Below are 144,179 nucleotides of genomic sequence, written 5' to 3'. Positions count from 1 at the left end.
GCCTCACATATGAATAGTAGAACTGCTCTTAGCAGCACTCGCCTGGTCTATTTCAATCCCGTACCCATGACTGACTCATGGCTGTGGGCGGGACAGGTCCAAGCAAATGCTGCATGAAGTAAATAGCCTGTGGACAAAGCCTGATGACTTAATGTGAACAGTCACCAACCGCCAAAATCTAGACAGATGGAATACATCCCAAATAGGGGTGCATAGCAAGGTGGAGGTCAACCACCGATCAATTCAATGAAGAAAAAACAAAAAGCCAGCACCAAATGTGCACTACAGCACTAAACATTCCAAACTGTACTTATTTTAAAAAATTTTGAGATTTTTGGCAAAAAATTGCAATTTCTTGAGCTGCTTCGCCACGTCACGGCAAATCTCATTTGAAGCAGTCCTACACTAAAATATTTTTATAAAATGTGCCATACGGCCTCACATATGAATAGTAGAACTGCTCTTAGCAGCACTCGCCTGGTCTATTTCAATCCCGTACCCATGACTGACTCATGGCTGTGGGCGGGACAGGTCCAAGCAAATGCTGCATGAAGTAAATAGCCTGTGGACAAAGCCTGATGACTTAATGTGAACAGTCACCAACCGCCAAAATCCAGACAGATGGAATACATCCCAAATAGGGGTGCATAGCAAGGTGGAGGTCAACCACCGACCAATTCAATGAAGAAAAAACAAAAAGCCAGCACCAAATGTGCACTACAGCACTAAACATTCCAAACTGTACTTATTTTAAAAAATTTTGAGATTTTTGGCAAAAAATTGCAATTTCTTGAGCTGCTTCGCCACGTCACGGCAAATCTCATTTGAAGCAGTCCTACACTAAAATATTTTTATAAAATGTGCCATACGGCCTCACATATGAATAGTAGAACTGCTCTTAGCAGCACTCGCCTGGTCTATTTCAATCCCGTACCCATGACTGACTCATGGCTGTGGGCGGGACAGGTCCAAGCAAATGCTGCATGAAGTAAATAGCCTGTGGACAAAGCCTGATGACTTAATGTGAACAGTCACCAACCGCCAAAATCCAGACAGATGGAATACATCCCAAATAGGGGTGCATAGCAAGGTGGAGGTCAACCACCGACCAATTCAATGAAGAAAAAACAAAAAGCCAGCACCAAATGTGCACTACAGCACTAAACATTCCAAAATGTACTTATTTTAAAAAAATTTTGAGATTTTTGGCAAAAAATTGCAATTTCTTGAGCTGCTTCGCCACGTCACGGCAAATCTCATTTGAAGCAGTCCTACACTAAAATATTTTTATAAAATGTGCCATACGGCCTCACATATGAATAGTAGAACTGCTCTTAGCAGCACTCGCCTGGTCTATTTCAATCCCGTACCCATGACTGACTCATGGCTGTGGGCGGGACAGGTCCAAGCAAATGCTGCATGAAGTAAATAGCCTGTGGACAAAGCCTGATGACTTAATGTGAACAGTCACCAACCGCCAAAATCCAGACAGATGGAATACATCCCAAATAGGGGTGCATAGCAAGGTGGAGGTCAACCACCGACCAATTCAATGAAGAAAAAACAAAAAGCCAGCACCAAATGTGCACTACAGCACTAAACATTCCAAACTGTACTTATTTTAAAAAATTTTGAGATTTTTGGCAAAAAATTGCAATTTCTTGAGCTGCTTCGCCACGTCACGGCAAATCTCATTTGAAGCAGTCCTACACTAAAATATTTTTATAAAATGTGCCATACGGCCTCACATACGAATAGTAGAACTGCTCTTAGCAGCACTCGCCTGGTCTATTTCAATCCCGTACCCATGACTGACTCATGGCTGTGGGCGGGACAGGTCCAAGCAAATGCTGCATGAAGTAAATAGCCTGTGGACAAAGCCTGATGACTTAATGTGAACAGTCACCAACCGCCAAAATCCAGACAGATGGAATACATCCCAAATAGGGGTGCATAGCAAGGTGGAGGTCAACCACCGACCAATTCAATGAAGAAAAAACAAAAAGCCAGCACCAAATGTGCACTACAGCACTAAACATTCCAAACTGTACTTATTTTAAAAAATTTTGAGATTTTTGGCAAAAAATTGCAATTTCTTGAGCTGCTTCGCCACGTCACGGCAAATCTCATTTGAAGCAGTCCTACACTAAAATATTTTTATAAAATGTGCCATACGGCCTCACATATGAATAGTAGAACTGCTCTTAGCAGCACTCGCCTGGTCTATTTCAATCCCGTACCCATGACTGACTCATGGCTGTGGGCGGGAAAGGTCCAAGCAAATGCTGCATGAAGTAAATAGCCTGTGGACAAAGCCTGATGACTTAATGTGAACAGTCACCAACCGCCAAAATCCAGACAGATGGAATACATCCCAAATAGGGGTGCATAGCAAGGTGGAGGTCAACCACCGACCAATTCAATGAAGAAAAAACAAAAAGCCAGCACCAAATGTGCACTACAGCACTAAACATTCCAAACTGTACTTATTTTAAAAATTTTTGAGATTTTTGGCAAAAAATTGCAATTTCTTGAGCTGCTTCGCCACGTCACGGCAAATCTCATTTGAAGCAGTCCTACACTAAAATATTTTTATAAAATGTGCCATACGGCCTCACATATGAATAGTAGAACTGCTCTTAGCAGCACTCGCCTGGTCTATTTCAATCCCGTACCCATGACTGACTCATGGCTGTGGGCGTGACAGGTCCAAGCAAATGCTGCATGAAGTAAATAGCCTGTGGACAAAGCCTGATGACTTAATGTGAACAGTCACCAACCGCCAAAATCCAGACAGATGGAATACATCCCAAATAGGGGTGCATAGCAAGGTGGAGGTCAACCACCGACCAATTCAATGAAGAAAAAACAAAAAGCCAGCACCAAATGTGCACTACAGCACTAAACATTCCAAAATGTACTTATTTTAAAAAAATTTTGAGATTTTTGGCAAAAAATTGCAATTTCTTGAGCTGCTTCGCCACGTCACGGCAAATCTCATTTGAAGCAGTCCTACACTAAAATATTTTTATAAAATGTGCCATACGGCCTCACATATGAATAGTAGAACTGCTCTTAGCAGCACTCGCCTGGTCTATTTCAATCCCGTACCCATGACTGACTCATGGCTGTGGGCGGGAAAGGTCCAAGCAAATGCTGCATGAAGTAAATAGCCTGTGGACAAAGCCTGATGACTTAATGTGAACAGTCACCAACCGCCAAAATCCAGACAGATGGAATACATCCCAAATAGGGGTGCATAGCAAGGTGGAGGTCAACCACCGACCAATTCAATGAAGAAAAAACAAAAAGCCAGCACCAAATGTGCACTACAGCACTAAACATTCCAAACTGTACTTATTTTAAAAAATTTTGAGATTTTTGGCAAAAAATTGCAATTTCTTGAGCTGCTTCGCCACGTCACGGCAAATCTCATTTGAAGCAGTCCTACACTAAAATATTTTTATAAAATGTGCCATACGGCCTCACATATGAATAGTAGAACTGCTCTTAGCAGCACTCGCCTGGTCTATTTCAATCCCGTACCCATGACTGACTCATGGCTGTGGGCGGGACAGGTCCAAGCAAATGCTGCATGAAGTAAATAGCCTGTGGACAAAGCCTGATGACTTAATGTGAACAGTCACCAACCGCCAAAATCCAGACAGATGGAATACATCCCAAATAGGGGTGCATAGCAAGGTGGAGGTCAACCACCGACCAATTCAATGAAGAAAAAACAAAAAGCCAGCACCAAATGTGCACTACAGCACTAAACATTCCAAAATGTACTTATTTTAAAAAATTTTTGAGATTTTTGGCAAAAAATTGCAATTTCTTGAGCTGCTTCGCCACGTCACGGCAAATCTCATTTGAAGCAGTCCTACACTAAAATATTTTTATAAAATGTGCCATACGGCCTCACATATGAATAGTAGAACTGCTCTTAGCAGCACTCGCCTGGTCTATTTCAATCCCGTACCCATGACTGACTCATGGCTGTGGGCGGGACAGGTCCAAGCAAATGCTGCATGAAGTAAATAGCCTGTGGACAAAGCCTGATGACTTAATGTGAACAGTCACCAACCGCCAAAATCCAGACAGATGGAATACATCCCAAATAGGGGTGCATAGCAAGGTGGAGGTCAACCACCGACCAATTCAATGAAGAAAAAACAAAAAGCCAGCACCAAATGTGCACTACAGCACTAAACATTCCAAACTGTACTTATTTTAAAAATTTTTGAGATTTTTGGCAAAAAATTGCAATTTCTTGAGCTGCTTCGCCACGTCACGGCAAATCTCATTTGAAGCAGTCCTACACTAAAATATTTTTATAAAATGTGCCATACGGCCTCACATATGAATAGTAGAACTGCTCTTAGCAGCACTCGCCTGGTCTATTTCAATCCCGTACCCATGACTGACTCATGGCTGTGGGCGGGACAGGTCCAAGCAAATGCTGCATGAAGTAAATAGCCTGTGGACAAAGCCTGATGACTTAATGTGAACAGTCACCAACCGCCAAAATCCAGACAGATGGAATACATCCCAAATAGGGGTGCATAGCAAGGTGGAGGTCAACCACCGACCAATTCAATGAAGAAAAAACAAAAAGCCAGCACCAAATGTGCACTACAGCACTAAACATTCCAAACTGTACTTATTTTAAAAAATTTTGAGATTTTTGGCAAAAAATTGCAATTTCTTGAGCTGCTTCGCCACGTCACGGCAAATCTCATTTGAAGCAGTCCTACACTAAAATATTTTTATAAAATGTGCCATACGGCCTCACATATGAATAGTAGAACTGCTCTTAGCAGCACTCGCCTGGTCTATTTCAATCCCGTACCCATGACTGACTCATGGCTGTGGGCGGGACAGGTCCAAGCAAATGCTGCATGAAGTAAATAGCCTGTGGACAAAGCCTGATGACTTAATGTGAACAGTCACCAACCGCCAAAATCCAGACAGATGGAATACATCCCAAATAGGGGTGCATAGCAAGGTGGAGGTCAACCACCGACCAATTCAATGAAGAAAAAACAAAAAGCCAGCACCAAATGTGCACTACAGCACTAAACATTCCAAACTGTACTTATTTTAAAAATTTTTGAGATTTTTGGCAAAAAATTGCAATTTCTTGAGCTGCTTCGCCACGTCACGGCAAATCTCATTTGAAGCAGTCCTACACTAAAATATTTTTATAAAATGTGCCATACGGCCTCACATATGAATAGTAGAACTGCTCTTAGCAGCACTCGCCTGGTCTATTTCAATCCCGTACCCATGACTGACTCATGGCTGTGGGCGGGACAGGTCCAAGCAAATGCTGCATGAAGTAAATAGCCTGTGGACAAAGCCTGATGACTTAATGTGAACAGTCACCAACCGCCAAAATCCAGACAGATGGAATACATCCCAAATAGGGGTGCATAGCAAGGTGGAGGTCAACCACCGACCAATTCAATGAAGAAAAAACAAAAAGCCTGCACCAAATGTGCACTACAGCACTAAACATTCCAAACTGTACTTATTTTAAAAAATTTTGAGATTTTTGGCAAAAAATTGCAATTTCTTGAGCTGCTTCGCCACGTCACGGCAAATCTCATTTGAAGCAGTCCTACACTAAAATATTTTTATAAAATGTGCCATACGGCCTCACATATGAATAGTAGAACTGCTCTTAGCAGCACTCGCCTGGTCTATTTCAATCCCGTACCCATGACTGACTCATGGCTGTGGGCGGGACAGGTCCAAGCAAATGCTGCATGAAGTAAATAGCCTGTGGACAAAGCCTGATGACTTAATGTGAACAGTCACCAACCGCCAAAATCCAGACAGATGGAATACATCCCAAATAGGGGTGCATAGCAAGGTGGAGGTCAACCACCGACCAATTCAATGAAGAAAAAACAAAAAGCCAGCACCAAATGTGCACTACAGCACTAAACATTCCAAACTGTACTTATTTTAAAAAATTTTGAGATTTTTGGCAAAAAATTGCAATTTCTTGAGCTGCTTCGCCACGTCACGGCAAATCTCATTTGAAGCAGTCCTACACTAAAATATTTTTATAAAATGTGCCATACGGCCTCACATATGAATAGTAGAACTGCTCTTAGCAGCACTCGCCTGGTCTATTTCAATCCCGTACCCATGACTGACTCATGGCTGTGGGCGGGACAGGTCCAAGCAAATGCTGCATGAAGTAAATAGCCTGTGGACAAAGCCTGATGACTTAATGTGAACAGTCACCAACCGCCAAAATCCAGACAGATGGAATACATCCCAAATAGGGGTGCATAGCAAGGTGGAGGTCAACCACCGACCAATTCAATGAAGAAAAAACAAAAAGCCAGCACCAAATGTGCACTACAGCACTAAACATTCCAAACTGTACTTATTTTAAAAAATTTTGAGATTTTTGGCAAAAAATTGCAATTTCTTGAGCTGCTTCGCCACGTCACGGCAAATCTCATTTGAAGCAGTCCTACACTAAAATATTTTTATAAAATGTGCCATACGGCCTCACATATGAATAGTAGAACTGCTCTTAGCAGCACTCGCCTGGTCTATTTCAATCCCGTACCCATGACTGACTCATGGCTGTGGGCGGGACAGGTCCAAGCAAATGCTGCATGAAGTAAATAGCCTGTGGACAAAGCCTGATGACTTAATGTGAACAGTCACCAACCGCCAAAATCCAGACAGATGGAATACATCCCAAATAGGGGTGCATAGCAAGGTGGAGGTCAACCACCGACCAATTCAATGAAGAAAAAACAAAAAGCCAGCACCAAATGTGCACTACAGCACTAAACATTCCAAACTGTACTTATTTTAAAAAATTTTGAGATTTTTGGCAAAAAATTGCAATTTCTTGAGCTGCTTCGCCACGTCACGGCAAATCTCATTTGAAGCAGTCCTACACTAAAATATTTTTATAAAATGTGCCATACGGCCTCACATATGAATAGTAGAACTGCTCTTAGCAGCACTCGCCTGGTCTATTTCAATCCCGTACCCATGACTGACTCATGGCTGTGGGCGGGACAGGTCCAAGCAAATGCTGCATGAAGTAAATAGCCTGTGGACAAAGCCTGATGACTTAATGTGAACAGTCACCAACCGCCAAAATCCAGACAGATGGAATACATCCCAAATAGGGGTGCATAGCAAGGTGGAGGTCAACCACCGACCAATTCAATGAAGAAAAAACAAAAAGCCAGCACCAAATGTGCACTACAGCACTAAACATTCCAAACTGTACTTATTTTAAAAAAATTTGAGATTTTTGGCAAAAAATTGCAATTTCTTGAGCTGCTTCGCCACGTCACGGCAAATCTCATTTGAAGCAGTCCTACACTAAAATATTTTTATAAAATGTGCCATACGGCCTCACATATGAATAGTAGAACTGCTCTTAGCAGCACTCGCCTGGTCTATTTCAATCCCGTACCCATGACTGACTCATGGCTGTGGGCGGGACAGGTCCAAGCAAATGCTGCATGAAGTAAATAGCCTGTGGACAAAGCCTGATGACTTAATGTGAACAGTCACCAACCGCCAAAATCCAGACAGATGGAATACATCCCAAATAGGGGTGCATAGCAAGGTGGAGGTCAACCACCGACCAATTCAATGAAGAAAAAACAAAAAGCCAGCACCAAATGTGCACTACAGCACTAAACATTCCAAACTGTACTTATTTTAAAAAATTTTGAGATTTTTGGCAAAAAATTGCAATTTCTTGAGCTGCTTCGCCACGTCACGGCAAATCTCATTTGAAGCAGTCCTACACTAAAATATTTTTATAAAATGTGCCATACGGCCTCACATATGAATAGTAGAACTGCTCTTAGCAGCACTCGCCTGGTCTATTTCAATCCCGTACCCATGACTGACTCATGGCTGTGGGCGGGACAGGTCCAAGCAAATGCTGCATGAAGTAAATAGCCTGTGGACAAAGCCTGATGACTTAATGTGAACAGTCACCAACCGCCAAAATCCAGACAGATGGAATACATCCCAAATAGGGGTGCATAGCAAGGTGGAGGTCAACCACCGACCAATTCAATGAAGAAAAAACAAAAAGCCAGCACCAAATGTGCACTACAGCACTAAACATTCCAAACTGTACTTATTTTAAAAAATTTTGAGATTTTTGGCAAAAAATTGCAATTTCTTGAGCTGCTTCGCCACGTCACGGTAAATCTCATTTGAAGCAGTCCTACACTAAAATATTTTTATAAAATGTGCCATACGGCCTCACATATGAATAGTAGAACTGCTCTTAGCAGCACTCGCCTGGTCTATTTCAATCCCGTACCCATGACTGACTCATGGCTGTGGGCGGGACAGGTCCAAGCAAATGCTGCATGAAGTAAATAGCCTGTGGACAAAGCCTGATGACTTAATGTGAACAGTCACCAACCGCCAAAATCCAGACAGATGGAATACATCCCAAATAGGGGTGCATAGCAAGGTGGAGGTCAACCACCGACCAATTCAATGAAGAAAAAACAAAAAGCCAGCACCAAATGTGCACTACAGCACTAAACATTCCAAACTGTACTTATTTTAAAAAATTTTGAGATTTTTGGCAAAAAATTGCAATTTCTTGAGCTGCTTCGCCACGTCACGGCAAATCTCATTTGAAGCAGTCCTACACTAAAATATTTTTATAAAATGTGCCATGCGGCCTCACATATGAATAGTAGAACTGCTCTTAGCAGCACTCGCCTGGTCTATTTCAATCCCGTACCCATGACTGACTCATGGCTGTGGGCGGGACAGGTCCAAGCAAATGCTGCATGAAGTAAATAGCCTGGGGACAAAGCCTGATGACTTAATGTGAACAGTCACCAACCGCCAAAATCCAGACAGATGGAATACATCCCAAATAGGGGTGCATAGCAAGGTGGAGGTCAACCACCGACCAATTCAATGAAGAAAAAACAAAAAGCCAGCACCAAATGTGCACTACAGCACTAAACATTCCAAACTGTACTTATTTTAAAAAATTTTGAGATTTTTGGCAAAAAATTGCAATTTCTTGAGCTGCTTCGCCACGTCACGGCAAATCTCATTTGAAGCAGTCCTACACTAAAATATTTTTATAAAATGTGCCATACGGCCTCACATATGAATAGTAGAACTGCTCTTAGCAGCACTCGCCTGGTCTATTTCAATCCCGTACCCATGACTGACTCATGGCTGTGGGCGGGACAGGTCCAAGCAAATGCTGCATGAAGTAAATAGCCTGTGGACAAAGCCTGATGACTTAATGTGAACAGTCACCAACCGCCAAAATCCAGACAGATGGAATACATCCCAAATAGGGGTGCATAGCAAGGTGGAGGTCAACCACCGACCAATTCAATGAAGAAAAAACAAAAAGCCAGCACCAAATGTGCACTACAGCACTAAACATTCCAAACTGTACTTATTTTAAAAAATTTTGAGATTTTTGGCAAAAAATTGCAATTTCTTGAGCTGCTTCGCCACGTCACGGCAAATCTCATTTGAAGCAGTCCTACACTAAAATATTTTTATAAAATGTGCCATACGGCCTCACATATGAATAGTAGAACTGCTCTTAGCAGCACTCGCCTGGTCTATTTCAATCCCGTACCCATGACTGACTCATGGCTGTGGGCGGGACAGGTCCAAGCAAATGCTGCATGAAGTAAATAGCCTGTGGACAAAGCCTGATGACTTAATGTGAACAGTCACCAACCGCCAAAATCCAGACAGATGGAATACATCCCAAATAGGGGTGCATAGCAAGGTGGAGGTCAACCACCGACCAATTCAATGAAGAAAAAACAAAAAGCCAGCACCAAATGTGCACTACAGCACTAAACATTCCAAACTGTACTTATTTTAAAAAATTTTGAGATTTTTGGCAAAAAATTGCAATTTCTTGAGCTGCTTCGCCACGTCACGGCAAATCTCATTTGAAGCAGTCCTACACTAAAATATTTTTATAAAATGTGCCATACGGCCTCACATATGAATAGTAGAACTGCTCTTAGCAGCACTCGCCTGGTCTATTTCAATCCCGTACCCATGACTGACTCATGGCTGTGGGCGGGACAGGTCCAAGCAAATGCTGCATGAAGTAAATAGCCTGTGGACAAAGCCTGATGACTTAATGTGAACAGTCACCAACCGCCAAAATCCAGACAGATGGAATACATCCCAAATAGGGGTGCATAGCAAGGTGGAGGTCAACCACCGACCAATTCAATGAAGAAAAAACAAAAAGCCAGCACCAAATGTGCACTACAGCACTAAACATTCCAAACTGTACTTATTTTAAAAATTTTTGAGATTTTTGGCAAAAAATTGCAATTTCTTGAGCTGCTTCGCCACGTCACGGCAAATCTCATTTGAAGCAGTCCTACACTAAAATATTTTTATAAAATGTGCCATACGGCCTCACATATGAATAGTAGAACTGCTCTTAGCAGCACTCGCCTGGTCTATTTCAATCCCGTACCCATGACTGACTCATGGCTGTGGGCGGGACAGGTCCAAGCAAATGCTGCATGAAGTAAATAGCCTGTGGACAAAGCCTGATGACTTAATGTGAACAGTCACCAACCGCCAAAATCCAGACAGATGGAATACATCCCAAATAGGGGTGCATAGCAAGGTGGAGGTCAACCACCGACCAATTCAATGAAGAAAAAACAAAAAGCCAGCACCAAATGTGCACTACAGCACTAAACATTCCAAACTGTACTTATTTTAAAAAAATTTGAGATTTTTGGCAAAAAATTGCAATTTCTTGAGCTGCTTCGCCACGTCACGGCAAATCTCATTTGAAGCAGTCCTACACTAAAATATTTTTATAAAATGTGCCATACGGCCTCACATATGAATAGTAGAACTGCTCTTAGCAGCACTCGCCTGGTCTATTTCAATCCCGTACCCATGACTGACTCATGGCTGTGGGCGGGACAGGTCCAAGCAAATGCTGCATGAAGTAAATAGCCTGTGGACAAAGCCTGATGACTTAATGTGAACAGTCACCAACCGCCAAAATCCAGACAGATGGAATACATCCCAAATAGGGGTGCATAGCAAGGTGGAGGTCAACCACCGACCAATTCAATGAAGAAAAAACAAAAAGCCAGCACCAAATGTGCACTACAGCACTAAACATTCCAAACTGTACTTATTTTAAAAAATTTTGAGATTTTTGGCAAAAAATTGCAATTTCTTGAGCTGCTTCGCCACGTCACGGCAAATCTCATTTGAAGCAGTCCTACACTAAAATATTTTTATAAAATGTGCCATACGGCCTCACATATGAATAGTAGAACTGCTCTTAGCAGCACTCGCCTGGTCTATTTCAATCCCGTACCCATGACTGACTCATGGCTGTGGGCGGGACAGGTCCAAGCAAATGCTGCATGAAGTAAATAGCCTGTGGACAAAGCCTGATGACTTAATGTGAACAGTCACCAACCGCCAAAATCCAGACAGATGGAATACATCCCAAATAGGGGTGCATAGCAAGGTGGAGGTCAACCACCGACCAATTCAATGAAGAAAAAACAAAAAGCCAGCACCAAATGTGCACTACAGCACTAAACATTCCAAACTGTACTTATTTTAAAAATTTTTGAGATTTTTGGCAAAAAATTGCAATTTCTTGAGCTGCTTCGCCACGTCACGGCAAATCTCATTTGAAGCAGTCCTACACTAAAATATTTTTATAAAATGTGCCATACGGCCTCACAAATGAATAGTAGAACTGCTCTTAGCAGCACTCGCCTGGTCTATTTCAATCCCGTACCCATGACTGACTCATGGCTGTGGGCGGGACAGGTCCAAGCAAATGCTGCATGAAGTAAATAGCCTGTGGACAAAGCCTGATGACTTAATGTGAACAGTCACCAACCGCCAAAATCCAGACAGATGGAATACATCCCAAATAGGGGTGCATAGCAAGGTGGAGGTCAACCACCGACCAATTCAATGAAGAAAAAACAAAAAGCCAGCACCAAATGTGCACTACAGCACTAAACATTCCAAACTGTACTTATTTTAAAAAATTTTGAGATTTTTGGCAAAAAATTGCAATTTCTTGAGCTGCTTCGCCACGTCACGGCAAATCTCATTTGAAGCAGTCCTACACTAAAATATTTTTATAAAATGTGCCATGCGGCCTCACATATGAATAGTAGAACTGCTCTTAGCAGCACTCGCCTGGTCTATTTCAATCCCGTACCCATGACTGACTCATGGCTGTGGGCGGGACAGGTCCAAGCAAATGCTGCATGAAGTAAATAGCCTGTGGACAAAGCCTGATGACTTAATGTGAACAGTCACCAACCGCCAAAATCCAGACAGATGGAATACATCCCAAATAGGGGTGCATAGCAAGGTGGAGGTCAACCACCGACCAATTCAATGAAGAAAAAACAAAAAGCCAGCACCAAATGTGCACTACAGCACTAAACATTCCAAACTGTACTTATTTTAAAAAATTTTGAGATTTTTGGCAAAAAATTGCAATTTCTTGAGCTGCTTCGCCACGTCACGGCAAATCTCATTTGAAGCAGTCCTACACTAAAATATTTTTATAAAATGTGCCATACGGCCTCACATATGAATAGTAGAACTGCTCTTAGCAGCACTCGCCTGGTCTATTTCAATCCCGTACCCATGACTGACTCATGGCTGTGGGCGGGACAGGTCCAAGCAAATGCTGCATGAAGTAAATAGCCTGTGGACAAAGCCTGATGACTTAATGTGAACAGTCACCAACCGCCAAAATCCAGACAGATGGAATACATCCCAAATAGGGGTGCATAGCAAGGTGGAGGTCAACCACCGACCAATTCAATGAAGAAAAAACAAAAAGCCAGCACCAAATGTGCACTACAGCACTAAACATTCCAAACTGTACTTATTTTAAAAAATTTTTGAGATTTTTGGCAAAAAATTGCAATTTCTTGAGCTGCTTCGCCACGTCACGGCAAATCTCATTTGAAGCAGTCCTACACTAAAATATTTTTATAAAATGTGCCATACGGCCTCACATATGAATAGTAGAACTGCTCTTAGCAGCACTCGCCTGGTCTATTTCAATCCCGTACCCATGACTGACTCATGGCTGTGGGCGGGACAGGTCCAAGCAAATGCTGCATGAAGTAAATAGCCTGTGGACAAAGCCTGATGACTTAATGTGAACAGTCACCAACCGCCAAAATCCAGACAGATGGAATACATCCCAAATAGGGGTGCATAGCAAGGTGGAGGTCAACCACCGACCAATTCAATGAAGAAAAAACAAAAAGCCAGCACCAAATGTGCACTACAGCACTAAACATTCCAAACTGTACTTATTTTAAAAAATTTTGAGATTTTTGGCAAAAAATTGCAATTTCTTGAGCTGCTTCGCCACGTCACGGCAAATCTCATTTGAAGCAGTCCTACACTAAAATATTTTTATAAAATGTGCCATACGGCCTCACATATGAATAGTAGAACTGCTCTTAGCAGCACTCGCCTGGTCTATTTCAATCCCGTACCCATGACTGACTCATGGCTGTGGGCGGGACAGGTCCAAGCAAATGCTGCATGAAGTAAATAGCCTGTGGACAAAGCCTGATGACTTAATGTGAACAGTCACCAACCGCCAAAATCCAGACAGATGGAATACATCCCAAATAGGGGTGCATAGCAAGGTGGAGGTCAACCACCGACCAATTCAATGAAGAAAAAACAAAAAGCCAGCACCAAATGTGCACTACAGCACTAAACATTCCAAACTATACTTATTTTAAAAAATTTTGAGATTTTTGGCAAAAAATTGCAATTTCTTGAGCTGCTTCGCCACGTCACGGCAAATCTCATTTGAAGCAGTCCTACACTAAAATATTTTTATAAAATGTGCCATACGGCCTCACATATGAATAGTAGAACTGCTCTTAGCAGCACTCGCCTGGTCTATTTCAATCCCGTACCCATGACTGACTCATGGCTGTGGGCGGGACAGGTCCAAGCAAATGCTGCATGAAGTAAATAGCCTGTGGACAAAGCCTGATGACTTAATGTGAACAGTCACCAACCGCCAAAATCCAGACAGATGGAATACATCCCAAATAGGGGTGCATAGCAAGGTGGAGGTCAACCACCGACCAATTCAATGAAGAAAAAACAAAAAGCCAGCACCAAATGTGCACTACAGCACTAAACATTCCAAACTGTACTTATTTTAAAAAATTTTGAGATTTTTGGCAAAAAATTTCAATTTCTTGAGCTGCTTCGCCACGTCACGGCAAATCTCATTTGAAGCAGTCCTACACTAAAATATTTTTATAAAATGTGCCATACGGCCTCACATATGAATAGTAGAACTGCTCTTAGCAGCACTCGCCTGGTCTATTTCAATCCCGTACCCATGACTGACTCATGGCTGTGGGCGGGACAGGTCCAAGCAAATGCTGCATGAAGTAAATAGCCTGTGGACAAAGCCTGATGACTTAATGTGAACAGTCACCAACCGCCAAAATCCAGACAGATGGAATACATCCCAAATAGGGGTGCATAGCAAGGTGGAGGTCAACCACCGACCAATTCAATGAAGAAAAAACAAAAAGCCAGCACCAAATGTGCACTACAGCACTAAACATTCCAAACTATACTTATTTTAAAAAATTTTGAGATTTTTGGCAAAAAATTGCAATTTCTTGAGCTGCTTCGCCACGTCACGGCAAATCTCATTTGAAGCAGTCCTACACTAAAATATTTTTAAAAAAGTGCCATACGGCCTCACATATGAATAGTAGAACTGCTCTTAGCAGCACTCGCCTGGTCTATTTCAATCCCGTACCCATGACTGACTCATGGCTGTGGGCGGGACAGGTCCAAGCAAATGCTGCATGAAGTAAATAGCCTGTGGACAAAGCCTGATGACTTAATGTGAACAGTCACCAACCGCCAAAATCCAGACAGATGGAATACATCCCAAATAGGGGTGCATAGCAAGGTGGAGGTCAACCACCGACCAATTCAATGAAGAAAAAACAAAAAGCCAGCACCAAATGTGCACTACAGCACTAAACATTCCAAACTGTACTTATTTTAAAAAAATTTTGAGATTTTTGGCAAAAAATTGCAATTTCTTGAGCTGCTTCGCCACGTCACGGCAAATCTCATTTGAAGCAGTCCTACACTAAAATATTTTTATAAAATGTGCCATACGGCCTCACATATGAATAGTAGAACTGCTCTTAGCAGCACTCGCCTGGTCTATTTCAATCCCGTACCCATGACTGACTCATGGCTGTGGGCGGGACAGGTCCAAGCAAATGCTGCAGGAAGTAAATAGCCTGTGGACAAAGCCTGATGACTTAATGTGAACAGTCACCAACCGCCAAAATCCAGACAGATGGAATACATCCCAAATAGGGGTGCATAGCAAGGTGGAGGTCAACCACCGACCAATTCAATGAAGAAAAAACAAAAAGCCAGCACCAAATGTGCACTACAGCACTAAACATTCCAAACTGTACTTATTTTAAAAAATTTTGAGATTTTTGGCAAAAAATTGCAATTTCTTGAGCTGCTTCGCCACGTCACGGCAAATCTCATTTGAAGCAGTCCTACACTAAAATATTTTTATAAAATGTGCCATACGGCCTCACATATGAATAGTAGAACTGCTCTTAGCAGCACTCGCCTGGTCTATTTCAATCCCGTACCCATGACTGACTCATGGCTGTGGGCGGGACAGGTCCAAGCAAATGCTGCAGGAAGTAAATAGCCTGTGGACAAAGCCTGATGACTTAATGTGAACAGTCACCAACCGCCAAAATCCAGACAGATGGAATACATCCCAAATAGGGGTGCATAGCAAGGTGGAGGTCAACCACCGACCAATTCAATGAAGAAAAAACAAAAAGCCAGCACTAAATGTGCACTACAGCACTAAACATTCTAAACTGTACTTATTTTAAAAAATTTTGAGATTTTTGGCAAAAAATTGCAATTTCTTGAGCTGCTTCGCCACGTCACGGCAAATCTCATTTGAAGCAGTCCTACACTAAAATATTTTTATAAAATGTGCCATACGGCCTCACATATGAATAGTAGAACTGCTCTTAGCAGCACTCGCCTGGTCTATTTCAATCCCGTACCCATGACTGACTCATGGCTGTGGGCGGGACAGGTCCAAGCAAATGCTGCATGAAGTAAATAGCCTGTGGACAAAGCCTGATGACTTAATGTGAACAGTCACCAACCGCCAAAATCCAGACAGATGGAATACATCCCAAATAGGGGTGCATAGCAAGGTGGAGGTCAACCACCGACCAATTCAATGAAGAAAAAACAAAAAGCCAGCACCAAATGTGCACTACAGCACTAAACATTCCAAACTGTACTTATTTTAAAAAATTTTGAGATTTTTGGCAAAAAATTGCAATTTCTTGAGCTGCTTCGCCACGTCACCGCAAATCTCATTTGAAGCAGTCCTACACTAAAATATTTTTATAAAATGTGCCATACGGCCTCACATATGAATAGTAGAACTGCTCTTAGCAGCACTCGCCTGGTCTATTTCAATCCCGTACCCATGACTGACTCATGGCTGTGGGCGGGACAGGTGCAAGCAAATGCTGCATGAAGTAAATAGCCTGTGGACAAAGCCTGATGACTTAATGTGAACAGTCACCAACCGCCAAAATCCAGACAGATGGAATACATCCCAAATAGGGGTGCATAGCAAGGTGGAGGTCAACCACCGACCAATTCAATGAAGAAAAAACAAAAAGCCAGCACCAAATGTGCACTACAGCACTAAACATTCCAAACTGTACTTATTTTAAAAAATTTTGAGATTTTTGGCAAAAAATTGCAATTTCTTGAGCTGCTTCGCCACGTCACGGCAAATCTCATTTGAAGCAGTCCTACACTAAAATATTTTTATAAAATGTGCCATACGGCCTCACATATGAATGGTAGAACTGCTCTTAGCAGCACTCGCCTGGTCTATTTCAATCCCGTACCCATGACTGACTCATGGCTGTGGGCGGGACAGGTCCAAGCAAATGCTGCATGAAGTAAATAGCCTGTGGACAAAGCCTGATGACTTAATGTGAACAGTCACCAACCGCCAAAATCCAGACAGATGGAATACATCCCAAATAGGGGTGCATAGCAAGGTGGAGGTCAACCACCGACCAATTCAATGAAGAAAAAACAAAAAGCCAGCACCAAATGTGCACTACAGCACTAAACATTCCAAACTGTACTTATTTTAAAAAATTTTGAGATTTTTGGCAAAAAATTGCAATTTCTTGAGCTGCTTCGCCACGTCACGGCAAATCTCATTTGAAGCAGTCCTACACTAAAATATTTTTATAAAATGTGCCATGCGGCCTCACATATGAATAGTAGAACTGCTCTTAGCAGCACTCGCCTGGTCTATTTCAATCCCGTACCCATGACTGACTCATGGCTGTGGGCGGGACAGGTCCAAGCAAATGCTGCATGAAGTAAATAGCCTGTGGACAAAGCCTGATGACTTAATGTGAACAGTCACCAACCGCCAAAATCCAGACAGATGGAATACATCCCAAATAGGGGTGCATAGCAAGGTGGAGGTCAACCACCGACCAATTCAATGAAGAAAAAACAAAAGCCAGCACCAAATGTGCACTACAGCACTAAACATTCCAAACTGTAATTATTTTAAAAAATTTTGAGATTTTTGGCAAAAAATTGCAATTTCTTGAGCTGCTTCGCCACGTCACGGCAAATCTCATTTGAAGCAGTCCTACACTAAAATATTTTTATAAAATGTGCCATACGGCCTCACATATGAATAGTAGAACTGCTCTTAGCAGCACTCGCCTGGTCTATTTCAATCCCGTACCCATGACTGACTCATGGCTGTGGGCGGGACAGGTCCAAGCAAATGCTGCATGAAGTAAATAGCCTGTGGACAAAGCCTGATGACTTAATGTGAACAGTCACCAACCGCCAAAATCCAGACAGATGGAATACATCCCAAATAGGGGTGCATAGCAAGGTGGAGGTCAACCACCGACCAATTCAATGAAGAAAAAACAAAAAGCCAGCACCAAATGTGCACTACAGCACTAAACATTCCAAACTGTACTTATTTTAAAAAATTTTGAGATTTTTGGCAAAAAATTGCAATTTCTTGAGCTGCTTCGCCACGTCACGGCAAATCTCATTTGAAGCAGTCCTACACTAAAATATTTTTATAAAATGTGCCATACGGCCTCACATATGAATAGTAGAACTGCTCTTAGCAGCACTCGCCTGGTCTATTTCAATCCCGTACCCATGACTGACTCATGGCTGTGGGCGGGACAGGTCCAAGCAAATGCTGCATGAAGTAAATAGCCTGTGGACAAAGCCTGATGACTTAATGTGAACAGTCACCAACCGCCAAAATCCAGACAGATGGAATACATCCCAAATAGGGGTGCATAGCAAGGTGGAGGTCAACCACCGACCAATTCAATGAAGAAAAAACAAAAAGCCAGCACCAAATGTGCACTACAGCACTAAACATTCCAAACTATACTTATTTTAAAAAATTTTGAGATTTTTGGCAAAAAATTGCAATTTCTTGAGCTGCTTCGCCACGTCACGGCAAATCTCATTTGAAGCAGTCCTACACTAAAATATTTTTATAAAATGTGCCATACGGCCTCACATATGAATAGTAGAACTGCTCTTAGCAGCACTCGCCTGGTCTATTTCAATCCCGTACCCATGACTGACTCATGGCTGTGGGCGGGACAGGTCCAAGCAAATGCTGCATGAAGTAAATAGCCTGTGGACAAAGCCTGATGACTTAATGTGAACAGTCACCAACCGCCAAAATCCAGACAGATGGAATACATCCCAAATAGGGGTGCATAGCAAGGTGGAGGTCAACCACCGACCAATTCAATGAAGAAAAAACAAAAAGCCAGCACCAAATGTGCACTACAGCACTAAACATTCCAAACTGTACTTATTTTAAAAAATTTTGAGATTTTTGGCAAAAAATTTCAATTTCTTGAGCTGCTTCGCCACGTCACGGCAAATCTCATTTGAAGCAGTCCTACACTAAAATATTTTTATAAAATGTGCCATACGGCCTCACATATGAATAGTAGAACTGCTCTTAGCAGCACTCGCCTGGTCTATTTCAATCCCGTACCCATGACTGACTCATGGCTGTGGGCGGGACAGGTCCAAGCAAATGCTGCATGAAGTAAATAGCCTGTGGACAAAGCCTGATGACTTAATGTGAACAGTCACCAACCGCCAAAATCCAGACAGATGGAATACATCCCAAATAGGGGTGCATAGCAAGGTGGAGGTCAACCACCGACCAATTCAATGAAGAAAAAACAAAAAGCCAGCACCAAATGTGCACTACAGCACTAAACATTCCAAACTATACTTATTTTAAAAAATTTTGAGATTTTTGGCAAAAAATTGCAATTTCTTGAGCTGCTTCGCCACGTCACGGCAAATCTCATTTGAAGCAGTCCTACACTAAAATATTTTTAAAAAAAGTGCCATACGGCCTCACATATGAATAGTAGAACTGCTCTTAGCAGCACTCGCCTGGTCTATTTCAATCCCGTACCCATGACTGACTCATGGCTGTGGGCGGGACAGGTCCAAGCAAATGCTGCATGAAGTAAATAGCCTGTGGACAAAGCCTGATGACTTAATGTGAACAGTCACCAACCGCCAAAATCCAGACAGATGGAATACATCCCAAATAGGGGTGCATAGCAAGGTGGAGGTCAACCACCGACCAATTCAATGAAGAAAAAACAAAAAGCCAGCACCAAATGTGCACTACAGCACTAAACATTCCAAACTGTACTTATTTTAAAAAAATTTTGAGATTTTTGGCAAAAAATTGCAATTTCTTGAGCTGCTTCGCCACGTCACGGCAAATCTCATTTGAAGCAGTCCTACACTAAAATATTTTTATAAAATGTGCCATACGGCCTCACATATGAATAGTAGAACTGCTCTTAGCAGCACTCGCCTGGTCTATTTCAATCCCGTACCCATGACTGACTCATGGCTGTGGGCGGGACAGGTCCAAGCAAATGCTGCAGGAAGTAAATAGCCTGTGGACAAAGCCTGATGACTTAATGTGAACAGTCACCAACCGCCAAAATCCAGACAGATGGAATACATCCCAAATAGGGGTGCATAGCAAGGTGGAGGTCAACCACCGACCAATTCAATGAAGAAAAAACAAAAAGCCAGCACCAAATGTGCACTACAGCACTAAACATTCCAAACTGTACTTATTTTAAAAAATGTTGAGATTTTTGGCAAAAAATTGCAATTTCTTGAGCTGCTTCGCCACGTCACGGCAAATCTCATTTGAAGCAGTCCTACACTAAAATATTTTTATAAAATGTGCCATACGGCCTCACATATGAATAGTAGAACTGCTCTTAGCAGCACTCGCCTGGTCTATTTCAATCCCGTACCCATGACTGACTCATGGCTGTGGGCGGGACAGGTCCAAGCAAATGCTGCAGGAAGTAAATAGCCTGTGGACAAAGCCTGATGACTTAATGTGAACAGTCACCAACCGCCAAAATCCAGACAGATGGAATACATCCCAAATAGGGGTGCATAGCAAGGTGGAGGTCAACCACCGACCAATTCAATGAAGAAAAAACAAAAAGCCAGCACTAAATGTGCACTACAGCACTAAACATTCTAAACTGTACTTATTTTAAAAAATTTTGAGATTTTTGGCAAAAAATTGCAATTTCTTGAGCTGCTTCGCCACGTCACGGCAAATCTCATTTGAAGCAGTCCTACACTAAAATATTTTTATAAAATGTGCCATACGGCCTCACATATGAATAGTAGAACTGCTCTTAGCAGCACTCGCCTGGTCTATTTCAATCCCGTACCCATGACTGACTCATGGCTGTGGGCGGGACAGGTCCAAGCAAATGCTGCATGAAGTAAATAGCCTGTGGACAAAGCCTGATGACTTAATGTGAACAGTCACCAACCGCCAAAATCCAGACAGATGGAATACATCCCAAATAGGGGTGCATAGCAAGGTGGAGGTCAACCACCGACCAATTCAATGAAGAAAAAACAAAAAGCCAGCACCAAATGTGCACTACAGCACTAAACATTCCAAACTGTACTTATTTTAAAAAATTTTGAGATTTTTGGCAAAAAATTGCAATTTCTTGAGCTGCTTCGCCACGTCACCGCAAATCTCATTTGAAGCAGTCCTACACTAAAATATTTTTATAAAATGTGCCATACGGCCTCACATATGAATAGTAGAACTGCTCTTAGCAGCACTCGCCTGGTCTATTTCAATCCCGTACCCATGACTGACTCATGGCTGTGGGCGGGACAGGTGCAAGCAAATGCTGCATGAAGTAAATAGCCTGTGGACAAAGCCTGATGACTTAATGTGAACAGTCACCAACCGCCAAAATCCAGACAGATGGAATACATCCCAAATAGGGGTGCATAGCAAGGTGGAGGTCAACCACCGACCAATTCAATGAAGAAAAAACAAAAAGCCAGCACCAAATGTGCACTACAGCACTAAACATTCCAAACTGTACTTATTTTAAAAAATTTTGAGATTTTTGGCAAAAAATTGCAATTTCTTGAGCTGCTTCGCCACGTCACGGCAAATCTCATTTGAAGCAGTCCTACACTAAAATATTTTTATAAAATGTGCCATACGGCCTCACATATGAATGGTAGAACTGCTCTTAGCAGCACTCGCCTGGTCTATTTCAATCCCGTACCCATGACTGACTCATGGCTGTGGGCGGGACAGGTCCAAGCAAATGCTGCATGAAGTAAATAGCCTGTGGACAAAGCCTGATGACTTAATGTGAACAGTCACCAACCGCCAAAATCCAGACAGATGGAATACATCCCAAATAGGGGTGCATAGCAAGGTGGAGGTCAACCACCGACCAATTCAATGAAGAAAAAACAAAAAGCCAGCACCAAATGTGCACTACAGCACTAAACATTCCAAACTGTACTTATTTTAAAAAATTTTGAGATTTTTGGCAAAAAATTGCAATTTCTTGAGCTGCTTCGCCACGTCACGGCAAATCTCATTTGAAGCAGTCCTACACTAAAATATTTTTATAAAATGTGCCATGCGGCCTCACATATGAATAGTAGAACTGCTCTTAGCAGCACTCGCCTGGTCTATTTCAATCCCGTACCCATGACTGACTCATGGCTGTGGGCGGGACAGGTCCAAGCAAATGCTGCATGAAGTAAATAGCCTGTGGACAAAGCCTGATGACTTAATGTGAACAGTCACCAACCGCCAAAATCCAGACAGATGGAATACATCCCAAATAGGGGTGCATAGCAAGGTGGAGGTCAACCACCGACCAATTCAATGAAGAAAAAACAAAAGCCAGCACCAAATGTGCACTACAGCACTAAACATTCCAAACTGTAATTATTTTAAAAAATTTTGAGATTTTTGGCAAAAAATTGCAATTTCTTGAGCTGCTTCGCCACGTCACGGCAAATCTCATTTGAAGCAGTCCTACACTAAAATATTTTTATAAAATTTGCCATACGGCCTCACATATGAATAGTAGAACTGCTCTTAGCAGCACTCGCCTGGTCTATTTCAATCCCGTACCCATGACTGACTCATGGCTGTGGGCGGGACAGGTCCAAGCAAATGCTGCATGAAGTAAATAGCCTGTGGACAAAGCCTGATGACTTAATGTGAACAGTCACCAACCGCCAAAATCCAGACAGATGGAATACATCCCAAATAGGGGTGCATAGCAAGGTGGAGGTCAACCACCGACCAATTCAATGAAGAAAAAACAAAAAGCCAGCACCAAATGTGCACTACAGCACTAAACATTCCAAACTGTACTTATTTTAAAAAATTTTGAGATTTTTGGCAAAAAATTGCAATTTCTTGAGCTGCTTCGCCACGTCACGGCAAATCTCATTTGAAGCAGTCCTACACTAAAATATTTTTATAAAATTTGCCATACGGCCTCACATATGAATAGTAGAACTGCTCTTAGCAGCACTCGCCTGGTCTATTTCAATCCCGTACCCATGACTGACTCATGGCTGTGGGCGGGACAGGTCCAAGCAAATGCTGCATGAAGTAAATAGCCTGTGGACAAAGCCTGATGACTTAATGTGAACAGTCACCAACCGCCAAAATCCAGACAGATGGAATACATCCCAAATAGGGGTGCATAGCAAGGTGGAGGTCAACCACCGACCAATTCAATGAAGAAAAAACAAAAAGCCAGCACCAAATGTGCACTACAGCACTAAACATTCCAAACTGTACTTATTTTAAAAAATTTTGAGATTTTTGGCAAAAAATTGCAATTTCTTGAGCTGCTTCGCCACGTCACGGCAAATCTCATTTGAAGCAGTCCTACACTAAAATATTTTTATAAAATGTGCCATACGGCCTCACATATGAATAGTAGAACTGCTCTTAGCAGCATTTGCCTGGTCTATTTCAATCCCGTACCCATGACTGACTCATGGCTGTGGGCGGGACAGGTCCAAGCAAATGCTGCATGAAGTAAATAGCCTGTGGACAAAGCCTGATGACTTAATGTGAACAGTCACCAACCGCCAAAATCCAGACAGATGGAATACATCCCAAATAGGGGTGCATAGCAAGGTGGAGGTCAACCACCGACCAATTCAATGAAGAAAAAACAAAAAGCCAGCACCAAATGTGCACTACAGCACTAAACATTCCAAACTATACTTATTTTAAAAAAATTTGAGATTTTTGGCAAAAAATTGCAATTTCTTGAGCTGCTTCGCCACGTCACGGCAAATCTCATTTGAAGCAGTCCTACACTAAAATATTTTTATAAAATGTGCCATACGGCCTCACATATGAATAGTAGAACTGCTCTTAGCAGCACTCGCCTGGTCTATTTCAATCCCGTACCCATGACTGACTCATGGCTGTGGGCGGGACAGGTCCAAGCAAATGCTGCATGAAGTAAATAGCCTGTGGACAAAGCCTGATGACTTAATGTGAACAGTCACCAACCGCCAAAATCCAGACAGATGGAATACATCCCAAATAGGGGTGCATAGCAAGGTGGAGGTCAACCACCGACCAATTCAATGAAGAAAAAACAAAAAGCCAGCACCAAATGTGCACTACAGCACTAAACATTCCAAACTGTACTTATTTTAAAAAATTTTGAGATTTTTGGCAAAAAATTGCAATTTCTTGAGCTGCTTCGCCACGTCACGGCAAATCTCATTTGAAGCAGTCCTACACTAAAATATTTTTATAAAATGTGCCATACGGCCTCACATATGAATAGTAGAACTGCTCTTAGCAGCACTCGCCTGGTCTATTTCAATCCCGTACCCATGACTGACTCATGGCTGTGGGCGGGACAGGTCCAAGCAAATGCTGCAGGAAGTAAATAGCCTGTGGACAAAGCCTGATGACTTAATGTGAACAGTCACCAACCGCCAAAATCCAGACAGATGGAATACATCCCAAATAGGGGTGCATAGCAAGGTGGAGGTCAACCACCGACCAATTCAATGAAGAAAAAACAAAAAGCCAGCACCAAATGTGCACTACAGCACTAAACATTCCAAACTGTACTTATTTTAAAAAATTTTGAGATTTTTGGCAAAAAATTGCAATTTCTTGAGCTGCTTCGCCACGTCACGGCAAATCTCATTTGAAGCAGTCCTACACTAAAATATTTTTATAAAATTTGCCATACGGCCTCACATATGAATAGTAGAACTGCTCTTAGCAGCACTCGCCTGGTCTATTTCAATCCCGTACCCATGACTGACTCATGGCTGTGGGCGGGACAGGTCCAAGCAAATGCTGCATGAAGTAAATAGCCTGTGGACAAAGCCTGATGACTTAATGTGAACAGTCACCAACCGCCAAAATCCAGACAGATGGAATACATCCCAAATAGGGGTGCATAGCAAGGTGGAGGTCAACCACCGACCAATTCAATGAAGAAAAAACAAAAAGCCAGCACCAAATGTGCACTACAGCACTAAACATTCCAAACTGTACTTATTTTAAAAAATTTTGAGATTTTTGGCAAAAAATTGCAATTTCTTGAGCTGCTTCGCCACGTCACGGCAAATCTCATTTGAAGCAGTCCTACACTAAAATATTTTTATAAAATGTGCCATACGGCCTCACATATGAATAGTAGAACTGCTCTTAGCAGCACTCGCCTGGTCTATTTCAATCCCGTACCCATGACTGACTCATGGCTGTGGGCGGGACAGGTCCAAGCAAATGCTGCATGAAGTAAATAGCCTGTGGACAAAGCCTGATGACTTAATGTGAACAGTCACCAACCGCCAAAATCCAGACAGATGGAATACATCCCAAATAGGGGTGCATAGCAAGGTGGAGGTCAACCACCGACCAATTCAATGAAGAAAAAACAAAAAGCCAGCACCAAATGTGCACTACAGCACTAAACATTCCAAACTATACTTATTTTAAAAAATTTTGAGATTTTTGGCAAAAAATTGCAATTTCTTGAGCTGCTTCGCCACGTCACGGCAAATCTCATTTGAAGCAGTCCTACACTAAAATATTTTTATAAAATGTGCCATACGGCCTCACATATGAATAGTAGAACTGCTCTTAGCAGCACTCGCCTGGTCTATTTCAATCCCGTACCCATGACTGACTCATGGCTGTGGGCGGGACAGGTCCAAGCAAATGCTGCATGAAGTAAATAGCCTGTGGACAAAGCCTGATGACTTAATGTGAACAGTCACCAACCGCCAAAATCCAGACAGATGGAATACATCCCAAATAGGGGTGCATAGCAAGGTGGAGGTCAACCACCGACCAATTCAATGAAGAAAAAACAAAAAGCCAGCACCAAATGTGCACTACAGCACTAAACATTCCAAACTGTACTTATTTTAAAAAATTTTGAGATTTTTGGCAAAAAATTGCAATTTCTTGAGCTGCTTCGCCACGTCACGGCAAATCTCATTTGAAGCAGTCCTACACTAAAATATTTTTATAAAATGTGCCATACGGCCTCACATATGAATAGTAGAACTGCTCTTAGCAGCACTCGCCTGGTCTATTTCAATCCCGTACCCATGACTGACTCATGGCTGTGGGCGGGACAGGTCCAAGCAAATGCTGCAGGAAGTAAATAGCCTGTGGACAAAGCCTGATGACTTAATGTGAACAGTCACCAACCGCCAAAATCCAGACAGATGGAATACATCCCAAATAGGGGTGCATAGCAAGGTGGAGGTCAACCACCGACCAATTCAATGAAGAAAAAACAAAAAGCCAGCACCAAATGTGCACTACAGCACTAAACATTCCAAACTGTACTTATTTTAAAAAATTTTGAGATTTTTGGCAAAAAATTGCAATTTCTTGAGCTGCTTCGCCACGTCACGGCAAATCTCATTTGAAGCAGTCCTACACTAAAATATTTTTATAAAATGTGCCATACGGCCTCACATATGAATAGTAGAACTGCTCTTAGCAGCACTCGCCTGGTCTATTTCAATCCCGTACCCATGACTGACTCATGGCTGTGGGCGGGACAGGTCCAAGCAAATGCTGCATGAAGTAAATAGCCTGTGGACAAAGCCTGATGACTTAATGTGAACAGTCACCAACCGCCAAAATCCAGACAGATGGAATACATCCCAAATAGGGGTGCATAGCAAGGTGGAGGTCAACCACCGACCAATTCAATGAAGAAAAAACAAAAAGCCAGCACCAAATGTGCACTACAGCACTAAACATTCCAAACTGTACTTATTTTAAAAAATTTTGAGATTTTTGGCAAAAAATTGCAATTTCTTGAGCTGCTTCGCCACGTCACGGCAAATCTCATTTGAAGCAGTCCTACACTAAAATATTTTTATAAAATGTGCCATACGGCCTCACATATGAATAGTAGAACTGCTCTTAGCAGCACTCGCCTGGTCTATTTCAATCCCGTACCCATGACTGACTCATGGCTGTGGGCGGGACAGGTCCAAGCAAATGCTGCATGAAGTAAATAGCCTGTGGACAAAGCCTGATGACTTAATGTGAACAGTCACCAACCGCCAAAATCCAGACAGATGGAATACATCCCAAATAGGGGTGCATAGCAAGGTGGAGGTCAACCACCGACCAATTCAATGAAGAAAAAACAAAAAGCCAGCACCAAATGTGCACTACAGCACTAAACATTCCAAACTGTACTTATTTTAAAAAATTTTGAGATTTTTGGCAAAAAATTGCAATTTCTTGAGCTGCTTCGCCACGTCACGGCAAATCTCATTTGAAGCAGTCCTACACTAAAATATTTTTATAAAATGTGCCATACGGCCTCACATATGAATAGTAGAACTGCTCTTAGCAGCACTCGCCTGGTCTATTTCAATCCCGTACCCATGACTGACTCATGGCTGTGGGCGGGACAGGTCCAAGCAAATGCTGCATGAAGTAAATAGCCTGTGGACAAAGCCTGATGACTTAATGTGAACAGTCACCAACCGCCAAAATCCTGACAGATGGAATACATCCCAAATAGGGGTGCATAGCAAGGTGGAGGTCAACCACCAACCAATTCAATGAAGAAAAAACAAAAAGCCAGCACCAAATGTGCACTACAGCACTAAACATTCCAAACTGTACTTATTTTAAAAAATTTTGAGATTTTTGGCAAAAAATTGCAATTTCTTGAGCTGCTTCGCCACGTCACGGCAAATCTCATTTGAAGCAGTCCTACACTAAAATATTTTTATAAAATGTGCCATACGGCCTCACATATGAATAGTAGAACTGCTCTTAGCAGCACTCGCCTGGTCTATTTCAATCCCGTACCCATGACTGACTCATGACTGTGGGCGGGACAGGTCCAAGCAAATGCTGCATGAAGTAAATAGCCTGTGGACAAAGCCTGATGACTTAATGTGAACAGTCACCAACCGCCAAAATCCAGACAGATGGAATACATCCCAAATAGGGGTGCATAGCAAGGTGGAGGTCAACCACCGACCAATTCAATGAAGAAAAAACAAAAAGCCAGCACCAAATGTGCACTACAGCACTAAACATTCCAAACTGTACTTATTTTAAAAAATTTTGAGATTTTTGGCAAAAAATTGCAATTTCTTGAGCTGCTTCGCCACGTCACGGCAAATCTCATTTGAAGCAGTCCTACACTAAAATATTTTTATAAAATGTGCCATACGGCCTCACATATGAATAGTAGAACTGCTCTTAGCAGCACTCGCCTGGTCTATTTCAATCCCGTACCCATGACTGACTCATGACTGTGGGCGGGACAGGTCCAAGCAAATGCTGCATGAAGTAAATAGCCTGTGGACAAAGCCTGATGACTTAATGTGAACAGTCACCAACCGCCAAAATCCAGACAGATGGAATACATCCCAAATAGGGGTGCATAGCAAGGTGGAGGTCAACCACCGACCAATTCAATGAAGAAAAAACAAAAAGCCAGCACCAAATGTGCACTACAGCACTAAACATTCCAAACTGTACTTATTTTAAAAAATTTTGAGATTTTTGGCAAAAAATTGCAATTTCTTGAGCTGCTTCGCCACGTCACGGCAAATCTCATTTGAAGCAGTCCTACACTAAAATATTTTTATAAAATGTGCCATACGGCCTCACATATGAATAGTAGAACTGCTCTTAGCAGCACTCGCCTGGTCTATTTCAATCCCGTACCCATGACTGACTCATGGCTGTGGGCGGGACAGGTCCAAGCAAATGCTGCATGAAGTAAATAGCCTGTGGACAAAGCCTGATGACTTAATGTGAACAGTCACCAACCGCCAAAATCCAGACAGATGGAATACATCCCAAATAGGGGTGCATAGCAAGGTGGAGGTCAACCACCGACCAATTCAATGAAGAAAAAACAAAAAGCCAGCACCAAATGTGCACTACAGCACTAAACATTCCAAACTGTACTTATTTTAAAAAATTTTGAGATTTTTGGCAAAAAATTGCAATTTCTTGAGCTGCTTCGCCACGTCACGGCAAATCTCATTTGAAGCAGTCCTACACTAAAATATTTTTATAAAATGTGCCATACGGCCTCACATATGAATAGTAGAACTGCTCTTAGCAGCACTCGCCTGGTCTATTTCAATCCCGTACCCATGACTGACTCATGGCTGTGGGCGGGACAGGTCCAAGCAAATGCTGCATGAAGTAAATAGCCTGTGGACAAAGCCTGATGACTTAATGTGAACAGTCACCAACCGCCAAAATGCAGACAGATGGAATACATCCCAAATAGGGGTGCATAGCAAGGTGGAGGTCAACCACCGACCAATTCAATGAAGAAAAAACAAAAAGCCAGCACCAAATGTGCACTACAGCACTAAACATTCCAAACTGTACTTATTTTAAAAAATTTTGAGATTTTTGGCAAAAAATTGCAATTTCTTGAGCTGCTTCGCCACGTCACGGCAAATCTCATTTGAAGCAGTCCTACACTAAAATATTTTTATAAAATGTGCCATACGGCCTCACATATGAATAGTAGAACTGCTTTTAGCAGCACTCGCCTGGTCTATTTCAATCCCGTACCCATGACTGACTCATGGCTGTGGGCGGGACAGGTCCAAGCAAATGCTGCATGAAGTAAATAGCCTGTGGACAAAGCCTGATGACTTAATGTGAACAGTCACCAACCGCCAAAATCCAGACAGATGGAATACATCCCAAATAGGGGTGCATAGCAAGGTGGAGGTCAACCACCGACCAATTCAATGAAGAAAAAACAAAAAGCCAGCACCAAATGTGCACTACAGCACTAAACATTCCAAACTGTACTTATTTTAAAAAATTTTGAGATTTTTGGCAAAAAATTGCAATTTCTTGAGCTGCTTCGCCACGTCACGGCAAATCTCATTTGAAGCAGTCTTACACTAAAATATTTTTATAAAATGTGCCATACGGCCTCACATATGAATAGTAGAACTGCTCTTAGCAGCACTCGCCTGGTCTATTTCAATCCCGTACCCATGACTGACTCATGGCTGTGGGCGGGACAGGTCCAAGCAAATGCTGCAGGAAGTAAATAGCCTGTGGACAAAGCCTGATGACTTAATGTGAACAGTCACCAACCGCCAAAATCCAGACAGATGGAATACATCCCAAATAGGGGTGCATAGCAAGGTGGAGGTCAACCACCGACCAATTCAATGAAGAAAAAACAAAAAGCCAGCACCAAATGTGCACTACAGCACTAAACATTCCAAACTGTACTTATTTTAAAAAATTTTGAGATTTTTGGCAAAAAATTGCAATTTCTTGAGCTGCTTCGCCACGTCACGGCAAATCTCATTTGAAGCAGTCCTACACTAAAATATTTTTATAAAATGTGCCATACGGCCTCACATATGAATAGTAGAACTGCTCTTAGCAGCACTCGCCTGGTCTATTTCAATCCCGTACCCATGACTGACTCATGGCTGTGGGCGGGACAGGTCCAAGCAAATGCTGCATGAAGTAAATAGCCTGTGGACAAAGCCTGATGACTTAATGTGAACAGTCACCAACCGCCAAAATCCAGACAGATGGAATACATCCCAAATAGGGGTGCATAGCAAGGTGGAGGTCAACCACCGACCAATTCAATGAAGAAAAAACAAAAAGCCAGCACCAAATGTGCACTACAGCACTAAACATTCCAAACTGTACTTATTTTAAAAAATTTTGAGATTTTTGGCAAAAAATTGCAATTTCTTGAGCTGCTTCGCCACGTCACGGCAAATCTCATTTGAAGCAGTCCTACACTAAAATATTTTTATAAAATGTGCCATACGGCCTCACATATGAATAGTAGAACTGCTCTTAGCAGCACTCGCCTGGTCTATTTCAATCCCGTACCCATGACTGACTCATGGCTGTGGGCGGGACAGGTCCAAGCAAATGCTGCATGAAGTAAATAGCCTGTGGACAAAGCCTGATGACTTAATGTGAACAGTCACCAACCGCCAAAATCCAGACAGATGGAATACATCCCAAATAGGGGTGCATAGCAAGTCAATGTCAATGTAAATTGACTTCGTGTTTACATAATTCTCTGTTTTGCGCAGTCTCTGTGTGTTTTAAATTATTTGAAACAAGTTGTTATTGATAGGCACATAAAGGGTTTCTAATCATTTGTCCACTAATTAGTGAACATGGGATGCAAGATACTTTCTGGGCCATTATCCTTGTTAGTGTTTGCACTACAGGTGAACAACTGGCTACGTCGATGGTGCCGTCAACAAAGATTCGGATTTCTGGATCACTGAGTGAATTACCTGTAAGATGGACTACTTGCTAAAGATGGGCTGAACCTTACCAAGACTGGAAAACACATATTCGGAAATCGCCTTGCTACGCTCATCAAGAGAGCTTTAAACTAGAACAGCGTGGGAAGGGAAGAAAAAGGCCAGGGAAAGCCAAACAGGTGACACACACTATTGAAAACTCTGCTGTTAGAAATGGAAAGGAAGAACTAAGACAACAAAATCAGAATAATGAAAATATGGGGGAAAGAATAAACAATCACAAACTAAAATGTTTTTATACAAATGCACAGAGCATGGGCAACAAACAAGGTGAATTGGAGTTACTAACTCAGGAAAAAAAATACGATGTCTTTGGCATCACTGAAACTTGGTGGAATGATACACATGATTGGAATACAAGGCTAGAAGGATACAACTTATTTGCAAGAATCAGATATAATAAGCGAGGAGGAGGTGTCGCATTATATGTTAGAAAATCTTATATCTCCACAGAGATTGAAGCTTCAGAGACTGTGAGTTCTGTGGAAGTTGTTTGGGTAAGAATACAAAGAGAAGACAAGGGAAAGAACTCCATTGTAGGCGTGTACTACAGGCCGCCTCAACAAGTGGAGGATAAAAGTAACAGTTCCAACAAATTCTTATCCTCTGTTGCTGACAACTTTATCTTCTAAAAGGTAGAGGAGAAAACAAGGGGATCTGCTACCTTGGATCTAATCCTTACAAACAGGGAGGAAATGGTTGAGGAGGTAAGGGTGGCTGCGACCCTGGGAAACAGTGACCATGCTATCATAGAGTTTTGAATAACTAGAGGAGGAAGACCGATGAAAACTCAGACTTTAAGCCTGGATTTTAGAAAGGCAGATTTTAATTGACTCAGAAAGAGGATAGCAGGGATTCAATGGCCGAATGTCCCTAAGGACAGAAATGTTCAGGAAGGATGGGACATCTTGAAAAATGAGATTTTCAAAGCTCAATTGTTAACAATCCCTAAATTGTACACCAATACAAATTGCGTAAAGTAGATATTTAGCCAAAACCAGAGTCTAACTACTTTAAAAATTATATAGAACTTTATTAATCAAAAATTACGTACAAACCACAAGTTAAAATGCAAGATTTGAGAAAGGAAGGAAGGAAGATACCACCCTGACTTTACCCTTCCTCAAAAACGGGGGTCGGCGTCCTAGTGTGAAGACGCCCCCGTTCCTCGACGGCTAACCCTAAGTAAGGCCCTCCCTAATGGGTTAGATGTGACCCCTCTCAGATAGAAACAACCCCTAAAGTAGTAACACCACAGTGAGGAAGAGGTGCTCAGTCCGCAGTGGCTAATTTGTCTGTATCACCACTTAGGTGAGTAGGGGTATGGGGCCTAGGGAAGTCGTCATTTATTCATGAGTCCATGTGCTCAGTAAAGATGATAGATAGATGAGTCACATTACTTATAACCACAATTCAAATTTTGTCCAATAGAGACATAGTCCACATTCCATATGTAAACTAATTCAAGAAATTCCCGACGCGTTTCGCCCTTGTCAATATCAATATTCAGGGGCTCATCAGGGGCTTTTCAACATATTCTTGAAAGAAGTATCCAGTTTTGAACAAATCAACAGTAGTGGATTTATTCACTTCAGAGGGGTATAGGAGGTTAGTATGCTGCCCACTCAGCTGGTCTATCATGGGGCTTGTCAGGATGACTTTTTCACCTTTTCGAATAGAGGTTCCTGTCCTACTCAAAAGTTAATGATATTCACAAGCAGAACTGGACCCTGGAATATTTGTGCTTAATCCACCCTGGACTATATTTATATCGCTCAGAGCAATGGCTGTGGGGTGTGGCTATATACACCTAGCCCACAACAGGATCAATTTTACTTATGTGCATCAGCCAAAGTAAATATTTTCAAATGATCAGCTATTTACCAGTGGCCATATAATTGCTTATGCAGCCTCCAATGTTAGAGGAGAGGTGCATATACCCAAAAGTCCTAATTGCTGTCCCACAATGGGGCAAGGAGTAACCATAGGGAACCACAGCAACCAGTGTCTTACACAGGTCCGTATGGGAAATTCCAGGTCCGGCGTCCAGTGGTTTGTACGTAATTTTTGATTAATAAAGTTCTATATAATTTTTAAAGTAGTTAGACTCTGGTTTTGGCTAACAATCCCTAAAAGAGGGAAGAATAAGAAACATTTAAGGAAATCAGATTGAATAAACACAGAACTTAAACACATGCTAAAAAGGAAGAAAGAAATGTTTATTAAATGGAAAGAGGGAGGCATATCTAAAGAGGAATATAACACAGTCTGCAAAACCTGCAGGGCACACATCAGATTAGTCAAAGCTGATAATGAAATAAGGCTTGCAAAAGATGTCAAAAGCAAGAAAAAAGTATTTTGGCGTTATGTCAAAAATAAAAGTCAAAGATGTTATAGGAATTTTACAGGATGAAAATGGTGAAGTTGTAAAAAATGATGTTGAGAAGGCCAAACTTTTAAATTGTTATTTTGCTTCTGTTTTCTTTGAAAAAGTAAAAGTAAAATCAACTGATCTTCACCGTTCTATTGTAGGATTAAAAGAATCCATGTGATCAATAAACAAAGAGATAGTGAGGGAATACTTAGCTAACATTAATGAATTCAAGTCCCCAGGTCCAGATGAATTACACCCCAGAGTACTGAAGGAGTTAGCAGAGGAAATATTAGAACCACTCTTCATAATTTTTGAAAATTATTGGAGAACAGGATAAATTCCAGAAGACTGGAGAAGAGCAAATGTTGTTCCTATCTTCAAAAATAGGAAGAAGGTGGACCCAGGGAACTACAGGCCTGTGAGCCTGACTTCCATACCATGAAAGATCTTTGAACAAATTATTAAACAACATTTATGCAAGTACCTGGATGAGAATGAAGTGATTAACAAGAGCCAGCATGGGTTTGTAACTAATAAGTCATGTCAGACTAACTTAATTCCTTCTATGACAAAATCACTGACTGGGTGGATCAGCGAAATGCAGTAGACATAGTATATCTTGACTTCAGTAAAGCATTTGACAAAGTATCTCATACAATCCTTATTGAAAAAATGACCAAGTGTGGAATGGACAAGGCAACTGTTAGATGGATTCGTAACTGGCTTAGTGATCGGAGTCAAAGAGTGGTCATAAATGGCTGCACATCTAGTTGGAAGACTGTCTCAAATGGGGTACCACAGGGCTCTGTCCTGGGCCCCGTGTTGTTCAACATCTTTTTCAATGATTTAGATGAAGGTATTAAGGGTAAACTGATTAAATTTGCTAATGACACAAAGCTAGGAGGAATAGCTAATACTAGAGAAGAGAGAGTATTCAACAAGATCTAAACAAGCTGGAACAATGGGCAGCAACTAATAGAATGTTTTTAACAGAGAGAAATGCAAAGTCATACATCTTGGCAAGGATAATGAAAAGAGCATATACAGCATGGGATGAATAGAGCTATCTAAAAGCATGGGTGAAAAAGACTTAGGTATACTAATAGATCACAGACTGAACATGAGTCAACAGTGTGACGCAGCAGCAAAAAAGGCAAACACCATTCTAGGATGTATTAACAGAAGCATACAGTCTAGATCATGTGAAGTCATTATCCCCCTTTACTCCTGGGCACCACATTTTAAAAAAGACATCAACAAACTGGAGCAAGTTCAGAGAAGAGTGACCAGAATGGTGACTGGTCTGCAAACCATGTCCTATGAGGAACGGTTAAAGGATTTAGGATTGTTTAGCTTGCAAAAGAGAAGACTGAGAGGAGACTTAATAGCTGTCTACAAATATCTTAAAGGCTGTCACACTGTAGAGGTATCACTTTTATTCTCATTTTCTACAAGCAATGGGATGAAACTAATGGGGAGGAGACACAGATTAGATATTAGAAAAAACTTTTTGACAGTGAGGGTGATCAATGAGTGGAACAGGCTGCCGCAAGAGGTTGTGAGTTCTCCTTCAATGGAAGTTTTTAAAAAGAGGTTGGACGGACATCTGTCTGGGATGATTTAGTGAATCCTGCTTTGAGCACGGGTTTGGACTAGATGACCCAGGAGGTCCATTCCAATTCTAATATTCTATGATTCTATGATTCTGAAGAAATGAAGTCATATGGACTGAATGGTGAAGAAGGATCTGAAGAAGGTCACAAAGTTGAAGTAGGAGATGTCATAATCACCTTTGTGAGAGGAAAAAAAGTCAAGATTTCTGTCTTTTTTTTTGTACTTTGTAATGTTTTACTGTAATTTAAGAGTTAAAAGGTGCTGAATCCTCCTTTGTAAACTGTGCTGTTCTTTCAATAATTTCCTAGCAATTATCTGAACTATTAGGTGTAAGGCCGGAGTCAAACTTGCGAGTGACTCATGTGAGTCTCGCATCGGCATCACCCGGCACGGCTACACACTCTCCGGACAGGAGCAGGTTGGCTGCTTGTATTTCTATGCAGCTGAGACACTCCTGTCTGGAAAGTGTGCGGCCGTGCCGGGTGATGCCGATGCGAGACTCATGTGAGTCACTCGCAAGTGTGACTCCTGCCTAAGAGTTATCAATCAAGTATTGACGGATGTGTTGGTGAGCTCCTTAAAGCACCACTCCAGCAGTTTTCTTTTGTTTTCAGTGCTGGTGTGGTGCTTTTAACCTAAGGTTTCTGCCCCTACTCTTATACACACCCTCCAGTGTGTTCACTTTTTACCGACGCTGCTCCAGTTCCACAGTCCCATCTTCTGACTGCAAGTCAGAAGTTACATAAAAAAATCTCAATGGAAAGGAGTGGCAGTGATAGACGATAAATATACCAGAGGGTGAGTATAAGAGAAGGGTCAGGGAACTTAGATTTAAAGCACCACTCCAATGGTGAAATAAAAAAAAACCAAAATACTGCAGTGGTGCTTTAAATTTCTGTTAGTAGCCCCCTAATTTTTTGTGGTGCTGGCATTTTATGTTGCTAAGGATAGGAATTTCATGCATGGATTTGGGACTCCAAGAAAAACATTGCTGGTCTCCTGGTAGTAAGATAAAAGCCTTCAGGGGATATACTCTATAAACTCACCTTGTACTGATGATTAAAATCAAGAAATCTTGTTATTTTTCCTTGTTAGGAAAGCGTGGCTAAGATGCAGCCGTTCCATTTAGTATCACCTCCAGAAATCTCACTTCCCAGCAATAATTGTGGCAGAAGCAGTAAAGTCACCAGAATGTTTAACTGGGTCACTTTATAGGCAACCCTATAAGTATTGGGAATATTGGTCAAACAAATTTATATCACCCAATTAGTAACTAATGTTATCTGCATTCCAGAATTCATAGAAAAATGTAAATATACTGCTTTTCTTAAGCTGCGTAAAAATGACCTGATGTGTAAAATCTGCAACATATCAAAACGCATGTAATCCGCATATGACTGTAACAATAAAGGTTTTGTCAACGTCAAATACCAGGACATATCAAGACAAAACAGCTTTATTTAGCTTCAAAGACAAGATAGAAACTCACTCATAAATGCGATGAAACAATGCAAGTAACCTAACTTACCTAATAGGTGCAGAAATGCTGCAAAAAATTTACAACATTAAAAATTCACCAAATACTTATCATGGGTAGGTAACTTAACAGCTGTGGCTGAGCTCAGGCAGTGACTGTTAACTATTTAAAAGCTGCTTTCTTTTTTTAAACATGACATTTAAATAGAAGGCTCACCGCTGCTTGCACCTACTGGCTCTCTTTGGCACTCATGACATTTTTGAAGGTATGGCATCACCACCATCTAGGTACTCCCCTGAAGCTCAGCTATATGCTGAGCTTCACATGAAATAATAAAACATATATTTATATTCAAATCACCCTTCCTCATTTATCCCATTAAAAATAAAAAAATAATAATAAAAATAGATATATCTGGTATCAACACATTCATAAAAGCTTATTCTATCAAAATATAAAATTAAATAACCTATTTGGTAAATGTTGTAAAGACAAAAAAAACCCCAAAGTGCAAGAATTGCATTTTTCAGTCCCCACCACTCCTCCCTAAAATGATGCAATAAAATCAGATTTAAACATGATATCTACCACCAAATGGTATGAATTAATCTATTGCACAAAATATATGCACTCACCCAACTCAACTGATGGAAAAATAAAAATTTTACGGGTCTTGGACAATGGTGATTCAACCCAAACCTTGAGGACCTGAGTAGAATGATATATCATTTTGTGAGAAAAGATTCAGTATAACTGGTGCTTTTATCATTTAATCTTCTGCTCCTTCTGAGATCTTCAGTCCAGTGGGCGGTCCTAGCAATGACTGACAGTTTATTTTCTATAAGTGTGCACCGTAAGCTGTCAGTCACTATTGAGTCCGCCCACTGGGCTAAAGATCGCAGAAAAAGCAGAGGTTTAAATGATGAAAACCCAGGTCATACCAAAAGTTTTCTTACAGAACTATATATCAATCTACAAGTACATGTCAGCAGATTATACTGTATATTAACCCTAGAACGCACAACCATAGAAATCTACAATAGAAAACAAGTAACTTAGCAGGTCTGCGAGGCCCCAGGTATGTGTTCTAGGGTTAATGATGACAGGTTCTCTTTAAAATAATGTCTGTCAAATATTGCAAGCTGTTTTCAGGTTGGCACCTATGCTGTAAAGGGACATCAAGAATAGGTAAATAATTTCTGATGGCACTATACATTAAAAATAATAACGCTAGCTAAAACCAATATATTGTCGGAAATAAAAATTGGGCCTATTCTTAGAAATGCCAATTACTGGATATTCGTTGTAGTGAATGTGCAAGTGAACTGATGATAGTAACACCTAAAGTGTAAAGTAAATGGGTTGCAGAAGGCTCTGCGTTGTCTACAGAATACTTAGGAGCCATCAGAAGTTTATCAGCTGAGTGGATCAGTGAGTGAGTGTTGCATTAAGAGGTTTTGTATGGCTAAATTATGATTGCAGTTTGCCATTTGATTGCAGTCTTTTGATTTACTTATTTTTGCTCTGATGAAGCAATCTTTTCACTAAGCCTTGGAAGATGAAAAATGTTACAATCCGAGCTTACTGACTAGTTTGTCTAACAAATACCTGACTCACATAACTCGAATCCTTCCAATCTGTACTCCAAAGCTGGTTTTATTTTTGAGGTGATGTGTGGGCATAACAAGAAGAGGAAAATGTGATTTATCATTTATCACCATATTTATAACATGGCAGCCAGTCCGATGTAAAGCCAGTATGATTTTTCCCTGTAATGAAAGGAAATGTCTCTAGGGTATTGTATTGTATTCAGGTATTTACTGAAAGTTTCTATAGTACGGATGTTTTACAAATTTTACATAAAATGTGGTTAGAAAATATTTGGTAGATTTACTTCTTGCTTTTTCTTTTTGACAGTGTTCTTTAAAATAATAAAAAATAAAATAACAAAAAACTGCCAATATCTTATTCTAATACTTGATTATGAACAATACCATATTCAGATAACATCGCTGGAATATCAGAATAGGGAGCACAGGCAAAAAATATAGCTTTTTCAGTCTCCTAAAATGTACTAAAAAATATTTATTTTCTAAAACCAGAAAAAAAAGTGGGAACTAAATCATAATTATTCATACTTTTATATTCTAATAAGTAAAATCAGTATATCTGTATATACACACACATATCAATTGATGCACACAAACTTCACATACATGTGCAGAATATACATCTACTCACTATGGAAATACACATTTAAAAAAGCAGCGGAGTATCTCCTACCCTATCGTCTGTGGATTCACAGTGCTATACAACTGTTTGAGTAGATTGAATATGAACCTTATTTAAAGAGGTTGTCCACTACATTTACATTGATGGCTTATCCTTAAGATACAGTTGAAACCAGAAGTTTACATACACTATCTTAAAAGACACAGATGCATGGATTTCTCACTATCTGCCATGAAATCAGAATAAGGCCAGAGTCACACTTGCGTATGACTTGCACAAGTGCAATGTAAGAAAATCTTGAACCAATGTTAACCCCTTCAGCCCCAAGCCTATTTTGACCCTAAAGACCAGGACATTTTTTGCAATTTTGACCAGTGTCACTTTATGAGGTTATAACTCTGGAACGCTTCAATGGATCCCGGTGATTCTGAGATTTTTCGTGGCATATTGGGCTTCATGTTAATGGTAAATTTAGGCTGATAATTTTTGCGTTTATTTGTGAAAAAAAATGGAAATTTCGCGAAAATTTTGTAATTTTCAAACTTTTAATTTTTATGCTCTAAAACCAACGAGACATATGACACAACATAATTAATAAATAACATTTCCCACATGTCTACTTTACATCAGAACAATTTTGGGGGAAAAAAAAAATTAAGGAAGTTATAGGGGTTCAAAGTTTAAGAGCAATTTCTCATTTTTACAACAAAATTTACAAAGCCACTTTTTTTAGGGACCACATCACATTTGAAGCGATTTTGAAAGGTCTACATGATATAAAACTCCCAAAAGTGACACCATTCCAAAAAGGGCACCCCTCAGGCTACATTCAAGAAGGTTATTAACCCTTCAGGTGCTTCACAGTAACTAAAGCAATGTGGAAGGAAAAAATGAACATTTTACTTTTTGCAACAAAAATGTTAATTTAGCCTCAAATATTGCATATTAACAAGGGTAGCAGGATTAAATGAACCCCCAAAATTTGTTGGGCAATTTCTTCTGAGCACGCAGATACCTTATATGTGGCGAAAAAAACACTGTTTGGGCGCACGGCAAGACTTGGAAGGGAAGGAGCGTCATTTGACTTTTTGAACAGAAAATTAGCTGGAATCGTTAGCCGCACCATGTTGCGTTTGGAGAGCCCCTGAGGTGCTGAATCAGTGAAGCTCCCCCACATGTGACCCCATTTTGGAAACTAGACCCCTCATGGAATTTATCTAGATGTTTATTGAGCACTTTGAACCTCTGGGGGCTTCACAAAAGTTAATAGAGTTCAGCCTTGAATATAAAAAAAAAAAATTCACTACAAAATTGTTACTTCAACCAGGTAGCTTTTTTTTTCACAAGGGTATCAGGAAAAATTGCATCATAAAATGTATTGTGCAATTTCTCCTGAGTACACATATACCTCATATGTGGTGGAAATCAAATGTTTGGGTGCACAACAGGGCTCAGAATGCAAGGAGCGTCATTTGACGTTTCAAACGCAAAATTGTCTGGGATAATTAGCGTATTCCATGTTGTGTTTGGAGACCCCCTGAGGTGCTGAAACAGTGGAGCTCCCCCACATGTGACCCCATTTTGGAAACTAGACCCCCCAAGGCATAGAAAAAAACAAACGGGTGCACGCACGAATGTTCTGCAAAAAAGGGGGGGTGGACTAGGTGCGATAGAAAAAAGAAGTCCTGTCCAAAGTCGAGTACAACTGCAGGACGATTGCTGATCAGGTACCTAATTGTTCATGTTTTTTTTTTATTTTTTTTTATTTGGGGTGCACAAAAAAAAGCAAAAACTAGAGCAACAATTACTTACCTGATCAGCCAATCACGTAGCTCAGCAGCACTTGGCGGCAAGCGGGTGGGGGAGGAGGGGGGGAGAGGGAGATGCTATTGGGGATAGTTAAAAAAGGGCCACGAACAATACTTACAGGATAGATCAGAACAGCGGCAGATGGGGGGGTGGCAGATGGGGGCACGGCAGATGGGGGGGCAGCGGCATATAAAGGGAGTATCTGTGAATGTGAGACGGCGGCGGCTGGGATAGGGTGGGGGCGGATGGGAGAGGGTGCAGTGGATGCAGGAGCCGCAGAGGATGGGGGGAAGGGGGGATGGGAGGGAAGGGGAGTGGGAGGTGAGATTGGGGATAGTTACCCTACAGGATGGATCTAGGCAGCAGGATCACAGGAGATGAAGGAGGCAGCAGATCGGGGAGGGTGAGAGGAGGGAGAGGGAGCAGATCTCGGAGGAGACAGGTGAGGGAGCACAGATCACGGGGGTGACAGGTGAGGGAGCACACATCACGGGGGTGACAGGTGAGGGAGCACAGATCACGGGGGTTACAGGTGAGGGAGCGCAGATCACGGGGGTTACAGGGGAGGGAGCGCACATCACGGGGGTGACAGGTGAGGGAGCGCAGATCACGGGGGTTACAGAGGAGGGAGCGCACATCACGGGGGTGACAGGGGAGGGAGCGCACATCACGGGGGTGACAGGGGAGGGAGCGCACATCACGGGGGTGACAGGGGAGGGAGCGCACATCACGGGGGTGACAGGAGAGGGAGCACACATCACGGGGGTGACAGGGAAGGGAGCGCACATCACGGGGGTGATAGGGGAGGGAGCGCACATCACGGGGGTGACGGGACGGGGCGGGTAGCCGATCACGGGGGTGAGAGGTGGGGGGGGAGCGGGCAGCACATCACGGAGGGGAGGGGGCAAGCAGCACATAATGGAGGGGGGCAAGCAGCACATAATGGAGGGGAGGGGGTGGGCAGCACATAACGGAGGAGAGGGGAGGGAGCGCACATCACGGGGGTGAGAGGTGGGGGGTAGCGGCCAGCACATCACGGATGGGAGGGGGCGAGCAGCACATAACGGAGGGGAGGGGGTGAGCAGCACTTAACGGAGGAAAGGGGACACTCAGCACATAATGGAAGGGAGGGGGCGGGCAGCACATAACGGAGGAGAGGGGGCGGGCAGCACATAACGCAGGAGAGGGCGTGCGCAGCACATAACGCAGGAGAGGGGGCGGGCAGCACATAATGGAGGAGAGGGGGCATGCAGCACATAACGGAGGAGAGGGGGCAGGCATCACATAATGGAGGAGAGGGGACGCGCAGCACCATGGTCGGCTTTAGGCATGTGCGACTTGTGCGGTCGCACAGAGCGCCGACGGCCATGCTTCATGGGGGGGCACCGCAGAGAGGTAAGAAGTACATTTCTTGCCTCCTCTGGTCCCAGCATTGCGTTTTTACTGTAACCGCCGCTGCGCGGGCAGCAGGCTTTGTTGAGAGGAGCCGCAGGGAGACCCTATGTTTCAAGCTAATCGTACTGTCTCTAGCATCGCCTCTCCATCCCTTTCTTGAAGCTTGGCAACCGGGCGCCAGCTGCCTCTTTGTGCGGCGGCCAGCTGCCTGTCTGTGCGGGCGGACGGCCACCTCTCTGTGCAAGCGGACGGCCGCCTCTCTGTGCAGGCGTGCGACCGCCTCTCTGTGCGGGCGGCCCGCCGCCTCTCTGTGCGGGCGGCCCGACGCCTCTCTGTGCGGCGGCCCGCCGCCTCTCTGTGCGGGCGGCCCGCCGCCTCTCTGTGCGGCGGCCGGCCGCCTCTCTGTGCGGGCGGACGGCCGCCTTTCTCTGTGGGCGGACGGACGCCTCTCCATGCTGGAGGCCCGCTGGCTGGATATCTGTCTGTGTGGGGGCTCCTACTGCGTGTAGGAGGCTGTGTGGGGGATCCTGCTGCATGTAGGAGGCTGTGTGGGGGCTCCTGCTGCGTGTAGGAGGCTGTGTGGGGGCTCCTGCTGCATGTAGGAGGCTTTGTAGGAGGCTGTGTGGGGGCTCCTGATGCGTGTAGCAGGCTGTGTGGGGGCTCCTGCTGCGTGTAGGAGGCTTTGTGGAGGCTCCTGCTGCATGTAGGAGGCTGTGTGGAGGCTCCTGCTGCGTGTAGGAGGCTGTGTGGAGGCTCCCCTGCTGCATGTAGGAGGCTGTGTGGGGTCTCCTGCTGCGTGTAGGAGGCTGTGTGGGGGCTCCTGCTGCGTGTAGGAGGCTGTGTGGGGGCTCCTGCTGCATGTAGGAGGCTGTGTGGGGGCTCCTGTTGCATGTAGGAGGCTGTGTGGGGGCTCCTGCTGCGTGTAGGAGGCTGTGTGGGGGCTCCTGCTGCGTGTAGGAGGCTGTGTGGGGGCTCCTGCAGGTATTTGCATATAGTTGTAGTGTGGCCTCTAGATATAACTCCTGTGGACCCCAGACACCACAGTCCGACCCTGCATTATCTATATTATATATAGTATCTACTGTATGTGTGCCATGTATATGGTGTAATTTATGCAGTGGCAAAATGACGGGGCCCGTGGGTGATGGCGGCCATTGCTATTTCTTTGGATGCATGGTTGAACACCATTGAGGAGCAGATGGCCACTGGCTCCCTGTATCGCCCTTCCTCTGCAGCTGTGGGTCCCAGATAGGTGTAATGACATCAGGGGGAGCCTGTGACGTGATGCCAGTGGGCCCTGCAGCTGCGGCAAGAGTGGGTGCAGAGCATATATAGGGGGTAATACATATATAATTTTATTATACACCCTACATATTCCCTGTAGATGTCACGTATAGTGTGTAATGTAATGTAATTCTGAATATTGACCTGCCATATCCTAAAGGTGTGTAATATGTGCTCTGTTAGGATTTCACTTGCTGATTCGAGTGGTAATCTGATCGCTCACATGTGATTTGCAATGTGTGGTGGTCATCTGCCAAATGACGTCTCCTCCTGTTTTTCTCAAATTGAAAATGATAACAATGAGAGAAGCAGGAGGAGACGTTATTCAGCAGATGACCCCCAGTCCGCAAATCACTGGTGAGCGATCACATGACCTCTCAGATTGGCAAGTGAAATCCTAGCCGTATATTATATACTTTGGGATTCAGCTAATCTGCAGAATGTCAGACACAGGGGAGACACTGGTCAGTCCAGGGCAGCAGAGCAGGGAGAAGCCGTTGGGCACCAGCCTCCCGGGCTCCTCATCCTAGTTGCATCGTCCCTGGACAGATATTAAATGTGTTTTATTTGAAACGCAGCAGCATCAGAGTAAAATATACACGACTGCAATAATGGAGTCAATATCTGATTCCTTCCACCCGGAGGTCGTGCAGGAGGAATCAGCTGTCAGAGAACTTATGTTGTAACAAAATAACATTGGAGTCTCATACGTGACATGGCGTCACTGCCATCTGCACATCACATGTAATGGTTTAATGTAGGTATGAAGGTCTGTCAATATAATGCATCGCTAGCAGCTGAGGTGTATTATGAGGAGCTGCAGCAGCTGAGATGTGTATTATGTGGTTCTGCAGCAGCTGAGGTGTATTATGAGGAGCTGCAGCAGCTGAGATGTGTATTATGGGGTTCTGCAGCAGCTGAGGTGTATTATGAGGAGCTGCAGCAGCTGAGATGTGTATTATGGGGTTCTGCAGCAGCTGAGGTGTATTATGAGGAGCTGCAGCAGCTGAGATGTGTATTATGGGGTTCTGCAGCAGCTGAGGTGTATTATGAGGAGCTGCAGCAGCTGAGATGTCTATTAGACTATGTGCGCACGTAGCGTTCTGCCCTGCAGAAATTTCTGCAGCGATTTGAACAGCACATGTGCGCTTCAAATCGCTGCAGAAAGAGTCCGTTAAGAAAAAAAAAAAAGCCGATTCCATGCGCTCTGACTGCAGCCCCTCCCATAGACAGAGCAGGAGCTGCATGCAGAGCGCAGGAAAGAAGTGACATGTCACTTCTTAGAACGCGCGCTTCGGGCAGCAGCCGAAGTGCAGCGCTCTAATACGCCACGTGCGCACGTCTCCTGCATAATCTTCATAGATTATGCTGGGGACGCAGGATGTATGCAGTTACGCTGCGGTGCAGATCGCAGCGTAACTGCATGCAAATACGCAACGTGCGCACATAGCCTTATGGGGTTCTGCAGCAGCTGAGGTGTATTATGAGATTCTGCAGCAGCTGAAAAGTGTATAATGAGGTTCTGCAGCATAGAAGGTGAGTATGATGAGGTTCTGCAGCAATTGAGATGTGTATGATGATGTTCTGCAGCAGCTGAGCTGTGTATTATGAAAGTCTGCAGAATATCACGATTCAGCGCGGATTTATCTTACAAATTTTCCAACAAAATTATTTGCAGCATTGCCAGCAGGTGTGAGCCCAAACTGGTTAATAAATGGATTACAGTATATATGCCATAGTTCTTCCATACACAGGGCCTTTCGCTCATGGTGTGTATGTGGTACTGCAGCTTAGTCTATTCAGGTCAGTAGAGCTGAGAGGCAGTGACACATACACAGCACTCCTCGTCCTCAAGGTGTGTATGTGGTGCTGCACCTCAGTATGTTCAGGTCATTGGAGCTGAGAGGCAGTGACACATATAACCTGAGGACTCTTTATTACATAGAAAGCAGAGATTTTTTTTCTAATTTCGTACATTCGCCTTTAACATTTGTATTTTGGACTTTTTGGTTCAGAGTACACGCAGCATCGGCCGCCGGCTCCATCGTGCATTATCTGGCATCATCCTGTACTTTTATCCTCAGGATTTGTATAGTAGATGCTGATCCCACCATGGGGCCACGACCTGCGCCGCTCTAAGTGTATAGAAATATATATCATCTCTCTATGAAGAGCGGCATCGTCTCATTCTCCAGATACATGTGCGCCCCATTGGGGGATTTGCATGTTCCATCCATGATTTACTATACAGGGATACGGTATAAATGGTTGAAATCGGAAGACCTCTAAAAGAACGAGATCAAACGTGGTGGATTTGAGGTGCAGATTCTCCAGGGGGCCATTCAGGCTAAGGTCGGCCCTGCGCAGCACATAACGGAGGAGAGGGGCTGGGCAGCACATAACGGAGGAGAGGAGGAGGGGCAGGACATCACATAACGGAGGAGAGAGGGCGGGGCCGGACAGCACATAAGGGAGGAGAGGGGGCGGGCAGCTGATCACGAGTGGAGGGGGCTGGCAGCACATCACAGAGGTGAGGGGCCGGGCAGCAGATCGGGGGGAGCGGTGGCACTGTGGCAGATGGACTGCTGGATTTCAATGTTTCAGTCACTTTAAATGGCTGGAACATTACAGTGGCTGTGATTGGTTGAGCGGCGTTCGTCAGCCAATCACAGCCTCCGTAGGTCCGAGGAGGAGGCACCACCCCTCCTGAGGTCAGGTACAGGTCCCCTCCTCCCCGAATCTGCGGTTTGTGTTAACCGATCGCAGTTACCGGGGGCTCCGGTGCCACGATTATGTCATGACGGAAAGATCCGTCCTTGGTCGTTAAAGCCCAGGGCACCATGACGGATCTTTCCGTCCATGGTCGTGAAGGGGTTAATTAATGAGGCAGCTTCGATCTGCTTTTTTTTTCTCAGCTCCAATCGGACTGAGGAAAAAATCGCAGCATGCTGCAATTACAAGGGTATCTCGCGTGAGACTCACCAATGCAAATCCATGGGTGCAAGAAAAAAACAGACGTCACACGGACAGCACACTGACCATCCTAGTGACATCCATTATTATGGATTCAATTCTATCATGTAGCATCATTGTAAATGGTCCTGTAAGTGACTAATAGCTGCTGAGAAAAAAACAGATTGCACATGGACAGCACACTGACAGCACATGGATGACAAGTGAGAAAAAAATCGGACCAATTATTCATACGCAAGTGTGACTCCAGACTAAACCTTAAAATACATCCACAGGTATTTCTCTAATTAACTCAGACGTTGCCAATAAAAAAGCTTAAAAAGACATGACATTATCATCTGAACTGTTCCTTATTGTTTAAAGGCATAGTGCTCTTGGTGTATGTAAACTGGGCAAGGGGTTAACCTTACTCGACGCCGGGCTCGGTGATGTTGGGTCAGGGGATATCACAGGTGGCTCTGCCCGGTTTCGTGGCCCCAAGGTGTAGAATAAAAAGGGTTGGAGGGTGATGATGGTGGAGGAATTATGTCATGACGCCACCTGCAGTATGCGGCCAGGGAATAGCCGCCGCTGCTGTTGCTGTCCTCCGGGGCAGATGGTTATAGCAGCTAAGATGTTTCTGTTCCCCACAGGTGGAGCGGGCTCTGGAAAGGATAATGGGAGTTGTGGTAATGGCGGGCACCAAAGCGCGGGGCGACTGTGCTGGCAAAGACAGGTGGACACAGTCTCTGCAGGTTCAAGATTTTCTTTACTCACAGTCCTGCTTTAACTGGGAGATGTCGGTTACCGCCGTGATGGGCCCCAGCTGATCCCAAGCAATTCGAGATCACCGCCGGTGTTGCCACTGTGAGTCCTTTCTGGTTGGGGTCCCTTCAATCCTGGTGTATGTGGAATGTGTAACGGGCTGCAGGTGTTTCCTGCACTCTCCGTAGACCCTGGAATCCCATGTAGCTGTGGAGAACCTGGGCTGAGCTGTATGCTCCAAGCCACGGGTCCTATGGAGCTCCCAAAAGTGTGGGGTAAAAGAAGATTGGACCGAGGTCCTAGTGTGTGCCTCACCCCTAGCTGTGCCCGGGCCTAACTGACCATGTGTAGAGATGCTCCTTCCCTTTTCCCAAAGTGGTGCCCACCCCCCAGGTTGTTGTCCAACATGCTTCGTGATGGCCACCACCCTATCTACGCCAGGCATCCGCCCTGTTCTGTCTCCTATTCATTAAATAGGATAAGGGTAATATCGTTTGTTGCCCACAAGAGGTCACTGTTGGCTTTCTTATGTTTTCCTCATACATCTCTACAGTATTTCTGTGGGTTGGAGCCTGTTGCTTTAAGGAAAAGATACTTCCTTGGACTGCCCCTTTTCCCTTCCCTTACTGAGTTGGAAACGCAGATGTCTTGGTGCCTCCATAGGATTCAGAGGTGCTATGGTTGGCTCCAGTACCTTTTCTTCAATCGTTCCTCCTGACTAATGGATCCCGGTAGGAATCATTGTACTAGACTACATATTTGTGTTGGAATATGTGTACAGTTGTTATGTAGGCACTGTGAAGTGGCAGTGGCTCTACTCAGATTACATAGGCCGTGATACATGCAGAGCAGGTGTAGGGCGGCATCAGCAGTGTAAATGTTGTATTCAGTCATATGCATTGCTCTCTGTGTTATGCAGATTCTGTAAATACCAGTACTACTATGTATGTCATTCTGTTATTTGTGATATGCCTGTACTGATATGGATTTGTGTCTTTTGTTATAGTTTTTACCAATTAATCATCCATTTCTTATGATCATCCACCTATACATCATCATTTAATAAATAAAGACTTAAAGGCAACACAGTCTGTTTATTGAAACATTGGATGAAGGTTAGCTGTATGCCGGAGTCCACACAGCTCACACGTGGACGAAGGCAGAACAGTAAAAACGGGCTGCTGGTCGCAGGCAGCGATTGTACGAACTGTACGGGACAGCTAACACCCACGCTACACGGCACACGGGTATTACAGCAGCCGCCATACAGTTACATAGAACAAGAGCGCAGTCCAGCTCCAGTAAAGATAGCCGGTCGCAGGCTGTAGTACGGGACCGCTAACATCCACGCTGTACCGCATATGGATGTCGCAGCAGCCACCATACAGCCGCAGTGACTAGACCGCAGTACGCCAGAAACCACCATTCCACTCTCCACCACGCGGAAGGCCGTCCGCAAATAGACTCTGTTTCCCGCTAAAGTAGTCTGCAGCCAAGTGCACAATGTCTGTCAGCCGAGCGTCTTCCCTGAAGACAAGGTCACGGGCAAGCTCTACTAAGTCCTCAATTAGGGAGCTTGCTGCCGTCGCACGCGCTGAGGCCGAAGCAGCTAAAGTGAGGTCCTCCTTCGCTGAACGGGAAATGCAACTCAAACTAAAACAGACAGAGAGTGCACGTCTGCAAGCGGAGCTAGAAGCAGAGAGTGCACGTCTGCAAGCAGAACAAGAAGCAGAGAGTGCACGTCTGCAACTGACTCTAGAAAGACTTGCCGTAGAAAAGGAGACAGCGGCCGCAATAGCCAAGGCAGAGTTCCTGGAAGTGACAGAGCACCCCGAAGAAAGACGCAGCGATGTTCTTAGGCCGGACCTAGACCAGCAGGATCCAGCACAGCGCGTCGCAGAATATGTCTACCAATACTCCAGGATAGATGACAGCTCAGATGTGCTTCACCGAACAGACTACGCAGACGGCCAGCCATCCAACCTCGAATTACACCGCTTCAAGCAAGAGAGTGTACAGAACGAGGAGGTTCACCAAAACTACTATCCCACAGAGCGGAAGGTACAACCACCATCTTACCACAAAGAGACACCTTCCTCTCCGGGGAGGTACTATGCTGACTTTCCAAAGGCGGAAACACCCTACAGGTATGGTGATACACCACACAATAGACACGACCACACACCGGCTCGCACCAGCACTGACCAAGGCACCATGGACTTTGCAAAGTTCTTTGCTCGTCGAGAACTGGTCACAAAAGGACTTGTAAAGTTCAATGATCGCGCCGAGAATTATAGGTCGTGGCGAGCCTCGTTCCAGAACACCATCAGAGGTTTGGACCTTTCTTGTAGTGAGGCGTTAGATCTCCTAGTAAAATGGCTTGGTAGTGAATCGGTAGAACACGCCAAAAGATTAAGAGACATTAACATTAAAAACCCACCCAAAGGTCTACACTTGGCGTGGAAGAGACTTGATGAATGCTATGGGTCCATAGAAGTTATTGAAAATGCTTTGTTTAAAAGAATTGATGACTTCCCTAAGATAGGACCCAAAGGCTTTCAAAGGCTAAGAGAGCTAAGTGATCTGTTAGTAGAGTTACGGGTTGCCCAAGAGGAAGGAGATTTGCCTGGATTGGCATTCTTGGATACCGCTAGGGGTGTCAATCCGATAGTGCAAAAACTTCCTTACAATCTACAAGAAAAGTGGGTCTCACACGGTTCACGGTATAAGCAAACACATAACGTGCCATTCCCTCCTTTTGTTGTATTTGTAGATTTTGTAGCTCAGCAAGCTAAAATCAGAAATGACCCTAGTTTTGATTTTACTCTGTCGTGTACCACTGCCCCCGGTGTCAAACCCAGTAGGACACCCGTGGCAGTCCACAAAACTAACATTGTCTCCTCAGGTCCTGCTCACAAAGAGAGTAAGCATCCTCCAGAAGAGAACAAACCCCAGAATATCAGTAAACAGTGTCCTCTACACCGGAACCCACATCCTCTACTAAAATGCAGAGCCTTCAGGGAGAAGTCTCTAGAGGATCGCAAAGGCTTCCTGAAGGAACACAACATCTGCTTCAAATGCTGTGCTGCAACATCGCACATGGCCAGGAACTGCGAAGCTAGCGTGAAATGTGCAGAATGTGACAGCACGGATCACAATACAGCTTTACACCCTGGACCACCTACACGAGTGTTGCCGCAAGCAGAAGAACACGATGGAAAACAGAAGAACACTGATGAAGACACTACGGTGGTTACCTCTCAATGTACGGAGATCTGTAAAGGACTCACAGGAGGAAGGTCCTGTTCGAAAATCTGCCTTGTCAGAATCTACCCAGCAGGCCGCAGGGACAAAGCAATTAAGGTCTATGCGATCTTGGACGACCAGAGCAACAGGTCTCTTGCCAAGTCCATCTTCTTCAGCAGTTTCAACATTGCAGGCCCCGGTTCTCCCTACTCCTTGAAGACATGTTCAGGTAACGTTGAGACGGCGGGGAGGAAGGCAACTGGATACAAGGTGGAATCTATAGATGGCCAGACCTGCCTATCATTACCAGTGGCGTAACTAGAGTTGGATGGGCCCCGGTGCAAAGTTTAGACCTGGGCCCCCCCTCCACATACACAGACACTTGGGGTAAGGCATACCTCCCAACTGTTAAAGAAGGAAAAGAAGGACAAAGTTTGCGGCGCGCTATGCGCGCCGCGGCAAATTTTTAGGCCACGCCCCCTAACCACACCCATTTCACAGTCACGCCCATATCCACTCCCCATCCACACCCATTCAGCATGGACACGCAGGCAGCCGGCGGGCCTCCAGCATGGACACGCAGGCAGCCGGCGGGCCTCCAGCATGGACACGCAGGCAGCCGGCGGGCCTCCAGCATGGACACGCAGGGAGCCACAGTGAGGCGGCCGGTCGCCCACACAGTGAGGTGGCCGGTCGCCTTCACAGACAGGCGGCAGGGGGGCGCCCGCACAGACAGGCGGCAGGGGGGCGCCCGCACAGACAGGCGGCAGGGGGGCGCCCGCACAGACAGGCGGCCGGGGGGCGCCCGCACAGACAGGCGGCCGGGGGGCGCCCGCACAGAAAGGCGGCCGGCCGACCGCACAGACAGGCGGCCGGCCGACCGCACAGAGAGGCTCCGGCCGGGGGTGAGGGGGGGGGAGGGAGGGAAATCAGCGCTGGGGAGATTTTACTGTAGCAGCAGCAGCACAGGCAGCGCTCCTCTCTGTTATGCCACGTCTACTGGGATGGTAGGAGGGAAAAGCAGGGAGGCGGAGAGAGAGTGGGTGGGCGGAGCCCGGGAGCCGGCCGTCCCGATCGTGGCAACGGGACAAACAACGTAAAGCGTGAAAGTCCCGCTGTATCCGGGACGGTTGGGAGGTATGGGGTAAGGGATAATGACACTGACACTCGGGGTACAGGATAATGACGCTGACACTTGGCTCTCACCCACAGCACCCTGAAATCCCTCTATCAGCACCCAGCTTTCCTATGTTCTGATATTTATCTTGTCCTCAGCACCCAGCTTTCCCATATCAGAGCATGAGAAAGCTGGGTGCTGAGAGATGTATATCAGAACATGGGAAAGCTGGGTGCTGAGAGATGTATAGCAGAGCATGGGAAAGTTGGCTGCTGAGGGAAAGAGCCTTTTTCCCTCAGCACAAAACATTTCCATCCCATACTTGTATCTTTGTCCCCCCTGTATAAAGTTCTCAAAATACTATAACAGCCCCCACATAGCCTTCCAAATAATTGTATAAAGGGTCTCACATAACCCTTCATATATTAGAATGCAGATACATAGCCCTCCATATATTATAATGCACCCCCATAATCCTCCATGTATAAAGTAGCCCTTCAATTATAATGCATTTCCCATAGTTCTCCATGTATTAAAATTCACCCCATAGTTCTCCATATATTATACTGCACCACATAGTCCTCCATGTTTTATAATGCACTTCCATAGTCCATGTATAAGGTAGCCTCCATAGTCCTCCATATATTATAATGCAGCCCCCATAGTCCTATATGTATTATAACACAACCCCATAAAACTTCAGATGGTATTATGCAGCCCCATACTCCTCCATGTATAATTCACCCCTATATTCCATGTATAAGGTGTCCCTTCATTTTGTATTATACAGCCCCCCCCCGACCTCCATTTTAATGCAGCCCTATAGACCTCCAGTATAATGCAGCCTCATAGACCTCTATGTATATTACACCTCTATATTCAATGTATAAGGTGTCCTTCATGTTTATTATGCAGCCTCACCAGGCCTCCATATATAATAATGCAGCCAACCTCTCCAGGCCTCCATGTATAATATAGCAGCCAGCCTCCCAGGCCTCCATGTATAATATAGCAGCCAGCCTCCCCAGGCCTCCATGTATAATAATGCAGCCAGCCTCCCCAGGCCTCCATGTATAATAATGCAGCCAGCCTCCCCAGGCCTCCATGTATAATAATGCAGCCAGCCTCCCCAGGCCTCCATGTATAATAATGCAGCCAGCCTCCCCAGGCCTCCATGTATAATAATGCAGCCAGCCTCCCCAGGCCTCCATGTATAATAATGCAGCCAGCCTCCCCAGACCTCCATGTATAATAATGCAGCCAGCCTCCCCAGGCCTCCATGTATAATAATGCAGCCAGCCTCCCCAGGCCTCCATGTATAATAATGCTGCCAGCCTCCCCAGACCTCCATGTATAATAATGCAGCCAGCCTCCCCAGGCCTCCATGTATAATAATGCAGCCAGCCTCCCCAGGCCTCCATGTATAATAATGCAGCCAGCCTCCCCAGGCCTCCATGTATAATAATGCAGCCAGCCTCCCCAGGCCTCCATGTATAATAATGCAGCCAGCCTCCCCAGGCCTCCATGTATAATAATGCAGCCAGCCTCCCCAGACCTCCATGTATAATAATGCAGCCAGCCTCCCCAGACCTCCATGTATAATAATGCAGCCAGCCTCCCCAGGCCTCCATGTATAATAATGCTGCCAGCCTCCCCAGGCCTCCATGTACAGTATAATGGAGTCTCCCCAGGCCTCCATGTACAGTATAATGCAGCCTCCCCAGGCCTCCATGTACAGTATCATGCAGCCTCCCCACCCCAGGCCTCCTTGTACAGTATCAGGCAGCCTCCCCACCCCAGGCCTCCATGTACAGATGCAGCCTCCCCACCCCAGGCCTCCATGTACAGTATCATGCAGCCTCCCCACCCCAGGCCTCCTTGTACAGTATCAGGCAGCCTCCCCACCCCAGGCCTCCATGTACAGATGCAGCCTCCCCACCCAAGGCCTCTATGTACAGTATCAGGCAGCCTCCCCACCCCAGGCCTCCATGTACAGTATCATGCAGCCTCCCCACCCCAGGCCTCCTTGTACAGTATCAGGCAGCCTCCCCACCCCAGGCCTCCATGTACAGATGCAGCCTCCCCACCCCAGGCCTCCATGTACAGTATCATGCAGCCTCCCCACCCCAGGCCTCCTTGTACAGTATCAGGCAGCCTCCCCACCCCAGGCCTCCATGTACAGATGCAGCCTCCCCACCCCAGGCCTCCATGTACAGTATCATCCAGCCTTCCCACCCCAGGCCTCTGACCACCGTGTACTCATATATATATAAAAAAAAAAACCAAGTACTCACCGCTCTCCTCCTTCCACTGCTGCTCTGTCCTGACGTCTCCTTGTTCCACTGATGCTGTACTCCCTGCTCTCCTCCTTCCACTGCTGCTCGTCCTCCCGGTGCTGCGGTCGGCGTCCTCCCTCCCTGCGCTCTGTGCACTCAGCACAGCAGTCGCACAGGAGTGACGTCACCGCACAGGCACAGGGGGAGAATGATGATGCAGAGCGGCGCCGGCCGCTCTTTGCTTCATTATTACTGTGCGCGGTGACGGGGGAGGGGGGCCCCGGTGCCGCCGCTGACATCGGGCAGGAGGGCCCGGTGTCGGGGGCGGCAGCGGGTCATATAGTGGGCGCGTGCACTGTGATAGATCAGCGCAGCTTCTCTCTCACTGAGAGGAGCTGGCCGCTGATCTGCCGGGTCCCCGCGGGCCCCAAACCGCCCGGGCCCGGTCGCGATCGCGACCGCTGCGACCGCGGTAGTTACGCCACTGATCATTACCTACCATACTGGAGTGCAACCAGATTCCTGACAACAGGTCCGAGATACCTTCATCAGAAGTAGCAGCTCATCACCCCCATCTGAAGCGTATAGCTCACCTGATTCCAGAACTGGACTCAGAAGCTCCAATAGCCTTACTCCTTGGAAGAGACATGCTACGTGTGCATAAGGCTAGAGAGTCCATTAACGGCTCCCAGAACGCTCCATATGCGCAGAGACTTGACCTAGGATGGGTCGTAATAGGAGATGTCTGTCTAGGAGGAGCACACAAGCCAGCCTCAGTCAACAGTATGCTCACCAACACACTAGAAAATGGACGTCCGTCTTTCTTCCGACCATGTCACAACAGTGTGTTGGTAAAGGAATTACCAAGCAGTACTCCTCTGCCATGTCCTTTCGCAGTTCCTTCCAACGAAGACCACGCTTGTGAGGGCGAACAAGACCACATAGGCTGTACAGTCTTCCACAGGACCAAAGAGGACAACAAAACAGCAATGTCCATAGAAGACAGGATGTTCTTGGATATCATGGACCAAGAAATAACCAAAGACAAGTCGAACAGCTGGGTGGCACCCTTACCATTCTGACCACGGAGACAACGCCTACCCAACAACAGGGAACAGGTCTACAGTCGATTTGTCTCCCTCAGACACAAGCTCAAGAAGTCTCCCGAGATGAGAGAACATTTCTTTACCTTCATGGAGAAGATATTCCAAAATAACCATGCAGAGATCGCACCTACACTACGAGACTCTGAGGAACGCTGGTACTTACCCATCTTCGGAGTGTACCATCCTAAAAAGCCAGGCCAAATAAGAGTGGTGTTCGACTCAAGTGCCAAGTGCGAAGACGTCTCGTTAAATGATGTCCTACTATCTGGCCCAGACCTCAACAACAGACTCTTAGAAGTTCTACTCTGTTTCCGCAGAGATACGGTGGCATTTATGGCTGACATCCAACAGATGTTCCACTGCTTTCTCGTCAAAAAGGAACACAGAAACTACCTGAGGTTCTTCTGGTACCGTGACAACGACCCAGATAAAGACATCATAGAGTACCGGATGAGGGTACATATCTTCGGGAACAGTCCTTCCCCCGCCGTGGCTATCTACGGTCTCAGGAATTCCGCCAAAGAAGGTGAAGAGAAGTACGGGTCGGATGTTAGATCCTTTATGGAAAAGGATTTCTACGTAGATGACTGCTTAAAATCCACACCCACAAACGAGGCAGCAATCAGTCTTCTAAAAAGAGCTCAAGAAATGCTCGCTCAGTCCAACTTAAGGTTGCATAAGATTGCATCCAATAGCCGAGAACTGATGGAAGCCTTTCCCTCTCAAGACTATTCCAGTGATCTGAAGGGCATAGACCTGAGCATCGACTCTCTTCCCATGCAACGGAGCCTAGGACTACTTTGGGACTTGAAGGCAGATGCCTTCACCTTTCAGATCAACAAAGAAGAAAAGTCCTTCACACGTAGAGGTGTCCTTTCCTTTGTGAATAGTTTGTACGATCCTCTGGGATTCGTAGCTCCAGTTACCGTCCAAGGTAAAATGATGCTAAGAGACTTCACCCAAGAGACATCTGATTGGGATGATCCACTTCCGGCAGAAAAAGCAGACCTGTGGGCAGAGTGGAGGAAGTCTCTCGAGGCCTTGACCGATCTTCATGTGAACCGACCATACGCTCCTGTGCAATCCACAGAAGTCAAATCTCAAAGACTTTGTATCTTCTGCGATGCATCAGTCAAAGCAATCGCAGCAGTAGTATACCTTAAAACCACCGATGTGAATGAACAGATCCATATTGGGTTCGTCATGAGTCGGACAAAACTGGCGCCACTCCGTGAACACACGATACCTAGACTGGAACTCTGTGCTGCCGTCCTTGCAGTAGAGCTGGCTGAACTTATCTCAGATGGAATGAATCAGGAGATCAAAGATGCAGATTTCTACACTGACAGCAAGGTGGTACTAGGATACATCTGCAACGAAACACGACGCTTCTATGTCTACGTCAGCAACCGGGTATTGAGAATAAGAAGATCAACTCGCCCTGATCAGTGGCATTACGTATCTACTCATCACAATCCCGCCGACCATGCGACTAGATCCGTTGCACCAAGTCACCTTAAGGACACTACATGGTTCACAGGCCCTGCCTTCCTGTACCGAACAACATCCTACATCAGCAGGCCCGATACATTCGAACTGGTGGATCCAGATGTCGATGAAGACCTTCGTCCTCAAGTGTCAGCTCTTCATACAGTGGTTTCAAGACGTCACCTCGGATCTCATCGGTTCAGTAGATTCTCAACCTGAAACTCACTTGTTAGAGCCATCGCTTTTTTACTACACGTGACTCAGTTTTACAAGTCCGAACTACCAACAAACCAGAGATGCAGTAAAGGTTGGCATCACTGCAAGCATGCGTTTACTGCTCCCAACCTAGAGAAAGCCAAGATTACAATACTCCATGTTGTACAAAATGAAGCCTACAACAAAGAGATAGACAATCTCAACAAAGGACTACCCATTCCTAGAGACAGTGCGTTGAGGAAACTCGACCCGTTGATTGACAAAGATGGGCTGCTGAGAATAGGTGGCCGCATTCAAGAAGCTAAGGTAGAAGTCTCAGAGAAACACCCGGTAATAATTCCCGGACGTCATCACATCACAACCTTGCTCATTCAACATCATCACATCTTGGTGAGACATCAAGGTCTTTTGTTTACCGAAGGGAGTCTACGAGCGGCTGGACTATGGATAGTCGGAGCGAAGAGAAGCGTGAGCAAACTCATCTTCAACTGCGTTACGTGTCGCAAACTTCGTGGCATGTTTCAAAACCAGAAGATGGCTAATCTTCCACCTGACAGGCTCAGTACTGAACCCCCTTTCACCAACGTGGGACTGGATGTGTTCGGCCCCTGGTCCGTAGCTACAAGACGCACTAGGAAGGTCCATGCCGAAGCAAAGTGTTGGGCAGTTCTATTCACCTGTTTGTCTGTCAGAGCTGTTCATATCGAAGTAATAGAATCTATGGACACTTCAAGTTTCATAAATGCACTTCGACGCTTCATTGCTATCAGAGGCCCTGTGAAGCACATTCGTTCTGATAGAGGCACGAACTTTATTGGAGCAGCAAGAGAACTCCAAATCCCTTCCAATCTAGACATTACAAATGTAGAGAGGTACCTAGGTGAGCAAGGATGCACCTGGACCTTCAACCCGCCACACTCTTCGCACATGGGAGGCACCTGGGAAAGAATGATAGGAATTGCACGCAAGATTCTAGATTCTATCCTCTTGCAAGCAAACACCAGACTTACCCACGAAAGCTTGACTACGTTCTTGGCCGAAGTTACAGCTATCATGAATGCTAGGCCATTGACAGCTCTTTCTGGAGATTCTGGACACTCAACAGTTCTTACTCCTGCCATGTTACTTACACAGAAAACCTGTGTCCCAGGAGCTCCACCTGGAGAATTCACCGAGAAAGACCTCTACAGAAGACAATGGAGGCAAGTACAAAACGTGTCCAATACCTTTTGGGACAGATGGAGGAAACAATATCTCTCCACTCTGCAAACCAGAACAAAATGGCAGAAAGACCATCCAAACATCAGACTTGGCGATGTGGTACTTGTAAAGGACAGTCAATCACACCGAAATGAGTGGCCACTCGGCCTAGTCACCAAACCCTTTCCCAGCCAGGATGGGAGAGTACGCAAGGTAGAGGTCAGAGTGAGCAAGCTCGGAGAGAACAAACTGTTCACCAGACCAGTCACTGAACTTGTGTTGTTGTTATCCCCTCAGGAGTCCAATAGTGGCATTGGTTAACGCCAAGCGGGGAGTGTTCTGTCTCCTATTCATTAAATAGGATAAGGGTAATATCGTTTGTTGCCCACAAGAGGTCACTGTTGGCTTTCTTATGTTTTCCTCATACATCTCTACAGTATTTCTGTGGGTTGGAGCCTGTTGCTTTAAGGAAAAGATACTTCCTTGGACTGCCCCTTTTCCCTTCCCTTACTGAGTTGGAAACGCAGATGTCTTGGTGCCTCCATAGGATTCAGAGGTGCTATGGTTGGCTCCAGTACCTTTTCTTCAATCGTTCCTCCTGACTAATGGATCCCGGTAGGAATCATTGTACTAGACTACATATTTGTGTTGGAATATGTGTACAGTTGTTATGTAGGCACTGTGAAGTGGCAGTGGCTCTACTCAGATTACATAGGCCGTGATACATGCAGAGCAGGTGTAGGGCGGCATCAGCAGTGTAAATGTTGTATTCAGTCATATGCATTGCTCTCTGTGTTATGCAGATTCTGTAAATACCAGTACTACTATGTATGTCATTCTGTTATTTGTGATATGCCTGTACTGATATGGATTTGTGTCTTTTGTTATAGTTTTTACCAATTAATCATCCATTTCTTATGATCATCCACCTATACATCATCATTTAATAAATAAAGACTTAAAGGCAACACAGTCTGTTTATTGAAACATTGGATGAAGGTTAGCTGTATGCCGGAGTCCACACAGCTCACATGTGGACGAAGGCAGAACACGCCCGGTGGGAAAATCACCTAACTGTGTGGTCTGTGAATATGAGAAACACCAGCGATTAACCTCTCCTTACCTGGGATGAGTACTACATCTTAAGGCAGATGCAGTACCCTTTGGCGACTGAAGCCTCAGGGGTGCCACTCATGCATATGTGTCTTTTTAGATAGTGTATGCAAACTTCTGGTTTCAACTGTAGGTCATCAATGTCTGATTGGACAAGGTCCAACACCTAGCACCTGATCGATCAACTGTTCTCGGTGTCGGCAGCAGGCAGCCAGAAATGCTCAACTCAAGAGCTTCCCCGTCAACTAATAGTGGCCAGGTACTATGCATCCGCCTCCTATTCAAATCAATGAATGTGCTAATTGACTTAATATACATAATACACCCTTGAATATAGTAGATATGGGGTCATAAAAGCGTAAATCATGTTGGATATACATGCTATCAACAGTTTCAGCCTATTTGTGGTGGGTTATTGTGAACCTTCTTAATCTAAAGGGGGCTTTACACACAGCAATTCGTTGCCCGGGGCGCACAAAATCGTTAGGAGCCATCACACGGACTTACCTGCATAGCGATGTCGCTGTTGCCGGCGAACCGCCTCCTTTCTAAGAGGGCGGTTCGTTCGGCGTCACAGCAGCGTCACTAAGCAGCCACCCAATAAAAGCGGAGGGGTGGAGATGAGCGGCCGTAACATCCCGCCCACCTCTTTCCTTCCTCATTGCCGGCGGCCGCAGGTAAGCTATAGTTCATCATTCCCAGGGTGTCACACGTAGCAATGTGTGCTTCCTTGGGAACGACGAACAACCTCTGTCCTGTAACAATCAAACATTTTTTGTAAATGAACGACGTGTCAACGATCAACGATAAGGTGAGTATTTTTGATCATTAATGGACGTTCGTTGGTGTCACACGCAATGACGTCTCTAACGATGCCGGATGTGGGTCACAGAATCCGTGACCCCGGCGATATATCATTAGATACGTCATTGCGTGTAATGGGGCCTTAAGGCTATGAGATTTTACAGTACAGTTACCCAGCTAGATGTCTGCAGCCCATGGCTACTACAGATCTGAGATACTTACCCAAGTCTCATGCCACATGGCCGACCAAGGCCCTGATGTACTAAATCTAAGCAAATAGTGCTGGTCAAAATATTTATGAATACACATGATTAATCTGAGGTTATTCTGCAAGCCTTTCGATTAATTTTACCTTTATGATTTCTCTTTCATTACTCTAATCAAACTGTATTTTCACCTCACTATTTAACTGATTAGAGAATGTAGCATATAAAATTAGTACTGTCACCATCCCCAAATAAAGCATCTTCATACTTATTAAAATTAAAGAAGCTGTCAAATAAATCTTTTTAGTACATACTCACTCCAAAAATGACCAGCATTTCTGTCCAAAAAATGGCTACTGATGAAGAAGCACCTGACCAGACCAATCCATCAGACTCCTCTAAGTAAAAACATTGAAGTGTTTTACCTATCAGCATCCATTGTAAGGGCAGAAGTGATAGTTAGTTTATGAGGAAAGTTGCACTAAAGAGAGAAAGTAGCCTTTAACCCCTTAGTACAATATCATATAAATGTACATAAATTGTCATCGTATGTGGAGGAGGCTTAGGAGTTAAGCTCTCTCCACACATGGCAGATACCGGCTATATTAAATTGCTGGCATCTGTCTCCAACAGTGGCATCCAGTGAGGATAGTTTACCAATTTGTATTTGGGTTACGCTTGGACCGATTCCTGGAATTGACCTTAAACTAATTAACCCTTTTTTTGCCTGACAAATTTGCTTAAAATTCTGTCTCTAGTGTTAACTGCGGATAGTCTCCTGACCACATATTCTTCTGTTGACTCTGGTTCTGTTTCTGCTAGTTTGACCTTCTTATTTAACCATTCCTACCAGCTCTCTTGAGTAGCCAATATGTGTTCAGCATATATAACCCAGGGGCATTTGCAGCAAAGACGAGGTAACTCTATAAGGTTAAAAGGTCAATACCAAAGTGTTCCCTGGTACCTGCTGAGCAGAGCGGCTAGTGCAAAGACTGTCTGTGGAAGTCCTCTTTAACATTTTCCGCAAGAGTCCATAACTTATGATGATTGAGCATTTTGAAATTGAAATTCAGCGGCTTTGACAAATGTTACAGCAAACAACATGACGAAAAAATAAAAGTACACCATAAAATTCAATTTCCATGAAAATTCTTGTATGACACATTGAGGTCTTTCAAAGACTGTACCCAATCCTAATGAGTTTCTATAAAGCAAATGTAATCTTAGTAAGTGGCCTCGGCATATATATTTTCTATCGGCAATATTGGTAATTTGATTCTGTATAAGTGCAAAATAAAATATATTGATTTGAAGCAACATTATAACCACACTGATCAAGCAAGCAACAGCTAACAGTTACAGTATATGTCCCTTTCTAGACATTAAATCTGCTTTAGGCTATGTTCACACAGGACGTTTTTGCAGCAATGTTTTCCTGACCAAAACCTGACCTTGTGGCAGGATGTCTCCTGGGAGTCATCTGCAGTTTTGGTGCGGTTTTTGTGGTGTTTTTTGTGGCTTTTTTACAGCTTTTTTTGTGATGTCAATACCTGCAACGGTTCAAGAGTACACGAGTGCTGGACCGAGCCGGTATTGACCTGGATCCGGCACTCGTGTAGTAAAAAAAAAGGTAGAAAGAATAAAAAGAAAAAGTAAAGCAAGCACGCTATACTTACCAGCCTCCGGTAGATGCTAGAGTCTATGGGCTCCTTCCAGGTATGACGTCATTCATCAGGCCCCTATCACATGGGGAGCAGGGGGGCAAAGCATCATTGTAGTGGAAGGGAGAAAACATTGCCAAGCTCACTAACCCAGCTGGTCACGCCCACTAACCTGGAAGGAGCCCATACATTCTAGGATCATCCGTACCTACTCCCGCGGCCCCTCCTACTTCCAGTGCTGCTCGTTAGCCTCATACATATTCACTACTTTCCCCACTGGAGTCTGAGGGTCTATCGCACAGTAAAAAATAAATAAATAAATAAATAATAAATAAATAAAAAAAAATGAAGTAGGGCCCCCCCCATATTATGATACCCAGCACAGATAAAGCCTACATCTACAGGCTGCAGCCCCCAGCTGTAGGCTTTATCTTGGCTAGGTATCAAAATAAGAGAGACCCCATGTTCTTTTTTTTAATCATTTAAATATATAATTTAAAAAAAAAACAGTGTGTGGTCCTCAAAATTTTGATACCCAGCCAAGATAAAGCCCACAGCTGTGGGCTGTTATTCTCAGGCTGGAGCCCCCCAGCCTAAAAAGATCAGCGTTCAGCCACCCAGTCATGTCTAATGGATGCGACAATCCCAGCACATTACCTGCTTCTTCCTGAATTGCCCTGGTGCGGTGGCAATCAGGGTAATAAGGTAATAAGAGGTTAATCGCAGCTTATAGCTGTGACTAAGCCCTAGATTTGTAATGGCAGGCATCTATGAGACACCCCCATCACTAATCTGTAATAAGTGAAAAAAAATAAACACAAACACCGAAAAATTACTTTATTTGAAATAAAATACAAAAAGCCCCCTCTTTCACCACTCTATTAACCCCATAATCACACCCCTGCAGGTCCGACGTAATCCACACGAGATCCCAAAGCGATTCAGCTCTGCTACGTCTGAAGATCACAGTAAATGGCCATAGAACTGGACTGCCCATTGTGAGCTCCAGAGAATGAATGAGCCGCAAGATCAGCGGTCACTTCACTCAGCTGGCAATACCTGTGACCATAAATAGCCTGAGTGACATCACCGCTGAATGAGCGTCTCACTCACTCTCTACGCTAGACCCTCAGACCAGGTCTGTGATTGGTTGCAGTCAGATGCTGGGGGTGACTGCAACCAATCATATATGAAAGCAGTGAATATGTAATGAGCGGGGAAGTGGAGGAGTCACGGGAGTGTACAGCCGCGCCGGTATTTCGGTAAATATACCGGGCCTGCTCCAATCCCCCTATCCCCATCACCATTTTTAAGTGCCAGCCAGATACCCGCTTAGACCAAAGTATCCAAAGTATCTGTGAGTTCATCTGTCCTTATGGTGAAAATCGTAGCAAAAGCGCTGAAAAGTATTGACATGTTCATTTCTTTTATAACGCAGCAAAACCGTAGGTATTTCACAAAACCGTCAGGAAAAAATCCTGACGTGTTTGTGTGTGCATGAGATTTCAGAAATCTTATAGACTTTGCTGGGACTGTAAAAAGCAGTGTTTTATTAGCATGGATTTGCATAAAACTAAGGCAAATCTGCAGCTAAAAAACGCTGCAAAAATGCCCAGTGTGAACATAGCCTTATTCTCTTTTCCTTCCACACTAATTTTCTTCATTGTTGTGCTGTCATTTAATATCTGTGCAATTTCTTCAGTTTTCTCTTTTGCTGAGCTATAGCTGTGATGACCTCACACTATCATGATTTAACACAAAATGGTTGCTGCATTTCCTGCTTCTGCTTTTATACAGGCTACGATAATCCCTGCTGGTTGCTGCATTTCCTGCTTCTGTTTTTATACAAGCTATGATAATCCCTTTTGATTAAGTGAACTATACCAAATGATGTGGTAGCTGCAAGGTATTATGGAGAAGCCCACCCAGCCACCCTTGAGGTCAAGTCATCTTTTTCTGACTGATGCAATATTCTGCAGTGTGAAAAATGGTGGCAACCATTGTAGTCAATTTGTGAAAAATGAATTGTAAATTGTTAAGGCCCCGTCACACACAGAGATAAATCTTTGGCAGATCTGTGGTTGCAGTGAAATCATGGACACATTGTTCCATTTGTACACAGCCACAAACCTGGCACTGATTGTCCACAATTTTACTGCAACCACAGATCTCCTGCAGATTTATCTCTATGTGTGACAGGGCCTTCAGAAATCCCCAGCTTCAGCGGATTCCTAATAATTTGATTAGATTCAAATAGTTTTGCTTGAAAGTCCCAATACTGTGTAAAACTTTGAGATCAGAATTATGAAAGTGTGAGGAGGGATATGTCCTATTAACAAGGAACATGGTAAAACCCAGGTGTCAAGTTCTTTTAACATTTCCACGAAAAAAAAATTAGACAAGGTATAAATATGTAATGACAACTGAATGAGCTATGTAAATAGTAAAGACAGCAAAGAACCCATTGGACTTCACCAAAAAGGCACAAAAATGACACTAGAGCTCAGGCTTGGCTGCTTCTTTGGCATCATCTTTAGGTACACCGCTATCTTCAGCACCATCTATCGCTACACCCTTGTCTCTGGCCAAAAGTCAACTGTCGAAAACTATTAACTTGTTTCACTGACAATGCAGGTACAAGCAAAGCTGTGACATTCACAGCAAAACGCTGTGAAAATCCCATAATATGCTTTAATTCACACCTCAGTCTTAATGGGAATCAAGAGTAAATTTGTTTCTTAGCAGTTTGCATATGCTTTAAAGAGAACATGATATTACACTTTTACTACCTGGGGCCTCTTTAGCAATTTTACAACAAATTAGTAGCTGCTAATTAATGCTAATTGGGAAGAGTGGCTAATATCAGGTGCTCAGTTGTAAGTGATGGCATTTCACATTTATCTTCCTGTTCGTGCTGTGGATAGTTTAGCATTGCTGATATCATCCACACTATTTAGATGAAGATATTCTAAATTCCTAAGGGGAAACAGTAATCAGTGAACTCAACCTCTTCACGTACATTTTCTCTTTGAATTTATTCCATCTTATATTGTATTTATAACAAGTCTGTGTATTTCAAACCATGAACTTCCCATTACATTGTATTCATATATATTCTACAGCCAGAAAATGTCCTCATCTGCATTTGTATTGGCAATGGTATAAATCAAAGTGTAAGCAAGGCATATTAAAGAAGGCCCCCCCCCCCCCCCAAATGTATTGCCTAAGTGTATGTGAAAGTATATGTAATATAGTATAATTTTAGTACCTGGATTCCAACATGACTCCAGTCTTCTTCTGAGTCATGTGACTACTATTTCAATTTGCCTGATCACACTGGGGATCTAAATTGAGCCAGAAATTGCCTATAGAGCCTCGTTCAGACACTACACGTGCTTACTGTAAGCCACTACACTTAAAGCCCCACTCCAGAAATTTGTTTTATTGTACCTCTGAAATACTTTAAATGTAGTTGCCTGCCCACTGTCTTATACTCACCTTTCACCATCTTCATTTGTTTCCAGCATTGCTTCAGTTGGTCTCCTGTGATTTGTGACCTGCCGGCAGCTCCAGTGTTTTATGGAGTGCGCTGGAGGTCACAACTCAATGTAAAGCTATGAGAGCCTTGTTCTTACTCTCATAGAGTTACATGGAGAGCTTGTGATGTGACTTCCAGATGGTCAGAATTTTTGAACATAAGATGGCACCAAGGGACCAGAGCGGCTCCAAAAAATGATAAAACCACTGGAAGGTAGGTAAATGTGCCACACCAGCACTGAAAAAAAATGCTGGAGTGGTGCTTTAACCCTTTTATGACTATGGACATACCTATATGTCTTAGGCTTCTGCCACACTCACGTGAAATTCACGCACGTGCCGAGAGACACGTATTTCCCCTGCGTGTTGCGTGCAGGTAAGTACGTGTCTCTGGTACGTGCGGGACACGTGTGTTCTACGTGTGCTATCCGCGATAGCACACGTAGAACCAGTAATTATTATACTCACCTGGTCCTTCCTGCTGTCCGCGCTGCTGTCCGTGGTGCTGATCCTCGGTCTCCAGCCCTCCCGTCTCCCCGCTGCTGCTGCTGCCAGGCAGTGAAGTGAATATTCAATGAGAATAATGAGCGGCGGTCGGCAGCAAGAGGCAGCAGCGGCAGAGACAGGAGGGCTGGAGAAGGTGAGTTAATGTTTTTTTATTTTTCACTGACATGTGTGGTTTCTCCGGTGCGTGTCACACGGGACCGCATCCACACTACACCCGTGTGGTGCGGGTGCGGGCCGTGTGACACCCGTGCTGCGGGAGAAAACACTGACATGTCAGCGCTTTCAAAAAAGCACACACGTACAAACGCACACGGACACACGTTCCGTGTGGTTTTACGTGTGTGTGCCTGCTACAATAGGGTAGCATTGGTTAAAGTGTCTCCGTGCCGCCGGTACGTGTAAAAAATGACAAACACGTGCCGGCAGCACGGATGTGTGGCGCTAGCCTTAGGCCTTAGGCTAGCGCCACACATCCGTGCTGCCGGCACGTGTTTGTCATTTTTTACACGTACCGGCGGCACGGAGACACTTTAACCAATGCTACCCTATTGTAGCAGGCACACACACGTAAAACCACACGGAACGTGTGTCCGTGTGCGTTTGTACGTGTGTGCTTTTTTGAAAGCGCTGACATGTCAGTGTTTTCTCCCGCAGCACGGGTGTCACACGGCCCGCACCCGCACCACACGGGTGTAGTGTGGATGCGGTCCTGTGTGACACGCACCGGAGAAACCACACATGTCAGTGAAAAATAAAAAAACATTAACTCACCTTCTCCAGCCCTCCTGTCTCTGCCGCTGCTGCCTCTTGCTGCCGACCGCCGCTCATTATTCTCATTGAATATTCACTTCACTGCCTGGCAGCAGCAGCGGGGAGACGGGAGGGCTGGAGACCGAGGATCAGCACCACGGACAGCAGCGCGGACATCAGGAAGGACCAGGTGAGTATGATAATTACCAGTTCTACGTGTGCTATCGCGGATAGCACACGTAGAACACACGTGTCCCGCACGTACCAGAGACACGTACTTACCTGCACGCAACACGCAGGGAAAATACGTGTCTCTCGGCACGTGCGTGAATTTCACGTGAGTGTGGCAGAAGCCTTAGAAGGGAAGCAGTTTGGGATCAAGGATGTACATGTATGTCCTCGCAATCACACGAACATTGGCACTGTGCCTGGTGCGATCACTGCTGAGGACTTGGCTTGTCAACAGCCGAGCCCTGTCATTCACAGCCAGGGACATCCTCCGCTTATTCACCTCAACCCACAAAAACACAAGTCCCCACTCAGGTCCATCATCTATTAATGGAAATATAGGGGACTTCCATGTTACTGGTAACACAAAGGCTCTTGAAAAGCTCTATAGCTCATCCCCCTCAAAAACAAAATCCAGCAAAATCTATGTTCCCGAATCCAAATGCCCATCTACTTTCTGAGCACTACAATGTGCCTAAACAACTGTTAACATCCACATGTTATGTTTGGCATTATTGTAGTGAGTCAAGCCTGCTTAATTTATGGGGTGCAGGTTTTCAGAAGCACAGTCTGGGCACAATGTATGGACACTACAATGTACTGGGCATGACAAAGACTTATTTGCAATTTTTAATTCTGCAACATGCACTGTATTTGACACCTGTTTTCCAGAGACTAAATTGTCACTACACCCATAGATGAACTCCCAGAGAGCTGTAATTTCAAAAATGTGATCACATGAGGGGATTTCGTCTGTGCTGGTACTTTGATGCTTTTCAAATGGAGTCTGCAAACTATTTTAGTAAAATCAGTGCTCCAAAATCAAATGGAGCTCCTTCCCTCCCGAATCATGCGGTATGGCCAAACAGTGCTTGTCAGTCACATGTGGGGTATTGCCACGTTTAGGAGCAATTGAGTTACACATTATGGGGCATTTTTTACCTATTCCCTTTGTGAAAATTGGATATATGGGGCTAAAACAACATTTTAGTTATTAAATGTAATTATTTTTTGTTCAGTGCACAATAGTATAAAATTTTGTGATACATCTGTACTGTGAATATACTCACTGACCCACTTGTATGAATTCACTGAGGAGTGTAGTTTTTAAAATGTCACTTGTTGGTATATCTGCTGTTATGGCACTTCAGGGGCTCTGCCAATGTGACATGGCACCCAGAAAGCATTCCAACTAAATCTGAACTCAGATATGGCACTCGTTCCCTTCTTCACTTTGTACTGTGTCTCCAAAATCATTTTAGACAACAAATGGGGTATTAAGATCACCAAGATCTTCCGTGCACTGCACCCCAATTATCCTTGTGTCTGGTGAGCTGCCTGTTGTTCCCGTATTTAGGGAAAATTACACAACAAATTGTCCTGTCAATTATGTACTGTTACCCTAGTACAATTGTAAATTTTGGGTTGAAGCAATATTTTTGTGGTTAAAAAGGTATTTTTTCATTTTCATAGCTCAATGTTATAAAATTTGCGAAGTACCTGCAGTTTCAATGTGCTCACCAAACATCTAGATAAATTCCTTTTGGGGTCTAGTTTCCAATATTGGGTCATTTGTGGGGGAGCGCCAATGTTTAGGCACTTCATGGGCTTTGCCAATGTGACATAGCAGCCACAAACCATTCCAACTAAATCTGAACCCATATACAGCACTCCTTCCCTTCTTCAGTTTGCATTGTAACTCAAAAGTAGATTTTGGTCATGTATGGGATATTGGCATGCTCAGGAAAAATTGCACAATAAATTGTATGATCCATTCCCTCCTTTTACTCTTGTGAACATTTTTGTGGTAATTTTTTCTTTCATTTTCATGGCTCAAGGTTATAAAATTTTTAAAGCACCTGGGGGTTGAACGTGCTTTCAAAAAATCTAGATAAATTCCTGGAGGGGTCTAGATTTCAAAATGGGGGCATGTATGTGAGTTCCACTATTTAGGTACATGAGGGGCTCCCAAAATGCAATATGGCATCCTCTAACGATTCCAACCAATTTTGCAGTCAAATGGAGCTCTTTTCCTTATGAGTCCTGCCATGCACACAAACAGTAGATTTTCACTACATATGAGGCATCATCATACTCAGAAGAAATTGAACAACAAATTGTTTTGGTGCATTTTCACCTCCTACCTTTGTGAAAATAAAAGATTTGGGGTTGAAACAACAATTTTGTGGTAAAAATGTATTTTTTTATTTTCACAGCTGCATATTTTAAAATACTGTGAAGCACCTGGGGGCTCAAGATGCTCACCAAACATCTAGATAAATTCCTTGAGGGGTCACAAAATGGCATCATTTGTGGAGGAGCTCCACTGTTTAAATATATCAGGGACTCTCCAAACGAGATATGGTGTCTGATATCTATTCCAGACAATTTTACATTCTAAAATTTAAATGGCGTTTCTTTCCTTCTAAGCCCCAATGTGCGCCCAAACTGTAGATTTTCACCACACATGGCATATAAGTGTGACACCCTGACAAAATCAGGTTGTCACAGAAAACTGCATCCATCTTCCAGGTGCAGGATTCTCTCCTCCTTGCCTTCCAACACAACCCCGCAAAGGTACATACACCAGCCACAAAACCTAGTCACCCCCCCGGACAATAGGGACACACCAGTGGGTAGGGCCAGGCAGATGGTGATGCCCACCTAGAAGTTCTCGGGTGTCAAGGGGAGGAAACAGCAGTCGAGCAGAGGAGTTGAGAGGAGACAGTGGAAGTGAGAGGAGTGAAGTGGTAGTCGGGTGTTGTAGCTCCCGGACTACTGGACTACTTGAGCTGACTAGGTGTCAGACGGCAGAGCAGGGCCACAGGTGACAGAGATCCGGTCGCGGGAGGCCTTAAGTGGACTGGGGCAGGGTTGTAGCCCGCCGGTGCCGACAGCGGGAATCCAGTCCGGAGGCCATGCACAGTCGGGGTACCTGGACCCAGGCGCGAGGACAGCTGCAAGCCCCTTTCAATTAACCAGCAGGGGACAAGATTCCAAGTCTTGTCCCACTAACAGATAGAGCGAGACGGAAGCCCAACGAGGGGGATAGGGCATCTGCAAGTGCCTGCTAAAATCCCACGGTTCAGTTCTCGATGGCCACAGCTCCCATGGAAAAGTCACCGGGAGTGGACTTCCCCGTTTCATGCGGACTAGTCAACACACAAGACACCAACCTAAAGTGCAAGAAGAAGGACCCCTGTTCTCTCAACCTCTGTGCAGGACCCAAGCACACCCCTCCGGAGGCTACCGGTTACCATCAGTTGGTTTACTATCTGGACTCTGTGTGATTTTATTCAAAACAGTGAATACACCGGTATCATCCGGTCCATCCCCGCGGACTGTGCCTGATCACTCTATCTCACCGACACCTGGGCCCCGGGACAACACCTCCCCTACCCGTTGAGGGTATACCATCCTGCTGCCCCACTCCATCAGCCCCGGGCACCCCATACCAAGGCAGCGGCAGTGACACCAACAATCACCGCAACCCAAGGGTGGCGTCACTGACAAAACCTCCCATATATAACAAATCCCCTTTTTCACTTGCGGGCGACGGACGGGTGCTCAGACCCGGGTCCGGTTTCCCCTTGAGCCACCACCACGACCCCGGATCCGAGCGTCTCGAGCAGCCCCCCTGTCGTGGTCTGTCCCTTGCCCAAAACAAAACTTGGCGTCACGAACAGGATACTTACCCCATCCACTAATCTGGGTGAACTGCGCCTTTCCTGGACTGTTGACCCGTGAAACGCTGCAATTTTTCGGACTGCTGTCATCTTGCCTGCCATTTTGGCGCCAAAAAGGACAACCTCACGATCTTCATCCCCGAAAAGAGCTTGAGTCTGAAGCTCCGCCCCCCTTTCCTGTGAACGCAGCCGGAACCCGATGACCTGAGGAGCAGGAAGCAGCAAAGGATAGTGGGTCCCACGAGACTGCTGTTGAAAGCCGCAGCTCCTGTGGCAGTGCAAGATGACGGAGAAGCAGGCCCAGCTCCGGTTGCAAGAGCGGCGGACCCTGCGGCCCCAGCGGTCATGCAGGTCATGCCACCTCCCCTGTCCACGACAGCCGCTACCGCTGAGACACTGCCCGCAATACCAGCAGTGGATCCTTCGATCTCAGATGAAAGTGACCGGCCTGCGGCCTCTGACCAGTTTGACCCGGTTGCCGAGGACTCGGAACTGGAAGAGCTGGAAGAAGTCGATTCAGGTTCCAGTACCCCAGAAGCTGCATGTGTGCTGCGGTTTGGAGGAAACGGCTACAGACTGTCCCTGTCTTCACAGGCAATACGTGAATGGGAAATGTTTGAAATGGAAACAGAGTCCAATTCAGAGGAGGAGATCACGGCCGCCGCTATTGATGTGGTGGTGCCTGTATGCCGTCGCTATGGTCTACCCAGGCACTTCTCAAGGGTGTGTACAGGAGGTGCCCGACGCTAAGGGGACCGGAACCTGTAAGTTCAATTACAAGTTGAAAGTTTGTTAAAAAGTTTAAAGAATGACTGATGGACTGTTACCCTTGTTGATCGTCCTCGTGTTCCATGAGGAGGGCATCTGGACCCCAGGTGGAGGGTGGCAGGAGAGTTAAAGTTAAAGAGGCACCATTCTTGTTGAACCTTGTTAACCTGCCAGTTAAAGATAAAAAGGCCATCAGGGTCCGGAGCAGCATTCCACGAGGAGGTGGTACCATGGGCCCTCGGTGGAGGATGATGCAGAAGTTACCCGGTTAAAAGCTGAAGAAAGAAAGGCAGCTGCACCCATTACCGAAGGCAACTCGAGGGGGGTTCCAGGACAGTGCAGCACCGTGAGTGAAGGTGGCACTGGGGATCCATGTTGTTTGGGTGACGGGTTGTGAGGGGAGAAAACCTGCTGTGACGCCCTGGCGCCGCCAGGTGCTCACAGAAGAATAATTCACCCGACATAACATCATCCCACATCAGGTACCATCTGCCACAAAATCCTAGCCACCCCCCAGGGTAGGAAGGACACACCAGTAGGCAGGACCAAGCGGATTGGGAGCGCCCACCCAGGGGTCTTGAGGATCCGGGAGCAGGAACAAGTTAGTCTAAGTTTGGAGTTTGAAGTGGAGAGGAGTGTGTGACAGTGACAGACTGGAGGTCAAGGCTGAGCCTAGTGGAGGGTAGCCAGGTTAGTGGCCCTGGTCTACTGGCTAGGTGCAAGCAGTGGACTGTGTCCAAAGGCGACGGGAGTCCGGTCGCGGGAAATCCAAAGTGGACCAGGACAGGGTTGGAGCCCGCCGGTACCAACAGCGGAGATCAAGACCGGAAACCGTGCACAGGCGGGGTACCTGGACCCTAGTTAGAAGGCGGTTGCAAGCCCCTTCTCTAATTCACCAGGCCGGGAGCAAAGTTCCAGACATTGTTCCGAAGTGTTAGCCCAGATAGAGCGAAACGGCAGCCCACCGCAGGGGATAGGGTATCCGCAAACACTCACTGAGATTTCAAGGGTCAGTTTTCGCAGGCGCATCTCCCAACCAGAACATACCGGAAGCGGACTTCCCCGTTCCATACGGAGTTGTCCAGAAGTGAGGAAAATTTCAGAGTGCCGGAGGAAGGGACATCGGTACACCAGCCGGGTGTGGGACCCGAGTACACCCGGACGCGGCAGCCGGCCACTGACACCTTGGTTTACCAAAAGACTCGTGTGCAATCATTCAACAGTGAGTACACCAACATTCCCCGGTCCGGCCATCATCTCTGGCCTACATCACTCCAAGTGTCATGGACATTGAGCCTCGGGGCATACCCCCCACCCACGGAGGGGTTAAACAACCTGCTGCCACTCCATCGCCCCCGGGTGCTTCCCAACAGCAGCGGTGGTACTCCATATTACCACACACCATGCGTGGCGTCATGAAGTATCTACAGCAATCCCCGTACATATACGTCCCCTATTATTTCAGTGTCCGAGCGACCCCCAGGTCCGGAAACCCCTCAAGCCACTGCGGATCCAGATCCAAGCAGCCTGACTGCTGCTGGCATGGGGGCGCCACACTGCAACAGAAGGCTGCCCCGACAGCGGTGGTAAAATGTTGTTTATGGACCATGGCCTCAGGACTGGCAGAGGCCACCCAAAGACTTTCTTGGATCTTGTATATATCCCCCATTTGCCTTCTTGTTCCTCTGCCCACCAGGACTGCAACACGCACTGGAGAAGACTGGTTGGAGGAAGGGCCTGCGGTAGAGTCGGCCGAGGCCCAGCCACTACCAAAATTGGTGGCTAACCTCCAGGCCAGAGGGTTCTGGACTTTGGGACTCTTTGGGGTGGACTGGTGGGAAAGGGATTGTTTTTGCAACATTCAAGTAAAATGCCTCCCTGTGAAGGGATGAAATGTAAATAATGTTTTATAACATGTTAACATTTTACCTTTTGGCAGAAGCAGTTAAAATAAAAACCGGTGGCTGGACAGACCGAGGGCGGGCTGTGTTCTACTAAGGGGGAGTGTGAAACCCTGACAAAATCAGGTTGTCACAGAAAACTGCATCCATCTTGAAGGTGCAGGATTCTCTCCTCCTTGGCCTTCCAACACAACCCCACACAGGTACATACACCAGCCACAAAAACCTAGTCACCCCCCAGGACAACAGGGATGCACCAGTGGGCGGCGCCATGCAGATGGTGATGCCCACCTAGGGGTTGTGAGGTGTCAAGGGGAGCAAACAACAGTTGAGCAGAGGAGTTGAGAGGTGACAGTGGAAATGAGAAGAGTGAAGTGGTAGTCGGGGGTTGTAGCTCCCGGACTACTTGACTACTTGAGCTGACTAGGTGGCAGACGGCAGAGCAGGGCCACAGGTGATGGAGATCCGGTCGCGGGAGACCTTAAGTGGACCAGGGCAGGGTTGTAGCCAACCGGTGCTGACAGCGGGAATCCGGTCTGGAGGCCGTGCACAGTCGGGGTACCTAGACCCTAGCGCAAGGACAGCTGCAAGCACCTTTCCAATTAACCAGCAGGGGACAAGATTCCAAGTCTTGTCTCACTAACAGCCCAGATAGAGCCCAACAAGGGGGATAGGGCGTCTGCAAGTGCCTGCTAAAATCCCACGGGTCAGTTCTCGTGGGCCACAGTTCCCACGGAAAAGTCACCGGGAGTAGACTTCCCCGTTTCATACGGACTAGTCAACAGTGCACACAAGACACAAACCTAAAGTGCAGGAGGAAGGACCCCTGTTCTGTCCACTGGTGTGTGGGTCCCGAGCACACCCCTCCGGAGGCTACCGTTTACCAGCAGTTGGTTTACTATCTGGACTCTGTGTGATTTTATTCAAAACAGTGAGTACACCGGTATCATCCGGTCCATCCCTGCGGACTGTGCCCGATCACTCTATCTCACCGACACCTGGGCCCCGGGACAACACTTCCCCTACCCGTCGAGAGGATACCATCCTGCTGCCCCCCTCCATCAGCCCTGGGCACCCCATACCAAGGCAAAGGTGGTCTCACCAACAATCATCGCAACCCACGAGTGGCATCACTGACAAAACCTCCCCTATATGACAAATCCCCTTTTTCACTTGCGTGAGACGGACGGCTGCTCAGGCCCGGGTCCAGTTTCCCCTCAGGCCACCGCCACAACCCCGGATTTGAGCGTCTCGATCAGCCCCCCTGCCGTGATCTGTCCCCTGCTCGTAACATAAGCATAGTCAGGAGGAATTGCACAACACATTTTAAGGTGCATGTTTTTTTGTTACCCTTGCGAAAATGCAAAATTTGGGACTAAAGTAATATTATTGGGGAAAAAGTTAAATTTATATTTTTGCCTTCCACATTGCATTAGTTCCTGTGAAGCATCTAAAGGTGTAATAAACTTCTTGTGTGTGACTTTGAGGGTTGCCGTTTTTAGAATGGTGTCCCGTTAGGGTATTTTCTGTCAGCTAAGTCACTCAAAGTCACTTCATTTGTGATGTGGTCGCTATAATAATAATTTTGTAAATTATGTTGGGAAGATGAGAAATTATTGATTAAGTTTTAACCCTTCTAACTTTGTTCCAAAAAAATGTTTGCTCCAATTAAAATAAAAAAACCCTTATACTCACCTCCGCTGCCGGAGTCGTTCCAGTGATGCTGGCACTCGCTCTCCTGGACTCTCGTATGGTTGTTGCGTCAGGCGGGCCCAGTATCAAATCTCTGCCAGCTTCACTGTCCTTGACTTTGGACGTATAACTAATCAACAGGAAGACGCTTTCAATAGCCTTATATATCACATATTTACACAGGTGCTTCTTTAAGTTGGCACTATATGCAAGAAAGTTCTGCATTCACTAACAAAATATAAAAAATGTAGTTAAAATAGATTAATTAAAACATGATTATCGTATTATGTTAATTAATGTGTCTCCCATTGTGAGTCATTTTGCTGAAGCATAATCTGTTTTAAACTTGAATCATAAAAAACAAGATGTTTGCCAGCTATTCTCCTGATATACGGTAACTTGTTATCAAATGATTCCTCATTGTTTGCAAGAGAAACAGCAAAGTAATAGAGATACAAACATAATGCAATATGTCAGTCCATAAAACTTTGTGCCATTAGTACCGTAGCTTCTACTGAAATTCTAAGCTATGTTCACATTTGTTGTCTGAGTCCATTGTGGAATTCTTGTGGAAATGGATATGTTACAGAATAGATGAAAACTGAATTATATTTGGTTCTGTCTGGTCTCCGCTTGGTGTACGTGTTTTTTTAATGGAACAAAAAGCACAGCATTTACAACATTTTTTTTCCATCCTAAAAACAAAGATAACATAAACAGAATATATCCTATTATAACCAATATTAAAATAGCCCTTCCGCATCATAAAGGACATGAATACACCTCTATGCTTCCTTTACTTATGCATTAAGTAACATCACATAGACCACAAATACTATAGACCGACCGTATTTTGTTATTTTATAAGACGCACCCCAAATTTAGAGGTCAAAAAAGGTAAAAATAAATAAAAATGGAGTCCATCTTACACTCTAGTGTTGTCTTACCGAAGGGGGCAGCAGTGGTGGTGAAGCGGGGTCACAGGAGGCAGAGGTTGTGCTGGCAGATGTGGCGGGTCCGTGGCGGCAGCGGGTCAGTGGAGTCAGCAGTGGCGGGTCAGTGGCGGCAGCAGTGGCGGGTCAGTGGCGGCAGTGGTGTCAGCAGCAACGGGTCAGTGGTGGCAGTGGGGGCAGCAGAGGTGGCGGGTCAGTGGTGGAGCAGGCTGGTGCGGTGGGTGTCCCAGTCGGTCTGCGGTCCCGGTTCAAATGATGACGCCTGGAGCGGCGCATGCACAGATGCAGCTTTCATCCAAGAGCTCCATCTGTGCACGCGATGACTCCCAGCGCCATCATTTGAAACTGGGACCGCGGACACACTGGGACATCTGCCACACAGCCACCCACCTGCACGCACAGAGTGGCAGCCAGCAGGCCGCCCGCTCGCCCACCTACCCACACAGAGAGGCCACGAGGACATAGAGGCAGCCAGCACCGATAGGCACCCGGCTGCCCGCACGTAGCCACTGGCACCCGGCCCCCGCATGCAGCCACAGGCCGCCCGAATGCACATAGCCCCCCCGGTAAGCTTTATTCGGATTTTAAGACACACCCCTCATTTTCCTCCCAAATTTTTGGGAGGAAAAGTGCGTCTTTTAATCCGAAAAATACGGTAATTTATCACAACTTTTAAACCAGTATTCTTTGAAAAGTTGTATAATTTTGGCACAACTTGAGGCTGTGCTAAAATTTTATGAATTTTGGAGGTCCATGCCATTTTTATCCAGTTCCAAAAATGTGGGTGGAGCTGGGGCAGAACGGGGCGTAGCAAGCTGCGGCATTTGCTACATTACAAATCTTACTCATCAGTGACTGGAGTAGGATTTGTGTTAAGGCGCACACTGAGGTGCATGCCACTCGTTCGACGCTCCTGATTCATGAAGAGGCATATGCCTATTCATAAATAAATCAGGATTGTCTAATGCCAGTAAATCTCATTATCTACCCCAAAAGCATATCAATAAGAACGTCAGCTCTGGCAGCAAAAACAAGCCCTCATACAGCTCTGAAACATTCTCAGTGAAGTCTATAGTGTGCTTTACTAGCGAGCGTACCCGCCCCGTCTGTTGTGCGTAACGGGCAAAACGCTGCCCGTGGCGCACAACATCGTTTACACCCAACACACAGGCTTACCTTCCCTGCGACGTCGCTGTGGCTGCTGTCCAATAGAAGCGGAGGGGCGGAGATAAGCGGAACGAACATCCCGCCCACCTCCGTCCTTCCTCATTGTGGGCGGCCGCAGGTACGAGGTTGTTCCTCATTCCTGTGGTGTCACACATAGCAAACAACCTCGCTACTGACCAGACAACGATTTTTGGTAAATGAACGACGTATCACAGACGAACGATTTTTGCCTTTTTTGGAATCGTTTAAGGTTGCACATAGGTAACTAATTACATAAACATTTCTCACATTTTCTTCTTGTGATCTGGTCTTCCTGGGAACTGAACCCAGAGACTGTATGATTGCAGGAAGCAGCTAAAGCTATGAGCCTAAAGGGCCATTTACACGCTATGACATCGCTAACGATATATCGTGGGGGTCACGGTGTTTGTGAAGCACATCTGAGTGTACAATGAGTGCTGTGATGTCACTTGATATCATGATGGATTGCAATTTCCAAACTGTGTAGAAGATTTAGAGAAGGAATTTTATGTCTTGTCTCATAAGAGCACTTAAAAAGGTAACTGCTGCAACCTTTGTTCAGTAAATAATAAAGATGGGTTTTGCTGAAATGGACTGAGATCGTATTAAAGAAGAAATATTAAAGGGGTTGTCCGGTCTAATACATGCTCAATGCAAGTGTGTTGAATGGGGCTGGAAACAGTGTACTCTGATTCTGCTTGGAGTATGCATATCGTATACTTGCAGTCACATGATCGCTATTCCTGGCACTGACATCGGAGAATCTTCGCAGTGCGCAAAATATGGGGGATTTACAAATCTTACACCGGAGAATCCCCAGAGTGCACAGTGCACAAAATGTGAAGGATTTACAAATTTGAAGTCACATAGAGTAAGCAACACATAGATTGACTGCAGACTTGATGTTTAGACAGAACAACCCCTTTAAGTACTGTCATGTATAACCATCTATGTGAAAACTGAAATAAAAATGTGAATACCATCTACTGTCCTGTTATGTCTTTTGAACTTTCACTTCAGTAAAAAACTTTCTGTGGTTAACTATAATGGACTTTCCTGCTTACCACCAACCCCAAAAGGAGCAGTAATGTTAGGCCTCATTCAAATGTCAGTATTTTTGCAACAGTGTTTTGTCACGGGCGGGGAGTACGCCGCTGCGCTGCGCTGGCTAATGCTCGGGTCCAGCGCTGCTGCGATGGCTGCTCAAGCGGTGGGCCAGATCCGGGGACTCGAGCGGCGCTCCTCGCCCGTGAGTGAAAGGGGGGTAGTTTGGTTTGGGGATTTGGTCCGTAACGCCACCCACGGGTTGTGGTGAGGTTGGACACCACCGCTGCTGGTGACGGGGATCCCGGGAGCGATGGTAGGGAGCAGCTGGGATGTTGTTCCCCCCTCCGTGGGTAGGGGTTGGTGGTCCCGGGGCCCGGTGAGGTGACGGGGAGGCAGGGTTGGCAAGGTGCAGGGTCGCCTGGACAGCGAAGCGAGGTGCCGGATGGCACGGTTGTACTCACTCAGCCACAAATGTACGCAAAGTCTCTGGTAAACCAAACGGCTGGATGGACGGGTCCCGCAGCCGGCTGCTGTGACTTCTCCCGGACGGTTGGTGGTGGCTGCCTTTCCCTGTACCTTTGTGTATGTTCGGTCCCGACGGATTCCCACCGGTAACCCGCTCCCCAGCGTGTGTATGTGCCGGAGGAGCCCTTTTGCCCGCAGGCTCTGGCCCTTGAAACTCTAGCTGTGGCGGTAGCTGTATTTCCTTCTGCTGGTCAGACGGTTGCCTTCAATCGGGTCTTGACTTAATGTGAACAGTCACCAACCGCCAAAATCTAGACAGATGGAATACATCCCAAATTGGGGTGCATAGCAAGGTGGAGGTCAACCACCAACCAATTCAATGAAGAAAAAACAAAAAGCCACATTGTCATCAGGCCTTGTCCACAGGCTATTTACTTCATGCAGCATTTGCTTGAACCTGTCCCGCCCACAGCCATGACTCAGTCATGGGTACGGGATTGAAATAGACCAGGTGAGTGCTGCTAAGAGCAGTTCTACTATTCATATGTGAGGCCGTATGGCACATTTTATAAAAATATTTTAGTGTAGGACTGCCTCAAATGAGATTTGCCGTGACGTGGCGAGGCAGCTCAAGAAATTGCAATTTTTTGCCAAAAATCTCAAAATTTTTTATAATAAGTACAGTTTGAAATTTTTAGTGCTGAAGTGCACATTTGGTGCTGGCTTTTTGTTTTTTTTCATTGAATTGGTCGGTGGCTGACCTCCACCTTGCTATGCACCCCAATTTGGGATGTATTCCATCTGTCTAGATTTTGGCGGTTGGTGACTGTTCACATTGTCATCAGGCCTTGTCCACAGGCTATTTACTTCATGCAGCATTTGCTTGGACCTGTCCCGCCCACAGCCATGACTCAGTCATGGGTACGGGATTGAAATAGACCAGGTGAGTGCTGCTAAGAGCAGTTCTACTATTCATATGTGAGGCCGTATGGCACATTTTATAAAAATATTTTAGTGTAGGACTGCCTCAAATGAGATTTGCCGTGACGTGGCGAGGCAGCTCAAGAAATTGCAATTTTTTGCCAAAAATCTCAAAATTTTTATAATAAGTACAGTTTGGAATTTTAGTGCTGAAGTGCACATTTAGTGCTGGCTTTTTGTTTTTCTTCAATAAATCATACGATGTGTCGGCGGGGTCACGTCTTAAGTGACGCACATCCGGTATTGTAAATATGATTGTAGCGGGTAAAACCTCCGTGCAATTGCGATTGGACGAAAATCTGTTCATCGCATGCACGTCGTTCATTCCTCAAAGATTGAACGTGCAGTTGTGCAATGTTCCCGAGGCAGCACACATCACAGTGTGTGACACCCCGGGAACATTGAACGACAGCTTACTTCCGTCCGCGGCTCCTGCCGACAATGCAGAAGGAAGGAGGTGGGCGGGATGTTTACATCCCGCTCATCTCCGCCCCTCCGCTTTTATTGGCCGGCTGCCGCGTGACGTCGATGTGACGCCGAATGTCCCTCCCACTCCAGGAAGTGGACGTTCGCCACCCACATCGAGGTCGTACGGACGGGTAAGTATGTTTGACGGGGGTTAATCGTTTGTGCGGCACGTTCAACAAATTGAACGTGCCACACATACGATGGGGGTGTTGCAAATCGCAAACGATATCGTATGCGAAATTGCAATGTGTAAAGCAGGTTTTACACTTGGCCAAATGAAACCTTACAATTCAATTCAGGTTTTTCATTCTGTCCTATTGCCACAGCTTTGTAATCTAAGGTGGCATGGTGGTTCAGTGGTTAGAACTGCAGTCTTGCATCACAGGGGTCTTGGGTTTAAATCTCACCAAGGACAACATCTGCAAGGAGTTTGTATGTTCTCCCCATTATTCCATGGGGTACTCTGGTTTTCTCCCACACTCCAAAGACATATTGATAGGGACTTTCGATCGTGAGCCCCAGTTGCGACAGTATTGCTGATGTATGTAAAGTGCTGTATAAGTGAGAAAATATTATTATTATTATCCAGAAAATAGTTATTCAATCTCCTTGTACAATTATTGGTAAAATAATGGGTTAATCTAAATAGCTCATGGAAATCAAGTATGATACTATAATATGATGTCATCATTGTAACAAGACAGTTCAAGAAATTTCTAACCTTTTAAGACTGTGTGCAGCAAAGTCAATGAGAATCATGAAGTGTAGTGCACATGTTGAGTTTTTTCCTTGCAGATTTGGTGAAAAAAAAATAACGTGAAGATGTCAATTCTTTCAGCTTTTTTGCCTGCGTTTTTCACCATTGAAAACAATGAAAAAAAAAAACACATGCAAAAAACGCATAAAAAAAGAAGCAAACAAATATGCAGTTTTGGGCTGTTTTCTATGCCGAGAGATACAGAGATGTTGCAGAAATGTCTGCAACCAAATACTCAACGTGTGCACATACATGTACATACCACAATCAGGAGTGAGTTTTACTAATGAAAACTTGAAGCATTTGAGATGAAGAAAAGTAACATTACATGGATGCTAAGTGCTGAGGAGCATAGCACAGAAAAGACACCAACGCTCTGCTTACTTAATAACTAAGACAATCCAAAACTAAGTTCTAACACATTAACATAAACACAAAATAGTGTGTCCAGAGCTTTATAGCATGGGATCCTATGGCTGAGCAGCTGCAAGAAAACCCTACATCACCAAGCACAAAACCAAATGTCAGATGGAGTAATGGAAAGCATGCCACTACCTACTGCCAAGGTTAGGGGAGGCAAACTGACCAACTACCCAGGACCCACACTAATTTGGGGTACCAAAAGTCTACAGCAGGAACTACACTGAAAATAACAGAGAGTAGAGAATAGCCCTCGAGTTGAGAGGAGCTCAGAGGAGGTAGGGAGTAGGACTCCCAAGGTAATGGCCTAGGTTGCAGAGGTCTGGGCCTAGAAAGAGTTGGACCCCCGGTCACAGGGGATAGTGGCAAAGTGCTCAGGCTCGTTGAGGAGGACAGCCGGCAGCCTGGCCCTATCACCGGTCCAGGACTGAAGGCACGACGGGGTACACGGACCCTAGGTAAGGGAGTAGCTTCAGGCAACCCAACAATTCACCTGAGGAGAACGGAGCCTTCACGATCCGTTCCCACCTACTCCAAAATTGGGGCATTAGCGCAACGAGGGGGATAGGACTTTCCAACCAAAAACGGTCCAGAAAATCCCAAGCGTGAGTCCTGACAGCAAGCTCCCTCACTTAGCCATAGTGGGGAGCGGGACTCAGCTAGTTCCAAGCTACCCAGCCATTAAGTTGAAGTCTAAACTAAGTGCCAGGAGGCAGGTCACGGACCACCAGGCAGCACCACTTGGGGACTGGACCCGGATGAGCTCCTGTCAGCGGCAGCGGTACCCAGAGACTTGGCTTACCCGGTTCTCGGTGTCTGATTATGGACTCAGTGAGTACGAGAGGGACCCCTTCATCCCCACGGCACTTCCCACCTTACACCGAGTCCCGGGGCATCCCCTACCCGTGGAGGGTTCCAACACCTTGCTGCCCCGTTCCATCATCCCCGGTTACTCCAAACAGCAGCGGTGGTACTCCTAATTATCACACACCACTGGTGGCATCACAAACTATAACCCCCTGTAAATACTTTCCCCTCTTTTCATTTGAGTGGCCGCACGACCCCCGCGTCCGGAGTAGAGATGAGCGATGTTCGAATCGAACGGTTCGCCAATTTCAAATTCGAGTGATTTTGGGCGGTGTTCGAGTCGTTCGACAAACTCGAATGATTTGCTTCAAGTTCGGCAGTTCGAGTTGCCATTTGATAACAGTTAGATCACCAAAAGCGTGGCTTTTCACAGAAAGGCTATGTGCGCACATTGCGTATTTGCATGCGCCCTGCATCCCCAGCACAATCCCTCTCTGTTTCCTACTCACCAATCACAGGCACGGCGCTGCACGGCTGTCACAAAGCTACGGCGGCTTTTCCTCTTTTGAAAATGGCTACTGCTCATTATTCAATCTGGTATTCACTGCTTTCCCCTCCCACCGGCACCCCTGATTGGTTGCAGTCAGACACGCCCCCACGATGAGTGACAGCTGTCTCACTGCAACCAATCACAGCCACCAGTGGGCAGGTCTATATTGTGCAGTAAAATAAATAAATAAATAATAATAAAAAAAAACTGCGGTTCCCCCCAATTTTGATACCGGCCAAGATAAAGCCACACGGCTGAAGGCTGGTATTGTCAGGATGGAGAGCGCCACGTTATGGGGAGCCCACCGCCCTAACAATATCAGCCAGCAGCCGCCCGAAATTGCCGCATCCATTAGATGCGACAGTCCCGGCCGGGACTCTACCCGGCTCATCCCAAATTGCACTGGTGCTGTCGCAATTGGGGTAATAAGGTTAGGTTAATCATGACAGGCGTCTCCCCGAGATACCTTCCATGATTAACGTGTAAGTGAAAGTAAATAAACACACACAACGAAAAATCCTTTATTTGGAATGAAAGACAAAAAAACCCTTCATTTACCTCTTTATTAATCCCCAAACAACAATCCAGGTCCGAAGTAATCCACACGATGCTTTCAGCTCTGCTACATGAAGCTGACAGGGAGCACCATAGAACAGGAGCGCTCTGTGTCAGCTCCACGCAGCAACTGAAGTGAGCCACACTGTCACCAGAGACTTCACTCAGGTAGTGCCTGTGTGTGATCTCTCTCTTCTTTCTTCTCTTCTCTCTCTCTCTCTCTTTTTCTCTCTCTCTCTTTCTCTTTCTCTCTCTTTCTCTTTCTCTCTCTTTTTTCTGTTTTTCTCCCTTTTCTCTCTCTCTCTCTTTTTCTCTCTTTCTCTCTCTTTCTTTTTCTTTTTCTATCTTTTTCTCTCTTTCTTTCTCTCTTTCTTTTTCTTTCTTTTCTCTTTCTTTTTCTCTCTTTTTCTCTCTTTCTTTCTCTCTCTTTTTCTCTCTTTCTTGTTCTCTCTTTCTCCCTCTCTCTCTCCTCTTTGTAGCTGAATAATCCACTTCTAGATTCTCTACTGCAATACAGAGGTCAGTGGCTCCTACAGGCAGTGGCTACATGGGTAGAGCTGCAGCATAAAGAAAATTAGTTTATGAGCTCGAGTCCCGTCAGTCCTGGTAAAGAATTTAAACTATTATTATTTATTTATAATTATAATTTAATTATGCACTGAGGGGAGGAGCCAGACATCAGCTGAGAGCCGTGGGACACCATTTTATAATCGGAGCAGTTAACGGAATAAGGCTGCTTTCTCTCTCTTTTTCTCTCTTTTTTTCTTTTTCTCTCTCTTTCTTTCTCTTTCTTTTTCTCTCGTTTTCTCAGTTTTTTTCTCTCTTCTCTCTCTTCTCTCTTTTTTTCTCTCTTTTTCTCTCTTTCTCTCTCTCTTTTTTTCACTCTCTCTTTCTCGCTTTCTCTCTCTTTCTCTCTGTCTTTCTCTCTCTTTCTTTTTCTCTTTTTCTCTCTTCTCTCTCTCTTTTCTCTCTCTTTCTCTCTGTGTCTTTCTCTCTCTTTCTTCATCTCTCTTTTTCTCTCTTTCTTTCTCTCTTTCTTTTTTCTCTTTTTCTCTCTTTCTTTCTCTCTTTCTTTTTCTTTCTTTCTCTCTCTCTCTTTTTCTCTCTCTTGCTCTTTCTCTCTCTTTCTCTCTCTCTCTTTTCCTCTCTCTCTCTCTATCTCTCTCTGTTTTTCTCTTTCTCTCTTTCTCTTTCTTTTTCTCTCTTTCTGTCTTTCTTTCTCTCTCTTTTTCTCTCTTTCTTTTTCTCTATTTTTCTCTCTTTTTCTCTCTTTATCTCTTTCTTTCTCTCTTTTTCTTTTTCTCTCTTTTCTCTCTTTTCTCTCTCCTCTCTCTCCTCTCTCTCTCTCTGTCTTTCTCTCTATTTCTTTATCTCTCTTTTTCTCTCTTTCTTTATCTCTCTTTCTTTTTCTCTCTTTTTCTCTTTTTTCTCTTTCTCTTTCTCTTTTTTTCTCTCTTTCTCTTTCTCTCACTTTTTCTCTCTCTTTCTCTCTCTCTCTCATTTTCTCCCTCTCTCCCTCTCCTTCTCTCTCTCTCTTTTTCTTTCTCTCTATCTTTCTCTCTCTCTCTGTTTTTCTCTTTCTCTCTTTCTTTTTCTCTCTTTTTCTGTCTTTCTTTCTCTCTCTTTCTTTTTCTCTCTTTCTCTCTGTTTCTTTTTCTCTCTTTTTCTCTTTTTTTTTCTCTCTTTTTCATTCTTTCTTTATCTCTCTTTTTCTCTCTTTCTCCCTCTCTCTCTCCTCTTTGTAGCTGAATAATCCACTTCTGCATTCTCTACTGCAATACAGAGGTCAAGATTACCAAATCTTCTTATGCTTCTTATTACAGGCAGTGTCTCAATGGGTAGAGCTGTGGCCTAAGGAGAATTAGTTCACGAGTTTGAGTACTGGCTGTTCCGGTTAAGAATTTAATTTAATTTATTTATATTTTAAATTATAATTATTATTTATTTATATTTATAATTTAATTTAATTATGTACTGAGGGGAGGAGCCGGACATCAGCTGTGAGCCACGGACACACCTCTAAAATCGGAGCAGTTAACGGAATAAGGCTACTTTCTCTCTCTTTTTCTTTTTCTCTCTTTTTCTCTCTTTTTCTCTCTTTCTCCCTTTTTCTCTCTCTTTCTCTCTTTCTCTCTCTTCTCTGTCTTTTTCTCTCTTTTTCTCTTTCTCTCTCCATCTTTCTCTCTTGTTCTCTCTTTTTCTCTCTTTCTCTCTTTCTTGCTCTCTCTCTTCCTCTGTCTTGATCTCTCCGTCTTTCTCTTTTTCTCTCTTTTCTCTCTCTTTCTCTGTTTTTCTCTCTCTTTTTTTCTCTTTCTCTCTCTCTTTCTCTCTCTCTTTATCTCTCTCTTTTTCTCTCTTTCTCTCTCTCTCTCTTTCTCTTTCTTTTTCCCTCTTTCTTTCTCTCTCTTTCTTTTTCTTTCTTTTTCTCCCTCTCTTTCTCCTCTTTGTAGCTGAATAGTCCACTTCTGGATTCTCTATTGTGATGATCAAATCTTCCTATGCTTTTCATTAGAGGCAGTGTCTCAATGGTCTCAATGGGTAGAGCTGCCGCCTACGGAGAATTAGTTCACGAGTTTGAATACCGGCCGTCCCGGTAAAGAATTTAATTCATTTATAATTTGAAATTATAATTATTATTTATTTATAATTATAATTTAATTTAATTATGCACTGAGGGGAGGAGCCGGACATCAGCTGTGAGCCACGGGACACACCTCTAAAATCGGAGCAGTTAACGGAATGAGGCTGCTTTTTTTCTCTTTCTCTCTCTCTTTCTCTCTCTCAGACCTGGCAATGATCAGCTGATGGTCTCCCGTGGAAGCACACATGAAACACGTGTCGGGACCGGGTCCACATGTGAGGCTGACAGATTCCCCCCTCGGGTGCTATACAGACCATGGGTAGGTCTTTCAGGTGCCACTTTACCACCACTGTATTATCTTATATGTTGTTTGAGATTATACCTATGTACTATTGGTGGTTTTTATTGTTGTTCATACTGGCCCTGATCTAGACCTTACCTAGGTGGGTACTGTTTTATTGTATAAGCACTCCATGATTACACTAGTCCAAGGGATATGCATTATGCATGCCATTTAATTCTTATGGTTTACTTTTCTGTGTCCTCCTGGATCTAGAGATGTCTCTCTCTTTCCCCTACTTAGGCTAAGGGGCAGTCTGTCTCCCTCCGTGGGACCTCTTTTTCCTCTTTCTGTCTCATTTAGACTTGGTTTTTGATCATGTATGTCAAATTATTAACTGTTTATCACATGTGACCTTAATACTTGTATTTTTGCAAAAATAAAAATTTGTATACTTTTTTTCACAATTGTGGTACAGTAGCTTTACTTTTAACATGACAAACACCCCCTATTTTTCACAAATTATTATATGTATATCATGGGGTTCATGTATATTACTATCAATATGAGGTCCGCTATACTTGGTTTTTGTTTTCTTGATGATCAGCTGATGCGGTCACCTGATGGAATCAGCTGACACTATAAGTCGAGCGGTGAGGCCGGCTTTTTACCGCCCGGCCGGCTAAACTATCAGCTGCTGCTGGGCAGCTGGAAGAGTTGGATACAGCGCCAGAAGATGGCGCTTCTATGAAAGCGCCATTTTCTGGGGCGGCTGCAGACTGCAATTCGCAGCAGGGGTGCTGCCCAGAAAGCTTGGGCACCCTGCGCTGCGGATTCTAATCCTCAGCTGCCTAGTTGGACCTGGCTGGACACAAAAATTGGGGCGAAGCCCAAGTCATTTTTTTTTAATTATTTCATGAAATTCATGAAATAATTAAAAAAAAAAATGGGCTTCCCTATATTTTTGGTTCCCAGCCAGGTACAAATAGGCAGCTGGGGATTGGGGGCAGCCCTTAGCTGCCTGCTGTACCTGGCTAGCATACAAAAACATGGCGAAGCCCACATCATTTTTTTGGGGGGTGGCAAAAAACTCCTGCATACAGTCCTGGATGGAGTATGCAGAGCCTTGTAGTTCTGCAGCTGCTGTCTGTCTGTATGGAGGAGAGCAGACAGCAGCTGCTGAACTACAAGGCTCAGCATCCTCCATCCAGGACTATATGCTGGAGGGAGAGGCAGGGGGAGCAGAACTGCAAGGCTCAGCATACTTCATCCACTAGTGTATGCAGGAGAGCAGACAGCAGCTGCAGAACTAAAAGGCTCAGCATGCTCCATTCACTAGAGTATGCAGGAGAGCAGACAGCAACTGCAGAACTACAAGGCTCAGCATACTCCATCCAGAACTGTATGCAGGAGTTTATTGCCTGCCAAAAAAATGACGTGGGCTTCGCCATATTTTTGTATGCTAGCCAGGTACAGCATGAAGGTATGGCTGCCCCCAATCCCCAGCTGCCTATTTGTACCCGGCTGGGAACTACAAATATAGGAAAGCCCTTTTTTTAATTATTTCATGAATTTCATGAAATAATAATAATAAAAAAAAACGACATGGGCTTTGTCCCATTTTTGTGTCCAGCCAGGTACAACTAGGCAGCTGGAGATTGGAATCCGCAGCACAGGTTAGCCCGAGCTTTCTGGGCCCCTCTGCTGCGAATTGCATTCCGCAGCCGCCCCAGAAAATGGCACTTTCATAGAAGCGCCATCATCTGGCGCTGTATCCAACTCTTCCAGCTGCCCTGAAGCCAGGTGGCTCGCTGCCCAGAATAATAATGGGTAATAATGAGTTAATGCTAGCTTTGTTTTACTAGCTAGTATTAAGCCAGAGATTCTTAATGTCAGGCAAGTTTGACCCAGCCATTAGAATCTCAAATAAAGGGTTAAAAAAAAGACACCACACAGAGAAAAAATACTTTAATAGAAATAAATACACAGACACACTTAGAGACTCCATGTTTATTACTCCCTCTCACCCCTCCACAATCCTGGTCTTTTGTCTTCTTTCTCCTTCAACCCATGCAGCTCTGCTACATCAGACAGCACTGCATGGGAGGAAGATGCTACTGCTCCTGTGCAGTCTAATCACTAAGTGAGTGAGCAGAGGCTGCGGGTTGTAAGCGGTGATGTCACCGCTGCCACCGTTGCTATAGTAATCTGACAGGCGGGTCACTATAGCAATGGTGATCTCCGATCACCTGATTCCCAGTGCCGCTATTCACCGGCTGTGGCATCCAGTCCCTGCATGTGGGCTGATTCTGTAAAGAGCACCGACATGCAGGAATGGGGAGCCAAGCATGTGCCCAAGCATCTCGCCGGTACACGGAGGTGCTCAAACGAGCACCACGTACAAGAGAGATACACTGACAGGACCTAGCATGACGTCTAGCTATGTAACCAGTCTGTAGCCAATGAGATAATAGACACGTGACTGGTCACATGCTATGACGACGTCACTGAAGGTCTTATCATCATTGCTGGTTACCGGGAGGGCGCAGCGAGGATCAGAAGGAAAAGCGGTGGGAGACAGAGTGCAGGACACGTCACGGGGACATGTAAGTTTAATGGCAATGTTTATTAACTGTATGTGTATATGTATAATGTGTTTGTATGTGTTTGTATTTGCCTGCAATTATTTTAAATGGGGTTCGAAGGTGTTCATGTCGAACCTTCGTCGAACCTTTGCCGAACTAACCCGCCATTCGACGAACCGAACCAAACTCGAACACTAGGGGGGGGGGGCTCAACAGTAGTTTGGAGACACTCGAGCCACAGTGAGCCCAGATCTGAGCAGCTCGGCTGCTTACACGGGGGCGGTACATAAAAATATCAGCTCTTGGCCCAAAAATTAAACTTTGATACTCCCATGTTCTGAAAAGTAAAAGTGTTACCGAAAATCGTGACTAAAGCATATATTATTATTTTTACAATTTTCTTAAATTTTTCACCAACAAAATAAAAAAACCTACACATGTTTAGTGTGTACAAACTCATCTTGACCATTATAATCATCTTGCAAGGTCAGTTTTACCATATAGTTAACATGGTAAATAAAAAAAGCAAAAAATATCGTGGAATTGCACTTTTTTTGCAATGTTAAAGTAATTGGAATTTTCTTTCCTATTTTCTAGTACACTAAGTGATAAAATGAATGCTTTCATTCAAACGTACAACTCGTCCTGCAAAAAAACAAGCCCTCATACGGCTATGTGGAAGTAAAAATAACAAAATTATGGCTCTTGGAAGAAGGAAGGAAAAAACAAAAATGAGAAAAGGGAAAATTGCCCAGGGGTGAAAGGTTTAAAATCCTGTAATAGCTATGTAATAGCAGCATGAGAGCTCCCTGCCGGATTCATTCTTCAGTTGGTCATCAGGATGGGTTTACTAAGAAACTAAAAATAAATCATATTTATAAAATGAAATTAAGGTTATGGTAATTTTTATACATTTACCTATACACTTGTAGACAGTTATAAGGCAGGAGGAACTTACAAGGAATTAAGTTCAACATTTCCTCTAGTGATCACAGGAAATGTTGTCATAGGGACTTTTGTGTAGTCTAGAATATATGGACACTTGGTGATGTAATATATATATATATATATATATATATATATACAATGCCTTGCGAAATTTAATGTTCTTTTCTTTATGTTTTGCATCTTTAGTCTTGTTGGAAGACAAATTTCCGTCCCAGTCTCAGGTCTTTTGCAGACTCCAACAGATTTTCTTCAAGAATGGTCCTGTATTTGGCTCCATCCATCTTCCCATCAATTTTAACCATCTTCCCTGTTCCTGCTGAAGAAAAGTAGGCCCAACCATGATGCTGCCACCACCATGTTTGACAGTGGAGATGGTGTGTTCAGGGTGATATACAAAGGATAAGGCTGCACATCAAACATAGATAATGGTATAATGCCTCAAGCATATGGAAAAATATTGGAATATACAGTGAAAAATGCTACTTGCTAATTTGAACATGTGAATAATGAATTGCATACCTGCCATGAATATTAGGAAAAAGGAGATATTTAGCAATCGCATTGATCAATGTAACTGAGCCCCAAGGCCTCGTCAAGGCATATCTCTATATTGGGGTCCCTAGCTCTGTGACCCTAACTGTGTGTCATCTCATTGCAATTAAAAACTGCTATGGGTGGAGAGGGGTAACTAAGGACTTTCTTATATAGGAGATGGAAAAAACATGGCCGAAAGGGGCGGAGCTGTGTTCACATTCAGAAAAAAACTACATATAACTGAATAGGATAACTGAAGTGAGCACTAATATATATATATATGAGTGCAAGCCAAAAAATACATACTATACAAAGGATAAGGCTGCACATCAAACATAGATAATGGTATAATGCCTCAAGCATATGGAAAAATATTGGAATATACAGTGAAAAATGCTACTTGCTAATTTGAACATGTGAATAATGAATTGCATACCTGCCATGAATATTAGGAAAAAGGAGATATTTAGCAATCGCATTGATCAATGTAACTGAGCCCCAAGGCCTCGTCAAGGCATATCTCTATATTGGGGTCCCTAGCTCTGTGACCCTAACTGTGTGTCATCTCATTGCAATTAAATTTAATTGCAATGAGATGACACACAGTTAGGGTCACAGAGCTAGGGACCCCAATATAGAGATATGCCTTGAGGAGGCCTTGGGGCTCAGTTACATTGATCAATGCGATTGCTAAATATCTCCTTTTTCCTAATATTCATGGCAGGTATGCAATTCATTATTCACATGTTCAAATTAGCAAGTAGCATTTTTCACTGTATATTCCAATATTTTTCCATATGCTTGAGGCATTATACCATTATCTATGTTTGATGTGCAGCCTTATCCTTTGTATAGTATGTATTTTTTGGCTTGCACTCATATATATATATATTAGTGCTCACTTCAGTTATCCTATTCAGTTATATGTAGTTTTTTTCTGAATGTGAACACAGCTCCGCCCCTTTCGGCCATGTTTTTTCCATCTCCTATATAAGAAAGTCCTTAGTTACCCCTCTCCACCCATAGCAGTTTTTAATTGCAATGAGATGACACACAGTTAGGGTCACAGAGCTAGGGACCCCAATATAGAGATATGCCTTGACGAGGCCTTGGGGCTCAGTTACATTGATCAATGCGATTGCTAAATATCTCCTTTTTCCTAATATTCATGGCAGGTATGCAATTCATTATTCACATGTTCAAATTAGCAAGTAGCATTTTTCACTGTATATTCCAATATTTTTCCATATGCTTGAGGCATTATACCATTATCTATGTTTGATGTGCAGCCTTATCCTTTGTATAGTATGTATTTTTTGGCTTGCACTCATATATATATTAGTGCTCACTTCAGTTATCCTATTCAGTTATATGTAGTTTTTTTCTGAATGTGAACACAGCTCCGCCCCTTTCGGCCATGTTTTTTCCATCTCCTATATAAGAAAGTCCTTAGTTACCCCTCTCCACCCATAGCAGTTTTTAATTGCAATGAGATGACACACAGTTAGGGTCACAGAGCTAGGGACCCCAATATTGAGATATGCCTTGACGAGGCCTTGGGGCTCAGTTACATTGATCAATGCGATTGCTAAATATCTCCTTTTTCCTAATATTCATGGCAGGTATGCAATTCATTATTCACATGTTCAAATTAGCAAGTAGCATTTTTCACTGTATATTCCAATATTTTTCCATATGCTTGAGGCATTATACCATTATCTATGTTTGATGTGCAGCCTTATCCTTTGTATAGTATGTATTTTTTGGCTTGCACTCATATATATATATATTAGTGCTCACTTCAGTTATCCTATTCAGTTATATGTAGTTTTTTTCTGAATGTGAACACAGCTCCGCCCCTTTCGGCCATGTTTTTTCCATCTCCTATATAAGAAAGTCCTTAGTTACCCCTCTCCACCCATAGCAGTTTTTAATTGCAATGAGATGACACACAGTTAGGGTCACAGAGCTAGGGACCCCAATATAGAGATATGCCTTGACGAGGCCTTGGGGCTCAGTTACATTGATCAATGCGATTGCTAAATATCTCCTTTTTCCTAATATTCATGGCAGGTATGCAATTCATTATTCACATGTTCAAATTAGCAAGTAGCATTTTTCACTGTATATTCCAATATTTTTCCATATGCTTGAGGCATTATACCATTATCTATGTTTGATGTGCAGCCTTATCCTTTGTATAGTATGTATTTTTTGGCTTGCACTCATATATATATATATTAGTGCTCACTTCAGTTATCCTATTCAGTTATATGTAGTTTTTTTCTGAATGTGAACACAGCTCCGCCCCTTTCGGCCATGTTTTTTCCATCTCCTATATAAGAAAGTCCTTAGTTACCCCTCTCCACCCATAGCAGTTTTTAATTGCAATGAGATGACACACAGTTAGGGTCACAGAGCTAGGGACCCCAATATAGAGATATGCCTTGACGAGGCCTTGGGGCTCAGTTACATTGATCAATGCGATTGCTAAATATCTCCTTTTTCCTAATATTCATGGCAGGTATGCAATTCATTATTCACATGTTCAAATTAGCAAGTAGCATTTTTCACTGTATATTCCAATATTTTTCCATATGCTTGAGGCATTATACCATTATCTATGTTTGATGTGCAGCCTTATCCTTTGTATAGTATGTATTTTTTGGCTTGCACTCATATATATATATATTAGTGCTCACTTCAGTTATCCTATTCAGTTATATGTAGTTTTTTTCTGAATGTGAACACAGCTCCGCCCCTTTCGGCCATGTTTTTTCCATCTCCTATATAAGAAAGTCCTTAGTTACCCCTCTCCACCCATAGCAGTTTTTAATTGCAATGAGATGACACACAGTTAGGGTCACAGAGCTAGGGACCCCAATATAGAGATATGCCTTGACGAGGCCTTGGGGCTCAGTTACATTGATCAATGCGATTGCTAAATATCTCCTTTTTCCTAATATTCATGGCAGGTATGCAATTCATTATTCACATGTTCAAATTAGCAAGTAGCATTTTTCACTGTATATTCCAATATTTTTCCATATGCTTGAGGCATTATACCATTATCTATGTTTGATGTGCAGCCTTATCCTTTGTATAGTATGTATTTTTTGGCTTGCACTCATATATATATATATTAGTGCTCACTTCAGTTATCCTATTCTGTTCAGGGTGATAAGCTGTGTTGCTTTCACGCCAAACATATCATTTGGCATTGTGCCCAAATAGTTTGATTTTGGTTTCATCTGACCAAAGCACCTTCTTCCACATGTTTGGTGAGTCTCACAGGTGGCTTGTGGCAAACTTTAAACAACACTTTTTATGGATATCTTTGAGAAATGGCTTTCTTCTTGCCATTCTTCCATAAAGGTCAGATTTGTGCAGTGTACAACTGATTGTTGTCATATGGACAGACTCTCTCACCTCAGCTGTAGATCTATGCAGTTTATCCAGAGTGATCATGGGCTTCTTGGCTGCATCTCTGATCAGTCTTCTCCTTGTTTGAGATGAAAGTTTGGATGGACGGCCGAGTCTTGGTAGATTTGCAGTGGTATGATACTCCTTCCATTTCAATATGATCGCTTACACAGTGCTCCTTGGGATGGTTAAAGTTTTGGAAATCTTTTTGTAACCAAATCCAGCTTTAAACTTCTCCACCACAGTATCACGGACCTGCCTGTTGTGTTCCTTGGTCTTCGTGATGCTCTCTGCGCTTTAAACAGAACACTGAGACTATCACAGAGCAGGTGTATTTATAAGGAGACTTCATTACACACAGTTGGATTATATTTATCATTATCAGTCATTTAGGACAACATTGGATTATTCAGAGATCCTCAATGAACTTCTGCAGTGAGTTTGCTGCACTGAAAGTAAAGGGGATCAATAATATTGCACGCCCCAGTTTTCAGTTATTTTTTTTTTAAAGTTTAAAATAAGTAATAAATTTTGATCAAGTCCACAATTGTGTCCCACTCGTTGTTGATTCTTCACCAAAACATTAAAATTTCTATCTTTATGTTTGAAGCCTGAAATGTGGGAAAAGGTTGAAAAATTGAAGTGAGCCAAATACTTTCACAAGGCACTGTGTGTATATATATATATATATATATATATATATATATATATATATATATATATATATATATACACACACACATGTATGTGTCCTAGGTTTGTGTATACTTAAACAGTCATATGAAAAAGTTTGGGCAACCCTATTAATGTTTACCTTTTTTCTTTATAACAAATTAGGTTTTTGCAACAGCTATTTCAGTTTCATATATCTAATAACTGATGGACTCAGTAATATTTCTGGATTGAAATGAGGTTTATTGTACTAACAAAAAATGTGCAATCCGCATTTAAACAAAATTTGACCAGTGCAAAAGTATGGGCACCCTTATCGAATTCTTGATTTGAACACTCCTAACTACTTTTTACTGACTTACTAAAGCACTAAATTGGTTTTGTAATCTCATTGAGCTTTGAACTTCATAGGCAGGTGTATCCAATCATGAGAAAAGGTATTTAAGGTGGCCACTTGCAAGTTGTTCTCCTATTTGAATCTCCTATGAAGAGTGGCATCATGGATTCCTCAAAACAACTCTCAAATGATCTGAAAACAAAGATTATTCAACATAGTTGTTCAGGGGAAGGATACAAAAAGTTGTCTCAGAGATTTAAACTGTCAGTTTCCACTGTGAGGAACATAGTAAGGAAATGGAAGAACACAGGTACAGTTCTTCATAGTATCATAGTTTTTAAGGTTGAAGGGAGACTCTAAGTCCATCTAGTTCAACCCATAGCCTAACATGTTGATCCAGAGGAAGGCAAAAAAAACCCCAATGTGGCAAACAAGTTCCAATGGGGAAAAAATTTCCTTCCTGACTCCACATCCGGCAATCAGACTAGTTCCCTGGATCAATACCCTGTCATAAAATCTAATATACATAACTGGTAATATTAATTTTTTCAAGAAAGGCATCCAGGCTCTGCTTAAATGTTAGTAGTGAATCACTCATTACAACATCATGCGGCAGAGAGTTCCATAGTCTCACTGCTCGTACAGTAAAGAATCCTCGTCTGTGATTATGATTAAACCTTCTTTCCTCAAGACGTAGCGGATGCCCCCGTGTTCCAGTCGCAGGCCTAGGTGTAAAAAGATCTTTGGAAAGGTCTCTGTACTGTCCCCTCATATATTTATACATTGTGATTAGATCCCCCCTAAGCCTTCGTTTTTCCAAACTAAATAACCCCAAGTTTAATAACCTGTCTTGGTATTGCAGCCCACCCATTCCTCTAATAATCTTGGTCGCTCTTCTCTGCACCCTCTCCAGTTCAGCTATGTCCTTCTTATATATCGGTGACCAGAATTGTACACAGTATTCTAAGTGCGGTCGCACTAGTGACTTGTACAGAGGTAGAACTATATTTTTTTCATGAACACTTATACCTCTTTTAATACATCCCATTATTTTATTAGCCCTGGCAGCAGTTGCCTGACACTGTCCACTAAAGTGAAGTTTACCATCCACCCATACACCCAAGTCTTTTTCTGTGTCTGTTTTACCCAGTGTTCTACAATTAAGTACATAATCATAAATGTTATTTCCTCTACCCAAGTGCATGACCTTACATTTATCTACATTAAACTTCAATTGCCACTTCTCAGCCCAATCCTCCAATTTACATAAATCTCCCTGTAATATAAAATTATCCTTCTCTGTATTGATTACTCTGCAGAGTTTAGTATCATCTGCAAATATTGAAATTCTACTCCGCATGCCCCCAACAAGGTCATTTATACATATGTTGAAAAGAAGCGGTCCCAATACTGACCCCTGTGGTACCCCACTATGAACTGAGACCCAGTCCGAGTACGTACCATTAATAACCACCCTTTGTTTCCTATCACTGAGCCAGTTTTTAACCCAGTTACACATATTTTCCCCTATCCCCATTATTCTCATTTTATGTACCAACCTTTTGTGTGGCACCGTATCAAAAGCTTTTGAAAAGTCCATATACACAACATCCACTGCATTTCCCTGGTCCAGGCTTGAACTTACCTCTTCATAGAAGCTGATCAAATTAGTTTGACAGGATCGATCCCTCATAAACCCATGTTGATACTCTGTCATAAGGTTATTTTTCTTGAGATACTCCAGTATAGCATCTCTCAAGAAACCCTCAAGGATTTTACCAACCGTAGAGGTTAAACTTACCGGCCTATAATTTCCCGGCTCAGTTTTTGTCCCCTTTTTGAATATTGGCACCACATTTGCTATGCGCCAGTCCTGCGGTACCGACCCTGTTATTAAGGAATCTGAGAAGATTAAAAATAATGGTCTATCTATCACAGAACTCAATTCCTGTAGTACTCTGGGGTGTATGCCATCCGGGCCCGGAGATTTGTCAACCTTAGTGATTTCGAGGCGGCGGCGTACTTCCTGCTGGGTTAAGCAGGTAATATTCAAGGGTGAATTTATGGTATCACTGGTCATGTCATCTGCCATGGCATTTTCTTGTATAAAAACCGTAGAAAAAAAGTCATTCAGCAGGTTGGCTTTACCCTCATCTCCTTCCACCATTTCACCAAGACTATTTTTAAGGGGGCCAACACTATCGCTTTTCAGTTTTTTACTGTTTATGTAGTTAAAGAATATTTTAGGATTATTTTTACTTTCTCTCGCAATGAGTCTCTCTGTCTCAAACTTAGCTAACTTAATTTGCTTTTTACATATTTTATTTAATTTTCTATAATTATATAATGCCTCATCACTACCTACCCTCTTTAATTCTTTTAAGGGTTTCTGTTTTTCTTTTATTGCTTCCCTTACAGCTCTATTTAGCCATAGGGGTTTCCTCCTATTTCTAGCATGTTTGTTCCCATAGGGTATATTTTCTGCACAAGCCCTATTCAGGATGCTCATAAAAGTCTCCCATTTGCTTTGTGTACTTTTATTACTTAGTACATCATCCCAGTTTATTGCACTAAGATCATCTCTCAACCGTTTAAAATTTGCTTTCCTGAAGTTTAGTGTCCTTGTAGCCGCTCTACTAGACATCTTACTAAAGAATACATGAAAACTTATTATTTTGTGATCACTATTCCCCAAGTAACCCCCAACTTGTATATTTGATATGCGGTCTGGCCTATTGGTTAGTACAAGGTCTAGTAGTGCTCCCCCACTTGTGGGGTCCTGTACCATTTGTGAAAGGTAATTATCTTTCATTGTTATCAAAAATCTATTTCCTTTGCTGGAACTGCAAGTTTCTGTTCCCCAATTTATATCAGGATAGTTAAAGTCCCCCATAATAATTACCTCTCCGAGACTCGCTGCTTTATCAATTTGCTTTATGAGGAGATTCTCTACCTCTTCCATAATATTCGGCGTCTTATAACACACCCCTATCAGTATTTTATTATTCATTCTCCCCCCCTTATCTCCACCCATAGGGACTCTACATTCTCAGTACCCTCACATATGTTGTCACGCAGGATGGGTTTTAAGGATGATTTTACATATAGACACACACCTCCCCCTCGCTTATTTGTACGGTCATTCCTGAATAGGCTATAAACCTGTAAATTAACAGCCCAGTCATAGCTCTCATCCAGCCATGTCTCTGATATCCCCACTGTATCATAATTTTCTTCCAACAATATTAATTCTAATTCCTCCACCTTATTTGTGAGGCTTCGGGCATTAGTGTACATGCACGTTACGTATGACTCTGTACCTGTATTCCTGCTTACTGTATTAACTGTCCTAACCCTTCCCCCCGTACCACCCCCAATTTCATTACTTGTGCCCTGGTCACTATCTGCACTACATTCCCCTTCTATAAAGTGAATACCCTCGCCCCCCATTCCTAGTTTAAACACTCCTCCAACCTTCTAGCCATTTTCTGCCCCAGCAGAGCTGCACCTTCCCCATTAAGATGCAGCCCATCCCTAGCATAGAATCTGTAGCCAACTGAAAAGTCAGCCCAATTCTCCAAGAACCCAAAACCCTCTTTCCTACACCAATTCCTGAGCCACCTGTTAACCTCCCTGATCTCTCTTTGCCTCTCTGGTGTGGCTCGTGGCACAGGAAGTATTTCTGAAAATACCACCTTTGAGGTCCATGCTTTAAGCTTACAACCTAATTCCCTGAAATCATCTTTAAGGACCTTCCACCTACCTCTAACTTTGTCATTTGTGCCAATGTGTACAATGACCGCTGGGTCCTCCCCAGCCCCTCCCAGTAATCTGTCAACCCGATCAGCGATGTGCCGAACTCGAGCGCCAGGAAGACAACACACTGTTCGGCGATCCCTGTCTTTGTGACAGATTGCCCTATCTGTCCCCCTAATAATTGAGTCCCCCACTACCAATACCTGTCTTGCCTGCCCTGCACTCCTATTCCCCCCCTTACTGGAGCAGACACTCCTCTGGCATTCAGAGGTCATGCCTTGCTGCAGCAATGCTACCCCTGTAATGACATCCCCCTCATCTGCCAAGTTTGCAAACCTATTGGGGTGTGTCAGTTCAGGACTAGCCTTCCTAGCACTTTTCCCTTTACCCCCCTTTCTAACTGTCACCCAGCTACCTACCTCACCGTCCTGCCGCTCCCTACTACGATCCTCCCCCACATCTGACCCAGCAAGCTGCTGCTCAGTGAGCAGCACACTCCTTTCCATATTGCTAATGCATCTCAGAGTTGCCAGCTGCTCATTTAGATCCAGTATCTGGGCTTCCAAATGTGCAACTTGCTCACATCTCGAACAACAGTATGCACCCTCGAACGGCTTTTCAAGGACTGCATACATGAGACAAGATGTACACTGGATCGCATTAGCAATAGTGGAGCACATTTTCTAATGGGGATAGCACTAAACAAATGTTAAGTAATTAAACAACTAAATACAAACAATTCTACTCACAATTACTTTTGCTCACACTTTGCTCACTCACGCTCACAATGAAGAAGACAGGCTAAAATTCGCGCACCTAGCGGCGCGCTGTTTTCAGAAGTCTTCCTTCCGGCTGTAACGGCCAAAACCCGGTTCTCCTTGAGCTCGCGGTGACTCTTCACTTATCCCAGAAGGCACTGGGAATATGCAAATTATCCTCGCAAGACTCCTTCCCTGGCTTTCAGAAGTCTTCCTTCCGGCTGTAACGGCCAAAACCCGGTTCTCCTTGAGCTCGCGGTGACTCTTCACTTATCCCAGAAGGCACTGGGAATATGCAAATTATCCTCGCAAGACTCCTTCCCTGGCTTTCAGAAGTCTTCCTTCCGGCTGTAACGGCCAAAACCCGGTTCTCCTTGAGCTCGCGGGGACTCTTCACTTATCCCAGAAAACACTGGGAATATGCAAATTATCCTCGCAAGACTCCTTCCCTGGCTTTCAGAAGTCTTCCTTCCGGCTGTAACGGCCAAAACCCGGTTCTCCTTGAGCTCGCGGTGACTCTTCACTTATCCCAGAAGGCACTGGGAATATGCAAATTATCCTCGCAAGACTCCTTCCCTGGCTTTCAGAAGTCTTCCTTCCGGCTGTAACGGCCAAAACCCGGTTCTCCTTGAGCTCGCGGTGACTCTTCACTTATCCCAGAAGGCACTGGGAATATGCAAATTATCCTCGCAAGACTCCTTCCCTGGCTTTCAGAAGTCTTCCTTCCGGCTGTAACGGCCAAAACCCGGTTCTCCTTGAGCTCGCGGTGACTCTTCACTTATCCCAGAAGGCACTGGGAATATGCAAATTATCCTCGCAAGACTCCTTCCCTGGCTTTCAGAAGTCTTCCTTCCGGCTGTAACGGCCAAAACCCGGTTCTCCTTGAGCTCGCGGTGACTCTTCACTTATCCCAGAAGGCACTGGGAATATGCAAATTATCCTCGCAAGACTCCTTCCCTGGCTTTCAGAAGTCTTCCTTCCGGCTGTAACGGCCAAAACCCAGTTCTCCTTGAGCTCGCGGTGACTCTTCACTTATCCCAGAAGGCACTGGGAATATGCAAATTATCCTCGCAAGACTCCTTCCCTGGCTTTCAGAAGTCTTCCTTCCGGCTGTAACGGCCAAAACCCGGTTCTCCTTGAGCTCGCGGTGACTCTTCACTTATCCCAGAAGGCACTGGGAATATGCAAATTATCCTCGCAAGACTCCTTCCCTGGCTTTCAGAAGTCTTCCTTCCGGCTGTAACGGCCAAAACCCGGTTCTCCTTGAGCTCGCGGTGACTCTTCACTTATCCCAGAAGGCACTGGGAATATGCAAATTATCCTCGCAAGACTCCTTCCCTGGCTTTCAGAAGTCTTCCTTCCGGCTGTAACGGCCAAAACCCGGTTCTCCTTGAGCTCGCGGTGACTCTTCACTTATCCCAGAAGGCACTGGGAATATGCAAATTATCCTCGCAAGACTCCTTCCCTGGCTTTCAGAAGTCTTCCTTCCGGCTGTAACGGCCAAAACCCGGTTCTCCTTGAGCTCGCGGTGACTCTTCACTTATCCCAGAAGGCACTGGGAATATGCAAATTATCTTCGCAAGACTCCTTCCCTGGCTTTCAGAAGTCTTCCTTCCGGCTGTAACGGCCAAAACCCGGTTCTCCTTGAGCTCGCGGTGACTCTTCACTTATCCCAGAAGGCACTGGGAATATGCAAATTATCCTCGCAAGACTCCTTCCCTGGCTTTCAGAAGTCTTCCTTCCGGCTGTAACGGCCAAAACCCGGTTCTCCTTGAGCTCGCGGTGACTCTTCACTTATCCCAGAAGGCACTGGGAATATGCAAATTATCCTCGCAAGACTCCTTCCCTGGCTTTCAGAAGTCTTCCTTCCAGCTGTAACGGCCAAAACCCGGTTCTCCTTGAGCTCGCGGTGACTCTTCACTTATCCCAGAAGGCACTGGGAATATGCAAATTATCCTCGCAAGACTCCTTCCCTGGCTTCTTGTTAACCCCAGAAGTGGCAGGCCAAGAAAAATATCAGAAAGGCAGAGAAGAATAGTGAGAACAGTCAAGGACAATCCACAGACCACCCCCAAAGACCTGCAGCATCATCTTGCTGCAGATGGTGTCAATGTGCATCGGTCAACAATACAGCGCACGTTGCACAAGGAGAAGCTGTATGGGAGAGTGATGCGAAAGAAGCTATTTCCGCAAGCAAGCCACAAACAGAGTCGCCTGAGGTATGCAAAAGCACATTTGGACAAGCCAGTTACATTTTGGAAGAAGGTCCTGTGGACTGATGAAACAAAGATTGAGTTTTTTGGTCATACAAAAATGCATTATGCATGGAGGCAAAAAAACACGGCATTCCAAGAAAAGCACTTGCTACCCACAGTAAAATTTGGTGGAGGTTCCATCATGCTTTGGGGCTGTGTGGCCAATGCCGGCATCGGGAATCTTGTTAAAGTTGAGGGTCGCATGGATTCAACTCAGTATCAGCAGATTCTTGACAATAATGTGCAATAATCAGTGACGAAGTTGAAGTTACGCAGGGGATGGATATTTCAGCAAGACAATGATCCAAAACACTGCTCCAAATCTTCTCAGGCATTCATGCAGAGGAACAATTACAATGTTCTGGAATGGCCATCCCAGTCCCCAGACCTGAATATCATTGAAAATCTGTGGGATGATTTGAAGCGTGCTGTCCATGCTCGGCGACCATCAAACTTAACTGAACTGGAATTGTTTTGTAAACAGGAATGGTCAAATATACCTTCATCCAGGATCCAGGAACTCATTAAAAGCTACAGGAAGTGACTAGAGGCTGTTATTTTTGCATAAGGAGGATCTACAAAATATTAATGTCACTTTTATGTTGAGGTGCCCATACTTTTGCACCGGTCAAATTTTGTTGAAATGCAGATTGCACATTTTCTGTTAGTACAATAAACCTCATTTCAATCCAGAAATATTACTCAGTATATCAGTTATTAGATATATGAAAGTGAAATAGCTGTTGCAAAAACCCAAATTGTTATAAAGAAAAAAGTTTAACATTGATAGGGGTTACCAAACGTTTTCATATGACTGTATGTGTATGTGCTTGGTGTATACAAGCATATGCGCTATGTGTGTGTAACATTTGTATGTGTTTGTGTCACTTACTGTGTGTGTATATAGTATCCACATTTATAAATCCCGGCAGTACAGACAAAAGTTCATAGATGTAAATATGTCGGCAATCACCCAACCAACAAGCAAAATGCTGCTCATTCATTGGGTGATTGTTTATGGTGGAACACAGCTTTCAGCAAACTGCAGAAGTGCTGCTGATAACATGATACTGTAGGGGACAGATTGCTCTACTAGTGATCATTCTGTGACCATTATTCTTCCTCATCCTGTGTAAAGAGGCCAGCAAACAAGCACTAAAGGACTTGAAAATTGTCGATCAAGCTCATTTACCAGACTGATCTCAGCACATGTAAATGCAACCTAAATGATTGAGTGTGATAGTGCAATATGTGAGTCACACTTTGTCTAAAACCAGTTCTGTCATCACCTGTGAACTCTGTAGCACTTGAAAAAGTATTCTAATTAGGGATGAGAGAACACAAACTGTAAAGTTCGTAGTTCGTACCTACCACCGCGTGTTCGGGTCTTGGACTCAAACACGGACTCTTAAAAAAATGTGTGTCCGATTTTGGGTACTGGTCGTGTGGCGCCCCTGAGGTTCAGTCGCCACAGGGTACTGCGCCTCACTTAAGGTGCAGTATTCATTCCGGGTAAGAAAGAGGTTGATTGCGGTGTGATCACATTTCATCCATACACACAGCTTAGTAGCCAACCACTGGGGCTGGGCTAGGGTACATGTTGGAGGTGGCCGTCATGGGAATGGGACTTTCCACTCACTACAGCACCTGGGAGGTGGAGCTACATGGGGGGGAAGAAGGAGCAACATTCACACATAGTCAGTCCGCTCAGGACAGGCAAGAAGTCAAGTAGGGACCTCAGTCCAGGCAACATTACACCACTGAGGAAGGAAGATAACCAGGGTGCCCGCGGCTTGGAGCTGGAAGATCAGCCCAGGCCCCCTAAACCTGGGAGGAGGAAACTCTGGGAGAAAGGCTCATCTTTCACTACACCGGCAGTGACCTCCGAATTATCCGGGATCGACTGAGGCCCATCATGGTGGAAACTGGCACTCCAAGGGTGACAATATTACAGTGAGTAAAGAACTTGAACTGCAATTCCTGGTGTCGTCCCCATCATTGCCGGCACCAGGGCCCCGCGCTCCAGTGTCATTGGCTACTACTTCTACCATAGCCTCCCTGGGGCCTAGCTCTGCCTGTGGAGAGCTGCAACATCCGAGCTGCATTACCATCTGCCCCAGAAGAGAGAGACCTTCCACAGCGGCGGCTCCTCTCATAGCCGCATACCATAGGTGGATTCACGAGACAACTAATCCCATCATCCACAACCCCTCCATATTCTTTATTGACACCGACGGGGTCGTGGAACCGGGCCAGGCCCTCATGACAAGCCCAAACATCACTGGCCTGGTGACTAGTAGTGAAACCAGGGAACCCGTGGGCGCATCATTTGTATCCCAGTAAAGGTTGTAGAAAGGCTGCAGCTTTATTGCATGTGGAAGTTATGTTGCTATGAACACTAAAGAAAAACAAAACAATGTTGTGGGCTACCACCTATTTTTCATAACTAGAGCAGGTAAAACAGACAACTGTGGGCTGCAACTCTCAGCTGTCAGTTTTACTTTGGCTGGTTATCAAAAACATAGGGCATCCCATGCCATTTTTTTCTAATGTATTTAAATAAATAATTAAAAAAACTAACCAGGGCTCTGCCATATTTTTGATGACCAGCCATGGTAAGGCAGACAGCTAGGGGCTGGTATTATCAGGATGGAAAGCAAAATGGTTATTTGGCCCTTCCCAGCCTAAAAATAGCAGCCTGCAGCTGTCCCAGAAATGGTGCTTCCATTAGATGCACCAATTTTCACACTTTGCCTGGCTCCTCACGATTGCCCAGGTGGCAATTGGGGTAATATTTTTGGGGTTGATGTCAGCTGTGAACTGACAGCTGGCGTCAAGCCCAAGGGCTAGTATTGGATAGGCATCTTTCAGATAACACCATTATTAGTCCAGAAAATATAGAGCTGAAAAAAACACAGACACAGAAAGAAAAACAAAGTTTATTTGCATAAAGACTCCCACACACGCCCTCGTTCAAAAGTTTATTAAAATAAAACATCCTCAACATTCCACCATAATCCAATTGAGGAATAAACACTCCTCCACACTTCCTTTTTCACCAATTTATTAATTAAAAAGAAATCCTGAAAGTTCCGACGTAATCCAATTGTGTAATGTGCCATGATACCCATCGATTCCTATCGAGTGTCGTTTTGAAAACTTTCACTGAACAATGCTAATTAGGGTATTTCTGGAGTGGATGCATACTGGTATTTTCAGGTTTTAGAGGCAAAATAACCATGGACCCTCCCAGTCTGATAATAGCAGCCCCCAGCTGTCTGCAAATACTGTGGAATCCATGTAATTTTTTTTTTTTTAAATTATTTAATTTAAAAAATAGAGCAAAAAAAAAAACAAAAACAACCTTGTGAACCACTCTATATTTATAACCAGCTAAGGTAAAGTTGTCAGCTGAGGTTTGCAGCCCCCAGCTGTCTGCTTTAGCCACGCTGGTTATCAAAAATAGGCGGGACCACACATTTTTTTTAATTTAATTATTCCCTTTCAAAATTTTCAGGGCAATTTCTCCCATTTTGCTTCTTTTTGCAGCCCCCTGGCTCTTACAGCATTTTAAATTACAGAAGTTTGGGTCTCCATTGACTTATATGGAATTTGGCTTCCGGGACCAAGTTTGTGTTGCAAAACAAAATATTTTTTTTAAAGTCCCACCAAACCCGGTGAGCCCAAACATTCAGGTGTCCACTCATCACTAGTTCTAATGAGTAATTAATTACTCTACTATAATAGTCAGATTGTCAACTACAAGTTTGGGGAATGCCAGGAGAACTTTACCGGTCCACTGCCAAGTTTGGTGGAGAAGAGAAATCTTAATTCTTCAGCATACCAAGACATTTTGGACATTAGTAGCTTCCAAATTTATTTTAAAAATTGGGGGAAGGCCATTTTCTGCACGAGTATTACATATTGCCTGTGCTCAAAGTAAGTTCCAAAAATGCAACCTTGGGCAAGTTTTGTGAGGAAGAACCTTATTGCCCTGCATTGAGCCCCAACCTACACCAAATTAAACAGAGATTATGAGCCAGACCCTCTCATCCGACATCCGTGTGATCCTACAAATGTTCTTCTGGATGAATGGGTAAAAAGTCCCCACTGACACCCTCCAAAATATTGTAGAAAGACTTCCCAGAAAAGTGGAAGCTGATATAGCTGCAAAAGTGCAGACCAACTGTATATTTAATGCCTATGGATTTAAAATGGGATGTCATAAGAGCTACTGTGGGTGTAATGTGTCCCAATACTTTTGTCTTTATATTGTGTAATTCATTGCAGAAGTTAGAATAGCAGATTATCTATAGGGAAACATCACTGTCATCTTTTCCTGATTATAATAATATTATGTGAATATCTTAACGACTAAATTAAGGACAACATCTACAAATCCAATGCAATGCTTGGATTGTGACGAACTTGGAAATCACCTGCATGCAGTGAATCTCGGGTACCGGAATGAGCAGGATGCACTACAGCTGTCTCCTAGCAACAGAGGAGCTCTATTTTCAAAGCTGTTTCCCAAGCATGTGCCAAGCAAAAAAAAAAAGAAAAAAAATTGGAGCACTGATACATAGTGCATGAACGTAGACAATTCCTATTGGAAATATAACTGTGAAAGAATATTCTACCTTTTACACTTGTGACCTGATACATTGTGGAAGTCTGAATCAAGCATGCAAAATAATGTGTACCATCATTAGGATAAAATATACTTCAATAAAAAAATATCTTTTAAAATAAAAAAAGATATGTATCATTTTATTGCTTGCTGATAAAAAAATAACATTCAATAAAGATTTTTTACATTATCAACTAAAAAAGTTGTGTAAGTTTTATAACATTCACCACTTACAGTGCGTATTACTTTTTGGGCTAGCTTGTCATTCTCAAGATGTCCTTTAATTTCTGAACTCAACAGGATATATAAAAATCCATAATAAGAAGGCTTCTTTTAGCAGCAGCTGCACGCTGGTGGCAATTTTATATATAACTAATGCTTCACGAATAGGGGGAAATGCCATATGGAAGAGCTTCGTAGCTTGTGACAACAATATTATTAATTTAAAGGGAATGGGTCATCATCAGTAGTGATAAGTTAGCTTGCTTGGCATGGCTCGATACTCAATCGAGCAAAAGGTATGCTTGTTACTCTGACAAGTATCGTGGATGCTCAAGCGCCATACTCGAGCCCCCTCTCCGCATGTTTTGCACCTGCTAGAAAGCCAATAAGCATACAGGGATTATCTGCCATACACGGCCATGTTGGCTACTGGCATTACTGTGATTGGTCAGCTGCATCGCGTCGTCTGGTCTTATATGAGACCCACGGGCACGATGCTCTGCACACTGTCCTCTTTATGCAGTTCAGGGAGAGCTGATCTAGGAATGAGAGCTTAGGTTAGAACAGGCACCCTTTAATGCCGTCTATGTGGCAGTAAAGGGTGTTCTTTTTTAATCTAATAAATAAATAAATACTTTAAAAAAAAATGGCGGGGGGTGCCCTTATCTTTCATATCTTTCATAACCAGCCAGCCTGAGGCTGATATTATCAGGCTGGGAATGGCCATTCACAGTTACCGGAGCTGCATTCGGGGAACGTTGACTACAATGGAACTTTGTGGGAACATTATTGATTAATAAATTAGTGGACAAAGGCATAGTGTAGGGGAGTATTTATTCAAATAAACTATTTTTTTCTTTTTTATTTGTTTTTCTTTTGGATTACTGGATTTGTAATGGGGATGTCTGATAGATGCCTCTCCATTACAATGTCCTGAGCTTGATACCAGCTGACATCAACCAGCAAAAATATTACCCCAATTGCCTCCACACTAGGGCAATTGGTGAAGAGTCGAGCAAAAAAACAGAATTGGCACATCGAATCAGCGCATCTAATGAATGCACCAATTCTGGGGTGGCAGCGGTCTGGTATTTTAGGCTTGGAAGGGTCCAATATCCATGGATCTTCCCAGCTTGATATTATCAGCCCCTAGCTGTCTGCTTTACCTTGGCTGGTTATCAAAAATAGGGGGACCCCACATTGTTTTTTCCCTTTATTTATTAACAAGTACAGTAAACTACACATCTAAGGCACTAATTATATAGCTGACAGATATCTATGGGCTTTGAATGTGTAGTTTATTGTACTTGTTAGTAAATAATTAAATGAAAAAAATCATGTTTTTAATACCCGGCCAAGGTAAAGCAGACAGCTGTGGAATGATATTATCAAACTGGGACGGTCCATGAATATAGGCTCCTTCCCAGCCTTTAAAAAACAGCTTACAGCTGCCCCAAAATTGGCAAATCCATTAGATGTGTCAATTTTGGTGCTTTGCTTAGCTCTTCCTGATTGCTTTGGTGTAGTGGCAATTGGGTAATATTTTTTGCTGATGATGCCAGCTATGTAATACCAGCTGGCATCAAGACCAGGGGTTAATAATAAAAGGATGTCTATCAGACACCCCCATTACTAACCCAGTATTTAAAAAAAAACACAGAGGAAAAAAATAGTTTTCTGAAGCTGAATTCAGGGAATGTGGATTACAACGGAAGTTCAATAAAACATTTTTGAAAATAATTTGTTGAACAAGAGATGGTGGTGGGCGAGTCTTTTATCAAATAAACTATCTTTTCCTATGTGTATAGTTTTTTTTATTAATGAGGAGTAATGGGGGTGTCTTTTAGGTTCCTTTCCATTACTAACCCCTGGGCTGGATGCCAGCAGACATTACACAGCTGACATCACAATAATATTACCCTAATTGCCACTGCACCAAGGCAATTGGGAAGATCTGGGCATAGTGCCAGAATTGGCACATCTAATGTAATGCGCCATTCCTGGGGTGGCTGCAGGCTGACATTTTTAGACTGCAAAAGGCCATTCCCAACCTGATACTATCAGCCTCCAGCTGTTTGCCTTATCTTGGCTGGTTATCAAAAATAGAGGGGACCCCACATTATTTTTTTTAAATGTATTTATTTATTTTGTTCCCAACAACAACTTGAGAGTCAGAGATGCATTCAGGCGTCTTCCCCATGCTGTTCCCATTCCAATTGAGCACTTTTCCATCCATTTCATTTAAATGTCCCCCTAGCCCTCCCTTTAGTGTCTTCGGGAAAAATGCTTCAGTTTCCAATTGACTTTCAGTATACTTGGTACTCGAGTTCAGCCCGTCCAAGTGTCCGACCTGCTTGATTCGACTACCAAGCACTCAAGCATTTTATTGCTCACTTATCATCAGTCATAAGTAAGTAACATATAGTTTAAATTTATATTTTTACATTGTGTTAATTTTTGGCAAGGTTTATTTGTCCTTATCTTGCAATTTTCACACAGGTCACTGAGACTTCTTTACACCCTAACTTCCTAGTGTAGGAAATGCACTTGTACAATATGCACAATAAACTAAATTAGACCCTATTAGTGATGAGCGAGTACTAAAAAGCTCGGGTGCTCGAAGCTCGGGCCGAGCCTCCCAAGATACTCGTGTACTCGGCCCGAGCAACGAGCCCAATGTTATCCTATGGGAGACCCGAGTATTTTTGTGAAATGACCCCCCGGCAGCATGGAGAAACCCTAAAAATGTCACAAAAGTCTCAGAAGAGTGCTCAAATGACATGGCAACAGCATGGGGAAGACCCCTTGAAGCATTTATCACTGAAAAGTCACAGCTGTGAACAATTTTGTCCGTGTTTTACGCCATTTTTACGGACTCACCAGAAAACCTTCCAAAATGACCCCAAAATGATTTTTCATGGCGGAAATGTTAAGGGCACATACCCAATAGTGAGATAGAGCTGGTGTATGTTACTTTTTGAGATTAATACATGAAAGATTTTACGTGAAAACATTGTGTGGCACTCCGATGTCCCTGAGAAGAGACGTACATGAAGGCCTCTTGAGTCTAATGTGCCCATTTTGAGGAAGTGAGTCTTTGTAGTATTTTCCTTTGCCAGGGCAGTCCAAAATTGTGAGGTTCACCAATGCCCCTGCATACAGACGTGCATGATGGCCTGTAAACCTGAAGTGCCCATTGTAAGGAAGTGGGTCTATTGTAGTATAGCCCTTAGGCAGGGCAGCCAAAAATTGGGAGGCTCCACATTGTCCCTGGATAGAGACGTGCATGATGGCCTGTAAACCTGAAGTGCCCATTGGAAGGAAGTGGGTCTATTGTAGTATAGCCCTTAGGCAGGGCAGCCAAAAATTGGGAGGCTCCACGTTGTCCCTGGATAGAGACGTGCATGATGGCCTGTAAACCTGAAGTGCCCATTGTAAGGAAGTGGGTCTATTGTAGTATAGCCCTTAGGCAGGGCAGCCAAAAATTGGGAGGCTCCACGTTGTCCCTGGATAGAGACGTGCATGATGGCCTGTAAACCTGAAGTGCCCATTGGAAGGAAGTGGGTCTATTGTAGTATAGCCCTTAGGCAGGGCAGCCAAAAATTGGGAGGCTCCACGTTGTCCCTGGATAGAGACGTGCATGAGGGCCTGTAAACCTGAAGTGCCCATTGGAAGGAAGTGGGTCTATTGTAGTATAGCCCTTAGGCAGGGCAGCCAAAAATTGGGAGGCTCCACGTTGTCCCTGGATAGAGACCTGTTAGGTTCTTAGTGCCTCCGTGCTTGCATTTAAAAACCGCACGTGTGTGCCTGTTGGTGGCAGCTTTCCGCTGCATTTGTGTGAGTTTTGCAAAAACTTGGATATAACGCACAAGTCTAGTGAATACACATCAGCACAGCATTCCAAAATGCGCAAGGGCGTTGTCAACGAACAAGGAAGTGGACGTGATGGTGGTGCAGGCAGAGACCGAGGTTGTGTGCAAGCTCTAATTTCGCCACAACAAAGGGCCACATCTAGTCGCTCGCACGTCCTGTCCCAAATTCTTGGGGACTGCAGCAGTACACCGCTCTTGAACCAAGACCAGTGTCAACAGGTTGTTAGTTGGATAGCGGATAATGCTTCCAGTCAGATTGGCACCACCACAAACACTCTGTCTTCCACACGGTCAAGTGTCAGTAGCCGTGATACTGCACCGCACATTTCAGAACCTGATCCTCCTTCCTACCACCAGGCCGAGTACACGTCCACGGACATTACTGATCCCACACTTGGACACTCGGAAGAGCTGTTCGTTCACGTTTCCATTCACAAATTCTGGCCTCTCGCCAGCTCCTGTTGAAGTGGGCCATGACGAGATTGTATGTACAGATGCCCAAATATTTGAGCAGCCACGTTCTCACGAAGTTGGCAACGTGTCTCAACAAGGGGTGGACGATGATGAGACACAATTGTCAGGAAGTCAGGAGGAGGAGCAGGGTGCGGAAGAGGAAGACGACGTGGTGGATGATCCAGTAACTGACCCAACCTGGCAGGAGGATATGCAGAGCGAGGACAGCAGTGCACAGGGGGAGGGAGGCGTAGCATCCCAACAGGCAGTAAGAAGCAGAGTGGTGGCCCCAGGCAGACGTCAGGCAACTGTTCCCCGGAACAACACGACACAAGGTGCCTGTACAAATGTTAGGTCTTCCCGAGTCTGGCTGTAATACTATTGTATGTATTGAGGATTTCGATTGCGTTAGGGCAATGACAACCAGAGACGAGTTCTTGGTGCAAGACGTTTATAATATGCAACCAGCAAATATGTACATAAACGGAACAAAAACACAGTAGAACATAAATACAGGAAATACCTTCCAGGGACGGAGCGAAAGGGAATTCCCGGGACCGCGCACCGGACTCCCCCAGGGAGACCACCAAGAGCGAACCCCTATACAGGGACTGTCTGGCAATCACCCCAGAAGCCCTAAATGCGCAGCAGCCGGGACACAAAAGGGCAATAGGTAAGTCAAAAAATGTCCGTACGTGATGTGAGTCCAGAGTGGTATTAAACGGAAGGAACCGGGCAGAAGTGCCGACCAAAGACGGCAAACGGAGTCCGGGCACAGCTAGATGATACCAGATGAAGTCCAGAGTCGGTGTCGGTTGTTTTCCAAGAGGATCCGAATAACAATCAGGAACCAAAAGCAGCAGGGCAGGAGCACACAGGAAGCAGTATACTCAGGCACTGGACTAAGCTTTAGGGGCGGCTTTTAAACAGATGGACAGGAAGTAGGGCAACAGAACAGAAAACTCCATGTTAACAAAGGGCAAGCTCTTTCAAAAGAAAACTGGAAAACCCGGAACTCTGACACTGGCAGTTTTTTAAGTTGGCTCCAGATGATTCTAAAAAGGCCATTTGCAACACCTGCCATGCCAGCATCAGCAGGGGTACCAAAACTAGCAGCCTGACCACCACCAGCATGATCAGGCACATGTCAGCCAAGCACCCGACTTTGTGGGAAGTACAACAGAGTCGAGGAGCAGTGCTTGCTGATGTCACTGCTACGTCTTCGCTGGTTGTGCATGCGAGCCAATCCCCTGTCCATGCTGCCTGCGAACAAGCCTCCTCCACTCCTGCACCTGCAGTTGCCTACGCAGAAAGAACACCATCATCAAGCACGTCCTTGTCCCAGCGCAGCGTTCAGTTATCCATTCAGCAAACCTTTGAACGCAGGCGCAAATACACTGCCAACACCCCACATGCCACAGTTCTAAATGCTAACATTTCGCGACTGCTTGCGCTGGAAATGTTGCCTTTTAGGCTGGTTGAGACAGAAGCATTCCGCGACATGATGGTGGCAGCTGTCCCACGTTACTCAGTCCACAGCCGCCACTATTTCTCCTGGTGTGCCGTCCCCGCATTGCATAACCACGTGTCACAAAACATCACACGTGCCCTGAACAACGCTGTTTCAGCCAAAGTCCACCTAACCACAGACACGTGGACAAGTGCATGTGGGCAAGGCCGCTACATCTCGTTGACGTCACACTGGGTTAATATTGTGCAAGCTGGGACCCAGTCTGAGCGAGGGACGGAACACGTCCTTCACACACCAAGTTTTGCAGGCCCTACCTCAGTCAGGGTTTCACACACACTCTACAGCTCCGGAATGTCATGCTCCTCAGCCTCCTCCTCCTCCTGCGCATCCTGATCCACTTTACCCTCCACACCAGTCCCAAGCTGGAAGTGTCGCAGGCGGAGGAGGGGACGGTGCGCTCTCCCACTGCTCGGGTCCGGCTGACGCTGCTCTACGGCTGCTGCTGCTCGTTGGCTCGAGCGATGGCCGGATCCCGGGGACTCGAGTGGCGCTACTCGCCCGTGAGTGAAAAGGGGTGGTTTGGGTTTTGGGGATATTGTCCGTGACGCCACCCACGGTTGTGGTGATTGTGTGGACACCACCGCTGCTCTGGACGGGGATCCCGGGAGCCTGTGACAGGGAGAAGCTTTGTTGTTATTTCTCCCCTCCGTGGGTAGGGGGGTTGGTTGTCCCGGGGCCTGGTGATGGGGTAGAGATGGATGACAGGCGGGTTGCGGGGCCTGATGAGGTGCAGGGTCGCAGGGGCAGCGCTGTGCCGCACGGCACAGAGGTACTCACTCAGCCCAATGATGATGACACAGTTCACGGTAAAACAAGTGGCTGGATGGACGGGTCACTCGGACGGCTGCGGTTGTTCCTCCCTGCAGGTTAGTGATGACTGTCTCTCCCTGCACCTAAGTTAAGTGTTGGTAGTGATGGTTTCCCAACGGTAACCCGCTCCCCGACCTGGATATGGGCCGGAGGAGCCCCTTTTGTCCACAGGCGCTGGCCCTGGGAGACGGTTGCCCTTAGCGGTGGCGGTGTCTCCCCTTCACGGTTGTACGGTTGCCTTCTATCTGGACTTGGCTGTTTGGAAACCCTGAGGTTCCCTTCACTAACGGATTTGGCAAATTCACGGCGACACCAAGCCTTGTCGGGATCCGAAAGTCCTCTGCCAATGGTGCTGGCTTCTCTTTGTATACCGGTCCGGTACGGCCGGGTCACCACCCGTCCACGGTCCTTACGGCAGACTCCAATCGGCCTCCACTGCAGACGGTCACCACATCCTGCCAACCTTGCTGTCCTGTCCGGGCCACACACCCGGACCAACTTCAGGCTCTTTGCTGTCACTTTTCTCCTCTCTACTACTTTCCTCCTTCCACTTCCTTAGCTTAACTCTCACTGCCTGTGTTTTCCCTCCTCCTTGGTGGGTGGAGACCAACCGCCTGGCTCCACACCCTGGTGTGGACAACAGCCCCTGGGGAAGGCAACAAGGATTTTGTGTTTTGACTATGATATGCCTGCAGGGAGTGTGGGGTGTTTAAGTGTTGTGCTCTGTGGCCCCTGGCTTGTCCAGGGCGACACAGAAGCACTGCAGCACTGCCTCGGCAAAGCGGCAACAGGCAGTGCTGAAGCTAATCTGCATAGGTGACAAACCCCACAATGCAGAAGAGGTGTGGAGAGCTCTGAAACAGCAGGCAGATCACTGGCTCACAACTCTGAACCTAAAGCCAGGAAAGGTCGTGTGTGACAATGGCCGGAACCTGGTGGCGGCTTTGAGGCGAGGCCAGCTGACACATGTTCCATGCGTGGCCCATGTGCTCAACCTCGTGGTTCAGCGGTTTCTAAAGTCATACTCAGAGCTGTCTGATCTGCTGGTAAAAGTTCGCCGCCTGTCTGCACATTTTCGAAAGTCACCTACTGCTTCAGCCGGCCTTGCCGGCTTAAGACGCCGTTTGCATCTTCCGGCACACAGACTGGTGTGTGATGTCCCCACGCGTTGGAATTCAACTCTGCACAAGTTGGTCAGGATATGTGAGCAGAAGAGGGCAGTTGTTGAGTACCTGCATCACCTAAGCCGTCGGGAAATGGGTCAAACTCCACACATAACACCTGAGGAGTGGAGATGGATGTCCGACCTATGCACCATCCGCCAAAACTTTGAGGACTCCACCAAGATGGTGAGTGGCGATGACGACATTATTAGCGTCACCATACCGCTTCTCTGCCTTCTAAAATGGTCTCTGCTCAAAAAACAACCATGATGCATTGCAGGCGGAGCGCGATGAGTTTGAGCAAGAAACAGTAGTGGGTGTGGGTGATGATAACACACAGCCCAGCCTCGTCTCATCACAACGTGCAGTGGAGGACTATGACGAGGAGGAGGATGAAGACATGGAGCAACTCTCTGGCCAAATTGAGGATATGACATGCAGTCATATCCTCGGTTCAGAGTGGCTGGCCAGAGGACAGGGTAGATGATGAGGAGGAGGAGGAGGAGGACAGCATGTTCAGTCATCGTGTTGGTCAGGATACTGAAGTGATGGCTGTTAAGAGTCTGGCACACATGGCTGACTTTATGGTAAGCTGCCTGTCTCGTGACCCTGGCGTTAAGAACATCTTGGCCGACAATCATTACTGGTTGGTAACACTGTTAAACCCACGCTAAAAGGAGAACTTTATGTCTCTTATTCCCGAGGCGGAGAGGTCAGGCAAAATGCAGCAGTTCCAGAAGGCCATAGTCACGGAAGTAGACAAAGCATTCCCCTCACAAAACGCTAGCGGCATAGGTCAGGAATCACTGGACAACCAAGGCGTACAGCCGAGAGGGGCACAAGTCCAATCCGCCAGAGGTAGGGGAACAGTCTTTAAGATGTGGGACAGTTTTCTCAGCCCCTCACATACCACAGCCCCTGAGGTGAGGGGTAGTGACACAAGAAATCCTAAGTTTGGCCAGATGCTCAAGGAGTACCTTGCAGATCAAACAACTGTACTCCGACATTCCTCTGTGCCTTACAATTAATGTGTATCCAAGCTGGACACGTGGCATGAATTGGCTCTCTACGCCTTGGAAGTCCTGGCCTGCCCTGCCGCTAGCGTTTTGTCAGAGCGTGTTTTTAGTGCCGCAGGTGGAATCATTACAGATAAACGCACCCGCCTGTCAACTGTAAATGCTGACAGGCTGACTCTGATCAAGATGAACAAGGGTTGGATTTGGCCAGACTTCACCACACACACCAACAGCAAATTACAGCGGAATTTAAAGTTTGTAACGGGAATTTACCATGTACCTCCACTCACCCATGGTAACACACTTCTGGACTTTGGCTAATCGCTGGACTGCTCCTCCTTCTCCTCATGCGCCATCATGGTGACCGTTACAATAGTTAAGCCGTTGTTTCAGGTATACCCCCAGTGGTAAATTTTTTCGCCCGTTCTTTCTGAATGGGCATTACAACGACAGGAGACCCGCTCCTTTGCAATGGGAACAATGTTTTGAGGCCCTCATGCACATCTCTATCCAGGGACAATGTGGAGCCTCCCAATTTTTGACTGCCCTGCCTAAGGGCTATACTACAATAGACCCACTTCCTTACAATGGGCACTTCATGTTTACAGGCCATCATGCACGTCTCTATCCAGGGACAATATGGAGCCTGACGCTGCCACCGACTGCCACACACATGCTGTTTTTAAATGCAAGCACGGACGCAATAAGAACCTAACTGGTTTTTAGGAGCGACAATTACTGAGAAGTCTGACACTATCAGACACTGCTGACTGACGTGTATTATACACTAGACTTGTGCGTTATATAATTGTTTGTGCAAAACGCGCACCTGTACGCTGCCACCGACAGACACACACGTGCTGTTTTTAAATGCAAGCACGGACGCAATAAGAACCTAACTGGTTTTTAGGAGCGACAATTACTGAGAAGTCTGACACTATCAGACACTGCTGACTGACGTGTATTATACACTAGACTTGTGCGTTATATAATAGTTTGTGCAAAACGCGCACCTGTACGCTGCCACCGACAGACACACACGTGCTGTTTTTAAATGCAAGCACGGACGCAATAAGAACCTAACTGGTTTTTAGGAGCGACAATTACTGAGAAGTCTGACACTATCAGACACTGCTGACTGACGTGTATTATACACTAGACTTGTGCGTTATATAATAGTTTGTGCAAAACGCGCACCTGTACGCTGCCACCGACAGACACACACGTGCTGTTTTTAAATGCAAGCACGGACGCAATAAGAACCTAACTGGTTTTTAGGAGCGACAATTACTGAGAAGTCTGACACTATCAGACACTGCTGACTGACGTGTATTATACACTAGACTTGTGCGTTATATAATTGTTTGTGCAAAACGCGCACCTGTACGCTGCCACCGACAGACACACACGTGCTGTTTTTAAATGCAAGCACGGACGCAATAAGAACCTAACTGGTTTTTAGGAGCGACAATTACTGAGAAGTCTGACACTATCAGACACTGCTGACTGACGTGTATTATACACTAGACTTGTGCGTTATATAATTGTTTGTGCAAAACGCGCACCTGTACGCTGCCACCGACAGACACACACGTGCTGTTTTTAAATGCAAGCACGGACGCAATAAGAACCTAACTGGTTTTTAGGAGCGACAATTACTGAGAAGTCTGACACTATCTGGACTGTTTTACACTGTGTACACCAGCCCCAGATATGATGAAGGCTGGTATACGGTCACCACTAGGAATGGCTATATACCCTGCCTGCCTGCCTGCCTGCCTGTATACTGCTACAATAGTCCTGACAAGGACTCTTCTGGTCACTAGCCTGTATTCCGACCTGGCTATACCCTGCCTGTATATAGCAACAATAGTCCTGAGAAGGACTCTGCTACTGTACTCCGACCTGGCTATACCCTGCCTGTATACAACTAGAATAGTCCTGAGAAGGACTTTTGGTCACACTGTTTGCAGCCCTGCAACTGAAAAAGCTATAAAGGGCCGCAAAGCTTTCCCTGAATCAGCGACACTCTCCCTGCACTGACTGTCTGGATAGCTGTGAGCAGAGCACAGCGCGCCGGCCGGTATAAAGGCTCGGTCACGCTGTGCAGGCCGGCCAATCACTGAAATTCCACAACTAACAGGGCTGTGGCATTGCAGTGGTCTGCCAGCCAATCCCTGCATGAGGGCTGGCTCTCAAAAGAGCGCCAACATGCAGAAATGAAGACCACGAGTACAGCACGAGTATCGCGAGATTACTCGGTCCCCGCCGAGCAGCCCGAGTACAGCGATACTTGTGCGAGTACCGAGTAGTTACAAGCATGCTCGCTCATCACTAGACCCTATCATTTGTAATGGAGCATCTAATAAACCTGATAAACCTGTGCATTAGTCATTGTGAAGGTAGAGGGAGCCGTGTCAGTTGTGACTGTTGTAATTGGCGTATCCAGTGTAATCAGCTGTGTATCTAGGTGTTAGCTGCCTCTGATGATAAGAAAACTGCTGTAAACTCTTCCTGAAAGGACAGGAAATGAGAGTCTAAAAAAGCTCCAGTGGCCAGTGTGAAAATTGCAAAATTATGATTATCTAATATATAAAGCTGAATTTGTGTATGTGTGTGTGTATGTGTGTGTGTATGTATGTATGTCTGGGATTGGCATCTGCACCGTCGCAGCTACAGCCACAAAATTTTGCACCCTCACACTTCTGCACCCCGAGAACGTCATAGGCTATGTTTTGAGGGAAATTGTAACACCGCGCTTTACAGTTATTCACCAAAAAACCTGCCTCCATTAAAGTGAATGGAGCTGGGAGCCACAGTGCAGCCAGAACTTCAGAAGAATGCGCAGCCACGCCCTTATGTGAAATGTTGGCATGTCACAATGCAGCCAGGGAAAGAGACAGACACAGACAGGGAAAGAGGCAGACACAGACAGGATAAGAAACAGACATACACAGGGTAAGAGACAGACACAAGAGACAGACACAGACAAAGAGACAGACTGACAGGGAAAGAGACAGACAGGGAAAGAGAGGGAAAGAGAGAGACTAGTTAAGAGACAGATACAGACAAAGAGACAGACGCAGGGAAACAGACAGACAGGGAAAGAGAGAGAAAGAGACAGACAGGGTAAGAGACAGACAAAGACAGGTAAAGAGACAGACAAGGAGACAGACACAGGGAAAGAGAGGGAAAGAGGGAAAGAGACAGACAGGGAAAGAGAGGGAAAGAGACAGACAGGGAAAGAGACAGACACAGACAAAGAGATAGATAGACAGACAGGGAAAGAGATTGAGACAGATGGAGAAAGAGACAGAGACAGTCAGAGATAGACAGGGAAAGAGACAGACAGACAAAGAGATAGAGAGAGAGACAGAGAGATATATACAGAGGGGGAGACAGACAGAGAATGGGAGAGAAACAGAGAGACAGTTACTATCCCGGGCAGTGCTGGGTGCTATGTTGTGAGGCAAAATTTTAACCCCGCGCCTTCCAATTTACCAATCAATTTTGCCCCTATCTACATAATGGGGAAAAAGTTAAACGAAAAGTGTTGGGGGCAAATTGACAGCTGCCAGATGTGAACAAGGGGAACTTAAAGAATGAGAGCGATGGCGCCAAAGAGTATTTACCGTACAATTGCTAAGGTGGGGCCCCGACATGAGATACTCACCACACTCGGGCATATGAACACACACACAAAATGCACCATATTTATATCTATTTGTTTTGTGGTTTTTGTGTGCAGAATATATTTTTGTTAATACATTCTATTTTGTTAACAGCAATTATTAACCCAGGCGAAGCCGGGTAGTACAGCTAGTTTTTTTTATAAAGATTGTGTCATGAATAAAAAGTTGACAATTCATATATAAAAAAAGTAACAAAATATCCTGATTTTAAACAATAGGTAATTTTCTGATACCACATTCCCTTTCACTTACACATGTTTCTTTTATTTAAGTAAAAAGACAGTGAATCAGAATATTTTTATTTCATCTTTATCTGTATGATAATGGTTTATTAGCTGGAATCTTTTGGGTCACTTGGATGAAATGATTTCTATGTTATGTATATGTGTGACTATATATAATATTATCTATCATAATTTCAATTTCCGTTTTCTCACACGGCTTCTTCCAACACATATGACCTATAAAGGGAGATGAAAATATTTCTTTGCTGGGGCACAGGGAATGAGAAATTCCCCTGAGTGTTTGTTTGTATCCATAGACAAGGTAGGTGCTCCATCATTTTCTCAGGAGGTCACAGTATCTCATGGCACCTGTCCTGTGATGCTCCCTATAATTACTATTGATGGTTCAGAATAAAGATAAAATCACAAATTAAAGGGAAATTGTATTAAGGAGATTATTCACATTCCTTTTATTGCTAAGCTTACTACTGAAATTATTTTCGTAAAAAGAAACATATTTAGAGTATGTAGTTCCTTTACCGAAACATTTGTTTTAATATTTCCCATTCTAAAACTTTCAACAGAATTTTTTTATCAAGTAAATTAAATCAAGAAGTATTTATGGTACTTTCCTACTTGAAATTCTAGGAATTGAGTTTGTATATATTTTGGACATACATTCCAGAACATCATCATACCCGGAGCATGTTTTGTTTTAGAGATGAAAATAACCCAAAATATCATTAGTCAGTTTTATACATCATTGTAGGTAGCATCAGACTAGCCTGCTGGTGGTTATTCTGGTGGGGCCAAGCACTGACACCCACGTTTTATATAGATCCTAATAAAAATCAATTTTTTTTTTCCAGGACAATTCACTCCAGCTCCCCTTTCGATCACTGTATTTACACTTATAAGAAACAGATGGGTTTAGTAAGTGCAAGGGTTACTTGAAAGGGTAGCTCCTCAGAGGATTACAAAGACTATGGCACTGATTGGTAGAGTTGTGTTCAGCAGTCTGCTTTACCCATCAGTGCAGTTGTATTCTTTCACACTCAAAGGGCATTGGAAGGAGACTCAGGAAATAGAACAAATACTGGACATGAGTAACACTTGAGTACTGTATAACTCTGCCAATCTGATATATACAAAAGTGGACACAATTCTTGGTACCCTTCTTCTAAATTAATTAAACCCCATAATGATCATTGAACTAACTTGAAACTGACAAACGTAAATTTCAATTTAAATTTACTCATCAACTAATGGGAATTACACATGGCTTTTGACTTGTGGTTCAACTGACAATTTTTAAGAAATTTGGCTGTACAAAAATGATGGTAGCCATCGAAAGTATTGACAATATTTTGACTATAGGACAAGTGAAATTAAGGTGTATCCTGCAATTTGGGACCTGTTGAAGTGTAATTAGATGCAAAACGGCCGTCGTCCTGGAGGGGGCCTGCACCTAGCTCCTCTCCTGCTTTTTATAATGCACTTGTAATTTAATAAAGAAGATCATTTGGCATATCTTGGAGAGTCTAGTCTCATCCCTTCTTTGGACTGTATCCTGCAATTAGCATCACAAATGTCTATAAATCTATAGTCAGTTTTTCTATTTAGAGGGTGAAAAGTAGTAACTGTTCTGTTAAGTATCATGGTGTGTTCCACACTGAATATGGATCAGAGTTGTCTCAGAAAATTAGACAAAATATTATAAACAAACAAGTTAAAGAAAGAGGCTTTAAGACCATCTCCAAACACCTTGATATTCTTATTACTACAGTTGCACATATTATTCAGAAGTTTAAGGTATATGGAATTGTAGCAAACCTCTATGACATTGATGAAATTTGATTCCAAAATAAGGAGGCGGAAAATATGAATTGTAACTAAAGAGCCCATAACAACTTCCAAAGAGATTAGATGTGAGCTGCAAGTTCGAAGTACATGAGTGGCAGATTGCGCAATCTGTCAATGTCTTGGCAAAAGTGGACTTCATGTAAGATGATTGTGTACCGCCCCAGCGTCAGCAGCCGGGCTGCTGCTCGGATCCGGATCTGCGGTGGCTCGAGGGGTCTCCGGACCAGAGTGGGGTCGTGCGGACACTCGAACTAAAAGGGGAGTATTTACAGGGGATGTTGTGGTTAGAGTTCGTGACGCCACACACGGTGTGTGGTAAGGTGGGATACCACCACTGCTGTTGGGAGCACCTGGTGACGGTAGAATGGCAGCCAGATATTTAACCCCTCCGTGGGTAGGGGGGAGATGCTCCGGGGCTTGGTGATGGTGAGAGGGAAGCACCGTTGGAGTGGGAAGGAGGCACTACATACTCACTCAGTCCAATAACGCTGACACCGACAACTTGTAAACCAGAAATTTTAGCACCGCTGCAGCAAAGACGGAGCACGCTGGGATCCCGTGCCCTATAGTGTTGCCAGTTAGCCTGTGATCTTGACCTTCGCACCTCTGTCTGTCTGTCAGCTTGAAACTGAATGGGTCCCGCTCACCCGTATGGCTAACGGAGTGAGCTTGCTCTCAGGGTTCATGCTTGGGATTTTCTGGACTGTATATTGGGAAAGTCCTATCCCCCTCATTGCGCTAGTACCCCGATTTTGGAGCGGGTGGAGATGGCTCAAGGCCGCCGGCTGCCTTCCTTGGCAGTTCCATGCCCCTTGACACGATCCTCTGCGTCCGGGGTTCTAGCTCCTACCAGGCCCAGACCAACGTCTGACACCTAGTAACTGAGGAGCCCAGCTCCTAACCTCCTCCAACGACTTGTGACCTCTCCTCTCAAGAGTCACCACCTGACTGAACCTCCTGACACTCCTGACCTACCCTTACCAACCCCCCAAGTGTCCAGCCCTATTCCCTTCAGGCTGTCCACTGGTGTGTCTGGTGGGTGTGGTGCAGAGTGTTTCTAGGATTTTGATTAGCTTGTTCTTAGCAACACCATAGCTTAGGGATCCGTAACCAAAGAGGAGATGGACACCATGCAGAAGGGCAGATTGCACAATGTCCTGTAATGACCTGATAGGACAGGGCGTCACAATTGAGGAGAAAATCACTGTTTAAAATAAAGCAAAAAATTGGTAGCATAAGCAACAGAGCATAACATGCCAAGGAGTTTAATACATTCAGTTTCCCCAGGGGATAATGGTTCATACACTATGAAGCACTGCATCAGTAGGTACTCCCAACAGCTTTTTATTAAAAAATGGTAGCATAAGCAACAGGGCATAACATGCCAAGGAGTTAAATACATTCAGTTTTCCTAGGGTGTAAAGGTTCAGACATCATGTAGCTAAGCATCACAAAGTACTCACAGCAGCTCCCAACAGCTTATTTTAAAAAAACATGGTAGCATAAGCAACAGGGCCAAGAAGTTTAATACATTCAGTTTCTCCAGGGAATAATGTTTCAGACACCATGTAGCTAAGCATCACAAGGTACTCCCAACAGCTCCAAAGAGCTTATTTTAAAAAAATTGGTAGCATAAGCAACAGGGCATAACATGCCAAGAAGCTAAAAAGAATTCTGGATTTGCAGGGGGCCATGTGTAACACACCGTGGAGCACAGCATCAATAAAGAACACAAATAGAGACTGCCTGACCAATTGTTCTAGACAGTGTAGCCTTGACAGTGCTTGTGCCAGTGCATAATGTACAAAGGCTTGAAAAATATTGCCCCGGGTGATTGGGCCAAACAATTACATGGCAGCAGCATAACAAGTTACATTAGTCATTCGGTGTCATTAGATGACAGAAGACAAAATAGTCTTGAATGAGAAACAATGGAACTTTTTTGAACTTGGGGCTACACTTATTATTGGGTCTTGTTAACAGGCAGCCTGAGATACTCTGGGGCAATCCATCTATGGTTCATTTTGATCATGGTCAAACTGTCTGCACTTTCCGTGGATAGTCGTGTGCGACTATCTGTTATTATTGACCCCGCTGAGCTGAAAACACGGTCAGACAACACACTCGCAGCAGGGCAAACTAGCACTTCCAAAGCGTATAACGTGAGGTCTGGCCAAGTGTTGAACCAATAGTTAAAGGGAACAGTAGACTGATACGGTCACCTACATAGTCCCTCATCATCTTACTTAACTGTTCCCTCCTTGTCATCCTTCCCCCAACTGGTATCTGATTCGCAGTTGACGGTTTGTGGAAAATGGACCAGTTTTGGCACATTAGTCCCCCGCCTGTGTTGCTCCTACTAGGCGTAGCTCTTTCTTGTAATCCTGTTGCTTGAGATGACACGCTACCTCTGACGCAGCATGATCTGAGGGTAATCGTTTCATCAACTGCTCAACTACAGCCCTCTTGAATGTTTCCATAGTACAATCCTTATTTGCATCCACAAGAAGCGAGGCAAATTTATCTTTGTAGTGTGGGTCCAGGAAGGTACATAACCAATATCTGTTGTCTGCCAAAATGTGGACTAGCCGACAGTCATGAGAAAGGCAGTGTGACATAAACTGTGCCATGTATCCCAGACTCCGAACTGGAAACCTTGGTATGTCACTGCTAAGAATACATTCTGTCTCCCTAAACCTCCTGTCCTCCTCAGTCTCTCTCTCCTCCTCCTGCTCCTCTTCAGGCCATCCATGCTGAACAGCAGTCCTGAAGCTTGGGTTGTCAATCCCATGGTTACCAATTTCAAAGCATTCCTGTTCTTCATCATCCTCCTCATCCTCCTCCTCATGATGCTGAGCAAAGGTGGCCTGAGCCTGTTGGCCGAGGTTGTGCGGATTACTAGCAACCATTGTGAAGTCTGGATCCACAGACAGCTCGGGTGCATGAACACTTTGGTCAGTCAGACTATAAAGAGAGCGTTTCAATAAACAAATCAGTGGAATGGTATTGCTGATAACAGCATCCTCACTGCACACAATGTTGGTACAGTAATAAAAATTCTCCAAGACCTGACAAATGTCTGCATTGCACACCCACTCAGCAGTACTTATGTCTGACAGCTGCGTCTGACGGGCATGTTCCAGCTGGAATTGGGATACTGCCCTCTGCTGCTCATGGATCCTGGCCAACATATCATAGTTTGAATTCCATCTCGTAGGGAGGTCACATATTAGTCTGTGACAAGGCAAGTGTAAGCACTGCTGCAGCACTGCCAGGCCAGCAAAAGAGGGAGATGACTTGAGGAAATCTGCGCTAATATGTCGTACCTTGGAAAATAGGTATGGTATCCCAGGGTATTTCTTCAAAAAGTGCTGAACTACTAAATTGACAAAGTGGACCATACAAGGAATGTATACAAGCTTTCCAAGCTTTAAAGCCGTCACCAGATTACGACCATTATCGCACACTACCATCCCTGGACAGAGGTCCAAGGCTCAACCCACTCATCTGTCTGCTCAGTTATCATTTTCAAAAGCTCAGGTGCCATGTGCGATTTGTCACCGATACAGATGAGCTTCAGTGTTGCTGCTTAGCCGAGGCAGTGCTGCAGAGATCCCAGCTGGGGAATGATGTTGATGGTTGGACACCGGCGGATGTTGAGGAGGATGCACAGGAGCCAGATGAAGAGTAGGAGGTGGAGGGAGTTGTTGCTGTGTAGGAGGCTAGTGAACATGTGATTGAAGTGAGCCCCGCTATTCTGGGTGTTGGAACTATATGGGATGTTGCCGGCCCAGACTCTGTACCAGCCGCCACCAGGTTCACCCAGTGTGCCGTCAGTGAGATTTAGCGTCCCTGTCCACTTCCGCCTTTCCATGTGTCCGTGGTTAAGTGGACTTTCCATGTTATGGCGTTTGTGAGAGCCTGTTTGATGTTTACAGACAAGTGATTGTGGGGAGCGGGGACGGCACAATGAGAAAAATAGTGGCGGCTAGGCACAGAGTACCGATGTTCTAACACAGCCAAAAGGTCACAGTAAGCCTCTGTTACTGCAAGCCGATACGGCAACATCTCAAGGGCTATCAATTGTGCAATGTGTGCAGTTATGATTTCTGCCCTTGGGTTTGTAACAGGGTATTTTCGCTTCTTTTTGAAGGTCTGTGGTAAGGAAACTGAACGGAATGCTGGGACATCGAAGCTGATGTCGTTTATGATTGAGTTTGGCCAACATCAACTTGGGAGAAGGAGGCATCAGCGCCACCTTCTTGCACACCAGTTTGGGAAGCAGGCATCCCAGGGGAAGTGGCAAAGTTTGGAGTCTGGAAATTGTGTTTTTCCCCTAGAGCTGTTAACCACCTAGTGGTGTGCTTGGCTAACATATGGTTTCTCATGCTGGAGGTGTCCAAGCTGGAAGTATTTTTTCCACTGCTAAGCTTGGTCTGACAGATTTGACAAATGGCAACCGTTCGCACCACGGGCCCTTGGACTCTGAGATGCCACAGGTGGTGGTGTCATGTGCACACTCGATTGACCTCTGTCAGTGGTCGAAACCCTACGTCTTACAGCATTTTTGCGGACTATGGGCACATGCTCCTCTGCACTGCTGCTCTCGCAATCCATGCCACCCGTCCATGTTGGATCAGTCACCTCCTCATCGATCTGGTCGTCTTCAAATTCCTGAAGGTCAATATCTTCGGGAATGGAGGTTTCAGGCTGACCTGAGGGCAACTGTGTCTCATCATCCTCCAACACTTCCACCTGATTGCCCAGCATGCCATGGCCAACAACATGGCTTTCTTCTGGCCTTGGGTGCTCAAAGATCTGTGCATCACTGCACACCTGCATTGGTGGTGTTAGGCGGTGAGAGGCAAGAAAGGTCAAAGGGTCCCATAAAGAGTTCCTCAGAGTAACCTGCTTTGGTGTCATATGTTTCCTTAGAATACTGATGTTGTGAGGAAGAATGACCAGGCTGAGGATTCAATGGGCCAGCCTCTGGGCTACTCAAGTCTGTCTTTGTGGACCCTTGGGATTTGCTACTCGACAAGTAACTGGGGGCATTTTCTGCTAGCCAACTCGTTACCTGTTCAGGGCGCAAGAGTGCTTTCCCACGGGCAGAAGAAAATTGGGATAGGAAGGAAGAGGTAGATTAAGCAGGAACCTTTTTCTTTGGCTCGATCCTACTGCTTGGGTGACCACCACTATTACTACCACCTCGTCCACAGCCCTTACCCCCTCTTTTTCCCATTTTTTTAGCTTGATTAGTCAAGGTGAATACTGTAACATGACCTTTTCTACAGACAGTGGAACAACACTTATACGGGATTGTTAAACTTGCATTAATAGTTTCTCACGATAGCTGTGTCTGTAAGTCTAAAAATCAAAAGGTTATTGGACAAACTACCACTTGGAGGAGTCAACAAAGATGTTGTGAATGTCTTTCAGCCCCAAAAGAAAACAGGGTTTGACATCACTTTTATTTTAGTATTGGTTTTTGGCACTCAGACTGTGTTTTAGTAAGAGCAAGCCACTATGTAGGTGCTGTAGGATATGAAGCCCCCCAAAATATGCAAGGTGGCTGGTAGGAAGGTACTAGCCTTGAGGCACAATTATTGACCCTGACAGCAAGTATTAATAAAAATTGGGTAACACTGAGACTGTGTTAGTTGCAGCAAGCTACTATGTAGGTGCTGTAAGATATGAAACCCCCAAAAATACGCTAGGTTGCTTGTAGGAAGGTACTGGCCTTGAAGCAAAAGTTGTTCCCCTGACACCAAGTATTAATAAAAATTGGGTAACACTAAGACTGCGTGTTAGTTGCAGCAAGCCTCTATGTAGGTGCTGTAAGATATGAAACCCCCAAAACTATACAAGGTTGTTGCTAGGAAGGTACTGGCCTTGAGGCACAATTACTGACCCTGACAGCAAGTATTAATAAAAATTGGGTAACCCTGAGACTGTGTGTTAGTTGCAGAAAGCCACTATGTAGGTGCTGTAAGATATGAAGCCCCCAAAACTATACAAGGTTGTTGCTAGGAAGGTACTGGCCTTGAGGCACAATTACTGACCCTGACAGCAAGTATTAATAAAAATTGGGTAACACTGAGACTGTGTGTCAGTTGCAGCAAGCCACTATGTAGGAGCTGTAAGACATGAAGCCCCAAAAACTATTCAAGGTTGTTGCTAGGAAGGTACTGGCCTTGAGGCACAATTACTGACCCTGACAGCAAGTATTAATAAAAATTGGGTAACACTGAGACTGTGTGTCAGTTGCAGCAAGCCACTATGTAGGAGCTGTAAGACATGAAGCCCCAAAAACTATTCAAGGTTGTTGCTAGGAAGGTACTGGCCTTGAGGCAGAAGTTGTGCCCCTGACACAAAGTATTAATAAAAATTGGGTAACACTAAGACTGTGTGTTAGTTGCAGCAAGCCACTATGTAGGTGCTGTAACATATGAACCCCCCAAAAGTACGCTAGGTTGCTTGTAGGAAGGTACTGGCCTTGAAGCAGAAGTTGTGCCCCTGACACCAAGTATTAATAAAAATTGGGTAACACTAAGACTGTGTGTTAGTTGCAGCAAGCCTCTATGTAGGTGCTGTAAGATATGAAGCCCCCAAAACTATACAAGCTTGTTGCTAGGAAGGTACTGGCTTTGAGGCACAATTACTGACCCTGACAGCAAGTATTAATAAAAATTGGCTAAAGGCCCCGTTACACGCAGCGACGTATTAACGATATATCGCCGGGGTCACGGATTCCGTGACGCACATCCGGCATCGTTAGAGACGTCGTTGCGTGTGACACTAACGAACGAGCGTTAACGATGGAAAATACTCACCTTATCATCCATCGTTGACATGTCGTTCATTTTCAAAAAATCGTTGGTTGTAGACGACGCAGGTTGTTCTTCGTTCCCGAGGCACCACACATTGCTATGTGTGACACCTCGGGACCGACGAACTACAGCTTACCTGCGTCCACCAGCAATGCGGAAGGAAGGAGGTGGGAGGGATGTTACGTCCCGCTCATCTCCGCCCCTCCGCTTCTATTGGGCGGCCGCTGAGTGACGTCGCTGTGACGCCGAACATCCCTCTCCCTTCAGGAAGAGGATGTTCACCGGCCACAGCGAGGTCGTTTAGAAGGTAAGTACGTGTGACGGGGATTACCGACTTTGTGCGACACGGTCAACAAATTGCCAGTAACGCACAAACGATGGGGGCTGGTGCGATCGCGCATGCGATCGCATGATAAATCGACACGTGTAACGGGGCCTTAACTCTCAGACTGTGAATTGAGATGGCGGCTGACAGGCTCTAGGCTACACCTGAACCCTTTGTTTTTACAATTTTGGGACCTTTTTTTGCAAGTTGTAATACCTATTGCAAGTATAACAGACACAAGGGATGTAGCAGTGCTGAGATTGTTGATTATTAGTAGCAGATGTCAGGACAGCTTTAAATCTCTCCCTGCCTGTGAGAAAGCAGTCCCTGTATCACACACTGCAGGAATAGGCCGTATGCAGCACTAAGAAGAGGAATTTTTTTTGCAGCAGCAGGAGTTCTATGATGTACACAGCTGATAGCTCAATGGACACTGTCTTCAGCCCTTAAAAGGACTATTTTGGATTTTGTAGCAGGAACACTATCTCATAGAACAAACTGCACTGTCCCTATACCTGTTTTTATGATTTACACAGTACCTAACAGCTAATGCTAAATATCTTCAGCCCTTATAAGGACTATTTTGGATTCTGCAGCAGGAACACTATCTCATAGAATGAACTGCACTGCCCCTATACCTGTTTCTATTATTTACACAGTCGCTAACAGGTTTTGCTAAATAGCTTCAGCCCTTAGAAGGACTAGTATTAGTTGGCTGGAAAAACACTGTACCGCACACAGTACAGTCTCACTACAGCGGCAGCTCAGGAATGAATGCGTGCACACAAAATGGCGGCTGTCTTATATAGCCCCTATGACGCTGTGCGGCCAAGCCGATAACAATAACACCACAACAAAGATGGCTGCAGCGTTACTGTGAGGGCAAGCAATATCAGATGTGTTCATTGGCTGAAAAAAGGAGCCAGGAAGTCCAGAAACGAAAATGAAAATACCAGAGCGAATACCATATTGGCCGTCGGATAGCGAATACCTCGGATACCCTATTATCCGTCGGATACCGAATAGTGGCGAAGACATTCGCTCATCCCTAATTGTTACTATTATACAGATAATGTGCTTTTTTCATATATATGGGATATAAAATGACAATCTGCATAATACATTACTGACACACTTGTGTTTCTAATATATTGATTCTTTATTGGTCAATTTTGGTTCGACTTTACGTTTCTATATTTACCATTGTTGGTTCCGCTTGGTGTTCCCAAGATTTTTAATTTCCCCATCTGTTGGGGTTTCTACTTGTTGAGACAACCTGTTTTAATTATTTTATTATTTTCAATAAAGATTTAAAAAATGTTTATGCAAATTACATACATTGTTGGTGTTTTTCAATATAACCAGCATATGTTACCTTTACCCAGATAATATATGCTTATTGCTGGGGTCTGACTGCTGGGACCTCCAAAGATAACAAGAACAAAAGGCTCAGAGCCTCATTCTGAAAAGATAAGTTGTGAGCATGTGCAGCCACTGCTCCATTTACAGTCTATAAGACTGTTGATCACATAAGTTCAGCGATGCTGTGTTGAATCTCTGACTCTGGAACCAACTCCATATACCCGAACTCAAGATATGACATACAGATACATGTACATCATATTTCTGTAAAGCGTTAAAGGCACTGTACTGCCTAATAGTACACAATAGGAATACTGGAACATCTTTTAGCTTGTAACTCTTCAAAAAGTCGTTCCTCTGTTATTCAAACTTGAAATATCTAAATACATTCACAACTGCAGTTTGATTTAAATTGTCAGTCGGTCTGACAATGGCAGTGCTGATTGGTCAATATTTGACTATAAAGGCTGCTTTACACGTAGCGACATCGCTAGCGATGCCGCTCGTGAAAGCACCCGCCCCCGTCGTTTGTGTGTCACGGGCAAATCTCTGTCCGTGGCGCACAATATTGCTAGGACGCGTCACACTAAACTTACCTTACAAACGACGTTGCTGTGACCGCCTAACAAGCTCTTTTTTAAGGGGGCGGTTCATTTGGCGTCACAGCGACGTCACCATGCAGGACACCAATAGCAGCGGAGGGGCAGAGAGGAGGCGCTGGATCGTCACTCCCATCTCGTTGCCGGAGGACGCAGGTATGTTGTTGTTTGTCATTCCTGGGGTGTCACACCTAGCGATGTGTTCTGCCTCAGGAACGAAGAATAACCTGCGTCCTGAAAGAGCAATGATATTATATAAATGAACAACGGGTCAACGATCAACGATATGGTGAGTATTTTTGAACGTTAACGGTCGCTCGTACATGTCACACGCAACGACGTCGCTAACGAGGCCGGATGTGCGTCACGAATTCCGTGACCCCAACGATATCTCGTTAGCGATGTCGTTGCGTGTAAAGCGGCCTTAAGGAATTACATTATTGACAATCTGAATGTCAACTCCCAGTTGTCATTTTATTCATATATTTCCAGCCATGGATTAATGGAGATGGAAATATGACACTATGCAGAGCTCCAAATAAAAATTGTTCCAGCAAAGATACTTAATGGGGAATTCAAGTATTTACTAAAACAGACATGTCATGTGAGCTGACAGCACCGCTTTAACATGTGACAAGTTTCTAGAAATGACAAATTAATTTAGAAACTATGAAACAGTTTGGAGAATTTATGTTTTAAACTCTCAATTTTAGAAATAGTCTGGCAGTTCTAGCAGTTCTCCATTAAATAATTATAGTGAAATATAGTAGTGATATGAAAAAAATGATTGCAAGTTAAAACATGGTGATATCTATTGAAAACTGCACTTCTAGAATCGCAAAGACATCTAAAAGGTGTATCTTGGTGTGGGTTTACAGAAGATGATCATACATATGTCGCGGGCGGAGGAGGGGACGCTGCGCTCTCCTACTGCTCGGGTCCGGCTGCCGCTGCTGCTGCCGCTGCTCGGTGGTGGCTCGGGCGGGGGGCCGGATCCCAGGGACTCGAGCGGCATTCCTCGCCCGTGAGTGAAAAGGGGGATTTTTTGATTGTGGGGGTTTTTTGATTATTGTCCGTGACGCCACCCACGGTTGTGGTGATTTTGGTGACACCACCGCTGCTCTGGACGGGGATCCCGGGAGCGGTGACAGGGAGCAGCTTTGTTGTTAGTTCTCCCCTCCGTGGGCAGGGGGTTGGTTGTCCCGGGGCCTGGTGATGGGGTAGGGATGGATGGCAGGCGGGTTACGGAGCCTGGAGAGGTGCAGGGTCGCGGGGTCAGCGCTGTGCCGCACGGCACGGTGGTACTCACTCAGCCAATGACGAGGACACAGTTCTCGGTAAAACACATGGCTGGATGGACGGGTCCCACAGACGGCTGCGGTAGTTTTTCCCCTGACCCTGGTTGGTAGTGTAAGTCCTTTCTTTCACCTCCGTGCAAGCTCCTTCTGCAATCCAGTTTCCAGCTGGCTCCCCGGTTCGGTACCGGTGGGCCACCGCCCAGCCCCGGCTACCTACGGTTCCACCAACTGTCTGCCCGGCTCCCTGAAGACGGCCACTACCGTCTGCCTCACTCTCTACACGAGGGACCTAAGCTCCAACCTAGGCCCCTGTCTGCGTCTGCCTCACTGCAGACCTCCTCTCTCTTTCTCTGCCTGGACTTGTCTGGACCTGCTTCCTGCCTCAGGCCAGCCAGACTCTTCGGTGGGCGTGCCTATCTTATTGACTCCGCCCACCTAGTGTGTCTGTCTGAACCCGAGGGAAGGAATCAGGTCTCACTGGGGATGTTTGTTGTGAAACTGCTGGGAGTGTGGGGTGTGTTGGTGTTGTTCTCTGTGGCCCCTGGCTTGTCCAGGGCGCCACACATACATGTACAATCTAATGCGCATATAGTAAATACGTGGCACTTATTTAATGTTAAAGTACTAAGAATGCAGTCAATATTGGCTCCAGGCATTGCTCCTCCAACCAGCTGAGATGAGCTCCTTGCATCAGGTGCATCAGGTCTGAGCTCTCTGACCGATCACCACAAGATGCTGCTGCGCCTCTCTCAAATTGAGGTGCTGCTCACTGGCCAGAAGGCACCAACCAGTCACACTGTTTCACAGTGGAATAATGATCATAGTAGCAGAGCATGTGACCCAGCTCAGCGCGGAGGGGTAGCCATTGAAGGTCAGCTCCAGAGTTGGATAGGAGTAACTGGTGCCCACGAGAAAAAAAACATTATTGGGGCCCACCATGTAGCTACATAAAAATAAATACAAGATTATCAATTTGTGGTAAAACGAATTAATACAAGGGTATTATACAATCTACTTTTTAGAGCACCTCTCCACTATTTTTTTTTTATTTTACACCTAGATTTGTGTTTCTTATCTAAGATCCCTGACCTCACTCTTGGGGTACATGCCAACTATAAGGACCCACTATGTCCTGGACGCGGGGGATCCTGACCTGTGGGGCCTCGAGTCTCCTCCATAGGAGACCGCAGCCGCTCGTGCCCACAATCTATTGCATTTGTGGTCTCTAGCTATTTTCTCACTGCAGAGTACGTTTGCATCTCCGCAGCAAAGAATTGACATGCTGTGGCTTGGAAAGCCGCACCACAGGTCAGTTTTCACTGCAGGAGAAAGAAGCACAGTGTACATGGGATTTCTATAAATCCCATTCACTTTGCTTGTACTGTAAAAAGCAGCAAAAACACTCTGCGTCCAAAATGCTGTGAACCCTGATCGTGGGCACGTACCCTTAGGGTACGCTGACACTTGAGCATAAACAATTGGTCCCATTCTCATCTAGGAAAGTAGCATGAGTGAAATCCGTTTTGTATTCCATATATCATGTGAGTGCTATGAAAGTGTGTGATTTTTTTCTTTTCTAGCATCTGTATGATGTCCGTAAGCAATGCAGTTTTTTTCTCAGCTACTATTATTCTATAATCATTTACAAGACTATCTACAGTGATATATGCTTCAGAATGGTAATGGATCTGTAATAATTAGACATCCCTACGATGGTCCGTGAGGCATCCAATTTTATTCTCGCACCCATAAACTTGTATTGGTGAATCTTGGCCATTTTACGGGACCATATGCAGCATGCTGCAATTTTTTCCCTCAGGCCAAATAGAGATGAGAAAAAAAATTGCAGATCAACACTGCCTTATTGTATAACATTGATGACCATGCAATGCAATTTTTTATCAGATTATGTTGCGGGCAGAGGGGTGGGAACGCCGCTTGTCTGGGATCGCTGGCGCTCGGGTCTGGTGCTTCTGCTCCTCGGTGGCTTGAGCATGGGCCGGACCCGGGGCTCGAGCAGCGCCTCCTCGCCTACTAGTGAAAAGGGGAGGTTAGTGGTGGGATGTTTGGGGATGTCGGTCGTGACGCCACCCATGGGTTGTGGTGATGGTGGGCACCACCGCTGCTGGTGACGGGGGATCCCGGGAGCGATGGCAAAGAGCAGCTGAGGTGTTGACCCCTCCGTGGGTAAGGGCTGTTGGTCCCGGGACCCCGGCTGGGGAGTAGGGAGGAGGTATAGGTGCAGGTGCCTATCCGGGGAGGCAGCGTGGGCGCGAGTGCAACATTGCGGTGCAGTGCGGTGCCGGATGGCACTGTTGTACTCACTCAGACACAGAAGGACAAAGTCTCTGGTAAACCAAGTGGCTGGATGGACAGGGCCCACAGCCGGCTGCGGTGTTCTCACTCTCCCCGGACGGGTTGATGGCGGCTGTCGTTTTCCTGCACCTGTGTAAGTGTATTTGACTCCTATGGCTTCCCACGGGTAGTCTGCTCCCCGGCGTGTACGTGTCGGGAGAGCCCGTTTTGCCCGCAGGCGCTGGCCCTTGAATCTCTGGCCCTTGGCAGTGGCACTTATCCAGATGGGTTGGGCTGTTGCCTTCTGACGGGACTTAAGTGGGAATGAACCCCTGAGGTCCAATCAGATAATTTGACCTTTACGGCGGCTCCTAGCCTGGTCGGGGTCTGAGTACCCTGCCTTGGTGCTTGGCTTCAATCTGCTCCCCGGTTCGGTACCGGCGGGCCACCGCCCGACCCAGGTCCTACGGTTCCGCTGACCTACACCAACTCCTGCAGACGGCCACCACCATCTGCCGACCTTGCTGAACGTGCCTGGGCTCCAACCCAGACACCAACAGTTTCACTCCTCTCACTTTCACTGCCTACTCCAAACTCCACTGTCTTTTCCCGCCTCCAGGCCTGTGAACTCCTCAGTGGGCGGGGCCAACCGCCTGGCTCCTTCCCACCCGGTGTGGACATCAGACCCTGGAGGGTGGCAACAAGGGTTTCTGTTTGACTGGTGTCACCTAACCAGGGGAGGGTGTGTGTGTGTGGTGTTAGTGTACTGTGACCCCTGGGGGTCCAGGGCATCACAATTACACTGGACTAATTTATACACAAGTGTGATCAAGCCCTATACTCACCCTCTGGTGTCTTCACCCTGTATCACCGATGCTCTCGTCATCAGTCTCCAACACTTTGTGACCTGTCAGCAGCTTCAGTGTTTCCTGGAGTGCGCTGGAGGCCACAACTGCATATAAGTATATGAGAGCCTTGTTCTGAAGGCTTGTAAAGTAACTTCTGACTTCCCAGCCAGTCAAAAGATACAGGGACAAGATGGCTCTGCTGGAGCAAGCAGGACTAAAGAAAGGTGAAAATACCAGAAGTTGAGTACAAGTATCGTTGCAGGGACTAGACTCACGCTGCGGATTTGACATGCACAATTTATGCTGCAGATATTCATCGCTGTTTTCATCTTTTGCATTACAAAGGATGAGGTCAGTGGTAAAGGTCCAGTATTTGTGTACAAGTAAATGCACAATATCTGCACAATATTTGCATGGATTTTCGCTGTTAATTTGCAGTGGGATTTTCATTATAGAAATTGTACATACTATATGTACTAATAGTGGTGGGTTCCCTAAATCGTTAGGAGTGACATTGGAGTGTTATTGAAAGAGAGCTTTCCCTCACATCCCCATACACTTTACAGAAATCTCTCTGCTACCTATAAGGCCATAACGCTTTATGGAGGTTAGAGGTGGGGGGAAGACAACCATAGTCAGTCAGTGGTGATATTGAAGGAGGGGGTTCAGTCAGGGGTGATATAGGGGGAGAGGCTCAATCAGAGGTGATACAAGGAGACGAGGTGCAGTCAGTCAAGAGTGATATGGGGAGAGAAGGGGCTCAGACGGTATGATACAAGGAGAGGGGGTACCGTCAGTGAGGGGCGAAACAAGGGGAGAATGGGTTTAGTCAGGGATGATACAGGGGGAGGAGTTCAGTAAGTCAGAGGTAATACAGGGGAGGGGACTCAGTCAGGATTGATATAGGGGGAAAGGGTTTAGTAAGCTGAACCTACTATGTATGTGCACCTTACATTTAAAGCTCCTACGTCCCCTCAGAGATGCACCATTTTACCAGTAATGTTGTGCTATTGATTGTCATTGTTGCCCGCTGATGAGGAGCTGCTTGGTTGCTGTCCCATTAGTTGCCTATTAACTTTGCGTCGGTAGAAATGTTTGAATACCATATAACTTAATCTGGCTGCTGGAGCTTATTATTTTAAGATGATTAAAAGAGGACTTGCTATGATTACTTTCTGGGAGGGAGGGGGACAATGATATTGGTGAGCTTATTATAAGCCCCAGCCCATTAGTATAATAAGCTCCCACCGCCGCCCTCCAAGATAATCATTATGACATGAACTGTACTGTATTTAATAATCTCATAATAATAAGATGCTTATTTTTTGAGCTCTTGCTACGGTTACTATTTTGGGGAAAATGCGTGCTAAGAGTATGTGCTAATGGATGATTATTTACTGTATTTCGTTGATTACTGTCTTATTGAGCTCCCCCAGACAGTGATCATGATATGAAGAAAAAAAAATGATTTTTCAGGTAGCTTACAAATCATTTCACCAATGAATGAATTGATCGTTCATAGAGTAATGGCAGCCTGTTTACACAGCACAATTATTGGGAAACGATCATTTAGTGTAAATCCACCATAAGAGCATTTGATGTATGATTACTGGATGTCATTATGGTTACCAACCATAACGATAAATGGTGTGGGGACAGTTGGGATGGCGAATGGCATAATATGGATTATAACTGATGTTGTGGTTTATACACTACTGCCTGCTGATATACGTACAGTCATATGAAAAAGTTTGGGCACCCCTATTAATGTTAACCTTTTTTCTTTATAACAATTTGGGTTTTTGCAACAGCTATTTCAGTTTCATATATCTAATAACTGATGGACAGAGTAATATTTCTGGATTGAAATGAGGTTTATTGTACTAACAGAAAATGTGCAATCCGCATTTAAACAAAATTTGACCAGTGCAAAAGTATGGGCACCCTTATCAATTTCTTGATTTGAACACTTCTAACTACTTTTTAATGACTTACTAAAGCACTAAATTGGTTTTGTAACCTTATTGAGCTTTGAACTTCATAGGCAGGTGTATCCAATCATGAGAAAAGGTATTAAAGGTGGCCACTTGCAAGTTGTTCTCCTATTTGAATCTCCTATGAAGAGTGGCATCATGGGCTCCTCAAAACAACTCTCAAATGATCTGAAAAGAAAGATTATTCAACATAGTTGTTCAGGGGAAGGATACAAAAAGTTGTCTCAGAGATTTAAACTGTCAGTTTCCACAGTGAGGAACATAGTAAGGAAATGGAAGAACACAGGTACAGTTCTTGTTAACCCCAGAAGTGGCAGGCCAGGAAAAATATCAGAAAGGCAGAGAAGAAGAATGGTGAGAACAGTCAAGGACAATCCACAGACCACCTCCAAAGACCTGCAGCATCATCTTGCTGCAGATGGTGTCAATGTGCATCGGTCAACAGTACAGCGTATGTTGCACAAGGAGAAGCTGTATGGGAGAGTGATGGGAAAGAAGCCGTTTCTGCAAGCACGCCACAAACAGAGTTGCCTGAGGTATGCAAAAGCACATTTGGACAAGCCAGTTACATTTTGGAAGAAGGTCCTGTGGACTGATGAAACAAAGATTGAGTTGTTTGGTCATACAAAAAGGCGTTATGCATGGAGGCAAAAAAACACGGCATTCCAAGAAAAGCACATCCTACCCACAGTAAAATTTGGTGGAGGTTCCATCATGGTTTGGGGCTGTGTGGCCAATGCCGGTACCGGGAATCTAGTTAAAGTTGAGGGTCGCAAGGATTCAACTTAGTATCAGCAGATTCTTGACAATAATGTGCAAGAATCAGTGATGAAGTTGAAGTTACGCAGGGAGTGGATATTTCAGCAAGACAATGATCCAAAACACCGCTCCAAATCTACTCAGGCATTCATGCAGAGGAACAATTACAATGTTCTGGAATGGCCATCCCAGTCCCCAGACCATTCATTGAAAATGTGTGGGATGATTTGAAGCGTGCTGTCCATGCTCGGCGAGCATCAAACTTAACTGAACTGGAATTGTTTTGTAAACAGGAATGGTTAAATATACCTTCATCCAGGATCCAGGAACTCATTAAAAGCTACAGGAAGTGACTAGAGGCTGTTATTTTTGCAAAAGGAGGATCTACAAAATATTAATGTCACTTTTATGTTGAGGTGCCCATACTTTTGCACCGGTCAAATTTTGTTTAAATGCGGATTGCACATTTTCTGTTAGTACAATAAACCTCATTTCAATTCAGAAATATTACTCAGTCCATCATTTATTAGATATATGAAACTGAAATATCTGTTGCAAAAACCCAAATTGTTAATAGGGGTGCCCTAACTTTTTCATATGACTGTATATCTCTATGTACAGTTTATTCATTACTGGTTGGTGGTATACTTATGTATCTAGTTTCTTGGCAGCACATATATATTTATGTGTATTGTTTTTCATTGTTGGATACTTGTGTATACTTATATATATGATTATTTTATGCTAATATATATTTGGGTATATGGTTGTTTAATTGCTGGATTCAGTTTTTGGATGGTAAGATGGGAGGAGAGGCAGCATATTAATTTTCAACTCAGACCATAGAAAAGCTAGAATCGACCTTGGCCCCAGGAAAATACATCTACTCATTGACTCAGCCATTAAGTGGTACACCCCATAAAATTACTGTTATGGGATCACCTGGTGAAACAGATTCCTTAAGGTCCTTGGCAAGGACATAAGACCGCTTTACACGCTGCGATATCGGTACCGATATCGCTAGTGTGCTTACCCGCCCCCATCTGTTGTCATACGGAGCGATGTGTGCTGCCGCAGGAACGAGGAACAACTTCGTTACTGCTGCAGTAACGATTTTTGAGAATGGACCCCCATGTCACCGATGAGCGATTTTGCACGTTTTTGCGACGATGCAAAATCGCTCTTAGGTGTCACACGCAATAGCATCGCTAATGCGGCCAGATGTGCGTCACCAATTCCGTGACCCCAACGAGTTTGCATTAGCGATGTCGCAGCGTGTAAAGCACCCTTTAGGTTCAGTTGAAAATAGGCAAACTGAATACTTGCTGGTAAATAAGATATGCACTGTTTCAGCAGAATTTTTAGTCTGAACATCACCAGAGAAGAGTTCCTTATACTTAAAGCAGTGAAAGGGTTAATTTTCAAACAAATGAATAGTCACAGGCAGCATAGATGAACTGGTAAACTGCATACTTGCTTGTAGAGAAAATACATTGTTACAGCAGCATTTGTAACATGAAGAACACCAGAGAAGAGTTTGTTATGCTTACAGCAGAGAAAGAGTTAATCAACAGGTCTGAGACAGGAAGCAAATACAGATTATGCATATCTAATATATAAAGCTCAGTGTATGTATGTGTGTATGTGTGTATATGTGTATGTTCGCAAAGGAATTCACACCGTCAAATGTACAATAACGACATTTTGCATATCCACCTCATTTGACTCAGGAAACGTCATAGACTGTATTTTGAGGGGAATTTTAACCCCACTTTTTACAGTTATTTATCAAAAAAACTCCTCCCATTAAAGTCAATGGAGCTGGGACCTACAGGTCATAAATAGGACCTCTGGTTGCTATAGGCAACAAAGGACATTCTTAGTATAAAACAGCTTATGTGTGAAGTAATATATCGGTGGAGAGATGGACAGAGACAGACTGAGAGACAGACAGATACAGACAGACATAGGCACAGAGAGACCTAGACATAGACAAACAGACAGAGGAAGAGGCAGACAGGGAAATAGACAGACATAGAGAGGCAAAAAGGGAAAGAGACAAAGACAGACAGAGACAGACAGGGAAAGCGGCAGACAAACAGAGAAAGACAGGGAAAAGAAACAGAGGCAGACAGACAGAGGCAGACAGAGAAAGAGACAGACAGGTAAAAAGACAGACAGGTAAAGAGACAGAAACAAAGACAGAGGCAGACAGGGAAACAGACAGACAGGGAAAGAGACAGACAAAGAAAGAGACAGACAGAGAAAGAGACAGACAGGGAAAGACACCGAAAGGAAAAGAGACAGACAGGGAAAGAGACAGACAGGGAAAGAGACATACAGACAGGGAACGAGCCAGACAGAGATAGGGAAAGAGACAGACAGAGCCAGACAGAAAGGGAAAGACAAACAGAGACAGACAGACAAAGACAGACAGGCAAAGAGACAGACAGAGAAAGAGACAGACAAGGAAAGAGACAGACAGGGAAAGAGACATACAGAAAGGGAAAGACAGACCAGGAAAGAGACAGGTAAAGACAGACATACAGAGACAGACAGACTAAGACAAACAGACAGAAAGAGACAGACAGAAAGAGACAGACAGAGAAACAAGCAGACAGGGAAAGAGACAGAGACAGACAGACAGTGAAAGAGACAGACAGTGAAAGAGACAGACAGTGAAAGACAGAAAGAAATAGAGAGAGAGACAGACAGAGACAGACAGAGAGTGGGAGAGAGGCACTTAGTTATTATCCCGGGCAACGCCAGGTACTACAGCTAGTCTAATATATAAAGCTGAGTGTATGTGTGTGTATGTTTCTATGTCCGCTAAAGGAATCCACACCGTCACATTTACAATCATGAAATTTTGCACAGATGCCCCATGTGACTCAGGGAACGTCATAGACTATGTTTTGATGGGAAAATTTAACCCCGTGCTTTACAGTTACTCTCCAAAAAAACTGCCTCTATTAAAGTGAATGAACCTGGGAGCTACAGGTTATTAATAGGAGCTGTGAGTGGGTGCTATCGGAACAAAGGAAATTGTTATTAAAAGAAGCTTATGTGAGAGGTAATATGAGGTTGGTGGAGAGACAAATAGAGAGAGATACAGAGAGAGACAGACACAGACAGAGACAGACTGAGAGGCAGACAGACAGAGACAAACAGGCACAGACAGAAAGAGAAAGAGGAAGACAGGGAAAGAGACAGAGACAGTCTGACAGAGACAGATAGGAAAAAATAGCCAGACAAACAGAGAAAGAGACAGACAGAAAGGCACATGGGGAAAGAGACAGACAGAGGGAGACAGGGAAAGAGACATAGACAGACAGAGACAGAGAGACAGACAGAGGCAGACAGGGAAAGAGAAAACAGACAGAGAAAGACAGGGAAAAAGATAGATAGACAGGGAAAGACTTACAGGGAAAGAGACAGACAGAGGCAGACAGGGAAAGAGACAGACAGACAGAAACAGACAGGGAAAAAAAGCAGACAGACAGGGAAAGACTTACAGGGAAAGAGACAGACAAAGGCAGACAGACAGAGGCAGACAGGGAAAGAGACAGACAGAAAGCAGAAGAGACAGACAGACAGACATAAAGAGGCAGACAGGGAAAGAGATGTATGGACATGGTTATGGACTGTTATGAGTATTAAGAAGTATATGAAGATATCCAAAAACAGGACTCAAAATGGCGTTTGAACTGTACTCAGATACGGGACTTTCTGGTCATATGTGATTCATGCTGACTTAGCTTAATATAAAATGATGAAACATATTTATCTCGGAATAAGCTCTTTTTGCCATTTACCCAAAAGGAGTTGTGTTACATATACATATTCTTGGCTCCTAGCCAACTGATTTCTTTAAACGTATCTGAACTTCCATAATAAAGTCCGTCATATTTCTACCTAGATCCGTGAACATCACTGGTCTGTGTATATGAATAGCATGCATGCCTGACAAATGACTCATGATTTGGAATGCAGACGGATTTAAGACATGGATGCATAACTTGGATTGCATCACCCTAAATTATGCCCCCCTAATCAGATGCGCCCAACGTCCCCTAGGACGAAAAGTCTGGATGACAGACAGCCGTGTGGTAATCTCAATTTCTAAACGGAAGACATGAGAGGAGAGATTGCGCAACTTCACAAAAAAGAAAATTTCTTATCTTACCTGTCTGACCTCTCATGTGTTTACGTTTGGAGGGGGGATGTCGGGTGCCCGAGTCAAGACACCGGAGGACCGATCTCTGTGAGATAAAAGTCTTAAGGCCCTGTCACACACAGAGATAAATCTGCGACATTTCTGTGGTTGCAGTGAAATTGTGGACAATCAGTGCCAGGTTTGTGGCTGTGTACAAATGGAACAATATGTCCATGATTTCAATGCAACCACAGATCTACCAAAGATTTATCTCTGTGTGTGACGGGGCCTTTAGTGCGAATCCAGTCATAATATCGCTTAAAACGTCTGCATAATGTAATGTTGTAATGTGTGTCTTTATCTGTTCCGTAGAAGGTGGAAGTTCTGCGCTAGAGAAAAAAGGAGAAGTTGAATTCTGGTATGAAGCAAGATATATGAAGAACTGTTTTTACCTGTGTAATTGTTGGGTAATTGGTGAGTTCAGACATCTGCATGTTATATTTTGTGTCTTTATTTTATGTCAATGTGTGTTGGTTTATTTTTTGACTGTCTGGAAAAAATAGCAGAGTTGCTCTGGAAAGAGGAAGTGTTTACGTTACTGTATCCAGTTGTCTTTCTTTTGTGAAAAAAGGAAGTTATACTTTGTAGAAGATAACTGTTTATGGTGCAGCAAGAAGACTGCAATATACATCTATGTGTGATGCGTTCAATCAATCAATAATGAAATTGATAAGGTCCGGGAGCCTGGTCTTTGACGGAGAGAAAATTTAAAAGGGGGGGTTTCAATGGTTTCTGCTAAGTATTGAGCTGAACGTTTCTACACTGGCTCACTGGATATATTTAGTGGATGGAAATTTATTCTTCGCGATCCTAGGTAGAAGAATAGCATTAGGGGAAAATGCTTAACCTTGGCCTTGATCAAGTTTCTGAATTTTGAATGGACCGTCTTTATGAGGTGATGTAGTGTAAACAGACTTTGGTACTTGAAATATCAATGTACGGCTGGGGAATAGTGAGGGTGGATGAAATTTCTTGTCACCCACGTGATACTGGTTTCGGCATGCACTCTGATTCTTTCCAGAAGCAAAGGTTTTCAGCCTAAACATTAACGCTAAAGTAGTGGTATTGTGTTGTTTCGTCGGCTGAGATAGAAACTAGACGTTTGCATACATAATCTTGTGAATGTACGCAGTTTCTGGTGCAGAAGAAACAGGAGAACACCTGAGAAATGCTGAAATTGCAAAAAAGAGAAGTGTTAGTTTTTCTATTTGAAGATCTGTGAAATAACGTCAAATGAGACCAGCAAATTTACCATGTTGAAAAAAAATAGAGAAATCTCCTCAGATGGGGGCAGGATTGGCTGCCCCAGGGGGGAAATTAGATGAGAAGAGATTGAGGTAAAGGATGTGATATTGATAGAACATCAAGGAAAGTGAAACTATTGAGATGGATTGAATAAATGTAATTCTGAATCTAGTAACTACACTACATGTATATTGCCTGTCTGTGAAAATTGCTTCTCCCAGGCCCATTAGAAGGCAATGCCCTCCCCCCTATAAGCTGTCCCCAAGGTTGGACTTGTGTACTGTCTGTGGAGCACTTTGTCCACGTAAGCCCACCCCATTATTTCCTGTCCGGAATGAATATGGCACGTCCCATGTCGCTCCCTCTCAGGCCTCTTTGGACACCATTTTGGCCACTACCTAGGTCCTCTTTTGGCAGGCATTTTAACTCAGTCACTACATACTTCCTCTTCGGACGCCATTTTACCCTGGCCAACATTTTACCCTGGCCAACACCAAGTTCCATTTTTTTTCAGCCACCATCTTAGGACCCAAAGCTACTGGTCTGTTTTTTGCTGGTGCTGCAGAGGCTGCAGAGGAGGGACATAAAGGCCTGCAATCCACACTATCTTTTTGGTCATATATGCATTTGTGCCCCATTGTGTTCCCACTAATGAACCTTAACAAATGACATTGCTGATGGTCCTGAGAAAACCTTTTTCGTTCACTTTTGCGTATTTGTTTTTGCTGTACCTAATATACAATTTATTAGAAACCATGAATGGACTGCTCACTATTTTGTTCTGTTGAACATTGAATATTTTTCTGCCTATGGCAGTTGCTACTTAGCCTAGTTTTGAGATAATCTCGCTTGTTTATTATCCTATCTGGTGATAAGAGTTCCTCGATGTAGTGGGTGGAGGATTGTGTGGTCCTAAGGGAATTTTGATCATCAGGAGTTGGCATAAATTAGAGTTTTTGCTGGCAGCACCCAGTGATCTATCCTATCCTTTTGTATCTTAGTTAGCAGGTAGTGATGGGCAATAACCCCCGATGGTCGGGATCGGGGAGACTAGTCCGATCATTTTGTAAAGATCGAGATCGGGATCGAGATAACACAATAATTAAAACAAATGTGTGGGCTCCCGCTATATTTTGATCGCCAGTCAGGTAAAGACAGTTAGTTGGGGGCTGGGATTCTTGGCAGCCTGCAAACATCCCTGGAAATAGCGTATTGTTTCTTAGCACCATTTCCAGGTGCTTTACCCAGTTCGTCAGAGGCCCTGGTGCCGGGTGGCTCTCTTGGTAAAAAAGGGGTTAATACCAGCTTTGTATTCTCAGATAGTACTCAGCCCGAATTTCTTAGTATCACACCAAAGTAAACATGGCGACCATGTATTTCTAGTAAATAGTAAAAGAAAAACACAGCACAGAGAAAACATTTTTTATTAGAAATAAAACAAAAAAAACATTTAGAGACTCCATTTTTATTAAAAAATCCGTAGTCCACAGGTACAGCAATGTCACCTCTGTTTCATCACTTTGTACAGACAGTCTATACAGTGTGAGAAGCAGAGAGAGCAATGAGCAATGTCAACTCTGCTACATCACCCTGTACAGCAGCGCTATGCAGAGTGAAATGGAGGCTGATACTGAGGCCAGAGTTTCACTTATGTGTGACTCGTGCAGTCTCGCATGGGCATCCCCCCCAATGGACTGACAGCGCCGACCGTTCCTGTCAGGAAAGTGTGCGGTCGTACCAGGTGATGCCAATGCGACACTAGCACAGTGACTATCAAAGTTCAGTTACCAGGACCTTCGAGACGTTA

The sequence above is a fragment of the Anomaloglossus baeobatrachus genome, chromosome 1, assembly GCF_048569485.1.
Source record: "Anomaloglossus baeobatrachus isolate aAnoBae1 chromosome 1, aAnoBae1.hap1, whole genome shotgun sequence".
In the NCBI taxonomy this organism is placed as follows: Eukaryota; Metazoa; Chordata; class Amphibia; order Anura; family Aromobatidae; genus Anomaloglossus; species Anomaloglossus baeobatrachus.
This window is presented reverse-complemented; position numbering follows the sequence as displayed.